This window comes from Acartia tonsa, chromosome 14 (assembly GCF_053477335.1).
Source record: "Acartia tonsa isolate MP-2025a chromosome 14, ASM5347733v1, whole genome shotgun sequence".
Lineage (NCBI taxonomy): Eukaryota > Metazoa > Arthropoda > Copepoda > Calanoida > Acartiidae > Acartia > Acartia tonsa.
The window spans coordinates 14,824,545-14,932,877 of NC_137273.1; the positions used below are offsets into that span (position 1 = coordinate 14,824,545).

Below are 108,333 nucleotides of genomic sequence, written 5' to 3' on the forward strand. Positions count from 1 at the left end.
AGTGACAAACATTCCGTTACTTTTTATCTATATAAGGATTATATTTTTAATAGGGCTCATTTTCAAATAACTATCTGTAGATACAACTGTTTCTGAACCACAATTAAAGTACTGTATTTAACCTATTATAGAAGTAAGGTTTTTTTTTATCAGAAGCTTAAGATTTTTATAATTACAAAAATAATTGAGTCCTCCCTTTTTGGATAGGTTCACATAAGTGCGGAAATATTTAGGCTATTTTTCTGCCCCAATATATAAAACGACAAATAAAAGTACAAAATATGAAATGACTATGGGATCAACCCATTAGATAGTAGAAAAGTTAATTCTAAGGGTTATAAAATGTGAATCTTGGCATGTGGGATGGTCATTGAAACTAAGGTCTTCATTCCAACTTACACAAATCCATGGTCTTAGAGTTATTTAGTAACATGTTGGTTTGCTGTCGGGTTTGAGTCCGAACCACACCTCATAATACCATGTTAAAATTGAAACCTACTGCTTCTAAGTCAGGAATAAGAGAATGGAGAATGCCCTGGCATATTAACCCTTACAGATCGGGGGGGGGGGTCATATTGACCCCCCCCCCCTCTGTTTTTTCAATGTCATTTTTTTTCTAGGTAAGATAGAGAGTTGTGACTTCATGACTTTTTAAGTTTAGTAATTATACGTCGGCAAGAGTTGATCTTATAAGGATATCTGGTCTGTGTCGGTCATGGCGTCCGGTCAAAGTCGGTTAGGTGAAACCAAATTTAGAAAAAATTCTAAATAAATCTTAATTTCTACATTATGACTTTTGTTTATAAGGTAGAAACCAAAATTTTTTTTAGTGAATACTTATATATCAATGACCTTCTGAAAAAAATTGGTGTTATGACCGTTTGACCGCTCCCTGACCGACTTTATGACCGATTTTTGTCCGGCTTTTACTACAGACATATATCATAAATATCGTGGCTTCTATTACAGCTAGAGGCCTACATTTTTTTTTGGTAAATCCTTGAGCAACAGTAAACAGATAAAAATATTAATTGGCGCCGCCAACCGCCGTTTTACCGCCGTAACCGCCGAAAATGGCGGTTTCCGTTATTTGCCGTTTTTCGGCGATGATCTGAAAAAGTAATTTTTTTGTTATGAAAAATAAAAGTTCGTCCTAAAATTTGGTCATCCTAGCTGCAAAATTGGCCGCTCTACAGCTGTTTTAATATTTAGCGGCTGGCCGCTAAAAAGCGGCTAAGGAGTGGTCTGACCGCTATGACTAGAAAAAGTAATTTTCTCTAAAAATACATATGAACCACCAGAAAAAAATTTTATGTCTCTAACTGTAACAGGAGCCGAGATAGAGGGGGGGGTCAATATGACCCCCCCCCGGCCCCCCGATCTATTAAGGTGGGAATAGGGGCCCGATCTGTAAGGGTTAACAGACGCAATACATTACCAAGCACAGTTAGGACTTTTATACAAAGGTCGTGTTTTGAAAGAGAAGTTTGTCTATTAAATGTTTCTTGACCTAATACCCCGGGTTTTTAGACATTTCTCTCCTAGGTTATCATTGGTTGTTTTACTGACGTTGTAGTGTCATGTGAGGTAAATCACAATGTACCCAGGAATCTAAAGGGATAAGACAATGGCCGATAAATTGATGTACATCCTCAATGATGATACATATTCTGTATATTAAAATAAGTGGTTGAAACGTTTGAACACTTAACTCAAATAACCAACCAATCAAGTCACCAAAGTTGTTAAGCCAACGAATGAGAAAACGTTATTATAAAACTTAGGGGACTAGTGTAATATACAGCTCATTGTCCCCCCTCTCTCTCTCTACAATGTACATGCCCTTTATAGAATATCCAGGTTAGATCCTGTGCAGAACTGCTGGAACACTTTATGAAGATTGCTGAGGCAACCACATTTAACAAGATTGATTGCTGCTTTGTTTGGAGGCTGTCACATGACTGTGTTTACTAATTTGTACTGTGACAATCAGTATTTTCTCTCAAAGTGCCCTGTTGAGTAACAAAACCCCATCACTCTTCAAAAAAAAAAAAATAAAGATAGTTCTTTGTGTGTGATTGCTTTTATTAGGTATTGGGTCCCACCGTTGGGTTAGAGGCCCCTTCAAGGGTTAGGCATAAGAAAAAAGCTTCTAAAATATGTCATGTGAATAAACGCAACACATAGTAAAAAAAACAAATAATTATTGAGATGCTAATATTTGTAGCAACTAATACCAAACACTTGTAGAGTAATATCACTGCTAAATAGCAGGGATCTAAAGAGATAAAACAATGGCTGATAAATTGATGTACATTCTAAATTATTCCTTATTATGATTAAACTTAGTAGTTAAAATGCTTGGACACTATTGTTTTAACTAACCAATCAAAATTTAATAAAGGTCTCCAAAGTTGTTAGGTCAACGAAGAAGAAAAGGCTATTATAAAACTTTGGGGACTATAGTGTAATAAACAGCCCAATGACCCCTTCCTCTCTGGCTAAATAGAATCTTTGTGATTCTTTCTCTTATTTCATACAAAGATGTAAAATGTTTAATTGATTGATTTGTGAGGCTTGCCAAACCAAATGTTTTATCGACATTTAAAATAGAATAAGAAAGGAAAATGATTTTTTATCTGAAAACAAGGACGATGAAGGTAATTTTATGCGTATTTTGTGTAAAGTTGTGTGTTAGAGTTTGGTCAAGTGCGCTTATTATAACTGCTCTTAATTGTGAACATTTCAGATTTATACATTTGGTCATAATTAAGAACAGTTTGACTTAATAATCGCATTTGACTAAATTTCAGGAAAGTATGCGAAAAAATTACCCTCTTTGTCCATAAATGAGACAGCTTAAAGTGGAACCAAAAAAACTACGTCATAAAAAAAGTTTACCAATGAGATGCCAGTATACACTGCACTGTATTGACAAATGGTAAAATTTATACTTGTCTCTCAGTGGTGGTTTTATCGTATGACGTCATTTTTTTGGTGCCACTTTGTGCTGTCTCATAGTTAATGTAAAAGAACAGTACGTTGTAATACAGTTACAGGAAATTTCTTATTATATATACAGTTAAAATAAGAATATATGTATAATCCAAACAACAACATGCCCTAAATTGCAAAGACCCTATTCGTCTGCTAGCAAATTACTTTTTGTTCTTTTGTAAAGGAACCCTGCTGTGTTTATATTTGCAAAGCTATCAGCTGATTTCAAAGACCCTATAAAAAACCTTTACACTGTACAGTGTCCCTGCTCTGAGGGTAGAGTTAGATATAGCTCATTCCCCCTCTATTCTATTACTCTAAAAAGGAGTAGCATACATTTTACCTCCTATCTAAAAAAATGTTCCCCCTTATTTGAAAATATTATGATTATCTATACATGACGTACTTTGACTTTTTGACTTATTGACAGATCCTTGTAGATTGAAAATAAGGTAAAGAGTTTATTGTAGAGAGGCATTGTATCTTAAAAGAGTATAAGAAAGTGAAATCAAATATCAAATACCATGCAAAAGTCAAACTGACATGAAAAGGTCGCAAGTTTACTTAATGTCAGCCAGGATCTCTGATTCAGTAATAAAATTTTTTTAAGTTAGAATTGATAAGTTTGGGTATTTTGTTTGGTTAACTAAGTGGCGTTATCCTCTTCTGAATTGAAATATATCTGAAAAAGACAATTACAATTATAGTTAAAAATGGAATCGATCTAGCCGTTCCGTTGTTCTTAATTAACATACTAACTCTGATTTGGATTCCACAACAAAACTTGCTATAAAAAAAAACTATAAAATCACGCAACCTTCTTCTGTGAAAAAAAATAGCAACGTAGAAATAAAATGTTTTTTATTCATTTTGATTTTCTGGAATTAAAGATTTTTAAAAACGCTAAAAATTTCAAAAATTCAATGTGTTGCACTCTGATACAAAAGTTTTGAAGTCAACCTCTTTTTGATTTTTATAATAAAATATTTTTAGTTTCTTGAGAAATTCAAGATTATCTACAACTTTAATAGGGCTTGGCGGCCAGTGGCGTGCGAAGCACTTTGTCTAGGGGGGGGGGCATTTTGAAGATTTTGTAAAATTTTGCCCCCCCCTAAATCAAAGTGCCCCGGGGGGGCACTTTGCTTTAGGGGGGGGCATTTTGATTATATATACTAATTTTAAATAAGAGCGTTTTAAGGGGTGGGATTATTTGATTATGGGCCTTATAGTCCTTATCCCTTCTTCCCCATTTCTTCCCCCATTTCTATCCCCCATCTCCCCCCCCCATCTCTTCTCCCCTATCCCTTCTCCCCCATCCCTTCTCCCCACCCTGCAATGACTGAAGGGATGGGAGCTAGAAAGCATCTTCGAAAAAAAAGTACAGATGATAATTTAACCTCCCCCCCCCCCCCCACAACAAAACATATTCATATTTTATGGGTGGAAGGGGATGTTATAAAATCTCAGCAGGAAGGATGAATAACCCCATTAAAAAAAAAATTAAGGGCGGGGGGAGATAAAAACACTCATTTTAGAACTAATTTACTAAAATTTACCTAATATGTACAACTGATTTCAAATATTTCTTATTGTATGACAACAAGGATGAATACATCTATAAGTATCAAAGCACAAAAATTTATTAATAAAAATACAGACAAGAAGATTTAAAGAGCATTTGTTGAAATAAATATATATTTTAGGTAGAAAAAGTCACAAATCCTTTTTCCTGTATGTTGTGTGATGACAGTCAAAGTAAATTACATACTAGATGCTCGGAACAACGAGAAATTTTTTTGTTTGATATTATAATCCACAAAAAAATTTATCATACCATAAAAACCAAAGATATAAAGAACTATGTTAAAAATAAAAAAAAAATACTTGTCCTTTTATCTACAGATATAAAAATCTCTTAGAAATATGGAAAACTTTGGGGTATAGTCTCTTTTGTTGCAACGCCTCTTAAGGGCCATTTCGTTGTATTTTCACAGTAGCTTTTAATAGGTTATTAAAGGTTAAGTTAGGTTAGGTGATTTCCCCGCAGGGTTAGGCAATTGGCACCGCAGGGGCTATAAATAGGGGAAAAGCTACTGGGAAAATACAACAAAATGGAGGCAATGTCACGAAAGGGACTATACCCGAAATTTGATTTTGATACCTTTATCTACAAAAATTTTGTAAATTGGACCAAACAATGGGAGAATTGTAAAAGATACAAAAATAGCCAAAAACGTCCTGAAAAGCAGTCCGAACTCAATGAAAAGTTTTAGCCTTCTATCCTTAATTGCAGTTGAGAAAATCACATTTCACCCTTAGCATTACGTACTGACAGCCATAGTAAACTATAGAAAAGCTAAAAAGTCAAATGGCACTTTAAAAATCTGTCAATTTTTCATGAAGTGGTGTTTCCAAAAATTTATTAGAGACAACAAGAGTGACGTATTTTATCAAGTTAGGAATATAGAGTGTAGTTAGTTTTAAGGGTTTTTAATGAAAATTGCCAAAAAAAACATGTCTTTTTGTAAGGGTATGTACACAAAAAAATGATAAACTTATCCTAAACATCATATGACATAATATATAGTTATTCATTTAGACAGACATACAGTGTTGAGAAAAAGGCTTAGATAAATATCAACGCTGTTTCTTTTTTTATATAAAATAACTTTTTTATTAAATATTTGATGTTTATAAATGTTTTTGTAGAAATAACAACAAAATATACAATGCAGTGATAAAAAGCAGAAACCATTTGAAAGGGCGCAAAGCACAAATTTTTTTCTTCAAATATGCAGGGAGGGAGGAGTTTTTGGGCTATTTCTTACACTAGTCCCCAATATTTCATATAAACATTTTTTTATTCATTGGCTTAACTGTCTTTTTTTTTTGAAACTAGGATAGTTTTGCTTTTAGTATGGTAGGGGGCAAAAAGGGGCATTTTTGTTTACCAGGGGGGGGGCAAAATGGGGCATTTTTCAACATTTAGGGGGGGGCAGGGGGGCGGTGTCTAGGGGGGGGGCAGAGGGGGGCGTTTTGGTCGCTAGGGGGGGGGGCGATTGCCCCAAATGCCCCCTTCGGTTCGCACGCCACTGTTGGCGGCAGCCTCTACTAAGCCTCAAATTTTATCCCATTAGAATGTTCAACATTTTTTTTTAAAAATAGGTATTACCATATTTTGGTCCAGTTTGGACTTCCAGCAGATTTTTAAAATTTTAAAACGTTTATATCCGTGAGGCTTACAGGCGGCTGACGCGTAGCTCCGAGCCCTGCTTAAGCTTGATAATTCTATGAATGTTTTCACTTGCTTCCAGGATTAATTAAAGACAATCACAGAGGGAGGGAGGGGGGGGGGGGAATATAAATATAAAAACAATAATGTTTTGCGAAAAAATATATTGTATTGTATATTGTATATTTTTAGTGTTCCATCCCACGAGTAAATATCTCATTTGCAAAATGTAAAGGATCTTAAGGGATAAGACAATGACCAATATATTGACGTTTAGTACATCCCAAATAATGATGAATAATGTGTTTTTAAACTTTGGATACTGTTGTGTAATTTTACAGTCCAATGTTCCCTCCCTCCATTCAAAAACGTAAAAATTTTTAAGGTAATCAAAATTCTTTTTTAGACCTTTAAGTCTAGCAATAAGATATTTCTGTGCTTTGCTAGAACACCTATTTTTTACCATTGTTTTGTTTCTATCTCTTTGCACATTCATAAAAGATTGAATCCTGTCCTATATTTGATAGGCTGTACCAAAATTTTTTGCTTTAGGCTGTCCCAATTTTATTTTTTTGATAGACTGTCCCAATTTACATTTCTGTCAGACTGTCCACAATTCATTATTTGATAGGCTGTCCCAAAATTTTGTATGATATTTTATATATTTTTCAAGCTCCATCCCCCCCCCCAGTTAAAGAAAAACATTTTTAGGCTGTCTTTTATTGTAATTCATTAGGCTGTACCAATCTTAATATTTGTTAAGCTGTCCTTTTTTTAAATTTTTTAAACTGTCCAAGTTATTTTATTTGTTAGGATGTTACAAAAAAAAGAACTTGTAGGCTGTCTTTTTTAATTTATTAGGCTGCTCTAAATTCAATTCTTTTAGGTTGCCAAAAATATCCAGGATTAATGATTTGTTAAATAGTCATATATTTTTCTTTTGTAAGCTGTCCCAATTTAAATATTTAATAGATTTAAAATATCACCCCCACTATGTGAATGTATACAAAATAAATCCTGTACAAAACAGGTTTTATTTTGCAATTTTATTTAAAGTGCAAAAAATGCACCTACCTAATTAAGAGACATCCTGTGTGTGTATTGCTAATACACATAATAGATAAATATCTTTTGGGAATAACATGGATACTGGTCCCCAAAGTTTTATAAACACAATATCTCATTTGTTAGCATTAAAATTTTAGGGATCTTTGCTTATAGAGAATCTGAACTATTTGTAATCATGCATGTATAAACATATGTTAAACATGGGTTAGAATATATTTTGGCACATAAAGATTTATAACAATAACCACTAGAGCGCTGAGAAACTTATACGGGGTTGAAATATCTGTATACCATATGGTTCTCATAAATGTGAAGCCATTATTTCTTCATGTATGTATTACAAACAGAAGAATATGTCCTTGTTCTCTAAATATATGATATCTAATAGAAATCTAAATAGTTATCTAAATAAAACTATAAGTATAGATGTAAATTCCAACATCCCTTTTTCTTCATTATCCCCCCAAGTTTACTGAAATTTTGTTAAAATTGTAAAGACTTGTTTTTAGATTGAAACTAAACTAAAAAAAACATAAAAATATATTAATTTTAATATTTTGTTAGGTTTGATTAATACAAATAAACTAGAGGGATGTATTGTACACTTATCAGTCCAAATATTATTAAAATCTCTTTTTCTCAAAATATTCATATTTAATATCTTTTTTTCAAAATCCTTTGAAAATGAAGGCAGAATTTTTTCATCTGATCTAAAACTATGTAGAAGATAGGTTCTCAGGGTAACTCTCTTAATTGGTAGAATATTGGCAAGGATATTAATATGTCTCAGGAGAGATACAATCTTTTATACAGGTATTTAGAGATAGTTTCCTCCAAAACTATTTTGTTTCCATCTATGTGCTTTGCATGTAGGAGAGAGTGGGTAATAAACAGCCTACAACCATTATAAGATATTTAAAAAGCTTCCCTACCAAGCATTATCCAATCAGACTACACTTTTATCAGATTTTCAGCTGACTACTTTATAATAAAGGATGATGATTAGCCATAAGTCATTTCAAATTGTTGGAAGGAAGAATAGTTTATCTCTTCTTGAGTCTAAAAAAAGTTTACAAAAATTTAAGAAATAAAAAAAGGAAACAGTGTATTGAAAAACAAGTTATCGCATAAAATTCCTGGCTATAGAAGCAAACATGAAAAGTATATGCCAGGGAGGAAATATGTGGATGAAGGCTTGGAAACCTAATAGCTTAAAATTCTTTTGTGTAAATCCTGTTTTGGCATCAACATTAGTTTGTCTCATGGGATGATTTTATAAGTTGAACAGAGACAATTATATCCATAGCAAAAACAATTTAAAAAAAAAGAATATTTATCAAACATATTTTCTACTAAATGTTTATGTAAGTACCCCTGTAAATCTAGTGGTTCTTTTGATCCCATAAATTATATACATTCATATGTTTATTCTGAAGTCCTTACTTTGCATGGTATGAGTGCTGCATTTTTTATTTCTTTGCATATTACATAGTAGCATGATTTTTACAAATATCTCAAATATAATCCAGTGCAAATCTCAAAATGTAGAAAAGTTGCTATGATTAATGTTATTTACAACATTTTTACAAAATATGATTTTTTACATTAATAGTTGGGTATCAGTTTTCCATTCTTGTAGTCCTTCTAAATTATTCTATTAAATTACTTCTGTGCTTGACATAACTCTGGCCCCAAGAGAAAAATATTTTGATCTCACAAAGGCCTTTGATATGAGTGCACATTAAAATTTTAATATAAACACAGAATAAAATTTTATAGAATAATGATATTATGATTACTTTTCGCACAGCGACAACCAGATAATGAAATTTTATAATAAAAATTTAAATTCATAAAATAAACTCAAAAGAAATAAATGTTTTTGTAGAACTTTTTATTTCATTTAAATTCAGCTATGAATTTAAAAGTTTTGTAAAAATTGCTCATCACACAGTAAAATTACACTATACTATATATCAATTCTATCATGTATTATTCTTTGAATTTAAAGTAGAACGGTTACCTTACCTTACCCATTGTAGGTTAGGTAACATTTAATAAAAATTGCAAAAGAAATTTAATTTTAAACGAACAAGGCCAAAAAGAATGATAACATTTAGACAAGCTCAACAAGACAGAAAAAGTGATAAATATAATTATTCTTATTTAAAAGGATGTCTTTCTGTCTGTGTGTACCCAAGGAATTCGCTTCTCAGAGGTCCTGGGATGGTTCAAAACTATTTTTAGGAGGGATACCACCACTCTTCCAAGAGAAATCACCCTAGATAAAAATAACCTTACCCCCAAATAATTTTTTTTATATTTTCTTTTTCAAACTAAAATTAAAAATAGGAGAGAGGGTGGATATGATATATTTTACAACACAAAAACAGACACACATCTTGAATTGAGTTAGAAACTGAAACAAAATAATTTGTAGGATAGCTACGCATTTAAAACTCTATACTTGACATTCAGCGGCTTATGCAATAATTTTTTTCACTGTAACCAAGTTGCTATTTTTTAAAAATATAACCAAAGAATTATATAACATGTTTTCTTGTTCGTTTGCTTAATATTTTGATTTTTTTTTGTATAACTGTTCAACCAATTATTTTAATGTACCTTGATTAATTTTTCGATTTTTTACTTATCCCTGAAAAACTGTGCATTAATGAATAACAAAAATTAATTAGCATCGAAGGTCGTGGCTGTGATTAGTATTACTATTCATTGCCAGGTATCTAAAGGGATAAGGCAATTGCCGATAAATTGATGTACATCCCCAATTATGATAAAGACAATTGCCACTTCTGTATATTATAATTAGTAATTGTAACATTTTAACACTCAAGTTAATGAAGCAACCAATCAAAATTTAAAAAGTCCCCAAAGTTGCTAAGCCAACGAATATAAAAAAGTTAAAACAAAATTTTGGGGACTAGTGTAATAAACAGCCCAATGTCCCCTCCCTCCCTGATTCATTTAGAAAGCAAGTAGGGATACAGGGATAGGACAATTGGATTACTTTTCAGGATACCCAAGAAATAAGTCCCATTATTGGTTCATTATACGCTGTATGTCATCCTATTAAATAAAGTAGTAAGGTTTTCTGTCTAAAGCATAAGCGAATAATTACTACTTATCTTATTGAGTTCTTCTTTCAGGGAAAGCTTCATACATAGATCCTAGGGTGGTATTGGGTTTTTTTGTTTTTAGATTAAAGTTTAACTATAGTTTTAGGCTATTTGTACGCGCAGCTGCCAGTATTATATATTCTGTTTCTTGTCCGTTTAGATATCGCTGAACATTTTGTATATGGTTGACTGTATATTTTTCTTACATAATTTCAAATAGCTTCTTCTCTTTTAGACGTCATCGTTCAAACCGATTTTTTTATGAAGGAATGGAAGCTGTAGTACATATTATGATGACAAGTATATTATTGTTATCATCTTGTATCTGTCTCTCTCCTACAAATTAGATTATGTCCTTGCATAGACTAATTATTAGTTATTTGTCGCATCGTATTGTAGATAGCTTTCCGCGAATAGTAAAATGAAAAATTATTTGTTAAAACCAGTTTTGTTAGCCCCAAAGTGCCGAATGCCCAAGCTAACTGGTATTTGTGATTATTATTTTAATCTGTTTCAAAGCCATGCTGTGAAAATACTGGGAGGGTAGGGATAAAAATATAGCCTAAAACCACCCTTGGGCTTAAATATTACAATAAAAGTATCTAAACTTATCTCAGGATCAATGTAATGCTTTCATAGAGAGGAAACCTTAATTAGACAGTGGTAATGAGATCTTGAAGGACAAACATTATTATTATGATTGTTATTTCCTATATATGATATTTTTAATTCTATGTTTAATGATTGACACAATATTGTCTGATGCCAGATTTTATATCTATGGCTGGGTTTCTTAGTTAACTTTTGTAATAGCGGTTACGCCCCTAGAGACCTCTAGGAGGGGGGAGGGAGAAGGAAAACCTCCCCTCCCTCTTTTTATACACAAGCTATGGTTTTAAAAAGGTTTTAAAAAGGAATAAGAAAAATAATTATCGTCCCCATCATTGTATACTTTAGTTTTTTTTAAAGAAAAAAAAATATTATTTGAGATTATTATGGGACGATTTCACTTTTTTGGTGGTAGTTCCCATCCCGCAATTATTTCAGAATATCACAGTACATATGAGAATCTACATTATAAAGAAGAACCATATCAGTCCAGCGATTAGCGAGATCCTTTTGTACAAACAGAAAAGCACAAAGAGGTCTTCTGGGTCCGGGAAAAGTTTTAAGGTTTTGAGTTCCTCTATTATTAAACTAATGGATGGTCTTTAGAAACAGCTTTTCACTTTTGTGTGAAGATAACAGATTGAGTTTTGCTTTTGTGCATCAAGGACAGCAAAACAATACAGGGAGGGAGAGGATGTTCATTGCACTAGTCCCCAAAGTTTCTAATAAAGTTTTCTTATTAGTTGGCCTAACAGCTTTGTGGATTGGTTAATTAAGTTGAGTGTCGAAACGTTTCCCCCAATAATTGTAATCTAAAGAATGAGTTATTTAGTGTACATCAATTTTTTGGCCATTTGGTAAACCTTTCAGATATCTGGAAAAACACAGGATTCAGTGATTGATTATGCCCTTGAATATTTTATTTTTGCAGAAAATTATGAAAAAAATGTATTGTTGATTTAGAGATCTTAGTGGCAACACTGCCCAATCTGAGTACTTAATAAATTCCCTCGGCAATGCCCTTATAGGCCTCTAGGAGCACTTTGTCGAATTTCCATTTCATTACCCTCCCCCAAATAGTAAATAAACTTCATAGAACCAAATAGGATGTTTCACTTAAACGGAGAGCAGTTAGCGAGATCTTTTAATTCAGGCTGATTCACAGAAACACTTTACAGGCAGACACACATCCTGTTACTTATATAAAAGGATAGAAATATGAAATTAAACTGGATATAAAAACTGCAACGAACGATTATGCATCAGATTTTTCTTAAGAGGAAACCATATTCACAATCCTCCATTTGCATGAAATGAGACACAAAGCCAACCCTACAACTAAATGATTTTTGGCGTTATAGGACTTTTTTTGGCGGGAGGGGAGGGGGTAAAGGGGCAATTTTCCCTTCCCGAAAATAATTAAAAAGCGAAGCCCTGAAATGGTAGGACAAACGAACATCAACACTTAAGTAGAATGTCAGAACTGAATAATCAGAATATAAAAACATAAAAGTCGTAACAAATTTTAAGTAAATTTGTTGAAATTTGTTTACGGACATACTTACATCTTTAGGACTTTATTATAGAGATGCTCCGCTTACGATATTACACTTTGTTGTCCTAGGAATCAGTATGCCAAAAATCAGGTCAATCGATTAATTAAAACACATAAAAATACCCTCCCCCCTACCTTCCACAAAAATAAATGTAATTTTTATATTTCACACATTTTGAACATGTATTTTTTGGTTAATTGATTAAAAGGCTTAGATGTCTTTGTTGTAATTTTTAGAAGCAGGTGGGGTTCGAAATGCACTTTAAGGGAAAGCATCTATTTTTCTGCAAGATTTAACAGAAACAATTGCTTTTAGCTCTTTAACATTGTATTTCAACATGCTATACATTCTTATATTGTTAGAGTAGCGCACCTACTTTATTACTTGGATATGTCCGTCTGTCTAATAAAATCAGTTCCAGCCCTTAAAAATAAAATATTAGCTTGTTTTTATTTGGATATTTTTAGTTGTGCGTGCAGCTATATAGCTAGACAATTTATCGTATGTACATCATCATTAAAACCTTCATAAAATCCATGAAGTGAGGGGACAAAATTAAAAAATAAAATTTTCTTCCTTTATTTGTCATATTTTTCAAATAAAAATCACTGGAGGAAAAGTTATGGGGAGCTATAACAATCTTCTTTGTCCTAAGAATCCATACAATGGTAAACCGTTCATTTCAGTATTTACAAAATTTTATTGGTTTCAACGTTGAACAGGTATGGTTCTCCGTTACAGTGAAGTGTAGGTTCAAGGGTCGTTTTTTACCTTTTTTTGGATACCCTGCCATTCCTATTTATAAAAAAATATCCCAATTAATATATAAAAAAAGTTTTTCTTTTAAAGTAAAATTGAAAGTGGAGAGTCATTGCACCACCGCCCTCTCCTCCTCTCAAATGCCTCGATTGACGTATCCGCTAGTCATAAATAGAGTAGCTTCGCATCTAAATATGCATATCATTAAGAATGGGCATCTCTTGATTGAATACTTAATCATTCTTATTCATTAACACACTCTATTATAACATAAGGGAGGGGAAATTGGACTGTAAATAACACTAGTACCCAAAATTTTATTAATACATTAATTCATTCGTACTTTTAGTAAATTTTGATTGGTTTATTTAAGCTAGCAGTGTTCTAACTTATCAACCAACTGTTTATCCATTTACTTAATATGAAGCAAGGGTTTAAAAACTGTGGATGTGTTCTATTTCAATGATAGAGGAGACAATGGACTGTTTATTACACTAGTCCATAAAGTTTTATACCAACGTTTTTTTAACACCTTTGAGGACTTTCGTAAATTTTGATTGATTGGTTCATAAATTTTAATGTTCAAACGTTTCAATCACTAATTTTAATCTACAGAAGTTGTAATAATGTAAATCATCATTGGGGATGTACATAAATTCATCGGCCATTGTCTTATCCCTTTTGATCACTGGATCAAGTTACTGCATGCAAATTATGAATATCCCTGAAAATCAATTTTTCTTTGGGTTACATATCACTGTTCCAAAAAGATATTAAGATAAGGGTCATTAAATATTGCATCAATACGGTCAGAGAGGGGACGTACATTGGGCTATACATTATACAGAGATCTAAAATCTTATAAACACATTATCTTATGTGTTGGCTTAAATGGTATTAGTGATTTTTACCGAGTCTTATTTGGTTAGTTCAAACTTTTCAAACAATAATATTTACCAATAACGTTGTAATTTTGATTATCATCATTGGGTATGCACAATGTACATTAATTCATCGTCTATTTTCCTTTCCCTTAAGATCTCAGTATATGAAGCTTATGGTAATAGCAATTCCATTTTTATTAATTATTATTATTTTCATATGTTGTTGACAGCGAAAATTTTCTAAATTGAGGCTGCATGTGTCCGTCTGTCTTTCGATATGATCTCAAGGCCTATGGCACAAATATCTTTAGATTTTCTGTCGCTTAATAACCTTGCATTGAGGCTAGATGTGCTGTCATTTCTACAACTGGCATTAAATTAAATTGATATAGAAATAAAGCAAAGTATAGTGCATAATAATCGTGGATATTATGACAGGGGAAAAATTAGCTTGCTAACATGAAACTTTCTTATTGGTCCAGTAGGAGGGGAGAATAGAGGGTACCACAATTTTGTTCAGCTAAAAGTTTCACTTTATTAGAGAAAATGAAAATCTAATACAAAATCTAAGTAATAATATATACATTTATTAATGTATGATGTACAAAAATTCCTTTTAAAATCACGAAACCTTTAAGGCTAAAGTATTTTTTCATGTGCCATAAAGAAGAATCAGTGTGTATTGAAAATCCTTTAGATGATGATATACAACAGCTTATAAGAATTCAGAATGTTTTCAGAAATAAAAGAAAATCCAATTTTATAAAACTTGCATTATATTGACTCCCATTTTAAGTTTGAGTTTCGAAAGAGTAAAAAAATATTTTTTAGTGGGGAGGGGGGTGAAGACACCCTCCCCCAAAAATAGTTTAAAACCTTCCCAGGACCTATAAGAAGCTTCACTGTAAAGGAGAATAATATCGGTTTAACAAAAAACGCTTATTACTTTATATAATAGGATGTTTGAAAGAATTATCATTCGAAGAAATTAATGCCTTACATTTAAAATAAATTCGAATTGTTGAGATGCTTCTTTGGTAAAACTGTTCCCTACATTAAATTTAGAAAAGCATCCTTTTATATTCTGGAGTATTTGAGCTGCTATATAAGATAAATTACCGGAAATCAAGTCTTTACCCATCTTTTCTCTTTCACAATATCAAGTATAAAATGCCTGGAGGGAAGGGGACTGTGGAATGTAAATTATCTTGGTACCCAATGTTTTTAGAAACGTTCTCTCTTTCATTTGCTTTAAAATTTTGGGTATTTTTCTATTGAATCCTGATTGCCTGGTTTAATAAACTTTTCAACCAATAATTTTAAACTAGAAAAGGGGTAATTTTGTTTATTTATTAATGAGAATGTAAATCAATTTATCGTCAATTATCTTATCCCTTAAGATCCCTGAAAATATGGTGTCAAGTCAATAGGTTAAAATTTTAGTTTATGTTGACTATTTCTGTCAATCACTAAGTACGGGCGACGAGAATTGTTTGTAATACGATGTTATATACGATTTTTTCGCATGGCTGAGAACCGGTTCCAATCCAGCGGATATTAATCGATTTCAAAGCCATGCTGTAATAAAAAATATTTAGTTTTTCCTTTGTTTGTTTATTACTTTATGTCCGGTCAGGTTAGGTAATATTGGATACTGTGTAGCGCCACAGATAGACAGATACAAGCAATTGTAGAGTAGCTTCGCTACAAAAAAGTTCACAAATCTTATAAAAATTCGCTGATATAATTAAACTATCCTTGTTATATTTGTGCTGTGTCAACAAATCTGCAAAGAATAATCAGGGATATAGGAATTGTTATAGCAAACGAAGCCAGACCATAAATTTTAAATGTGCAATTTTTGCCTTACAGTTCTTGTAATGAATTGCATCGGTTTGTGGGCAAAGGCATTTCCACATATTTTGTAAGACGCGTTGTGGAATGCTATTAACATGCTTGAATATATGATATATGATGGAATATATAATTTATCTGATATTACCCCATTCCTGTATCCTTGAAAAAGATTGTTGGAACAATTTATGTGACCACATATTTTATCTAAATTATCCATGGATTACTGAAGGTAAAGGGTAAGGTGGATGATACAAGCGAACGTGGATCAACACATAGCGTCGGGGAGGTGAAAGGGTTGGTGTCCCAGAAAATACCATTTCTCGCATTCATACGCGGTCATGCGTCAGTTTTCGCTATTTGATTTACCATTTTTCTCTATAAGATAGTATCGATGCTTTCAATATTATTTCGCTTTAATATAAAGATTAAATTTTTCTATAATCACGTAATCTGGTATCTTAAATTTGCGTCAACCTTCTACATGACGCATGACGGCGTAAGACCGAGAGAAATGACATTTTCTGGGACTCCATTGGTGGAAGGTTCGATTCTCGGTTCGACACCGCGTCAAAACTAAAGAGGTGCTTGCAACCTAAAGGCTTCTAAAGACGTTGCAACCGAGTACTTGATTGCAACTAGAATTCCTACCCGAACATGGCATTAAAAATGTTTCAAACTTAAGTAACAGTTTGATAAAATCAGACCACTGATTTATTAAAAGATTATAGTCATTCTAATCATTAAGTTAATAAGACGAAATACTAGAGCTTGCCTTCAAAGTACCTCAAGCCTGAAAACCTTACTACTTTATTTTTAAAATAATTAATGAATAAGGAATGAATTTTTTTCATGCCTATTCTATTAATCTTTATTGATTAACTTTCTAATTTTTGAATCAATAAATTTAACTTAAAGAATGAAAGACTTGTTAATTATCTTTTAATGTATATCAATTTATCATAAACTGTCTTATCCCTTCAGATTCCTGGATAATCCATTAAATGTATAACTTTTATTCTGTATACTTTGGTGCTAGGATCATAAGGATTTCCGCCCTGAGACTATTTACCCTCATCAGAATATTATTTATCATACAGTATTATTCCATATTTGGCTTTAGAAAATATTCAAATAAACTCTGGGATATAGAATCTATAATCTAAATTTCAATAGTTTGATTGACATGGACTTTGGGTTCAATCAAGAACTAACGCAACTTGGTTAATTTCTAAGACTTTGGATAAGGGTACAGAATGCCGTTAATTGCTAGCATAAAAAGCTCAGTTAAAGAATCAAACAATTGATAAATATAAATCTGGTTTGAGGTAAGCTCAATCATTTGCCAATTGTCCTAAACTCACAATTTAAGGTTGCATGGAGCAAAGATATTCTAAATATTTACCTAGGGAGGGTTTTTGTATGCATAGGTTTAACATGATATTTTGGCATCAACTTTGGAGTATAGTTCCTTTCTTGGCAACGCCTCTTAAGGGGCGTTTAGTTTTCATAGGTTCTTTTAGGTTTGGTAGGTTAAGTTGGGTTAGGTGATCGCCCCGTAGGGTTAAACCCACCGCAGGGACTAGAAATAGGGTAAAAGCTATATTGAAAAAATGACGAAACGCCCCTTCAGAGGCGTTGCCACGAAAGGGACTATACCCCAACTTTGTTTTAGTTCATAGCTAGGAAGGTTGATCTCCTTGTATCTTCTGTGTATAATATTATTTTCCATTATTCTATCCCTGTATCACCTTAACCATTTTTTCTTTTATATATTGTTTAGGTAAAGCCATAAGATTCTATTTATAAACAGTAATACACTTTATTGTTTGAATTTTATTTTCCCAGGATAAATTTTTACATATGGGAGTAGATTTATAAAGGGAAATAATGATATCAAAACGAGATATATCAATATAGCTAAATTTTAATATCTGACAAAAATAAAATTTACCCGCGTAGGACTGTGTTCTTTTAGAAAGGCCTAATTTCACATTTTAATATGGTCTGAGGGTGGGGGAGTTTTAAAAAAAAGCTTAAAAACACCCAACAAAGATATTGATTAAGTTACCACATTACCCATTACCCAATCGAACCATCCATTTTAGAGATCTTTAGTTTCAGAAAAAAATATTCTACCTCTTTGTAACACTATTAGTATCTCACAATTATACAAATAAAAATGGCCTAAAACAGATTTTAAAAACTAAATATGTGTTTTATAACAGTTGAAAATTAGGGTAAGTCCCTTTCGTGACAACAACTCATAAGGGGTATTTAGTCGTATTTTCACAGTAGCTTTTAATAGGTTATTTTAGGTTAGATTAGGTGATTACCCCCCAGGGTTAGAGCCCTCCGCTGGAGCTAAAAATAGGAAAAAAACTACTTTGAAAATACGAATAAACGCCCCTTAAGAGTTTTTGTCACATAATTTGAACACAGTAATAGTGTCTGACTGATTATGACGTAACAAAAAAAAATTAGCCAATGAGAGGCCACTATAAATTTTACCATTGGTCAATAACGGCCTCTCATGGGCAAATTTTTTTTTTGTTACGTCATAATCAGTCAGACACTATTACTGTGTTCCATAATTTCTGTAAAACGACGCTATACATGATTTTTCAGTATTGCCGAGAACCGTTTCTAATCCAGCGGATATTAGTCAGTTTCGAAGTCTCACTGGAAACCATTTCTAATAATCTAAGGCCATTAAAGATTAAGAACGTTGCAAAAACTTCAAATATTATAATAGAGTGGCTTCGCTCCCTGTAATAACTTTAGATAGTATTATAGAACGTACAGCGGCCAAAAGCATCCATAATGCCAGCCCATAAAACTGAATAATTTAATAAATTGGTATTTTGATGATATCAATAAATTTAAATTTTATATTTAGAGGATTTTTCAAAAATATTTTTTTACAGATTTTTCGAAGCTTTTTATTTCTATGTATATTTTTCTTTTTTAAAACCAAGCTATTCTATAATTTCACCCTTTTAGCTCTTATCAATAATTTAAGCAAGTTAGAATTGTCTAATCGGTTTTAAACATGGTGTACATAATACACACATAAAGCAATTTTTATTTAATGATATCATCCGATTGATGTGATTTTTGGAGTACTGATTCCTATTACAATAAGGTACAATATTTTAAGCGAAGCATCTCTATAATCAAGTCCTAAAATTGTCAGTATGTCCTAAAACAGAATTCTGAATTTAAAAAGTTTTGCAACAAATTTACGTATAATTTTGTCAATATTTATATTTTGTATATTCAGTTCTGTTATTGTAAAAAGAGTTAATGTTTGTCTGTCATACCGTTCAGAGCTTCGCTTTTATGGATGTTGTCATCCTTGTTTCTTTCATAATTATATAGATTGCCAATTTTTTTGTGTGTGAATATATTGCGGATGTGAATACACCCCTTTCCTATAACGGTAAACTTCGCATAGCGATGACATGCAAATTCAGATCATAATTTTATACACTATACAGTGCAAATTCTGCACTAATTTTCTGTTTTTTTTTGCTTACATAACAGATATTCCTAAAACCAAATATTAATTCGACTTTTAGAAGAAATATTTTTTTCTTGTACTTTTCACACTTGTGTACAATTACATTCTCGGACTACTTGATATCATTCGCTCGCAAAACAGGTGGTCTAAAGGGGCAAACCATATTATAGTTTTATTAGATAGCTTTATTACAGGGAGGAAGGGGACATTGAGCTGTTTATTACATTAGTCCCCAAAGTTTTATAATAGCGTTTTCTTATTCGTTGTCTTAACAACATTGGGGAATTTTATTTAATTTTGGTTGGTTCATTCAGTTGAGTTTCAACCACCAATTTTAATCTACAGAAGGTGTAATTTTGTGTATCAACATTGGGGATGTACATCAATTTCTAGGCCATTGTTTTATTTAATTAAATCCATGAGTTCTATTATATTGCTTTATTAAATATTGGTGTTTATAAAAACCAACCAATTAAAGAAATATTAAAGAAAGATCCCTCAAAAAAAGATAATAAGAGTAATGTTAAAGATATAATGCAAAATTAAAGTAAATTCGGGTTATGAAAAAAATTTCAAAGATTCATGTTTTACAATAAGAGTCACAAAGAGAGAGAGGGTTAATGTAATGTAGATTGTTTATTACACTAGTCCCCAAAGTTTAATAATAACGTTTTTTATTCGTTGTCTTTGCAATTTTGGTGACTTTGATTTATTCATTCATTAAGTTAAGTTTTTAAACGTTTTAACCACTAATTTTAATTTACAGAAGGGGTAATTTTATGTATCATCCTTGGAAATGTGCATAAATTTATAGCCATTTTTATCCAGCTTATACCAATAACAAAATTTATTCGGGAAAAAATCACGAAACCTATACGTGTTTTTCAGCTGTCGTTGGGGGGCAACACATCGTAAAATTGACGACCTCTCCATTTGCCCCCCAAATATTATTTTAGATTTTTTTTCGCTTGTTGGTTATACCTTATACCTGAAATTTATCCCTTTATATCCCTGAAAATCACATGAATTAATTAGTTTAAAATTAGCTAATAATTAATTTGTTGTTTTTAAAAAACATCTTCAGGACAGCAGTAATAAAGTAATAAAAAGCCAGGCCTAAAGTCTATCTGTAACAGTAGAATATGTCAAAATAGTCCATTATAGACTAAAATCGTACTGTCACTTTTTGGTAATTAATAAACTAAGAAATGGACGCATACCTAAAAATAACTCCTAATTATTGCCTAATATAGTAGACATGAATTTTATCCCAAAAATACAATAAATGCAGCTTTGCCAGATAAATCTAAAGTGATAAGACAATGACCGATATATTGATGTACATCCCCAATGATGACACGCAAAATTACCCTTTGTTTAGATTACAATTAGTGGTTTAGACACTCAACTTAATAAACCAACCAATAGAAATTCAATGAAAGAACCCAAAGATATTGAGCCAGCAAATAAGAATACGGTATTATAAAACTTTTGAGTCTAGTGTAATAAACAGCCCAATGTCCCCTGCTCCCTTTAAATGCACCATCTTACAATAAAAATGAACCTCCAAGTTGCCAATGAAATAATCAAAACGAAAACTAGCTTTGGAAATGTCAACAAAATAAATCCGTCAAAGGCAAAAATCTTTGAAATCTAAAAATAAACTTAAAAACAACATTTATATATTATTAGTTAACAATTAAAAGTTAAGCAATTAACATCTAATAATGTTTATAAATAAACTATTGATATTTTGTATATTGTTTATCTTGGTGAGTTTAGATTTAATAGACCGATTCCATTTTAATATTTTAATAATCAACAAGGATGACAACATTTATAAAAGAGAAACTGCAAATTAGTCTTAATTTTTTTGTAATAACAAATTTCCAAATTCAATATGCCGGAATTTTAAGGAATAAGACAATAGATGATAAATTAATGTAATCCTAATACACAAAATTAACCCAGGATGATATTCATTTATTTATTGTCAATATAATAAAAAGGTATAACAATGTCTGTCTGGGGGTTGAATCTTGGTAACCGCTACTTTTCAGGGAATATACATTCTGTTCAATCTCATACCGTGGTTTAAGCAATTTCTGGGGTTTGATTTAACCCTCCCCCTCCCCCACTTTAAATAAAACAAAATAAGTAACTAGATATTATTGTTAATTAATGATAATACATTTTTGGTGATTTTAGGGCAGCAATTTTGCATCATGCAGTCGACAAGAAACAGGAAAACTAAAAAAAGACGGTAAAAATGTTTTTAAAATATAATTCCATTAACAAAATTGCAAATTTTAGCTTTTTATACAACAGTATTTTGTATGATATAATTATTAAATTAAATTATTAAATAATAATTTCTGGAATATTGATTCGTAGTACTACAATGCACAATGTTATAAGCGAAGCATCTCTATATTCAAGTCCTTAAAATGTAAATGTCCTTAAACAGAATAATGTATTTTCTCGTATTCATTCGAATCCGGTGGATAGGAACTGGTTCTCATCCATACGAAAAAACTATTCTAGCATCGTATTTTATCCAGCTTTCTACGAATATAGAAATGTACAATCATAAGATTAAAACCAGTTTTTTTAGCTTGTTCCTTCGGCATCTCGGGGCTAAAAAAACTGGTTTTACTCTTATAATTTTACATTTTATATCCGCGGAAAGCCGTTTATAATACGATGCGAGAAATAACTATTAAAAAATATAATTCCATTAACAAAATTGTATATTTTAGCTTTTGTTGATACAACAATAGTTTGTATGATATAATTATTACATTCATCTGATTTCTGGAATACTGATTTCTATTACTACAAGGCACAATGTAATAAGCGAAGCAACTCTATATTTAAGTCCTAAAAATGTAAATGTCCTTAAACAAAATAATGTAATTTGCAACAAGTTTGTTAACATTTTTTTTATACTTTTAGCTAAATATTATTCTTATTACAATTTGACACTCTACAAGTGTTAATGTTCATTTGACCTACCGTATGATTTCAGAGCTTCGTTTGTTTTATTATTCTTAGTTTTGTTTTTGTTTTAGCCAAAGTTGGTATTATCTGCTCAACCAATGAGTTGCAATGTTACAAAACTTTTGGTAAAACCGTCAGGTTAGTATTTATAGTAGTGTCGCTAATAGGAAGTGCTGGAAAGTGTCATGTGTGACGTCATAAATTGCGTCAAAATCCACCTCCTTTTTACAGGTTTCCTTTTCCACTTATCCTCTTATCCCTCCTTTTTAGACGTATTTTTATGACGTCACGCATGACACTTTCCAGCCCTTTCACTAATAGTCTTTATTCAATCTTGATTGGTTGGTTTAAACTAGCACTGTCTAAAATTTAGACTAACAATCATAATCTACAGAATCTTTTTATTATCATTGTCGTTTCCCTTAAGATCTCTGTTCTGTCCCTGTCCTGCAAAAAATCGCCCATAGCATTACCGATGTATCTACGGACAAAATAAGTTTTAATTTAGCTGCTCGTTGGCCAAACATCAGCCGTCTATCTCTAATATTAGTTGAGTAAAGCATAATTTCAATAATATTTTGTCTTTAACAAGGAAGCTTAACCTTTTTTTGGAGGGGGTCGGAGAGTGGTGAAATGGTACAAAATTTCAATCCTAAATTTTTTTTGGGTTGAAGGTAAAAAAATCTAATTTAGGTGTGAAATGTCAAAAATTATCCGATTTGTAAAAAAACAAGTTCTTTGATATGGCGTTAACCCTTAAATTTGTTTAGGGGTGGGGGGATAATAAATCTTTTGACTTTCCTCCAAACCTCGGTTGACGCAGCCGCTAGTATAATTATATACCAAAACCTATATTTTTTAGGGATATACAGAATATGTTCAATGAAAACAAAGCTGGCAAAAACGTCAACTTCATCCGGTTGTAAGTATATTTTCAGCAAAGGGTATCTACAATTAGGGTCGGTCAGTACGCTAGTAACTGATATATCTGTTATTTTGGGCATGTGAGAATTGTTGTATTAATTTAAAACTCGGCATAATAGAGTATCATACAGTAATAACAATTTAAACAGCGTAGCAACTCTATTTACCTTACCAGTCCGTATGTTTGATAGTCAAAAGTGAACATGCATATCTTTTAAAGATATTTTTTTATTAATTATTAATTGAAAAATTTTAAACTACTCTTTTGAACCAATCAACCAAGATGTATTAAAAGTGCCTAAAATTTTTAAGCCAACGAATGGGATAACATTTAATGAAACTTTGGGTACAGCCAACTGTGAATGTCCCCCTCCTCCATGATCTTGGTTATTATGTTTTTTTTTAATTTGTAGGCAGAAAGATGAAAATATACTAAAACAGTTGGATGATTTATACATCAAAAAAGTCAGGTAAAAAAAAACATTAAACTCTCAATGCATGTCCGTCCGTCACTAATGAAATGAGGAAAAATATTATTTAAACATCTGACATTCGACAGGTTCTAAAAGTTTTGAACGCTCATTCTTTTTTCCGTTTGTTAAAAAATTTAAGATATATTCTCGTATTCATTCGAATCCGGTGGATAGGAACCGGTTCTCATCCATACGAAAAAACTATGTCTATCATCGTATTATATCCAGCTTTCTACGAATATAAAAATGTACAATCATAAGATTAAAACCAGTTTTTTTAGCCGGTGCCTCGGGGTTAAAAAACTATTTTTAATCTCATAATTGTACATTCTATATCCGCGGAAAGCCGTTTATAATACGATGCGAGAAATAACAATTAATTCATTGGATCCAACTAGCAGTGTCCAATTTTTACTAATGAAAACTTTATTCTATAGAAGGGGTTAATTTTGTTTATCATTAATGTCTGTTCTCTCATACTTTAAGACATCTAATCTAATTGTACACTATTAAAATTCGTTTTTGAACATTAAATGTCTTTTTTTCAGATTGTTTTTAGCATCAGAAGATGATGAGCGTATCAGGTGACAATTATTTTTAATCTTCATTTTCTCAACAAGAACAACTAGGACTAAAAATACCACAGCAATAAAATGCAACAACGTTTTTCTGATTTTTCTTTCTTTATAACTTACTAGCGGCTACGCCCCTAGAGGCCTCTAGGGGCACTTGAGGAAAGGGGAGTCGAATTTGATTACCCAATTTCTTATATTAGATTTTAAAAGAAAAAGTAAAAAAGGCATTTGGGGGGTGGAATTTTTTTTTTTTTTTTGGGGGGGGAGGTCCCTTCCCGGGACCTATGAGAAGCTACCCTTTAAAGGAGAACCTGATCGGTTCAGCGGTTAGCGAGATCCTTCGGTACAGACACACAAACAGACAAACATCCTGTTACTTTAGTATAAGGATATCATCTAGGGGCTCTGTATTATTAAAAGCTTAGAACAATCCCAAGATTTAAATCTGGAAATAAAATATCCCCAAACCATCTGGGGACCTACGTTAAGATTCCCTACAAAGAAGAACACTATCGGTTCAGTAGTTATTGAAATCTTTAGCTTTAGATAGTAAAAAACTTTACTTCTTTATACGATAAGATTGTAATATTATTACCAAATTTACTTTAAAGCACCTGGGTTGTTGAATCAGTCAATGCCATTAATTAAAAGTTAGTACCTACAAAAAAGTTCGTGCAATCAATTCGTTAGTTGGTTGAAACACAATGATTTTCATAAAAAAAATTGTCTTCATAATATCTACTCTAATGTTAATTTAGAACATGGATTGACGACAAAGGCGACGTAAAAATGATCATCGTTAAAAATCGGATTGAAGAAAAAGAACAAAATACACAAAGTAAGATTTCTTTTATGAATTAGAAAATTATGAAAATAACTTTAATAGAATAGTTTTGAAATATAGAAAGTATTGATGATCGATCAGGGGATCTAAAGGGATAAGACAATGGCCGATAAATTGATGTTCGTCCCAAATGATGATACACAAAAGTACACCTTTAGTAGATTAAAATTGGTTAAAAGTTGTTGAAACTTTTGAACACTAAATGAGCCAACCAATTTAAAAAAGCCATAAAAGTTGTTATGCCAACGAATAAGAAAACGTTCTTATAACATTTTGGAGACTAATGTAATAAACAGCCCATTGTCCCCTCACTCTCTCTTTAATAAATTCCTGAATTGATGTACACCCCCAATTACAATAAGAAAAATTACAACCTCTGCAGATTAAAATTATTGATGGATAAGTTTTGTCACTACAAGTCCCTAGAGAGTTTAAGCCAACGAATGAGAACTTGTTTACAGCCTATTGTCCCTTCCCTTCTTGAAGATTTTAATCCTTGTTTTTTCAGAATTTGAATGTTTTGAAAACAAAGATTCTCTATTATGTAGAAATGAAGAAAATGAAAGGTAAAGTATATTTTAAGAATTATCATTGTGTATGTTTGTGTGTGATGAACTATGCAGGGATCTAAAGGGATAAGACAATGGCCAATAAATTGATTTACATCCCCAATGATGATAAACATAGTTACCCCTTCTGTAGGCTACAATTAGTGGTTGAAAGGTTTAAACACTCTACCTAATGAAACAACCACTAAAAATTCAGAAGTCCCCAAAATTGCTAAGCAAACCAATAAGAAAATGGTATTCTAAAACTTTGGGGACTAGTGTAATAAATAGCTCCCTCCCTAATAAATCTACTATGATTATCTACATATTTAGGAGCAGACGGGAAATACAGAATGATGTAGAACAAGGTATAGAAAAGAAAGATCTTAATATTGAACAAAATACCATAGAACAAGAAGAAAGAGGAATTAAAGAAGCAGCCATAGAAGAAATCAAACAAGAGGGCTATGATACAATTCAGGGTTAGAATTTTTCTTTCAACTTTTCAATCTGTTAAAAGAATACTAATATGTCAATCAAATAAAAGTTATAGTTAAAATTTTATCAATTACAGCATGCTTTGGTGATATTTTATTTTATTTTATCGCTTTGCCCTTTTACGAAAATACATAAATTTTCACAGTAGCTTTTGAGAGGTTATTTTAGGTTAGGTGATTGCCCCGCATGGTTAGAGCCCCCCGCAGGGGCAAGAAATAGGAGAAAAGCTACTGTAAAAAACGATGAAACGTGCCACGAAAGGGACTATACCCAAAGTTTATATTTTGTTTTTTAATTAAAAATCAAAAAGATATATATTGACATTATTTGGAAAAATTAAATTTTGTTCAGGACTGTTGGACAGCTGGCTGTCAATTGGACCAAATATTATGACATGTTATGCTTCTTTAGTAGGTAGATATATATTCCTAATAACCAGGGAGGGAGTAGACATTGTGATATTTCCTCAAAGTTTTATAAATAAGCATAGTTGTAATAGTGAGGAAAAGGAAGAATTTCTAAGAACTAGGAAGAATTTGTAAGATGGTGTTGCCCTTTTTTATTATGCAAAATCACCCCCCCCCCTCATTCCTTACCTCCACTTGAGGAAAAAAATCATCTTTTGTTTTTTAATAAACAGTATAAAACTTATGCTCATTAAAGCATCATGTCTTTTTATTTATAACCAACTGAAGATTGTTTTTTAACATGAAACACTGTGTATTGGACTTATCAAATAAAAATAACATGTTTAATTAAACTGTGTTGATCACTCTATGTTTAGTGAGAACTTGTAAGATAGTGGACAGAAATCACCTTCCTTACTGAGAATTTGTAAGAAAAAGGAAAGGAAATAGCCTTCCTATACCTAAGGAAGGGAATTTCTGTCCTTTTTAGGAATGACGTTATTTCCTTCATATGATCCAACTTTTCTTATCCATTGGCTCAACAACTGTGGGGACTTTTATTGAACTTTGATTGGTTGGTTTATTAAGTTGAGTGTCCAAACGTTTTAAACCAATAATTGTAATCTACAGAAGGGTTAATTTTGTGTATCATTATTGAGGATGTACATCAATTGATCGGCCAATGTCTTATCCCTTTAGATCCTTCCTTAATGACAAAGGTTGCTAAATAAAGGGCTGAAAAGTAAAATAAATAATAGTTATGTCTCGCATCGTATTATAAACAGCTTTCCGCGGATATAGAATGTACAATTATAAGATTAAAATTATTTTTGTATCCCCGAGGTGCCGAAGGCACCGGATAAAAAATCTGCTTTTAATCTTATGATTGTACATTTTTATATTCGTAGAAAGCTGGATATAATACGATGCTAGACATAGTTTTTTCGTATGGATGAGAACCGGATCCTATCCACCGGATTCGAATGAATACAAGAAAATGTTTTAAAAAATATGTTGTGCCCAATACATTATTACTTGTATGATACATCAGATTTTATGTACTCTGATAAAGTAAAACTTGTAGTTGGTTAAAAATAAAGATACCCCAAATCAATCACCTTTAGCCCATCCCCCCACCTCCTACTGAATGAACGAAGTGACCAAGAAATGATATCCATATTAGCAAGCTAAATTGGCGACAAATTTTACCTTGTTAATATATCTACGCATACGTAAATGTCTATAGTGCCATACCAAATGGGGATAGATTCCACTGCTTTACTATGACGTCAATAAAATAGGTAAGCAAAAAGATGTGACATCTATTCCCAATTTTCTATGACACTACAGCTACCATGCATACTATATATATAAATATGTCATATAATATTTTAGGATGTGATTACTGTTTCTACTTTCTGACCACCTATGATATCAAAGCCCCACCAGCTGTCTGCGCCTCTAGCTGTAGCTTAGGTAAACTCAGCTTATACAAACAACGAAATTAATTTTTTTTAAATCACGAACCCTATTTGTGATTTTAAGCTGTCGTTGGGGGGTAACACTTATTAGAACTGACGACTTTTTTATCTGCCCATCAAATATCATTTTATATTTTTTTCGCTCGTGGGCCTATTCTTGAGGTGAATATACAACAAAAGGATGCTTGTAGGGGGGGGGGGGGGGGGAGAAGGGTTAAATTAAGGGGTTTTCAAGGTTTAAGGGGGTAACCACCTCCTTGACAGCCCTCCCTTCTTGGTTTTTATGATATTAAAATCATGATAAATATTCATATTCATTTCCTTAAAATTAATTAATGTAAAGTATCAATTTTATTAAAGTGTTTAAAATTTTGTTTTTTTTCTTCAGGAACTTTTGGATCGTGCAGCAGCCTTTTAGCAACCTCCGTTCTCAATACATTTTTTGAATAGTGTAAAAATGTTCATTTTGTAAATTCATTTTCTTTAAATATAAAGGATTATTGCAATATATCCAGGAAGGGGGGGGGGGGTGGACTGTAAATATGCTGGTACCCGAAGTTTTATAACAACATTGACTCTAAACTTTGGGTACTTTAACCCTTACAGATCGGGGGGGGGGGGGGGGGGGGCTCAAAGAGCCCCCCCCTCTAGTTTTTTCAATCTCATTTTTTTTGTAGGTAAGATGGAGAGCTGTAACTTCATGACTTTTTAAGTTTAGTAATTATACGTCGGCAAGAGTTGATTTTATTAGAATATCTGGTCTGTGTCGGTCGTGGTGTCCGGTCAAAGTCGGTTGGGTAGCAAAAAAAATTAGAAAAAATTCTAAATAAATCTTAATTTCTACATTATGACTTTTGTATAAGGTAGAAACCTAAATTTTTTTTAGTAAATACTTAGATATCAATGACCATCTGAGAAAAGTGGTGTTATGACCGTTTGACCGCTCCCTGACCGACTTTATGACCGATTTTTGTCCGGCTTTTACTACAGACATATATCATGAATATCGTGGCTTCTATTACAGCTAGAGACCTATAATTTTTTTTGGTAAATCCTTGAGCAATAATAAACAGATAAAAATATTATTTTGCGCCGCCAACCGCCGTTTTACCGCCGTAACCGCCGAAAATGGCGGTTTCCGTTATTTGCCGTTTTTCGGCGATGATCAGAAAAAGTAATTTTTTTGTTATGAAAAATAAAAGTTCGTCCTAAAATTTGGTCATCCTAGCTGCAAAATTGGCCGCTCTACAGCTGTTTTAAAATTTAGCGGCTGGCCGCTAAAAAGCGGCTAAGGAGCGGTCTGACTGCTATGACTAGAAAAAGTAATTTTCTCTAAAAATACACATGAACCACCAGAAAAAAATTTTACGTCTTTATCTGTACCAGGAGCCGAGATAGAGGGGGGGGCTCTTTGAGCCCCCCCCCCCCCCGATCTATTAAGGTGGGAATTGGGGCCCGATCTGTAAGGGTTAATAAACTATATTTTTTATAATTTCTTATTTTGTTCCATAAATGAATAAAACACTGATAAAATTAAACATTTATTAATTGAATAAAAATATATATTGATTTAATTTTATAGTAAAACAACGTTTTTTACTTCAATTTTATTTATCTTTAACTTAAAGTTTCATGCTTTCGCAATCTTCAGAAAGATACTAATGATTTTTATAACATAATTGGATGATTTTTTCAATAAATTTTAGGAGATTTTTCAACATATTTAATTTTACATGAAAAAAATACTAATATTGATTTATATGTATACTAGCGCTTCGCCTCTAACCCCAAGAGATAATTTAAAAAAGAGTATTTTTGGTGCTGCCTTTTAATGTAGTTTCCCCAGAACTTTTTTTTTTTTGGGGGGGGGGGAATTTTCATTTTTTGGGGGTGTTGGGGGTGTCCCACTCCCAAGAAAATAGCTTAAAATCACCACAGGACCAATAGGTAAATACCCTAAAGATTAGAATCCGATCGGTTCAATGGTTACCGAGATCCTAAGGGACGGACGGAGAGATAGACAGAGATCGTTCTACTTTTATTATAGATATATTAACAATTCAAAATTAGATATATTTATTAAAAAGGTTTAACTATGTTTCACATAGGTATACCTATACTTAACATATAGATATACCTCTCTTAAAGGATGCCTGCAAGAAATACACCGCTTTAACTAAAGAATAGTTATTTCTCGTATCGTATTATAAACGGCTTTCCGCGGATATAGAATGTACAATTATAAGATTAAAACTAGTTTTTTTAGCCCCGTGGTGCCGAAGGCACCGGCTAAAAAAACTAGTTTTAATCTTGTGATTGTACATTTCTATATTCGTAGAAAACTGGATATAATACGATGCTAGACATAGTTTTTTCGTATGGATGAGAACCGGTTCCTATCCACCGGATTCGAATGAATACGAGAAAGACTGTTACAAGTAGATCCAATACCCTAATTTGAAGCTGCAATAACAAAATAGTTATAGGCATTTTTGAATGACATTTTAGATACATGAAAGATTTGAAATTTTTCCAGCACTCTTGATAGAACTTTCAATATTAAATTACGTCTGCTAGAGCAGTAATAGCGGCGTATTTCTCGCAGGCTTCCATTAAGACAAATTTACATTGTACACATTATTTCAATTTTGCGGGCACCAAACTCGCAGCTTACATGCCACAAACCCGACTTTAACCGCCAAATGGCTGAACAAATCTTTGACTGCCTCCGCCAAAGTCGGCGTGTCGTCCTTGTTATTGTTGGCGGTAGCGGCGGGTTTGAATAGAAGCCGTTCAGTTTCCGGCTCGAAAGGATTAACAACAGATCCAATTGGTTCGAGGCCTGCAGTTTTACAAAACTATAGATGATGACTGTGACAATAGGCCATGAAAAACAAGAATTATTACACCTAATATAGCGAAGCTTTTTAAAACTTTAAGCAGAACAAAAGAACATATAAGAGGAGAGACATATATATGTCGACATATTTAACATTTTAACAAAAAATCTTCTTTTATGTACAGAAAATGTGTATAGCTTTTTTAGAGAGGGTACCTCACAGTAAAATCTTCCATCCCCCTCCCCTCTCTAGGCGCCTTTAAGGCGGTGAGACCACTAGTCCTATCATATACGGTATTAGGTTTCCTTTTTTTGTGTTTAGCTGAAAATTTCATTACTGAACCGATTGAGTTATCCAGTTTATGGAAGCTTCACATATGTCCTAGGATGGTTTTAGGGTATCTAATTTTTATATTTGAGTGTGGGAATGGTTTTATGCTATTTTCTATAGTTTTATATTCCTGGATCTATGGGACCAGAGGCGGGCTGGCCTACAATGTCGTCAATCTCCAAAACAGCTGAGCCACTATTTCCTAAATCAATCAGAATTAATAGTTTTTTTAAGCCAACAAATGTAAGAATGTGTTTACAAAACTTTAGGTACCAGTATAATTTATAGTCTAATATTCTCTACCTCCCTGAAGTTAAACGATATCTGTTGGTCTATCAGTCCGACTGAAGCTTAAGATCTTGGTAACTGCTGAAACAATTAGCTTCTACTTTTCATGGTTTTAGGCTATTCCATCAAGTAACCGTTTATATAAAGTAGTGAAGATTTTTTATTTGCTGTTAAGATCTAGCCAACAACTGAACCGATTAAAATCTCAAATCTAATTTCATAGGTCCAGAGAGGTTTTTGGGTCATCTTAGTTTTAGTTTTGGGATTATTTTAGGATCATCATCTATTATTGTTCTATTCCTGTATCCCTGCTAATTTTGCTTTGTTTTTAATCCCCTTTTCACTATGTCTTCCAAACCGATTAATTTACACCGGATTAGAAACGGTTTTCAGCCATACTGAAAAACTTAAATAAAAACATAAAATTAAAGCTAGTTTTGTAAGCACGGGTCTTTGGCCCCTGATAGCTAAAAATTTGTTTTCAATCTTATATTTTTATTCTTTATATCTACAGAAAGCTGTCTATAACACGATGCGATAAATAGCTAATATATTACCTTTGACTGGCTCGTTCTTGTTCATAGAAGCAAGGGTGTTTTTATCCATTTGAGCGGGTACAGACGGGCAGAAACGCACATCTCCATGCTTGCACAGAATTACTTTGATTCTTTCATTTAGATATGCTTGGTGATCCTAGTATAGTAATAGTATTCTTATATAAAAGTAACAGGATGTCTGTCTGTGTGTGTACCGAAGGATCTCGCTAACCGCTGAACATATATGGTTCTCTTTTACAATGAAGCTTCTCATCAGTCCTGGGAAGGCATTCTTCTTAAAACTGAAACTGAAAATGGAGCCCTCCCCTCCCCCCCTCAAGTACCCCTAGAGGTATTTAATAGCACTTTATTTTTTTTTATTACAACTGAACATCTGCTCTGTGACTTACTTTGTCTGTTTGTCCATCCATGGTTTTTAATTTGCTTCGCTAGTTATGACTGTTGTCATCCTTGTTTGTATTTGAGACTTTGTCCCTCGTTTGTTTGTCTGTCTGTAGGTCCATCCCCCATGATGCTACAAAAAATAACCCCCTTTAAAGATTACAATTAGTGGTTAAACGTTTGAGCACTCAACTTAATGAACCTATCAAAATTCAGTCCCCAAAGTTATTAAGCCAACGAATATGAATACTTTGTGGACTAGTGTAAATAACAGCCCATTGTCCCCTCCCTCCCTGCAGTTTACCTGCTTTAAAACATCCAATGTACGTTGGTCCCTAACAAAATCGTCTGTGGCAAGTTCTAGAATAGCGGAGTTGAGCTCTTCTATAGACAGCATGTCTGTCTGTTCGTCCTCCGACATATAAGGACATGCTTTGTAAACCCTAAAATATTTTTTTTAGTTTAGTATTTTTACAATGTTTTAAAACTACTATTAGTCTCATAATTTTGAACCAACCAATCAATGTTTTAAAACATATTAACAGTTTATTTTTGCCAACGAATAAAGGAACATGTTTATAATTTACAGTCCAATGTCCTATCCCTCCTTGAATAAAAAACGATATAAATAAACTTAAAATATAAAATATTATTGGAGGGGTGGCGGGGGGTGGTATATATAAACATAGAATATAATCAAACTGTATTAAAACAAGGATGGCAACGTTCATGAAACGGTATGACAGACAAACATTAGCTTTTGTAGAGTGTCAGAACTGAATATACAAAATATGAATATATAAGTTTTGACAAAATTATACGTAAATTTGTTGCAAAACTTATTAAATACAGGATTCTGTTTAAGGACATACTGACATTTTTAGGACTTAATTATAGAAATGCTTCGCTCAAAATATTGTACCTTATTGTAATAGAAATCAGTAATCCAAAAATCAGATCAATCGGATGATTTTATCACATAAAAACTTGTTGTTAAAAAAGTTAAAAAATCAACATGTTTAAAATAGACGTACGGACATTCTGGTAACAATTATAGAGTTGCTACGCTTTTAAAATCGTACTACTGTGGTATCCGCCTAGGTTAAATGGCAGACACCAGAGTTCAAATGACTACGGCAGTGCGAACAGACGTGGACACATATATTATAGAGAAGCTACGCTTCTCTAGCAATCACTAAATAATAAACAGAGTCTATTCATTTGTTCCTTTATTCAGGGTCTAAGGTTTACTAAAGTTATATACAACAAACAATAAATACACAGATAGGAATAAGTAATCATAAACAGAATCAATATAATACATATACAATAGTCAGTTTGGGCAATAATGATCCCCCATCCCTGGAAAGGGTGGGGGGAATTAACAATACAGCTTAACCATAATAAGGCTGTCAGAATCTATCATTAATTTTAGGTATAGGGAGGGGGTCGGCAGACCCCTTCCCCAGGACTCGGGGGAGGGCCCTCGGCCCTTCCCCGAACCCAGGTCAGGGTTGCCATAGGCATGGCTCACGGTTGCCGAATACCACAACTCTCCCCTCGGAAGGCTGGGAGGGGGTTTCCCTGCCAGACTTCCGACAGTGGTTGAGGCCTTCGGCCCGCTCCTTAGGGCTAATTTATATACAAGCAATAACGATTCAATGGAATCCTAGTGGTGATTTTCAGGGCTGATGGGCCCCCAACGTGGGATAGAAGGTAGAGGCTGGCTTTTGTTGGACACGTAGCTCGGCGCCAGCAGGTGTCAGGTTGGCGTGGGGCACAGCCGCTGCGGGGCCGGTCAGTAACGGGGCATTCTGGTTGTTGTTGGCAGCGGCTGGGGCACTGGCTACCAGGTTGACCGTCTGGGCGACAGCCTGGCCTCCCGAGGGGCCGCGGGGCTTTCCAGAGTGTGGCCCCGGCCTGCCTGGGCGGTCATTCCCACTATCGGCTGATTGCATGGATACCATTTCCTCGGCTGCTTCCCGGCCGATAGGAATGGCATCCCAGTCTACTGAAAAGTCCCGGGACTTGTCATGGGTGAGCCTGGCCCTGGCCAAGGCCTTGCGATACAAGGTTGGGTGGTACAGGAATACTTGTGACATCGTGTTCATGGCGGCCCGTACACCTCCTTGTGCGGCTGCCAGGGAAATGATGGTTAAGTCTCCCAGCAGCTTGAGGATCAACAACAGCAGACACAGTATGGCTGCGCCATCTCCCCACTCGTGAATAGCCTGTCTGAACCCAGCCCAGACATCCAGGGTTGCTTCTCCTTCCTCCGCCAGTCGGTCAATATCGTAGGACACGATCCCATGGTCTCCGGTGGCTGAACAGCTACCTTGCTGGACGCATGAGCCATACGACAGGCCGGTCAGCATGGCGGCCTTATACGCTGGGAACGCTAGCAGCTGCTGCCAGTCGTTCAGCTCAGCCTGCGAATACAATCCTCCCGAACTGAAGTCATCCAAGGGCTCGGTCAGCAGCTGCTTGGGTGTATCCAGCGGGGGCGGCCTCTTCTTAGGTGCGGGGGTTAGCTCTATCCATCCTTCCTCAGCGTGTACAGTTAGGGGGTAGGTGGAGGAGCAGGGAATTTTGGTGGCGTGGCCGCTATACACCTTTGTCACGGCATCTACAAATCCTGTGGGCTCCACCGGCACCTTGTCCCAACATTCATTGCTCTCCCTGACCACATACTTATTGCGTTGGCAGGTAAGCTGGAGCAATACATCTCCCCTCAACACAGAGAATGTGCTCCCCTGGACACGCACCGGATGGGCCGGGTCTAGCTGCTGGAGCTTCCAGCAATTGGCCGCTACTTCTTCTGCTGCGGTGCTTCTCATTTGAGTTTCCAGGGTAAATCCGATGTAACCTGCATGTATCTGGGCCTGCAGGGGGACATCCACGTCCCTGGCCGATACTCTGGGCAGCGCTGCCGCGGCCGGGTCGGCTGCCACGAACAATGCTGGGTGGTTGGTGGCATGGGCCTCAAAGTCGCAGTTCACTATTGAGGTGGGGGTAGTCATGTTGATGAAGAATTGGGCTTGATGGTCAACCAGAAACGCATCCATCACCAGGCTGGGCTGGAGGCTGCGGATCAGCCTCAAGGGGCAATCTCTCCCCAGGTGGTCCCACATGTAGGTGGCCTCTCCAGTGATGCAGGACAGCTCGGAATGGGGACACTCTAGGGTCAGGTGGTCAGACTGGGACTCCACCCGTCCATTCTCGACTACATAGGTCTCTTCCTTGACCAGCAGCCGTCGCTCCTGGAGCACTAATTCATTGCGGTACAGCTGGCCCTCGAAATGGACGTCCTCCCCTTCACAACCCACCCCCTCGGGGCTGTTGACCAAGGCGCCCACCATATCGAGGGTGAAGAACAGGGGGTGGTTCAGCTGAAACGTCAATGGCTGGGTCTTGCCTGGCAGAGTGTAGACTCGGTTCCTGGCCAGGTCTCGGCACGTTTCTGGATCAATCTTGGTTGGCCGCATGAGGGTGGGGACCGAGGTCACCTTGAGGTGGCCCCATACTCCACACCTAAATGTCCACTGGGACACTGTGAGCTGACAGCTATATCCCGTGGTTTCCCTAATCTTAAGGTTTAATTATTTATTGGGTTTTTTAATTTTTATGTGTACAGAAAGTATAAAGTTTAACAATATTTCCAAGAATGACATATTAACAATAGAACAACAATGGTAAAATTGGAATAGCTTCACCTGAAAAATAAAGAGAACATACAAATAATCCAATGACAGCAATATTCACAAAAATATCATATAAAACAATACATGGATAATCAATTAGAAAAGTAGTTAAGGGACACGAGAAATGGGGGTGGGGAAGGAGAAGCCAGAAATATTAAAGTTGCTTTAATAAAAATGAGTAAATAGAGCAAAAAAGAATATATAAAAAAAAGGGGAAGGGAAGGAGGTGGTTTGGGAGCAGATTTACATAAGCATTTTTAGGTAGGAAAAGTATATGAAAGGTAAAATATGAGTTAGAAGATTGAAGAAGAAAAATCATAAGAAGGTTGGGTGAAAAAGTCTGAGTTAAATAAGGTTGAAAGCTGTTGATCAGTGAACGGAGAGTAGAATGTTCCATGGGGTGTAGAACCAGCCCAAGAGGATTGCTGGAAGAGAGACAGCCGCCAGGATGGCAATATGCGGGATCAGTTATAACCAAGATATAGACATAGACACCTAGATTAAACAATTAGAACCCTTATACAAGGGCATTACATTCATAAATAAGACGCAACTGTGTAGCACGTAATAATAAAGTGTTAGAAAGAGCGGCGACTTAAAGGTTAAAAAGCCGTATTATCAGCGAATCCAGGCAGGTTATGGAATAACAATATATTTTAATGATTTGTTAAGAAATACAGATTAAGATAACTTGCGAGGCTAGCAATACTTATAATTAAATGAGAATAACAATATTAACATAAGGAAGTGGGGGGGGGGGGGGATGGGAAAATAGGCCTAGAATAAAATAAGTTGCAAGCTGGTGACCCGTGAACAGATATGTTACCATGGGGTGTAGAACCAGCCCTGAAAGATTGATGAAAGAAAGGTAGCCGCCAGGTTGGCAATATGCGGGATCAGATTTACGAAAAAAACACCTAGATTAAACAATTAGTACCCTTATGGGAGGGCATGGCATACATAAATAAGACACTACTATGAAGCACGAAGTACTAGTGCGTTAGAAAAGGCGGCGCTGCATATGTTAATTAAAAAAAAACCATAATAACAGAAAAAAACAGACAGGTTTTGAGATAATAATTATTGTAATACAGACTAATGTAACTTGTGAGGCTAGCAATACTTATATATAAAAAAGACTAACATGGAGTAAAAAAATAACAAAATATTTATTCATTGATAAGCAACAATTTGCATGAAATAATCAGTATATCTTAAATCAATGAAACATTTAGTGAACAAGGAATAAATAATATATAAAACAGTAGTTAACACTAATAATTATTGTCAAAGTTCAACACCCTCAAGCTAGATTAAATTAAATTGACAACCCTGAGGTATTACTTTCCAGTGTATTTAATATTTTTTTTTTTTTTTTGGGGGGGGGGGGGGAACTCCCAGGTAGGAAACCAAGGACATCCGTTTGACTTTACTGTGACCCTCATCAATATTATAATTAACAGTAATAAAAATGAAATGTAAGGTATTAACTCACAAGTAATCAGAGAGTTTAATTGAGGATAAAAGATAACAAAAATAGCATTAACAGTGTAATCAATTTAATTTGATTCTATTACCATAACCCATTACTTAAGTTAGGCAGATGAAATTTAAATTCATGGTGGATAGCAATACAGTATAAAAACAACAAAGAAAGTATAAATATAGAAGTGTAGACGAAGGAGTGACACAGGTAATCCTGGTTGATACACAAACTTAGACAAATTTTTAGGCCCATAATAATCACAAAGACAAATAGATAACTATAGACTTAAGAACTTAATTTTGTTGTAATTCAATATTTATATGATGTACAATCCTTTTAATGAGCAATGTTCCAATTTTAAGATATTATGAAGGAGATTAACTTCTTAGGCAACATGTTAAGGCCATGATAGGAACATGTAAAAAAAAAACAAGTAAAAACAACAGAATAACAAAAGGTAATCCTTATTTCACCTTGCTAGTTTTAGTTTTTAGCACCCTGGTCTAATTCAGCTATAAAGTTGTTCACCTCGACCTCCCAATCTGAAAGACTGCCGGAATCAGACGAGCCAGAAGTGGATTCATTGTCATGGATATGGACGGTGTTATCTGAATCATCCATCTTTGTAGCATTAGCTAAATCCGAAAAATTAGAGGCCATAGGGTAGCCATACTCTCGCATATCATAGAATCTTCTTGGAGTTGTAGCTGCTGTATCCTTTGTTTGATTGAAGAAGAGTGTGTTGGTGGCCCAGCCGTCAGGGTTGACACCGTTTGTTAAGCAAATTGACCTGTAAATGGACAGCCCAGATTTAAAGATCATCATGTCAGCCAAGTGCATAGTGTTCAGGAACCAATCTGGGCTGTCAATGTCATTATGGTGTACTCTCCATTCACGCTTGCAGTGAAATCCAGCAGCAATGAAGTGAGCATTATCGCCAAAATCAGAAAGAAGGTCACCATAAGGAACATCAGCTCTTACAGTTTTAATACCCCTCATGTGTAGTCCGACAAGGCGAGGATTCTGACTGTTATGGCTACCGTAGAAAGGATCTTGACAGTTTAAATCTTGAAATTTTGAGTTCAGCTGCACAATCATCTTTGTCTTGTTCATGATGTTATTTCTGGCCATACGGTTTCCATAATCATCTTGTCCCAGACATGATAGCCGAGGAGGCATCGGACAGGTTATAAACCTCACAATGTGATCCGGGTTGAGAGCCTTGACAACAGAAACTAACTTGTCGACATCATCAAAAATGGGATTCATATCGAGGTCAGTGCTGGAGTCGATGTCGTTGAGGCCACACACAACATAAATTGTGAATGGAGTTTGAAAGCCTTGTAGTTCAACCATGAGGGCATGGCAAATGTGACGGATTCTCGCCCCCGGAATTTGTATGTTCCATGTATGTAGGTCGTCACCTTTCCACTGTTTGTCTGGGGAAAATCTGCGCCAGTTTCTTATAGTTGAGGAGCTGATAATAAGTTCATGCCTATTTGGCCAGAAAGCCAGGTGTGGGGTTAACTTGCATGTAGGGCAATGGAAAAGCCCATCCTCGGTAAGGACAGATTTTTTGTAGAGTTCCAGGGTAGACTCATGTTTATGTACAATTGTGGACATGTTCAGCGCCGGGAAGGGGCCAGGACTTGAATTGCAAATTGAACAACCCCGATTATCATTATACCTATACCTCAAATATTTTTCCCTGACAGTAAGCAGATTTTTTTCAGCCAGCGCATGGATAATAGTTAAATCTGGGGTCGCCACCAGGGAGTTGCAAATGTTATCCATATTAAGCAGCTCAGGATTTAGATAGGCCAGTGGTTTTGGTGGTCTGTGATTTTTGTAAAAAGCTGGATCAGGTGAAGGTAGTGTAGTTGGCACCAGGGGCGGCGGAGGGCACAGTTTCCTCTGTTCCAGCCATTCATTCAGAGTCGAAGCAGGGATGTTGTTCATCTTTTTGCCTGAACAGGACAAAAATTATGGAGAAATGAAGTAAATCAAGTAAAAGTAAGGTAATCCTAAGACTCTTAAGATCGCTTGCTAAAACAGCTAACAAAACATACAAACAAAAAAAAACCTAATTAAACGAACAAGCTCCATAAAGACAAATATACTTTCAGGAAAAAACGAGGACATACGACAGCATAAATAGTTAAGAAGGTTGAGGTAGGTAAGCCGACTTATATTAGATCAGAAAAAACTAAAACTATGCAATTGAGAAGGTGATCCATCTATATTTTTTTTAATGAATAGGCTACATATTTAGAGCTAAGTACAGGTAAAGATATTAAAACAAGATTTTTAGTTGCAAGTCAGTTATGGTAATCCAATTGTATTTTACAACCTTAGTTGCAGTTAAATAAAAATGACAGTTATCCCAGCAGTACTATTAGAAATAGAAAAAGAATAAATTGTAGCGCAAATTCCATAAATTAAGAACCTAAATAGCTAAATCCAAGATAAGAGGTGACAGAAAATTACAACTAATGAAAAAAAAGGAGAAAGGAATCAGCCAAAGCATAGTAGATCAGATTAAGGCGTTTTTTAGAACCAAATTATTAATAAACTGCCAGTTCCTACTAATGTTTTGATTAAGGTAAGGTTCAAGATAGTTTCTAGAGAACAGTTTAAAAGTATCAATGCTAAGGGTAGAACTGTTACATCTACAATTCCAAATATGTTTCTTTAATAATAATAAGAAGAGGCCTCTTGGTTGAAGGTGCCCTCTAGTATTGAAGATGTATTCGGAACGAATTATAGGGCCCTTATTTTCTAACCAGGTATCAGAGAAACTGTTGTTAATAATGGAAAAGAAACGCTGTACCCTTTCGCATTCCCATAACGCATGTAGGTTATCCTCAACTAGGTTACAGTAGTTACAATTGGGACTGATAATAGAAATAACGTGATGGGAAGCAGAGTGGTTAGTGTGTAAGACTGCTCTGTTTATTTGGGATTGGAAAAGTAGCATCCAATTATCAAAATTAATCCGAGCAGTGTTATTATACACTTGACTCCAAAAACTAGCATCCAAATTAAGACCTAAACGATTACGCCATATATTTTCACGCTCAATTAGAGAACTATCCGACAGCCGGTTTGATTTTAAGAAAATAGCCCATTTACTACAACCCTTCTTAGACCAATGGGCCAGCCAAGCCACAGTAGGATAAGTCTGAAAAACAGAAGGTAATAGGAAGTTTGCAAGTCTGTGTTCAGAGCATATAACCTGGGTTGCATTAAAGACTCTATCTAGTTGTGTAATAGGGGCCCTTGGGAACATAGTTGCAAGACTAGGAATGTCTTTAGGGACTAAAAAGCCCCTAGCACCAATATTAACAAGATCACTAAAATTAATTATTGTGTTATGTGGCACCCTAATATGGAACTTGGTTATATGGCCATTGTTTACAAAATTAGTGTGACCCCAAGGCTGACTGTTCAGAAATCTAGGCAAATTAGACAGACCAATCATTTCAATAAGTTTGAGTGAGATGGAAAAAATTTCTTTCCAAAAGGAGAGCTTTACATGTTTAACAGCAAATTTAAAATCATCAGGTGACCAAAAATTAATGTCATCAATGTTAAGTCTATTACTGATAGAAAGAAGGTATGCTTTTAAAAGGAGGAACCACGGGGCATTTCGGTTTTTGCAATCAATAATTTTCCTAATCCAAGAAAACTTAAAACTTTGCCAGGACGATAAAATGTCAGGGAAGTTAAGGCCACCTCTCTTAAAGAGATCACGAATTGGTTTTTTCAGAATTCATTTTTATTTACCTTTCCTTGTTTTTTAAGTAATTTTCGTACAATAATTTCTTAAAAGCTCCAAGAAGTTAGAAAAAAATTTGATTAAAATGCCATGCTCAATTCAACACGAAGTTAACGTTAAAGTCTGAGCAACAATTAAACTATAAGAAAAAAAGCAATTTCTTCGCTTGCAGATAAAAACTAAAAAATCAATACTTAGGAAATAATTTTGTAATAAACCTCTAATAATATTTGTCTTCGAGCTTTCTTTAAAATGTAATGAAAAAGTTTGGTTTATTTTATAAAATCATTAACAGAATTTCGGTATGTTTCAGCCGGTATAAAGACAATAGAAAAATTGCTTAAATCTATAGAAAGAATGATATTTAAGATTTAAATTGTTCAAAAAGTAAAAATTTATTATATTTGCTATATACTTCAGCAAAAAATTCAATCATTTTATTAAAGTTTTTCCATAAAAATAAACATTACTTTTTTTATTCCAAAATGAATAGTTATTGCAATTTGTCACACACACACACGCACACACGCACACACACACTATCGTAGTATACACTAACACACACACACGCACACACACACTATCGTAGTATACACTAACACACACACACACTTAACGCCCCACCCGCACACCCATTGCTACATAATTAACCAGGGAATAGAGGCATAAGACAAGAGCCGTTAAATTAATGGATATTCACAATGAAAATATACACAAAATTCTATGAAAGTCTCTTAAGTTAATTAGCCAACTAACAAAATGTCATTAACTTTGGGAACTAATGTAATAAAAAGCCAAATATCCATTTTCTCCCTGCATACAATCACATACTGAAGGGTGAGTTTTAAATGAAAAGATTTAACAATTTTATAAAGTTGTAAGCTTTTTTTATCTGTAGAGAAGAATCTCGCTAACCACTGAAACGATATGGTTCACTTTTACAGTGAAGCTTCTTATAGTTTTTGGGAAAGGTTTTAGGCTATTTTATTTTTATTAAAAAAGTCGTTCGTTGGTTTTAAGCTATTTTTCTGCCCTTTTATATCCCTTTGAATATTAAATAGAAATTAGAAAATATAAATTTAGATTAGAATGACTTTTTATAGATTTGAATGGTTTAATCTTTTTACACTTTAAATAATATTTAATAATTAACAACTAACCTAGAGGTAGAAATAGCAAAGTGAAAGAAGAGAAACAGAGAGAGAGAGAGAGAGAGAGAGGGAGGGAGGGAGAGAGAGAGAGAGAGAGAGAGAGAGAGAGAGAGAGAGAGAGAGAGAGAGAGAGAGGAGAGAGAGAGAGAGGAGAGAGAGAGAGAGGAGAGAGAGAGAGAGGTAACGCAAAAAGCCGGGCCAGTAAATAACATTTCAAGTTTTGATCTGTTACTTTTTTTTATTTTTTGCATTTTTATCATTAAAATGACTGTCATGTGTGTTACTTTTAAATGACATTTTAAAAAAAAACATAACGTATTAACTATTTTGAATGCAATTATCTATAAATCACTACAATTATTCGTATTTAATGCATTTATTATTCAGTTTTCTTAAAAATGGTGTTCACGGTAGTGTAAAGTTCAGAAAATTTAAAAATTCTTTTTCATTTAATTGAATAATTGTCATCTTTTAAGGCAATATTTTTAAAAAATTATCTCTAATTGCCAGTTATCTACCTATATATATAACGTTATTTGCAAATTCACAGTCACTTTAATTGGTAGTTTGGCATCCTTCAAAGCCATTTTGGGTCGTTTATTTTTACCCCATATAAAACTGACTAGAGAAGATTCAAGGTTCTTTATTTCAGTGGCAGTAATGGAAGGGATAGTAGCAGCAACATTAGTCAATTTTGAAAGACCAAGGGATTTAACCACAACCAATCTGCCCATTGGGGAAATTAGTCTAAACTCCCATGCATCCAACTCATTCATTATGTCCTTAATTTTCAAGGAATAGTTTTCCTTGCGATTGTTGTTACAATTGTCAAATTGTATGCCTAGCAGTTTGAAAGAGGTGACCCAGGTAATATTAAGTTCAGGACACAAACTATGGATTTCAGGGATAAAGGGACCACCAATGTAAGTACAGCAAGTTTTATTAAGGTTAATCTCAAGTCCAGAAATTTTAAAAAAAGCTTGTAATACAGATATTGATTGTCGTAGAGAATTGGCACAATAATTAAGGTATACATTTATGTCATCTGCATATGACAGGCTAGGAATACTAACACCGAGAATAGAGAAAGGAAGGATATTTTGATCGTTACGGATTCTAATGTTAAGAATTTCCACACACAGAATAAAAAGCAGGGGAGACAAAGGATCACCCTGCCTACAGCCCCGAGCCACCCTAAATTGCTCAGAGATATGACCTCCATTAACCGTAACAGCATAAAAATCTTTAAGAATTGAATTTACCATGAAAATAAACTTATCCCCAAAGTTAAAAAACCTGAGGGTCTTCTCAATATACTTGAATGAAATGGTGTCAAAAGCTTTCTTGAAGTCAATCTGCAATATAATACCCGGCTTGGAAAATTTGTTGGCTAAATCAATGACATCATAGTTACACCTTAGGTTTTCATTTATGCTGCGACCAGGAATAAATCCGGTCTGTGATGGATCAATAAGGAAATCAACTGCTGTAATAATTCTATTGGTTAGAATAGAGCTAATTATCTTATAGAAGACACAAAGCAATGTAAGGGGACGCCAATTTGCAAGGTCATCCTTATTCTTATCCCCTTTAGGTAGAAGGCTAACAATACCTACCCGATGTAACCTAGATATATTTCCAGTTGATTCAAAATGTTTAATTGCGAAAAAAACTATTGGTCGTAGCTCAGGCCAAAATTTCTCATAAAATCTATAAGAAATACCCGAAATACCAGGGGCACCATCATTTTTAGCTTTCAAAAGGGCAAGATCAAGCTCAGAAATATCAATTGGACGGTCAAGATTGCATCTAATATCAGGCGGAAGTTTGGTTATAAGATCTGGATTACCACCCCCCTTGTCCCTTAGAAAATCCTCAATGGTAACGTTATTTAAAAGGTCATCCTTATTTTCATACAGATTCTTGTAAAAATTGTGAATAGCATCACCAATATCTTTAGGGTGGGTTAAATATGATGTGCTGTTATTTACAACTTTCTTAATTTTATTGATACTCTGCCTACATTTATTAGTTTTTTGCAAACCCAAAAAGGAACTGGTCATTTTTTCCCCTTGCTCTACCCACATTTTTTTCCTACCTTTAAAGAAATTATTAACAGATGAATCAATGATACTATTATATCTTAAGTTAAGTTCTTGGTACTCTGATGTATCAAACTTGCCTTCATTATCTAAGGATTTAAGTTTTTTAATTAGATTAGGGAGTTCCTGGTTAACATTTTTTCTTAAATTTGCCTCAAATGAAGCCGATTCGTTTCGCAGAGTATTAATGACAGTTTCAATAAGTGCATCCCCTGGAATATTTATTCCGTAGGTATTAATTAGGTAGTCCGTATCCCTACCAAGAAGCTCTTCAATCAATTCGCGAGGAGCTTCTTGTTCAACATTGCTAAGGCCAGGATAGTTTATGTGTCTAAGTAAGGTAAATTTTATTTCCCTTGAGATAGTGGAACAAAAATTTGGAATTTTAAGGAGTTTATCATTTGCCCTCCAAATACCCTTACCATTCTTAAAATTGTTTAAGTTAACTGAAATAGAAATTGCTTTATGGTCACTGATATATCTATTGTGTACATCAGCGCTAGTTACATTAAGGTTTAAGGATTCAGAGACAAAAATGAAATCTAGTCTGGCTCTAGGGGCACGAGTATGTCTGTAAGATTGATTACTGCTATTAAATGATTCATTTGACAAGAGACCAGAAGAATTAATTAAATCATTATTTAGCGGATTAGTACCCCTTTTCCATGTCCAAATAGGGACATTTCCTAAAATTGACCTAATTGGATCATAAAAATTCAATTCACTAAGAAGTTCATTGAGCCTGGTCCTGGATCTGTCATTACCCCTGGACCTATAGTTAAAATTTTCATTTTCCCAACTCAGGGTGGTATTAAAATCGCCCCCTATACAAACTTTCTCCACCCCCCAAGAGTTGGATATATCAAAAGCATTAGCGTAAAAAAATGGTGAATCTCGATTAGGGGCATAGAGACCAGTGATAATAATGATGTCATCATTAATTTTAGTTTTCAAGGAAAGAATGTTTCCCTTGTTATCCTTGGCTGAATCAAGAATGACATAGTTAATGGAGCGTTTAAACAAAATTGAGACACCCCTACGGGGCTCATTTGTTAAGGATGAGTAAATATTGAAGTTGAAATCATTCCTAATTCTCCTTTCTAAGCAAGGATTTAATCTGGTGTCTACTAATATTAAGATGTCAGCTTTAAGATCAATCAGATTTTTAATAATCGATCTTCGACGATCAATGTCATTGAGACCATTTGTATTGAGTGAAAATATTCTAAGTTCACTCATTTAATTATGAATATTAAAATATGGAACAATAGCATTGAAAAGGACACAGTAAGAGACAAAAAAAAGACACAGAAAGAATCAAAAAAACCTTAGTAGTCCAGGAGAGAATAAAAAAATAACCAGTAGTCCGGAGTATAAAGATTAAAGGGCGAATATAGTTTCAATATAATATGAGCTTATATGAAAGGTGCCATTACATACTTTTAAAATATCTATGTTAAATTTAAAAAATCAAAAAAATCCTTAAGTAGATTTTGCAATTTTTGCTTTTACTTCAACATATGATAAATGAGAAAGTCAATAAAATCGTTTATTTTACCCCTTTACAAGACTTTTTTTGACTAGTTTTCTAAAGTTTAATTGATTATTACATTGGCATGCATCTTAATTGATAATTAAAGTGTTTATTTTTTTTATATTATATACTATTTTATTGATTTTTTAAAAAGCATAAAATAATTTGCGTCAATTTGCGTCCGGAGTAATTACTAGGGTAAATAATACGTTTTAAAGTTTTTTTTTCTGTATAAAGATCAATGATTAATTCTTGATGATATAATTACCCTAGTACGCATTTTTCAACACACACACACAAACGCACCGATCGCCAGATTTTCTCCAGAAAAAAATATAAGAAAAAAACACTATTCACCTATTATTTTTGTCCTCTTTAAATTAATTATAACAATTACCATATAATTTTCATACTTACACGAAATAAAATTTCTCCTGTAAAGGTTTTTTTTTAAAAATAAAATTCATATACTTTACACTTTGTTGGGGAATATTGTCAAGGAAGAAACAATCCACAATACAAAAAAATAGATTGATAACTGGTTTCCACTTTTATTACGACTATCATTTAACGAAAGCTTTTTAATTCAACCTTAAACCGAAGCCTTGTGTGATGCTAGGGTGTTTGGAGTTCTTAGGGAACCACACTTATTACATAAATTTATCCTGAGAATGTTCAGGTTTTAAGCTATAACAGACTTATACATTTGGATACGTCAATATCTTAAAGTTACTTATAATCTATGGAATTGCACGGTTTTTTTGAGCCCATATTATATTCAACCTATATTCGCCCTTTAAATCAATCTATAAAGGAAGAGAGGGAAACAGATAAAATAAAAAAATTATCTTTTTGGTGGGAGATGGCAATAATAGTACATGTGGTAAGCTGGGGGAAAATAAGTTTGTGAAAGAAATGGATATTTGTGGGGAAAGACATAGTAAAGTATAGAGTGTAGCTAGAGGTACCTGAGATAGTTAACTAGGATGGCTTGACACTACTGAAGGTAATCCTATAGTTAGTGGCTACTGAACAATTGCAGCAGATGTATGTAGGTACAGTGGTATGCTTGAAGGACAGCCGGGTATAACACAATCTTGTATCAAAAGGAATGGAACAGCGGCGGCAAGCAAACTGTTGCGGTTGTGAGCCCATGTACTACCTCGCCAGTCTTGAGTCAACTGAAAAATGTACAGTGAGTAAGTAAAATTAGTACTGAATATTAGGACAAGGGTGGGGAAGGGTGGGGAGGGGATACGGAGCCATATATGGTTGGAGCAGGGATGGGACATAGGAAGATGGTTAAATAAATAAAAAGAATAGTCACGTAACCTCTCCCCCCCCCCCCACCGCCATAGAAGGGCGAGGTAGGGATGCAGCCTTTTGGCCACAATGAAAATAATTTTTTGTAGGATAAAACCAAAAGGCAACTGATTATGAAACCACCCTTACCTATTAAAATTGTGTTTTAATTTATAAACAGAAAATTAGGCTTATTTTACTTAAACAAAAATCATGTTGAAAAAAAAACTAAAAATTGGACAATTTTAATGGGTTAACAGTCAAGGGTAAGATTAGAGCTTTATGAAATAAGATAAACCTAACCTAGGATTGTATTAACATACAAAATTTGTGATAAGAAAAGAAAACCCCCAATGAATGGAAATATAATGTAATAATAACTTAATATAAGATAATATAGGATTGGTCTTTACGAATATAAGATGAGAATTAGCGAGGATGGGATCAAAAAAGTCGCAGTATGTTAAAGCTTCACGGTATGACGGACAAAACGAATTATAGAGCACAAGTTGTAACGTTGTAGGCTAGTTGTAAATAGACTGAGCGGAATGTAAGAAATTCAATATTATTAATTTAAGGAAAGTATTCAAAGTTCAAGGGAAAAAATGTAAACAAGGATGGCAACATCCATAAGTGGCGAAAAACTAGCAATCTAACTTTTTGTCCCCAGCCAAAATTGAAATGAGAGAAATAACAGATTAAAGTTAATTTGATGCGTATAGTAAAAATAATTTAAACCAAAAATATCCAAGATATGGATTCAAATATAAAATATAAAAATATAAATATAACCTAAAACCGGCCAAAAAGCTTAAGGAAAAAAAACCTACCCCTTCAGTTATAACATTAGATGGGTAACATAATGATGGATTTTCTGACTAAAATTCCAACAATCTTGTCATTATAAGAACTAGGCAAAACCATTTAACCTACAGTGTTTCAGTCGGACTGACAATTAACCTGGAATGTAGAGCAGCTACGCAATTATAAAGACGCTGGGCTAATTGGGATAAAACATTCAAGAAGAAACGTATAGTATTAAAAAAATATGATTAGCGAATACTATTTAGATAAATATTAGTTTGGTATGTATGCTATGGATTGGGGGATAAGGGTTGAGGGGGGGGGGGGGTCATTAGTTTCTTGAGGGGTTTGTAAAGGGATAGTTGCATGAAGTGCACCCCAGTTCACTAAATTCAAGCATGTAGCATTTCGTGCAACTACCCCCCACGTTAGAAAAAAATTGCAATCCCCCCAAAAAAATTATAGGAATACAATACCTAAAGAAGGTCTAAAACAAGGATACATCCATTAAAAATTTTAAACTGTTTTTAAACTATTTTTGAATGGGGGGTCAAAAATATACTAGGACACCTATAGAATCAGACTGCAGAGCCCAAATTTGAATTAAGTCCCCAATAAACTTTTTTTGGGGGATTTAAGAATTAATTTTTACTGTTGCTCTGGTCATTTTTACCAGATCAAAAGGTCTTTTTTTACTTCGTGTAATATTGTAACTTAGTGAACAATTTTATATAATTCACTTTATACTGATACAATAAAAAAGCATTACTCTGTTCAATGGAGATAATTTTTTTTCTAAAACAATTAATTTCATTGAAAAAACTGACATAATACAATAAAAAACACTAGCGGCTTCGCCCCTAGCCTCTAGGGGCTTTGCCCCAAGAGGTTTGATCAACCTATTTTTTCGTATTTTAGATTTAAAAAGAAAAATTAAAAAAAAAAAAAAAATTTCGGGGGGGGTATTTTTCATTTTTTGGGGGGGTTGGGGGTGTCCCACCCCCCAAGAAAATAGCTTAAAACCTTCACAGGACCAGTAGGTATATTCCCTGAAGAGTAGAGCCCAATCGGTTCAGTGGTTACTGAGATCTTAAGCTTCAGACGGACAGACAGACGGACAGACGGACAGACGGACAGACAGACGGACAGACATCGTTCTACTTTGTATTATAGATAATGCTGAATTTAAACCAATTAGAAATTAGAATTTCCGAAAGAGTGTTTTCACAAAGTGACTTATTTCAAACGTAGTTAAATAATTTTATTTAATAAAAATGAAAAGAATGAAAACCCTACTCATAAAAGATACATACTTTTTAAAAATATTTTTAAAAATATGTTTGAATAATCTTATTTTATATATCATATTTGTATATGGGACAAAAATAAATTTGTTGTATTGCATAAACATTTGTTGTCATCTTAATTTATTTAACCCTTTTCAGCCAATTTTTATGTGTTTTAATGTATAATAGACATGAAACATTTTTATGTTAATTCATTGATATATTGTAAAAAATTAATTTTTAATTAGTATTGATAGATAAAATTAAAAGACCTAACTTTACTGTATACTAGCATACAATATTTACGAAGCAAGACACCCTAAAAGCTGAGTATTTTACCTACAAAGGGAAGAAACATCACGATTCAGTAAAAATTATTTAATCCATAGTAAAAAATAAACATTAAAATCCTAATAAAAATTGATGTGGGCAATTGTTCTCATTTTTGGCTTTGCAGTATGATTCTACAGATGTCAAAGTATATTTTTAATATACCTTTTAAAAATAGTTTAAAAACAGTTTAAGACCAACTTACAGATAAGAAGCAAACCAGTTATTACCTAAGAAGGACATGAAAGCAGGGTTATCCCTTTATCATGAACGCAACATAGCCGCTCCATCAGCGAGAATAAGAATTAGAATTGGCACTGTCAATATTACAGGTTACCCTAAACAAATCAAGAAGAATAATTAAAATTGATTAAAGTCCTATTTCATAAGGTTATCTAATATATATATATCACGTTTGAGCTTAAGATAACAAAGAAAATAAATAGACATTGGACCAAACCATCTCAATCCTAAAAGTAAGTATCGCCTGGCACCCATGATAATTGTAAGCAACTTAGTATTAAAATACAAGCCTAGGACGGATTGGAGCTATTTATCAGAAAAGAGAAAAATGTGAATACAAGGACGTGACTGTTTGCATAATTTAAATTGTCCATCCCAATTAATAACAAAAAAAACTTACATAGGAGAGAGAATTATATTGATGATCGGTTAACCATATAAGGCAGGGAAGCAAAAATAAAACAGGGTAATCCCCGTATTTTAATCTAGCATAACACAGCTACACCGCCAGCAGGAAGGATTATTAGTACCGGCTATGGCTATACTACAGGATGCCCTAAACAAAATAAGAAAAGTTCATTATTATTTGAAACTCTCTACAGCTAAAGCAGAAAGACTCAATTATCCACTGAATTAATACAATACTAATATATGATAAAAAGAGACCGTAGACACCAACGAAGGGTTATCCCTTTATTTAAATAATGGCCACCATTAAACCAGCGGGGAACAAGTTAACATAAGTATTGACTGTAATAATACAGGTTACCTTAGCAAGAATAAGTAGCATGCAATAAAAAAGGACATATTAGGAGGGAAAAATTGCTAAGAATTAAATTTGTATAGTGGGTAAATTCTGAAAAGATAGACAGACAAAAGATAGGCCGTTTGAAGGATGCAACAATACACTGTAAAAAAAGGTAGACAATAGGCAATTAATAGGCAATTAATCCAACCAATGAAGGATTCTTTAAATACAAGCCTTTGATGGGTTAAAACTAATTTATCAAAATTAGTGAATACAAAGACGAGACTGTTTGATTAATTTAAATTAAAATAAATGGCCATCCCAAATAATAAAAAAAACTTACGGAAGTGGGGGAATTACATTGAAGAGCGGCTAAACATATAGAGCAGGGAAACAGAAAAAAACAGGGTAATCCCTGTATTCTAAGCTAGCATAGCACAGCCACCCCGCCAGCAAGAGGGATTGTTAGAACCGGCTATGGTTATACTGCAGGAAGCCCTAAACAAAATAAGATAAATTCATTATTAATTGTTATTCTTCACAGCTAAAAGACACAATTACCCACCGAACTAATTCATTACTTATATATAATAAAAAAGACAGTAGACACCAACGAAGGGTTATCCCTTTATTTTAAATGTTGGCCACCGTTAAACTAGCGGGGAAAAGTTAACACAAGTACTGACTGTGATACAGGTCTCCTTAACAAGAATAAGTAGTATGCAATAATAAAGACCTTATTAGGGGGGGAAAAAAATTTGCTAAGAATTAGAGTAGTGGGTAAGTTCTGAAAAGATTTCACAATTGATTTAAGACAGCCCAAAAATAGACTGTTAGGGGAATGCAACACTACACTGTAAAAAGGTTAGACAATAAGCAATTAATCCAACCAATGAAGGAGTCGAACTGACTCACCCCCAATGACTTTGCTTTGTAGGTCAGTTCTTACTGCATTAAGATCGAAACTATTATTTAAGGTAATGCAAAAAAGACCCCTATCTTTAGTAACATATTTAATCGCATCTTTGTAATCTTTAGAGCAAGCCCCTACAAGAAGCTCTCTTGCTTTCTCTGTAGACATTGAGTAATCCTTAGCTCTCCAAAAAAGGGAAGAGTTCATAATATCGCAATGGTTAGCAGATGGAAGGTTAAGAAACTTGTCATTATTAGCATTGACCTTAGAGAAACTTACTTCAGCTTTAGTCGCCTTATCTCTTAGGCTAGATTTGGAAACAGGGGAGGGTTTGAAAGTAAAGATAATAAAATCAGCATTTTTATCCAAATTGCTGGAAGGCTCACTACCGGTAGCTAAAAGATTCATGTTGCCATCTTTAAAATGAATAACAGTGTTAATGCCTAAAGCAGATTTAAGCATTTTACTACGAGTTTTGTATTTTAGATAGTAGTCCCTCATTTCTAATGGGATATCCCTTTCGATCCTTACCCCCCTTTCAATTAGTGAGTGATCTAGAGCTCTAAGAAATTCTTGCCTAGATTTGACATCATCAAACGAGACTAGGTGATCCTGTTTTTTCCCAATCCTCCCAAAACCCAGGTTATCGACTAAATTCCTCATTTTGTCATTTTTAACAACCCTTTTTAGAAAATCCTTTAAATCTAAAGAGGACAAATTATGTTTCCCAAAGATAATAAGTCTTTTGTTGGAGATGGCAATATCCTTTCTGAGACAATCATAAAACATCTCAGTGCGGTATTGAGTAAGCTTATCTATATCATCCTTAATTGCTTTTAGCCCAAAGTCTTCCCCAATGTTATCTACGACAGCCTGTGTCACTGACTCTTTCAAGATTTCAGCAACTTTTTGTACATCAAGCTGAGCTTTACTTTTAAGAATAGCTACATCAGATGCTAAGGAATTGAAGTCAGACCTTAGAAGCTGCACTTCATGTATTTGGCGACGAAGTTCTTCGTATTTTTGATCGACATGCCTGATAATACGGTCAGCCTCAGAGACATGACCATGTGGGAGGGGGTGTTGATTGAGATTAAGGGGCAGGCTGTAATTGTTACCGTTTGTAGGGTGACTAATAAAACTGTTATTCATATTACTAGGGTCTACATTATGTTGAAAAAATCCAGGAGGGGGTCCGTTTTGTATACCAGGGTGAGAATAGTTGAGATCGAACCCAGGATCATTCTGACTGACATTTTGGGGACTAATAGGGGTGTTTAGACCAAGAGGGTGGGCAATATGCAGAGTTTGGGAGACCGGCAAGGACGCTGTAGGAAGTTGTTGCCCAAGAGGTTGCGGTACCATGGGGTTGTTATGATTGATATTGCTAAACATAGCAATATTTTGCTTAACACAACCAGGGGGAATGTTCTCTAAGATTGAAGCCCTAGTATTGTTTGATCTTTTAACTAATGGAGTACTAGAAAGATTTGGAACAAAATGTCTGTTCTTCCTTGCCCCAATTAATTCTATCATAGGATAAATAAGTAACTTACCTTTTCCTTATCTAGGGTCGATAAGTACCTCACTCATTCAGTCCCAACTATAAAGTAAGATATTTGGCTAGGAGATATTTAGGATTTTATTCTGAAAAAGAAGATAAAGATTGTCTTGGAGATTTGCTCATTAAAATGATATCAACTTTACACAATAGGTTTGGGTTGACCAACCATTTGTTAAGCCAGACATTTAATGTTTGATGAAAAAATAAAAAGCACTTACTAGTACTAAATTGGAAATTCCAAGATTGTAATAATCATTCTAATTGGCTAACTTATGCAATGCTAACCTGGATAAAATTAAACCCACATCCAGATGTACTCCAAAGATTAAATTTACCTAACCAGAGTGGGCGCCAAATTAAATAAATGTTTTGATTATAAATTAAGTATTCAGGCTGGACACATTGCAGTTATTATATAAATAAGGATGACAACATCCATAAATTGAGAAGCACAGAAAATTAAAGTTAAGTTAAAGTAAATTAAATAAATTGGAAAAAATATTTTGAAACTGTTAGAGTAAAGATTTTCAAAAATTGGACCAAAAGTACAAAAGATATGGGGAAATATATAAAAAAAATCCAAAACCTTCAAAAAAATCACGCTTCCCCAAATTTTATTGATTACGGACGGACAGACAGCCGAACGGGCCTTGTGGATTATAGAGAAGCTTCGCCACTAAAAACGGAGGTCAAAGCTTCTAGAAAATGAGGGGGAGGTAACCTTTAAGCAAAAGAGAAAGGGTGGTCCCAAATCTAAGAGCAGTTGTAAAAGTATAGAAAAGGTATATTATAGTTAAAGGAGGAGTATATGAGATAGCTAAAATAAAAACTCGCTAATAACTTAATAGTTGGATTATGAAACTAATAGAGAGGTCATAACATAACACACAGACTATTCACAACATAGGAATTATTGAAAAGACTGAGAGGGACAGGGGGTAAGCAACAAGGGGCAGGTTAAGGTATCGGGTAGAGGGAATATGAAGCTGGGGTGTGAATAATAAGGACTTGAGGGAGAGGATAAGAGCATAGGGACAGTATAGGGGACAGAGGACGGAGGGGGGAAAGGGTTGGAAGGGCGAAAGGGGCAGGGGATGGAAGGACGAGGGAGGGAGTGATTATGAGAGTGAAATGAGATTTTCCCTAATCTTGACTTGCTGCAGGACATGTATCTCATGGCCCAAGGGCACCTCCTGGTGTAGCGGCTCCTTGCTACACATCTGCTCCTTGTTGTAGGCGGTGACATGGGTGGGGTTGGCACAGTCCCACCCTACCAGGACATAGCTAGTTGTAGGCCACACAGCTGCGAGCAGTAGGCCCCACAGGACCATCCACCAGTGTGAGAATCTACCAGACAGCCATCGACCTCGCGCACGCATCTGGGGATCCTCGGCTCGGGCCACGGCTGCTTCTTGGGGCTGGACACTGCTAGGCTGCTCCTGGCTAGATATAAATTTCCATTGAGCGTTATCTTTGGGTGCCCGGGGCATCCCGATACCCTCCCCAATGACAGACTGACAGGCGACGGGCGCCTGCCTGGGTGTCGGCTCCCCTAGCCCCAAGGGGTCCCTTCCCTTGTCCATGGCATGCCCAGTGGCATGGGGCTGGAGTGCGTGTGGCACAGGCTCGCCCTGTATTACACCCCTCCCCTGCCCTAGGAACTCAGGTGCATGTGGCACAGGCAAGTCCTTATAATCCCAAATCTCAATCTCCCCAGCCTCTGGTGCGGGAGGCACAGGCAAGGCTGGAGGGTTACAATACTTTGGATACAATACATTTGTCAAATTTAACTTATCCTGGCTCAGTTGAGAATGGTGGACAGCTGGGTTCCCTCTGCTGGCAGGGGGCGCTGGATGGTGTATGGCTGGGCTCTCCCTGCTGGCTGGTGGCGCTGGCTGATGGATAGCTGGACCCTCCCTGCTGGCTGGTGGCACTGGCTGACTGGGGGTGACGGATGTCACCCCTCCCTCTGGGGCTGCTGGCTCGTTCCAGGATCCAGGTATCTCGGTGGCGGCGACGGTTGTCGCCCCAGGCACCAGGGTGGGGGCGCTGGATAGCACCCCCCAGTCATCGCAGGTGGCGGCGGCGGTTGCCGCCCCAGACATCAGCTTGGGGGTGCGGGGGCGCACCTCTCGTCCTTCCCAGGTGGCGGCACCGGATGGCGCCCCATACATCGACTCCGATGCGCTGGCTAGCGCCTCTTGCCTCTCTTGCTCAGCGGCCGCCAGGGCCTCCCCGTACACTGTCTCGGTGGCGCTGGGTAGCGCCCCTCCACTCTTGCTGGGTAGACTCGGTCTGGCAGGCCCCATCATGTTGAGGCTGAAGGGTTGAGGCCTCAGGACTTCTGGCTCTGCAATGTTGGTGGGCTGCATGAACTCCGGTCCCAACTGAAGCCCAGGCCAACCCAATCGGGTTCAGCCGCTCCTCCCAGCACGTTGATCCTAGCTGGGATGGTTCCAAACTGCGGCATTCCTTCGGCTCGGCCCGTTGCATTGGGGGCGGCTGCTTGCTGGAGTGTTGCTGGGGGCGCGCTCGCTTCCATGTTGGCTACTCGGCTGGGCTTTCCTGAGGGAGCGCACTTGTCAGCGACGCGTCTCCGTCAGGCTACCTGGTCCCAGTCAGCCTTGCACTCGGCTGCCGTATGGCCTGCGTAATGGCAACGTTCACATTTGGCAGGACGGTCACGGCGTGGCTGGGTGCGTCTCTCTTCTAGGCTGACCTCCATAGGCGTAGGACAGTCTCTGACTCGGTGGCCCTTCCCATGGCAGCGATAGCAGCGGCCTGGAATCTTGTCATCTGGGGCGACCTTCCCCATCTGGTGGAGACCCGGAGCCAAGGCGCCAATCTCCATTGGCTCCGACTCATCATATTGGGGCAACTGGACGCTGGCCGATCCCGTGAGCCCTTCGGTGGCGTCCACTAGGCACACACCCTCCTTCAGCTGCTTGGTGATCATGGTCACGGTAAACATGGCTCGCCTCGTGTACTCAGGTACCGAGGCGATCTCATGACCCATCATTTCACGTTTCACATTAGCGTTACGAATGCCACGATTTAATTCGTCTATCAATAACTCAAGGTCCTCGTGGCTATAGGCCTCCCTATACAATGCACACTTTGTGGATATGTATGCTTGTATAGGTTCTGTCGAGTGCTGCCTATAATCTCTGAAGGCTTGCTTCAGGGTCTGAGATTCATAGGCTGGACGAAATAACATTTCACACTCGGCCTTGACTTGTTCGTATGTCAAGGCTTGGCCTGCCTCGCCAAACAGATGAGAGGCCATCTCCGCCGCTTGCCCCACCAGGGATAGTAAAAGGGCGTTGCGGCGATTTAGTGTGTCATGGGGGGGCACACGGTAAGCCGCCCATGACATTTCTAATCTCCGGATGTGGGAATTCCAGGATTGCTTGGGCGGTCCTCGGTACTCCGGCAGGTTACTCAGCATCAGCTTGCGGTACTCGGCTGGAGCCGGCTGGGGATCGTCCTGGAGCCATCCTTGGAGCTGGTCGCCTCCTTGCGCTTGTGGCTGCTCCATCGGGTCAAAGGTTCAGCGGCGGGACACGAAGTTTTAAGTCAATACTATAAGTGGTTTACACTTGAGGCTTTCTAGCCTAGCAGCCAACACTGTTTATCACTAGGTTGGTAGTTTAACTACAAAGATTTAAATTAGGTGTACCTAGAGTACTTGTCACTAACTTCTGTGTTGTAGAGTAGGCTGGTAGGTGTAGATAGTTGTTGAGGGTCTGAACTGCTGTCAGGAACTGATTTGGTTTTCCTTATCACACTATAGATAGGAGGGAGGAGCTTGCAAGTCTTTTTTCTAAAAATATCTCTGTTGGATGCTATGGAGTAGCTCCGCTCCTGTGTGTGTGTGTGTGTGCGTGAAATCTCCTTTCCTTGCAACGCGCCTACGCGCCGTCAGATTTGCGCACACAGGTAAAACGCGCACCTATCCCTCAATCTGCTCTCTCATTGGTCCGCTTTGTCTTATTCGTCCGTTGAATTTTTTGTGCGTCCCAAGCTCTGCTGCACGACCCGTAAATGGCGCTCTGTTCTCCCGGTCGCTATCTCCACACCGTGGGCGGACTTATTCAAGTGTGGGTAGGAGGGGGAGCGCGTGAGGGGACGGGGTAAAACCGTCCGTTCCCCCCTATGGGGAGGGGGGTGCTGTAGGTTTGAAGTAACTGGGTGGTGAGGTAATTGTGCCTTTTCCTTAATCCTGAGCTTATTGTTATGTCACCTCAATTGTATTTGCTTCAATTTATGGTGGGCCCCTCCCCTTCCGTGGGGATAAGGGGTGTATTTGTTGTGCTGAAGGCTTGGGGGGTCAGATTGTTTATCAATGCATTGTTATATTACATCTAGGTTCTATTTTTGGCTTTATCACAATACACAACAAATTTGCTTACCAAGCCTGTTCTATTTTTGGCTTTATCACAATACACAACAAATTTGTTTACCAAGCCTTGCCCATAAATCTATTGTTCAGCTTTCACACTAGGGTGGTAATCCCTAAAATGTGATATAATATCTGTTTTCTAGATGGGTGGCTGCGCTGTAGCCTCTCAGGGTACTTGGAGTTAACGTAGTTTTTCTTCTGCTTGGTACACTACACTCGTATTTTTGCTCACAGCTCGCAGCTATTTGGCTTGTTTCAGCCTGTCGGCGGCAGGGAATGTCCCGTCCTGCAGCGCCGTGTATCCGAATCCGGCTGGTGGCGGCAGGTAATGTCCCTTCCTGCAGCGCCGCTGGTTCGGATCCTGCTATCTCTTGCAGTAAATGTTGGCCTTTTTTCAGCCGTTTGCACTTATTTGGCCTGTTTCAGCCCGTCCGCAGGCCTGTTTCAGCCCTTGAGTGCTCAATCCTCCGTTAGATGTCGGCGCTTCTCGCGGTTCTCCGTCAAGTTTCGCTGCTCTCCGCAGTCTCTCGTCCGATTTCGCTACTCTCCACAGCTCGGGTTCCGCCACACTTAGTGGTCTTTCGCTAGGTTTCGCTTCCACAACTGCCGGATACAGAGTTAGACCTTGCTATCCAGGGTGGGTAATTCAGGTTGCTTGTGTCAGTTTTGCCAGTTTCACTGCTGGGAGTACCTTAGCCTCAGCTGCGCGTCTGCTCTACACTTGTGGTTTGCCGTAATCTCACACAGCTGTCACCAAAAGTTGTGGTATCCGCCTAGGTTAAATGGCAGACACCAGAGTTCAAATGACTACGGCAGTGCGAACAGACGTGGACACATATATTATAGAGAAGCTACGCTTCTCTAGCAATCACTAAATAATAAACAGAGTCTATTCAGTTGTTCCTTTATTCAGGGTCTAAGGTTTACTAAAGTTATATACAACAAACAATAAATACACAGATAGGAATAAGTAATCATAAACAGAATCAATATAATACATATACAATAGTCAGTTTGGGCAATAATGATCCCCCATCCCTGGAAAGGGTGGGGGGAATTAACAATACAGCTTAACCATAATAAGGCTGTCAGAATCTATCATTAATTTTAGGTATAGGGAGGGGGTCGGCAGACCCCTTCCCCAGGACTCGGGGGAGGGCCCTCGGCCCTTCCCCAAACCCAGGTCAGGGTTGCCATAGGCATGGCTCACGGTTGCCGAATACCACACTACTACAGGAATCACCAAGCAAAATTTGAAATCGATAGGACAATTTTAACATGCCTAAATTAACGAAAAAAGCTATCCTTTACGGACTGACGGACAGACTGTCCGACCCTAATTATAGAAAAGCTTAGCTTTTAAAAATAATACCAAAAATCACCTGCAAATGATAAATTCAGTTTTCTCATCCAACAATCTTAACAGACCTTTGCCGTCATAAATTTCATTATTTTCATATGCGCTGTCCAATTTTTTCTTCAGTGGAACTGATCGTCCTAGATAAAAAAGGTAATACATATATAAAAGTAACAGGGTGTATGTTTGTCTTTCTGTAAGGATTTCATTAACTGCTGAACCAATATGGTTCTTCTTGATAAGATAGCTTCTTATATGTCCTATGAAACTATTTTGGAGAGGGTACATCCGACCTCACAAGAGAAATGCACCTAGAAAAAACTCGCAATTTCATTTACATATTCGGCACCACAAAATTTATTTTAGGGGGTAATCATATAGGCAAGGACGTCCAAGCTTTTTCTTTTGTTATTTTTCAGGGGGGGGGGGTAATCACCCCTTTAACTCCTGGGGAAGCCTGGACATCCCGGTAGAGGGGGGGGGGGTGCACTTTCCCACCCTCAAATCAAATGCTCCTTGATTCCTTTTTGGACGTGGCCACTATTGGAATATAAAACACAAGGATGACAATATTCATGAGTAGCGAAGCACAAAAAAATTACAGATAGACAAACGGATAGTGATTTATAGATCATATGTTTAGTAATATAAAAAAAAATATACTATAAATTATGAAAATCATTAAACCTTTATAAAAATGAGTATTTACTTCCTACGAAGCATGATAGACAGATGGACGAACAAAGTAAATTGTAAACTGATTGTGGTATTATCCTCTTAGAAATTTTTTTTCAATTTTGAAAATTTGAGATTTGAGTACCCCCCCCCCCCTCCCCCCCCCCCCTCGACAGTGAACTATGAACTCTGGCCGCAGTGCTCGGATCCTAGCCAGCCTAGCAGCAGCGCTCGGCTCCCTAGCCTAAAACCTAACCTAACTTAAATAGTTTCTCGTCGGTGTCGGGGGGGGGGGGGGGGGGGGGGGGGTACTCAAATTTTCAAAATTGAAAAAAAAAATTTAAGAGGATAACGCCCTGATTGTTAATACGACAGCTAGGTTTTAAGCCCCCCCCCCAAAAAAAAACAAAAAAAAAACAAATATTAAGTTATCAAATTTAACCCCCCCCCCCCCACTCCTCAAGTGCTCTAGAGGCCTCTAAGGGGCGTGGCCGCTTGTGTTTAGATATTGCATCAAACTGACCTAATTCGACGTCAACGATCTCTGGAACGGCTGGGAATATTTGAAACTGGACAGATAGAACAACCTAAATAAAAATTGTAATTGTAGGTTATAATTAGTAGTTGAAACGTTTGGACACTCAACCTAATGAACCAACCAATGAAAGTCCCCAAAGTTGTTGAGCAACAAATAAGAAAACGTTATTAAAAAAACTTTTTGGGGTAGTTTAGTAAACTTCTCCCCTTAACATATCCCCGTCAAAGAAAAGCTTTTTATGATGATTGCCATTTCATACTAACGTCCTTCCGTAATGGATAGCTATTATCGTTTAATTCAGCATGTTAAAATTTTCCTATTGCTATAAAACTTAATATTTAGAGGCTCTCAAAGAGGTATAAATATGCAGAAAAATAACCATTAATAACAAAATTCCTTAAAACTCTCAAGAATATACATATGTGATCGAAGCTTCTCTGGAAAGGAAAACTATATTTCTTAAAAGCGAAGCTTTTTTATCATTAGAATCGATCGATCCGTGCGAAACGGATAGCTTTTTTTGTTAATTTATGTATGTTAGACATTTCCAATCGATTTAAAACTTTACTTTAGTAGTTGGGTACTATTTGGAAAGTGTAGCAACTCTATAATCGTTACCAGAAGATCCGTACGTCCATTTTAAACATGTTAATTTTTTACCGTTTTGACAACAATAAAGTTATTTAATTCATCTGATTTTTTTAATACTGATTCCTATTACAATAAGGTATATTGTTATAAGCGTAACATCTCTTTAATCAAATCCTTTAATGTGTATGCCCTTTAATTTGCTTACAATTCTGTTTAGACTTTATATTTAGGTATTCTTAATTAATTTATATTCTGCTCATTGAGTTCTGACACACCACAAGTGGTAACGATCGTTTGTCCTACAGTTTAAGATCTGAAGCTGGAAGGACAAACGAACATTAACACTTGTAGATTGTCAGAACTGAATTAGCAGAATATTAATGCATCAGTACAAACAATATTTTAAGAATTTTGTTGCAAAACTGCATAAATAAATGATACTGTTTAAGGACATACTTACATTTTTGGGACTTGTTTATAGAGATTCTTCGCTTATAACATTGTACCTTGTTGTAATAGGAATCAGTTTTCAAAAAATCAGAAGAATCGGATAATTTTAACATACAAAAATTTGTTGTCAAAAAAGTTTTAAAAAATCGACATGTTTAAAATGGACGTACGGACATTCTGGTATTGTTTATAGAGTTGCTACGCTTTCTTAATTGTACCTAACTAACTACTATAGGAATCATCATGCAAAGTTTGGAATCGATAGGACAATTCTAACCTGTTTAAATTAACGAAAAGAGCTAACTCTCTGTGACGGACGGACGGACCGACCCTAATTATAGAAAAGCTTCGCATTTAAAAAATTAGAAATAATCAAAAAATAGATATCACCTGTAAAAAAGGTAAAATATTGAACAAAATCTTCATGTTAGTTTCTTCACAGATAAAACCAAACAAACTAATTAATTTTGTAGAAATATTCTCCTTCCCCTTTTTCTTATGTCTAATTCACCCCCAACCCATAATGAGGTATTCTTGCGAGAAATGGGCGGAGATATTAAAAATCGAGGCTACTCTATCCTTCACTTTTACTGTTTGTCTGTCCGTCCGTCAGTATATGATGAAAATGTGAATTTCTCGACGGCTATTTAAGATACTAGCAGCTTCGTCCTAGCCTCTTATGGGAGTGTCGGGAAAGTCAGAAAATAACCTAAAACCTTTTCTTTTATTTCATTTGATTAAAAACAGTACATATAGTCTGGGATTCATAGCTTTAGACATTAGTCCTTTCTACTTTATATCATACTTATTAGCGGCTTCGCCCCTAGCTTCTAGTTGCTTTGCCCCAAGAGGTAATTTAAAAAAATTAAGTATTTCTGGTACTGCCATTTATTGTGAAGTGGTTTCCCCAGAATTTTTTTTTTTGGGGGGGGGAGCTTAAAACCTCTACAGGACCAATAGGTATATACCCTGAAGAGTATAATCCGATCGGTTCAGTGGTTACCGAGATCTTAAGGGACAGAAAAACTTCAAGCTACTTTGTGTTATAGATAATAAATTAACAGGATGTTTGTTGGTTTGTCTGTACCGAAGGATCTCTTAACCGATATACCGATCGGGTTCTTTTTTACAGGGTATCTTTTCATAGGTTCTGGGAAGGTTTATAACTATTTTGGGGAAGAGTACCACCACCCTCCTAAGAGAAATCACAAAAAATCGAGAGAAAAAATTATACCCTAAAGACTTGAACAAAACATAGACACGATTTTTTTTAATATTCAAGGGACTTGAACGCAACTTAGACTCGGAAAAAAACATTTAAAGTTCCACTAGAGGCCTCTAGGAACGTAGCCGCTAGTAAGATATAAAGTATAAGTAAAGTTATTTCTTTTTTGTGAGGATTTCTTAAATCAATGAGAATCCAGAATATAATTTCCTTGGTCATAAAGAAAAAAATACTTATGATCAAGATATCGTTATTTTAAGAAACTATCAAAAAACGGATATATTATTACTTGGATGTTGGATCATTTACTTTAACAAAGTGATGCTCTCTGCTGGCTAAAATAAAATAAAGGGTAGAGAATGTTACTTATTATGGACATGATTGTCCTTGTTTAATTGCATAGAAGGTGAATGTTCATCTCTGTTAAACCAGAGTTGTTTTATGGGTGGAGATTTGATTTTGATGTTGTAATTAAAACAGGTTAGAATAATAAATCTTAAGGAAAAAGGCAAGGTGTTGTATATTAAACCCTACTGAAAAAGGGGCGGATATTTAATTTTAAGAGTTAAGACGAAAACAGTAAAAGTGTTTAACTATGACGTCAGAAAAAATTAACAATTAACCAATAAGAAGCCAGTATTCACTGTGGTAAAATATATAGCGGCCTCTCATTGGTTAATTGTTAATTTTTTCTGACGTCATAGTCAGACACTTTTACTGTTTCCGTTAAGACAAGTTAAAATAGTGAATCTTAAGGAATAAAACAATTAACGAAAAATTGGTATACATCCCCAATGACGATAAACAAGATTACCCCTTCTAAAGATTAAAATTATTGGTTAAAAAGTCTGGACACTAATTGTAATTAAGTAAACCCCATCTTTTTATTGCTTAAAATTCTTTGATTGGAAAATAACCAGCTACAGATATTCTATAATACAAAGTAGAACGATGTTTGTCTGTCTGTTTGTCCGTCCGTCCGTCTGTCCCTTAAGATTCCGGTAACCACTGAACCAATCGAATTCTACTCTTCAGGGTATATACCTATTGGTCCTGTGGTGGTTTTAAGCTATGTTCTTGGGGAGAGGGACACCCCAACCCCCTCCAGAAAATGAAAATATCCCCCCCCACCAAAATCGGTAGTCATTTAAAAATAAATGGCAGCACCAGAAATTTTTATTTAATTACCTCTTGGGGCAATGCTAGAGGCTAGGGGCGAAGCCGCTAGTATAATTAGATATAACGGGCTATTAAAATTTAATAAAGAAACGGACAATGGATTTATCATTATTCGGATATCACACCAGATTTTCATGTTCTCTAGTAAAGTAATCTCGCAGCGGGCTCAACTAACGATACCCCCAATCCACCCCCTTTTCCAATACCCTCCCATCCTAATAGATGAACGAACTGACCAAAAAATGAGTTTCATGTTAGCAACCTAAATATATGACAATTTTTCCTTTGTCATATTATCCTCTTATTTTCAATATTCATAAGACGAAACAAACTAACAAATAGAGTTAAAAAGTAGATGTCTACTTAAAGTTCCTAAGTTACCATTCTAAACCTGTTCATAATAAATGAAACCTAGTAAAAGTGTCTGACATTGATTATGACGTAAAAAAATTTGCCAATGAGAGGCCAGTATACACTAATTGACCAATGGTAAAATTTATAGTGGCCTCTCATTGGTTAATTTTTTTTCGTCATAATCAATTTCAGACCCTTTTACTATGTTCAATAAATGTCTCAATTTTTAAAGCACCCATAATGGTTTAGATAGGCGGATTATTTGCAGCTGACGCGCGGTTACCGAGCTCTGATTAAAATTATGACTCCGCCCATTTTACCTGTTTTAATCCTGGCTTTCACACATTTTTCTACTGTTAAAGGGACAAGAAAATTCAGAGATCTTAATGGATAAGACAATGACCAATAAATTGATGTACATCCCTAATAATGATAAACAAAAAACTGTAGAATGTGTAAAAAAGCCAATGTTCCCTACCTCTCTAACAATTTATAGATAAATGTTACACTGGCTTTTGAAATTTTGACAAACAGACGTTATGAGTTAAATAAATATAATAAAATAAAAAAGACGGATTATTTGCGGCCTACGAGCACTGATTAAAAAATCACCATTTCACCTGTTCTGATCCTAGAAAGTTTTAACGATTTCCAAGAAGATTAGGTTTTTAATGTTTTCAAAAACATTTGTAAAAATTTCGAATTCAAAAAAATTGAGCGAAAAAATCCTTCGATATTTTTTTTTGTAAATAAATTAAATAATTATGTTGTTTTATTATAATTTTAAGAATTTAAAAATATTTTGAAAATAAATTAACTGATTAATATTATGCTGTTTATTTTATCTTAATTTTTAAATTTAATTTTAATTTTAATATTTTAATTTAATTTTTAAAATTTAGATCTTAAACAAAGATTTATTTTGATTCAATAATGTGCAGCTGCTGAGCCCTAATTACGCCCATTTTACCTGTTTAATTTCTGTCTCTCCAACGTGGTTTTGTAAAGTAAAGCTTTTCTATAATTAGGGTCTGTATGTCCGTCCGGACGTCACGTTAATTTATCATGTTAGAATTGTCCTATTATCCTAGTGATTTATGTAGTTAGGTACAATCTAGAAAACGTAGCAACTATATAATCGTTACCAGAATGTCAGTATGTCCATTTAAAACGTTGATTTTAACCTTTTTAACAACAATTTTAATATGATATAATTATTTGATTGTTTTATCGCTATTTGGATGTATACAATTTATTCGTTCATTGTCTTATCCTTTAAAAAACCCTGAGTACTACAATAGATAGTAATCAAACGAACATTTACACTTTTGGACTTTCAGAATAAGCAAAATATAGATTCACAAGTCTAAACTAATTTGTAGGTAAATTTGTTTAAATAACAGGATACTATTTATAAAGACATACTTACAATATTTGGACTTTGTTACAAAGATGCATATCATCTAAAAAATTTTGTCAAAAAAGTGTTTACAAATATTTCAAAAGTACGTACTGACATTCTAGCAACGATTATAGAGCTGATTTTTTCTTACCACCTGGTACCTAACTGTTCCTGAAATATTCCATATTTGAGATCGATAGAACAATTCTAACATGTCTAAATTGTGAAAAGATCTAACTGTTACGGAAATCGAAAATCTTAATTAACAAGGAACATTTGTAGGACATTAAATTCCTGACATTTACTAAGTATATTTGTGATTATTTATTTAATGAAATCTTCAAATTTTTAACATTTACAAAACGGCCTGCTTTATTGCATCAAGATCCATGACAGATCTATATAGGAAATAAACGTCTATAAATGAGCTCGAGTCTTCCAATGGTAAAGTGTTTAAAACTCATAGTGCTCCAATAATCCTCATTAAACTCTCATTGACCAAAGCGATAAGACCTTTATTCTATTTGTTTATGAAATGAATTAAGTTTTTCACTTCATGTAGATATTTGAATTACATTGAAGTATTTAATCCTTTTTTTATAAATAAAAAATATACGTTCATAATAGGGAAATCTAAGAAAACTGTATTTTAAAAGAATTTGATTGTGGCGACACTTCCTTTGTGTTAAAATATTAAAATTAAAATTTTTACATATTAACCCTTTGGTGATGGTAATGTGAAAAAAATATAATTAAAAATATTTTTAAAATCATTTAAATTAATAAATATTTACTTCTTTCTTTTAGTTAGTAATGGCGGGGGAGGAAAATTGATTTATTGAGAAATAGATAAATAGATATGTACTTACAGAAAACTAGCCAATAGGGATATAGTTATATTGAGCCAACTCTAGTTTATAAATATAAGAAACATTTTTAGGGGCATATGAATTGAATTAATGAAAATTGGCGGAGACCCCTTATCAATAAACCCCAAATGAACATATGCTAGAAGGGGGACTAATAATTTGGGAAGGAAATCAACGTTTTAAGGGGCCCCTAAATTGGTAAAAATGGGCGGAGTCACTCAAACAAATTCCCCCCCATAAACATATGTTAGTGGGGGGGGGGGGAGAGGGGGCTATTAATTTGGGAAGGAAATATTAAACTCTTTCAGAGGCCCCTTAAATTGGTAAAATTGGGCAGAGTCCATTTGTCAATAAACTTTGGGGACTTATGTATGTAAAAAAAAGCCCGTTGTCCCCTCTCTTTCTCTCTCTGGGAATATACTGTTTGATCTATAACCTGTTTTAAATTCTACTAGCGGCTTCGCCCCTAGCCTCTTTGGGCTTTGCCCCAAGAGGTTTGATCAACCTATTTTTTTGTATTTTAGATTTAAAAGAAATATATGAAAAAAATCTTTTGGAGGGGGAGATAGTTTTTTTTTTTTGGAGGGGCGGGGGGGGGGGGTCCGGTTGGGGGTGTCCCACAACCCAAGAAATAGATATAAACCTTTTTCAGGACCTATGAGAAGCTACCCTGTAAAGGAGAACCCAATCGGTTCAGCGGTTAGCAAGATCCTTTCAGTACAAACAAAAAAAAACAGACAGACAGACAGACATCGTTCTACTTTGTATTATAGATTGCATTTTAAAAATGGGCGGAGTATTTAACAATTAGGATTGAAATAAGATAGAGGACTAATAAAATGGAAAGGGTTAAAAAACATGATAATATCCAATATAATATTTTCAAGGAGGTAGAAAGGTTTCCTTATTCGTTAGCTTAGATAATTTGGATTGTTTTATCAAATTTTATTTCTTCAGTTGAGTGTCCAAATGTGTTGGTCAATAGTTTCACTCTACAGTAAGGGTAATCTTGTATATCAATATCAATTATCGGTGATTTACAACAATTTATCTTCTATTGTCTTATCTTTGCAAAAAACAAAGAAAATGTTTTCCCTCGGTTACAAAAAAAAATTCTATTTAAAGAATTAACTTCTTCTAAATAATGTATTATTCGGGGAGTGGGCACTATACTGTAAATTACACTGGTACCCAAAGTTTTATGAACTTATTATCTCATTTGCTGGTCTAAAACATTGATTTGTTTATTGAAACCAATACTCGTAACTAAAATCGAAAGAATGTCCGGTTGGTTTTGTTCAACATCATGGGGATACATTATTATGTACTAGCGGCTACGCCCCTAGAGGCCTCTAGGGGCACTTGAGGAGGGGGGAGTTGAATTTGATAACCCAATTTCTTATTTTAGATTTTAAAAGAAAAATTTTAAAAAAATATTTTGAGAGTGAAATTTTTTTTTTTTTTTGGGGGGGGATTTTTCATTTTGGGGGGGTTGGGTGTGTCCCACCCCCCAAGAAAATAGTTATAAACCTTCCCGGGACCTATGAGAATCTACCCTGTTAAGCAGAACCCGATCGGTTCAGCGGTTAGCGAGATCCTTTGGTACAGACACATAGACACACAGACACATAGACAAAGAAACATCCTGTTACTTTAGTATAAGGATTTAAGCAGTTCTTTAAAAAATTTACTTTTAGTTTTGTTTCGACTGTTATACATTTATAATCTGATTATTCAGTGCTGATACTCCACAATTGTTAATGTTCGTTGGTCCTACCGTTTCAGAGCTTCGCTTTTATGGATGTTGTCATCCTTGTTTCTCTACATGTATGTACATATTCTTGAGTTAATAACTAGAAGTTGTATGGTTCTTCAATTAAACTAATTGACAGCAAGAACAATTTTGTCCATATATAATTCAGCAACACTGAAATATATAAAACTAGTGGCTACGCCCCCTAGAGGCCTCTAGGGGCACTTGAGGAGGGTGGTGGTACCTTCCCCAAAAATAGTTATAAATTATTACATGACCTATGAGAAGCTACCCTGTAATGGAGAACTATATCGGTTCAGTTGAATTAGCGAGATCCTTAAGTACAAACAAACAGACAAATAGACAAATAAACAGACAAACAGCAAGTTACTTTATTATTTGATTTTAACATATTTAGTAAATGTAATGCCCCCCCCCCCCCCCGACCGATTAAGGTGCGGCAAGGGGCCCGACTGTAAAGGGTTAAGGGAAAGGACAAGTGGTGATAAATTGTAAACCCCCAATTGAAGAAAAGTAAAGTACCCCTTTTCTAGATTAAAAGCAGAGGTTAAAAAGTTTGGCCACTGATAGTCTGAATCAACCAATCAAAATTTGACAGTGGTACCCAAAGCTTTTAAACCAACGAATGTTAGAGCATTAAGCACCATTATAATTTACAGTCCAATGTAATTACAGAGTAACATCGCTACTAAACATTTTGAAGTATGTTTATGAATTGAAGGTAATTAGATAAAATTCTAAAATTTCTAAAACTTTATTCAGAACTTTCTAATGAGCGTTTCAAGTCAGGGAGGGAAGGGACAATGGCCTGTTTAATACACTAGTCCCCAAAGTTTCATTACATTTAACGATCTTATTTGTTGGCTCAACTTTTTTGGGGACAATTATAAAATTTTTATTGGTTGAGTGTCCAAACGTATAAACCACTAATTGTAATCTAAATAACGGGTTATGTTTATCATCATTGGGGATGTATATCAATTTACTGGCCATTGTCTTATCCCTTTAGATCCCTGGTTTCAAGTACTTCTCAGAGATATGGCAAATCGTTTATGTGAACCTTTTCAGGCCAAAAATCTTACTAGGGACACTTAATAAAAAGGGAAGGGAGAGTTTAAGTTAACCCTATTCTTTTTGAAAGTTAGTTTTGAAATAAAAAAAATGTGGGGGTATATTCTTTTAGGTGCGATTTCTCCTGCGAGGGATAAGTTACCCTTCCCCTCCTAAAAATTGAAAACCTATCAGAAACTTAAATCTTATAGGTTCACCTGTTTTCGAAATTCTTAACTACAAAAAGTGAAACTGACACCCTGTTACTTTTATATCATAATTACTGGGCTTCTATATCTATAAGCTTATTTATGCTCTGCTGCGTTTGGATATAATTGTCCTTATATTTGTTCACAAGTATCACCAGTTCATTGAATAGTTCTTTAAATGGCATTCAGCCTTTCATTTATAAATTCAAATTAAAGGTTGGATCATGGAAAGAAAACAAAATAGCGGGTTTCGTCGTATTTTAACAGTAGCTTTTCTCCTATTTCTAGCCCCTGCGGGGCCCATTTCATAAACCTGCGGGGCAATCATTAACATTTACCTAAAATAACCAATCAAAAGCTTCTGTGAAAATAAGTCGAAACCCGCTACTTCGTTTTCTTTTCCAAAATCCTAAAGCTCTTTAAAATCGTCATTGGAATTCTCCGATTTTTATGGTGGCTAGTTGCGGTTGATATGAAATGGCGACGGATTTACAATCATCTAAAAATCTTTCTGAATTTTATCTAGCTAAATTGATAGAACGATTTTAACATGCCCAAATTATTGTTCAGGGATATCTGTTTTGGACGGACGGACGGATTGTAAATTTGGAAAACCTTCAATTTCACGAAAATCTTTATTCAAAAGTAAGATTTATGGTGCAATTGAAGTGGAGATATAAATTTTAAATTTGAAAAGGATAAATTTAAAAATTGGATTTCAACTCTGATTTATTGATTCCGTGTATCTCTTCAGAGAGAGAGAGGGAGGGGACAATGGGTTGTTTATTACACTAGTCCCCAAAATTTTTTACAATGTTTTCTTATTCGTTGGCTTAACAGCTTTGGGGACTTTTAATGAATTTTGATTGGTCGATTCAGTGTCCAAACGTCTCAACCATTGGGAATGTACTTCAAATATTGGCCATTGTCTTATCCCTGTAGATCCCTGGTATCTTCAACATTTAACAAGAATACTTCAATGCAAAAGTAACAGAGTAATAAAAATTCAGGGATCTAAAGGTATAAGACAATGGCTGTTAAATTTAAGTACTTCTCCAATGATGATACACGAGATTACCCCTTCTGTAGATCAAAACTAGTGGTTGAATTGAAACGTTGGAATACTCAACTTAATGAATTAACCAATCAAAATTCACTAAAGTCCCCAAAGTTGTTAAACCAACAAATAAGAAAACGTTATTATAAAACTTTGGTGACTCTCTCTGGATTTCAACTCTAATTTATTGATCACCAACATTCAATAAGATTATTTCAATGCAAAAGTAACAAAGTAGTATAAACAAGGATGAAATAATCCAAAAAAAAACCCAACAAACAAATCAGACGGAAAATTAATCCTGACAAACATAAAGTATTCCTTTTGTTAATGTTAACAAGTATTCCTTTTAGTATTTCAAATACAAAATATTGTTTCGAAATCTAAAAACAAATTTTATATAGTATATTGCTAAATAGTTTAAACACCGATGAAGTTAATTTTTTATACCATGATTATAGAGATGCTTTGCTCATTACCTAATCCTTCTAAAAATCACCATGTCTTTAAGAAAACTATGAAAAAAAAGAAATAAGGATTATAGAGTTGTTATTCTTATTAAATTGTACCTTGCTATTTTAGGAAACAAAATGATAAGTTTTAAACCTGCAGAACATTTCTAACATGCCTAGTTTGACAATCAACTTGGCTGTATTGACAAAAAATAGTTTTTAATACTTAACTACTTATGATAAAAATTTTCTTTGTTAATTATATAAGATCCAATTTCTATAGAAACAATTTTTGTTATCAGAGAAAGGGTATTTCATTCTTAAAAAACAAATAGACAAAGCATGCTTTTGTAAAAGTAACAAGATGTCTGTGAATCTGTCTGCCACTGTGTGAAGAATTGCTGAACCAATATGGTTCTCCTTTATATGTAGCTTTTCAGAGTTTACCTTCACCCACTCCTCTTTGGACGTCACTGTACTTAAATTTCTAGTAATTTTTCTTAAAGTCAGAACCAAAATTTCTTCAGTTGCAAAGCCCCTGTCCCTAAGTTTTCTCGTCTGTGCAAATTAAAGTTGTTTATTTGACAGAAAGTAAAAACTTGTAACAAGTAATAGGATGTTCGTCACACAATGTTACAGAAAAATCCTACATTTTTGCAATCCTTATAGTAAAGTAAAAGGATGTCTATCTGTCTGTCTCTCTCTATGTACCGAAGAAACCACATATTGGGGCATCAAAAATATTTTACGTTCCGCTAGAGGCCTCTAGGGGCTTAGCTTCTAGTATCTAAATAATGTCCGTTTGTCCCATAAGATCTTGCTTATCTCTTGAATGTTAGTTCTAATAGAGTGTTGTTTTAACAATTAAATTGCAAAGGTGCGGGTTACTCCCCCACCCCCCTTCACCAACTATAATAATAGGCCCCTAGATATCGGAAACCACACGACCAATTGATCTTAAAGAATTAAAGAATTAGTAGTTTTTTAGAAACAATATTTTTTGTCACTAGAAAATTGTAAAGAGACAAAGAGAGAGAGAGAGTAAAAATCAAAAAGAAAATATATAAAAGAAATTAAATGAAAATTAAACAACATATTATAATTTATTGAAAAATTTACTTATCTTTAAACTACAAGGACATTAACAGTCATAAAAGATAAACTTGGATCTTAAAATGTAATTGTATCTTGACGCTATAGGCTTGTGAAAGGATGTTAAAGGGTTTACAAAACCACTTAGAATTAAACGTGGGGGGGTATAAAAATTATAAAGTGGCCATAAAAGTATGGAGATTGTGATAACGTTAATAAACATTATGTCGTTAATTTGTCACTTTTATTTAATGTAACTAAATCATCATAAACCATCGAAATTGAAGGCAATAGTACGACATCAGTTTTAACAGTGTAATTACTCTAAATCTAAATCCTGTGAACGATCCTTTGATGTTTATTCCCAGGAGGGAGGGGGCATAGGAGTGTAAGTTATGCTTGTACCCAAGGTTCTTTAAATATTTTTATTGGCTTAATTGTTACTTGATTGATTGGTTCAAACTAGCAGTGTTAAAACTTTTCTTTACAAAAATTCCAATCTACATCAGGGATAATTTTATTAATCATAATTGGGCAAGTTCATTATATTGTCGTTCACTGTCTTATCCCTTAAGATCCCTGCTCTGTTCTGTAGATTTGCGAAGAATGTTTTATCTGTCCAAAACAATTTATGCTATTTTAGTTTGATATTGGTGCAAGGGCGTCCAAGCTTTTTCATTTGGGGGGTAAAAATTCAAAATTTTAGGAGGGGGGGGGGGGATAATTTTTATATCATACAGGCAAAGACTTTCAAGCTTATTAATTTTTGAGGGGGTTAAAAATTCAAACTTCAAAAAAAAAATTTTTTTTGGGTGGGGGGAATCACCCCTTTACCCCTCCCAAATTGGACGTCCTTGTATTGGTGATAGGGAGAGAGGTGAGGATTAAAACAAATCAGGTTGGTAATATCCATCCTATTATATAAAGTAGTAGCATTTTTGGTCTGTAGCAGAGGATCTCGCTAACCGATTAACCGATATGGTTCTCCTTTACAGTACAGTTTTGTAGGTCCAGTAAAGGTTTTTAACTATTTCAGGGTATCTGTATCCTACCAATAAAAATGACCCCTCCCTCCAAAAATGTCTTTTCCTTTTTTAATCTCAAATTGAAAATGAGGGAAGGTTGTCGACACTTTTCCCCTCTACCTAAACGGGCCCCAAGAGGCCTCGAGGGGGCGCAGACGATAGTAAGTAGCAAAGGAAGAACAGTAAAATAACATAGATGGACAAACCGAATGTCTTTATTTAAATTTAAATTTAAACGGTAGAACAAACGAGCATGAACACCTATGAATATTAATGCTAAAAAAAAGTAAAAATCGGCATATTTTAATAGACATACGAACTTTCTGTTAACTATTGTGGAGTTGCTTTCAATAATAACACTAATATTGTTACAGACCCTAATAAGAGAAAGATTAGTATCTAAAAAGGCTTTATCACAATGGATATTATCATATTAAAGAAAAGGAATAGAGGGGGCACAAGGTATATGTAACTCTACCCACGGGGTAGTGGCCCTGTTCTGACTTTCGATTAGTTTAGTCAATAGAGTCAGAAATATAGATAACAGAAAGCAATTTTATAGAAGAGGAAAAAGGTTCCAACTACTTTTGACTGGGTTATACATCTATACTTATGCATTTATTGATAGAGTTCTTGTTTACAAAATATTCTTTCCTGTTCCTGAATATTTTTGCAAATATTGTCCCCCATGTCCTTCGCAATTTATGTTAGAACTTTATTATTTATTGTTTTTATTTATTATACTAACTTATATTAGCTACGCAAATACCAGGGACCTTAAGTGATAAGACAATTTATGATAAATCCCCAATGATGATAAAGAAATTACCCCTTCCCGCACGAACAAAGAAATTCTCATTGATTTTTAAGTTTCCTGTTACAGTTCGGCATACTCTGAGCACAACAACTTTACAGTCAGTGTATGGAGGTTAGAACGTATCATTGGATTCTTAGTACAATATGGCATAATAAAATAAGCGAAGCATCTCAAAAAACTAAACTTAAATTATACGTATGTTTGATGTTATTTAACGAATTCTATTTTTCTATTACAAACGGTAGGACCAACACTAAATTTAGAAAGCTTTGCTTTAAATAATAAGAAGGTTAAAATGACTAAATTATAGAGTAACAATGATACGAAAATTAATATTAAATTATTTTAAATATATTACAATAAGTCATTTTAGTTAAAAGTAGAACAATGTTTTAAAAAGATAAAAGCAAGGTATTAAGAGGTAATATCATCACAAAAAAAAGAATCATATTAGAGATATATCACATTAAAATCAGTTTACAAATGTGACCATGTGAAGGAATCAGGATTGTAGGAGTATTGAGTTACTGTGCGCCAGGTCTTGTCTTCTTTACCCCAGACTTGTTCTTCATATTCTATTTTTCCACTTGAAATATATTTGTATAACCTAAACGTCTTACTTTCTTGTCTGTCCCCTCTTCTGATTAGTCTGCATCCTATCCAAGTGTCTCCACCAGGAGACTTGTATCTGTACATACCTTCTTTTAAAAGATCTTGTTCTTGAATTGTGTATATGTATTCATGGTTACCTTTTAAGTTATGAACAAGTACAAAGGGATCCTGAGATTTTCTATATAAATTTACTGTGGCTTGATTTCTACTCTTGTCACCAAACAGGATTTCACCAAGAGTAGACACCTTGTAGAAGTTGGATTGTGTCTTTTCAACTTCTTCAAACCCTGGAATGTATTCTAAACAAACAAGATTGAGATATGTTCATTGTTCTCAAAGTAGAGCGCAACAATAATAAGTAAAAATATTATAGGGTGTTATACAAGCTAAATGTTTTTTTTTTTTACACGCAGAATAAACATCCAACATGAAGATTTTGTCAATTCTTTTAAATTGTTGTTGTTTATGTATCAAGTGTGGATTATCAATCTATGGATTATTGGTAGCTTAAAAGATAGATTTAAATCATTACTTTTTAAACCAAAGATAACAACATCCATAAGTAGCGAAGCACAAAAAATTGTGGATGGGAATTCGTACAAGTAGAGTTAAAGTGTATTTATTAAAATCAAGAATAGATTTATCGGAGAAAATAAACACAAACCTTGTTTTATTTGTATGATGATGACGGTCAAAGTAAATTACATAAAAGATGCTCATAACAATGGGAAAAATTATTATTAAACTGATATTCCAAAAAAAGTTTTAAAATTGGACCAAATCCACCAAAGATATGGGGAAATATGTAAAACTTATAAAAATAGCCAATTAAAAACCAGCTCAAAGGCAGTCTGACCGGCCTGGTTGTTTTCTTAAAACAACAGAAAGTTTAATTTTTATATTTTTAACTTTAAAAATTTAGAAAATCGGACTATATACACCAGATAGATGGAAAAATTTAAAAAAATAGCCAAAAATCTGCAAAAACGCATGGTTGTTTTCTCGAAACGACGGGAAATTTGATTTTGATATCTTTAACTGAAAAAATTTGAAAATCATAAACACTGAAGACATGAAGAAAACTATAAAATTAGCCTAAAAACTGCTAAAATGCGGTCCGTCCGCCATTGATGTCTTATAGTTAATTGTGCTTCTTAATGATTTGATCCCATTTCCCCCATGGCATTACGGACTGACGGACAAAGTGAATTGTAATTCATAATATCTCAAAGATAAGGCAAAACGGGCTTTTGCCAAGATATTTGCAGTTAATTTTTTTTTTTTTTCATTCTAAAGCTTAAACTAAACTTTTTACAATAGTTGACAGTTTATCTTAACCATTAAGCCCACTTTTAACAAACTCCCCCCCACCCCTCCAAAAAAAACAAAAAAAACAAGGATGACAACATCCATAAGTAGCGAAGCTAAAAAATATGAATGGATATCCTGAAAAAAATTACTACAGAGCAGTGAAGTACCATAAAAATTTACTTGATAAAATAGGGAAATCATGAAACCTTTTAAAATCACGTAACCTTTAAATCTAGGAATCGATCTAGCACCTCAATTAATAGTGAAATTTTAATGTAACTAAATGTAGAATATGAGTATATTCCATCCCTGGTAATTTCAGCCGTAAATCCTGAATAGGAATCAAGAAAATCCTAAAATTCTAGCAATCGATCTAGTACCCCAAAAAAAGGCAAATCTTACTAAAATTTAGTAAAAATGTGTAGAATGTAAAATTAATTAATCCCTTAAAATTTCAGCCAACTATCTTGAAAAGGAGTTGATAAAAACGTTCAAATTTAGGAATCGATCTAGCACCCTAAATAATGGACAGATGGACAAAACAATGGTTAGATTAGATTCAGCTGTCAATCTTAAATAGGAGCCAAGAAAATCACGTTTCCCCCCATAGCATTATGGACCGACTGACGGACAGACAAAGTGAGTTATAGAGCAGCTTTGCTGCTAAAAACTAATAAAAATTGCATAGGAATTAAATTATTTTTTTACTTTGTTTAAATTTTAATACCCAAATGATGTTGTTTTGTTTGTTTATGTTTATGTTTATGTTTATGTTTATGTGCCTGCCAGGATGTATACATTCAAAACATGTGTCTGATTTAAACATTTTAAGGGTAGATTTTTCTACATTCAAAAAATTATACAGAATAAACAGTGGTGGGCGTTTTCCCCCAACTTTAAAAGTTGATTGAAAATATTCATTCAACCTACCTAGCTGAAGATTCCAAGATTTGTCACTTGTTATTGCTGCATAAAAGAAATCAGAAGTCACAAGTTGGACTGCATCCTCTGACAATTTTAAGTCTGATTCTAAAGAGTTCATCTGTTTCTCAACAAGATCGTAGATAACCATTCCATAGGAGAGTGCAGGATTGTGACCAAGATATATCAACATCACAAAGAAATACATGTTTCTAAAATGATTAATACATATTAAGAGTACATTTTAGTCAATCGATAAAAATATGTGATAATGTTCATTTTTTGTCTTCAGTAATCATGTGAACATGTCCATCGTATATATGACTACATTGTTGATAAAAGTGCTAAAGTCAGGGAAAGTGTTTAGTTGTCAACAAGGGCCTTTTCAATTTAGGCCTCCTGTGCAGACTAAAATGTCCATCTAAAATGGCAAATTTGTATCATTTAAAGTGTTGAATTAATGTTAAAACAAAATAATTTCTCCAGTTAATGTTGATTCTGGCTGTAAAATTTCTTAATTTAAAAAAATGTGGTGATAATAGTTTTGTTTTCTTATGATTAATAGCAATGTAAAGATAGTGGTTTTCCTCAATCTGCCTAGTTGAACACAGCAACCGACCCCCCCCCCCCCCACCTACCCCCTATTTTTAAATATATTGAAAATGAAATTGAAAGTTTTTGGTCATTTGAAAAGTTCAAATTTTTGGCAAGGAAACTTTATTGTTATTTTCTAGTGACATTGCAAATTATTCTATCATAAACCAATTGATTTTTACCTGAAGCTCGCAACATCAAGAAATGTTTGATACAATGGATCCCATGAATTTCGACATTGAGTTCTAAATACTTCCTTGAACTTGATTGTCAGTTTTTCCTCTGTATAATCATTTCGACTTTTAGCAAATTCATCTACATTGTGTTGAAAGTTCCTACTCCATTCATGAATGTTTGTTGTATCAAGTATTGCCAGAAACTCTTTCATGATCCTGTTTAGTCCAGCCATATTACCCCAATTTTCCGTCATGTTTCTCATCTAAGTATAAATATTAGTTAAAATTTTTCTGCTTTTAGTGTCAAATTAGACTCTTTAAAAAAAAATTCCAACTCTCAGTTACGGGTTAATTGCCCATTTTTCCGTCCCTTACTCCCTGGTAATGGGTGTGAATCCTGCGGCCAAACAGTTGGCAGAACAAGTGTAATTATAGAATGCATCTCTAATACTTAATTAGAAAGCAGCTCAGCTCATATAGCTGTTATGCACCTAGAGACCAAATCACATTAGGTTTTGGGTTATATTCAAGTCTATACCTATATGGCTGTGGGTGATTCTTCATTCCTGTTTAGCCCACTAATTACAGAATAGGGTGGGTTAAGCAGGCTAATTTTGGCGGATTTCTATCGTTTTGTATTTAAGAAAGGAATCCTATCTCACATTTAAATTACACATGAATTAAGGAAACATTTATACAAAATAACTATTAACAAGAATTCGTGTGTGGCCACTACAAATACACCCCTTTCTGGCTTGCTTCTGCAATTGATCCCTTGTTTTACCTCGAAATTTTGAGCTTCAGCTCTAAGCTCAATCATTCCCTCACTCTGTTGACTCTTTAGATTTTTTATTCCAACTGAAACACTTTCTAATGATGATGCTAGTTTGAAGTCTTCAATTGACAGCTTGGACTTTGCTTCCTCTAACTTTTCAGCAAATACTCTTGATATATTCTAAGAAGGAAGACAATTGGTAAAAATACTTAACATTATTTCAGGTGTAAATTAAAGGGATTGGCTACAGAAACAGGGCTGAACTTATTAGGTACTGGATGTGTAGATCGTCCAAGCTCTAACCAACAACTGAAGCAATTTAGAAAAAGTATGTTTAATTCCAGCAGATCTTAATGCATCTTAATCAAAAACTATTCTATATATGTAAAAAAGATTAAAGCGAATTATATCTTATTATTATCAATCTATAAAAAAAACTTTTTTTTGCCTTAAGTATGTTCTAAACTTATAGATAAACACATTTCATAGAAAGATTTTTTTCTAAATAAGTCATTTAAGGCATGAAATTAATTTTGCAAATTAACATTGCAGAATTTTGCAAATAACTTGCAAATATGATTTCTGTGGATTTTCTAATTTACAAAGGCGTTTTCTATGTATATTCCTCTTTCCAAAAATACCTCACTTGTCAAGATTGAATAAAAAAATCTTTGTGGTCAAGATTCCATAACTGTGCCTGGTCAAAAATGAGAGGATTCCCTTTCTATGATCGAAATTTTTTTTTCTTCAAATTTTTTCTAATTAACGTAATAAAACTTTTAAATGTTTACTAATCAAAATTAATGGTTCATCCTTATGGCCACTAGTAGCGCTATTTGTCTACTTCAAAGACATACAAGAAAAATAAGGCTTAATATTAAATAAATAATTGCAAAACTGAATAATCTAAATTAGTGAATAAACTGTAATGCTATCTATGTTTTTTCCAAGAAAAAAGTCGTTTTTACAATATCACAGGTCTCCTTAGCAAAACCTTAGATTAAAAAAAATCTTGAAAGAAACGGACAACAGGGCCTTCAAATAGGGTACAGTGGTGGTCAGAATCCAGTGGAGATTAAATCTTAGCTGCTCCTTCTTGCCAGATATTGCAATTTGAAGTTTTGTGGTAAAAATGCCTAAAATTACAAGAATTCCAAGGATATATGCATAAGTAAACACCTTAATTCATCAAATAAAAAGGGCGAGTCTAACATTTGAGGAGTTTAGATATCTCTTCATTTGTAAACTACACACCTCATCCCCATTTAGAACAATTTTTACTACTATAAGTGATGTTTTTAACTTCAAAGAGGTTTGCCCAATTTACAACTTTATCCTAAAGGCTGTTTCCCTGGAAAAAACTTCAGTTTAAGTTTACATATGGCCCAATTTAATTTTAGTTATTTTGCTTTCCCCCCCCCCCCCCATACTCTCACAACCTACAAACTTTAGGGTGGAGGGGGGGGGGGCATAGTAATACTATTATGTGTTTCTCAAAAACTAATTGAAGTATAGTGGGAAAAATTATTATGTAAGGTTTTTAGACCAAAATTTTGTAGAAATTATGTTGACCACCTTCTCTCCCCCTCCCCCTTGTCCTGACATAATTGGGGGGGGGAGGGGTGGAAGAAGATCATTCCAATGTGTTTTAAGAAAATATTTGAGATACATATAAAGCTTTTGGATTTGTATTGTTGTAGGACCCAAAGCACTTTTACATATATTGCTGACCTCTTCCCCTCCCCTCATAAATCCAAAAACATAAAATATTTGTAGAGAGAATGGTTGGGTTGCAGTTGAAAGGTTACTACTATGGTGTGTTACTAAGAAACCACTAGAATTGTAGCAGCAAAGCAAATATGCTTTGGTAGGTCAAAAGTAATTTTAAAAAATTTTTCTTCCAAGCCCCCTTTCCCTCCCTATTGCTTTACAATCTCCCCCCCCCCCTCCCTCCCTCCAAATAAGTAATAGAAGGGAGTATAGCAATACCCTTCTGATTTACTTTGAGATTACTCAAGATATAGAGTACTTTTGGATTTAAACTTTAGTAGGTCCATAATTACTTCATAATTGAACAAATATTGCTGACTTTTCCCCAACCTCAACCAACCCCATCCAGAAAAATTATATTGCTGCGCAATTTCCTCCACCCCCATAAAAAAAATATTAAAATATTGCTTGCCATCCCTCTCCAGCTACTACCTCACCACCTGTGTTTTACTCAGAAACCACTATAGCAATAAGGAGCAAACATTGGAATAAAACTTTTAGATTTCAAATTGCTTTATATGTATTACCTACTCAATGTTGACAATAATTTTTTATTAGTCCAGTAGGCTGGAGGAGATTATATAGCTAAATAATTGTACTAGATTAGGAGGGTTATAGTTGAAATAGATATTTATAAAATTAAATATAGCCTACATAAGTTAAAATATTAACCCTGAATATCTCCAGAGGTTTCTAAATATGTACAATATTATTTACCTATGCCACTAGCCACTACTTCCAACAGATGGAGAGGGGGGGGGGGATTTAGCAATATTTGTAAAAGTAACTAATATCCCAAAAAAGCTTAAATCCAAAGTTTGCTTAATATAATTCAGTGATTTCAAAGTAAAACAAGAATAATTTCCATATCCACTGCCCCTCTCCTAATAATTTGTGGTCTAAGAAGGAGGGAGTGGGTTGGTTGCAGCAATATTTGCAAGAGATTTTGATGTCTACTAAAGTTTAAGTACTAAAGCTTATATATATCTTTAGTGCTATCTAAAGAACTCTTCTGCCTCTTTACCCACTTCCAATTTGATTTCATTAGGGGTGGGGGGGGGGGGGAGGTGTAGTCAACAATATTTCCAGAAACTTTGGGCCTAAGAATCTTACAAATATAATGTTTTCTTTCAATACTTCAGGTAGGTTGAGTAAAACATAATACTATTACTTTGCCTTCCCCCCTAAAATTTATGGGTTGCAAGAGGGGGTTGAAGGGGGGGGGGGGAGGTTGAGAGTATTTTAAATATTAACTTTAGCTATATGTAAACTAGAACTGAGGTTTTCTTTACTGGTTCCAGGGTAACAGCCTCTAGATTAAAGTTGTAAACAGAACAATGTACCTTTTTCATTAAATAATTTCTTTAAAGAAACAAAATTTTCTAAATGGGGAGGGACTGTGTAATTTACATATGCAGAGACATATAAACTCCTCAAATGTTAAACTCACCCTTTTTATTTGATGAATTAAGGTGTTTACTTATGCAAATATCCTTGGAATTCTTGTAATTGTAGGCATTTTTACCACAAAACTTCAAATTGCAATATCTGGCAAGAAGGAGCAGCTAAGATTTAATCTCCAACGGATTCTGACCACCACTGTACCCTATTTGAAGGCCCTGTTGTCCGTTTCTTTCGAGATTTTTTTTAATCTAAGGTTTTGTTAAGGAGACCTGTGATATGTTTAACATTTTCCAGTGATGTTATTTAGCCCTCAGGGTTTGGCCTTTAAGTGATAAAACAAGAAAAATACACACAAAATAAAAATAGATGACCGCTATGATATTCTTGTTCTATAACCAAAGCTCTATGACACTGAAAAACTGATTATTATGATTTGCAATCAAGTGTTTGATTTTATATTTATTTGTAAAAACGTTTATATTTTAAGAAAAAAAGTTAGATAAGACTGCAATAAAAATAATGTGTGTAATGATTAAAGTCAGTAGCAAAGTTTTGAGAAATTAATAATGATAATTTTATATTCTTTCATCAGAATTGATAATAATTCAAAATATTTCTATAACACTCTATAAAAATTAGATGTATGCTTCACATAGCAACTTTAATTGTCTAGAAATTGCATCTAATTTTTAAATATTCCCATTTTGAAAAGTGGTGGAATAACAATAAAAATTCAACGCGGCAATAGCGCAATATAGGCCTCTAGGCCCACTGCCTATTTTAGTCCTTTAAATACCTTGATTCCTCTATTTTTTTTCTCTATGCCTTATCCATATTCTTATCCATGAATTTTTTGTGTTATGCTACTTATGGATGTTGTCACCCCTGTTACTATACAAATTAACTATAACTTTAAACTATTAAATTAATAAGAGTAGGAATTAAATAAACTACTAATGAAATTTTAGCAACGCTTCTATTATAAAAGGAGGAAGAACATAGTAAGAAGACTTACATAGTAGATTCACTAATTAAATAAATAGGCAGGCACCTAAAAGACTACTTACCAGCTTATTTTTAGTCACACATATGATCGAAGCTTGAAGGCAACTCATTCCATACACTTTGTATGCCAACCTGTCTAATTCTGTTTTACTTAGAGCATGGTCAAACTTGATGCACCTAAATATATTTGGTTTTTGTTTTGTAAGCATACTAGAGGCCTGTAGGGGCACTTAAGGAGAGTTAGTTGAATTTGATAATCCAATATTTTATTTTGATTTAAAAAGAAAATAAAGAATTTTTTTTAGAAGGGGGTGACTCACGTCTTTCATATTAGTTTTTAAAAAAAATTGTTGGTTAGGGTTGGGGGGGGGGGGGGTTTGGGTGGGTAATTTTTTTTAGGGGCGAATTCTCTTAGGATGGTGGTGGCCAGGAACGTCCAAGAGGGGGGGGTTGTAAAAGGATGATTACCCTCCCAAATAAGTTTAAAGTATTTAGTAATTATAAACCAAAACAGACTAAAAATAGTGCTTTTTACAGTTATACCTTCAAAATTCTTTTGTGAACTGGGCTTGAGACAAAAAGAAGTAATATTGTATCAATTATTAAGAAAAACAACATTAAAAAATGAGCTTTCACCATAAAATTAGTTAAATTACCCCCCCCCCAAAAAAAAAAAAAAAAAGTTTTAATCCTGGGTAATTTTATAGGGGGGGGGGGTAAATACCCCTCCCAACAGATTTCAGGAGGCAATTTCCAGTCCCCCCCCAAGCAAATTTCACACCTTTGGTAACAAAAAAAATTTCCGCACCTTATGCGTTATTTTACCCCTCGCTTTAAAAATTTTTCCTCCCCCATTTTAAAAAAAAATTGTCCTTCCTTGGTTGTGGTACCCTCCCCCTAAATATAAACCTTTCCAGGGCCTATGATAAGCTACCCTGTCAAGGAGAACCAAAACGGTTCAGCTGTTTGGTAGAGATAGACAAACAGATGCTGTTACTTTATTATAAGTACCAGCGGCTACGCTCCTAGAGGCCTCTACTTAACCCTTAACAGTCGGGCCCCTTGCCGCACCTTATCAGTCGGGGAGGGGGGGGGGGCGTTCAACGCCCCCCCTATTATCTCAGTTCCTATTAGAGCTAGAGGGCTAACATTTTTTGTGCAAGTTCCCTGTTTGATAATGAATTTTCGACCTTAAGCGAGTCAAAGTCAATTTTCGCTTCCTTCACCCCTTTATTTAACAACCTTTGTTTTTAGGTCCTTTTTTACTGAAAAATTTCAAACGGCTGTAATTTTCTTATTTTTGAAGCTAGAAGAACAATGTTTTTACAGAAAATGTTTATCTTTCTGTAAATTTTATATTATAAATATCAAAAAATAAATTTCAGCGGCCGCAGCTGTACTTGGCAGCTGCAAGCCGCCGCAGTCGGCGGTCGGCGGGAAAACGGATGCTGTGAGTATTGGTGCAAAAAATATGACGTAACAAAAAAAATTAGCCAATGAGAGTCCACTTTAAATTTTACCATTGGTCAATAACGGCCTCTCATTGGCTAATTTTTTTTGTTACGTCATATTTTTTGCACCAATACTCACAGCATCGGGAAAACGGCGACGGATCTTTATGAAATTTTAATACGTTTTGTAGACATGTAAGGGGAATTTTTTTTCTAGGGGCGATTATCCTTGGGAGGGTGGTGGTACCCTCCCCCAAAATAGTTATAAACCTTCCTGGGACCTATGAGTAGCTACCCTGTAGTACCCAATCGGTTCAGTGGTTAGCGAGATCCTTCGGTACAGACAAACAGACAGACAAACAAACAAACATCATTTTACTTTATTATAAGGATAACGTAATTAGTTATAACATATGTTTTACAGATATTTTAGATAATATAAAGATATTAAAACACCTTTTTTTAAGTTTGATGTATTTTTTTTAAAGAAAACAAGAACCTATATTATTTTTTTTTCCATATTCCTAAAGCAGAAAACACAATTTTTGTTAACCCTTACAGATCGGGGGGGGGGGGGGGCTCCAAGAGCCCCCCCCTCTAGTTTTTTCAATCTCATTTTTTTTGTAGGTAAGATGGAGTGCTGTGACTTCATGACTTTTTAAGTTTAGTAATTATACGTCGGCAAGAGTTGATTTTATTAGGATATCTGGTCTGTGTCGGTCGTGGTGTCCGGTCAAAGTCGGTTGGGTAGCACCAAAATTAGAAAAAAATTCTAAAAAAATCTTAATTTCTACATTATGATTTTTGTGTATAAGGAGAAACCTAAAATTTTTTTTGGTGAATACTTAGATATCAATGACCTTCTGAGAAAAAATGTGTTATGACCGTTTGACCGCTCCCTGACCGACTTTATGACCGATTTTTGTCCGGCTTTTACTACAGACATATATCATGAATATCGTGGCTTCTATTACAGCTAGAGTCCTATAAATTTTTTTGGTAAATCCTTGAGCAACATCAAACAGATAAAAATATTAATCGGCGCCGCCAACTGCCGTTTTACCGCCGTAACCGCCGAAAATGGCGGTTTCCGTTATTTGCCGTTTTTTGGCGATGATCAGAAAAAGTAATTTTTTTGTTGTGAAAAATTAAAGTTCGTCCTAAAATTTGGTCATCCTAGCTACAAAATTGGCCGCTCTACAGCTGTTTTAAAATTTAGCGGCTGGCCGCTAAAAAGCGGCCTGGCTGCTATGACTAGAAAAAGTAATTTTCTCTAAAAATACACATGAACCACCAGAAAAAAATTTTACGTCTTTATCTGTATTAGGAGCCGAGATAGAGGGGGGGGGCTCTTGGAGCCCCCCCCCCCCCCCCCCGATCTATTAAGGTGGGAATTGGGGCCCGAGCTGTAAGGGTTAAAACACTCTGTAAGTCTTAAGTTTGATATATTGTCTGATAAAAAAAGGAAACTAAATAACAAATATATTTTGTCAAACTTCAGCGTTACTTAAATGAATGGCAAAGGCAAAGTTGTATACCTGTCGGCAAATTTTGCATGCATTGGTACATAACTTGAGGCAAACTTTATATTATTCTCAATATTCTCAAGAATACCCATATTATCACACTCTGTGTTCACTCTTTGTTTGGTGTTCAATTGACTAAAGTATGATTCAGAAATAATTGTTTGAGAGATTAGAGTATTAAAAACAGGAAAGTGGATGATAAGAAAGCTGAATTCACTGTTTGTCATAAAACATCCCTTAGAATATCAACAATGTGAATTTAAAATAATAAAAAGTTAATTGTTACATAAATAAATTACACGTTAGGTAATATATTTAATTATCTAAAAGCAACAATTATATTAAGCATATCAATGGCAACATTTCTACATGCCAAATAATTTTCTTTAAATACTTTTAATTAATAAAGTTAAGGAACATTTTAAAGACTTTATTAAATCTTTAGGCATAATTTAAATTTATTTGTCTAACGATCAAACAGGGTCTAATAGACAATATAGTGAAAGAGACATTTTTGTGTGGGGGATGAGAGGTAATTGTATTTTTAACCCAAGCCTACTGCAAATATGTATAGGACTTACGGCTATGTCCCCCTTTAGGCCTCTAGGGGCACTTAAGGAGGGGCTAAGTCGATTTCATTTCAAATTTCAAAAAAAGGATAAGTAAACAATGTTTGTTTTGGTCAAGGGGTCATTTTTTCCAGTGGGGGATATCTCTTGGGAGGGTGGTAAACCAATCACGACCTATTGAAATCTACTTTGTAAAAGAAAACCATACTATTTCATTTATTAGCAAGATCATTAGGTACAAAAGACAGAAATACACCCTTTCTTTCATATAAGGATAGTATAATAATCTGTAAATGTAGATTTCTAAATGTTTTACAATAAAACATATTCAAGTATTTAACTACAAATTGATATATTAACAAAAATTTAATTCTTACAGCTATATACTATGCCATAACTTGAATCACATGATGGTTGATACAGCGCCCTCAAAGGTTGAGCAAGAAGCTTTCTTGCAACATTGTGTCCTTGGTGATGTTAATCATGTAGAAGAGTTGTTACAGAAAAATCAGACTCTTATCAAAAGTAGAGGTTTTCATGGTAATATTTTTTTAACATACCAATACTGACTTTATTTTACAATTTCAGTGAAAATGGAATGTGATTCTGACAAACAATTTTAAGGGAAAATTTCCTTACAACCTTCCCCCTTATCTTTTTTCTTTCCTTCTTACCCACTCCCCTTCATTTACGAGAAAGACAAGTTTTACTCCAACAAAATATAAAATTTTCCGGCATTTTCAATTGTGATTATAGGCTGAATAGCAGCCCCTGAACAATTTATCAGTAGTTTCTCAACTTGTACTGCTTTGTTAAAGTAGTTAATTATTTGTTATGTTCTCCAAAATTAAGCAGGGAGATAAACTGGTAGCTGTGCTGGAACACAGACTTGGCTAAAGACCCTAGAAATTAAAAAAAATATAATTTGCTTTTGTTTTATTTTATAGGTTCCACGCCCCTCATGTTAGCATGTGGAAAGGGAAACTTAGCTTTATCAAAGTATTTGCTAGAAGTGGGTTCAAGCCTAAATGAAAGAGATAATGAAGGTAATATATACTTGTATTTGTTTATTATTATTTTGATTAAAATTAAAAGTATCAGTAATAATTAGAAATAAGAATCCCATCAACCCTGATTTGTTGGCTCAATCATTAAATAAATAAAAATTATAACTAGTTAAATGAATTGCATAATAAATCTTAAAATATATAAATTTCTTATATACAGAGGAAGCTGTGATTATAATATTCGATTACAGTGTAAATATTGTAAATAATATTGTAAATAATGGTACTGCTAGAATTTCCTTTTTAATTTCAACCAAATTTAGGGTCAACGAACCATCTAGATTTATTATGTATATTTCAGGAAAAATGCCTATACATCATGCTTGCGAAGGGGGCTTTTTACCTACTATCAAAATGTTGATGGATATGGGCTCAAGCTTGCAAGATAGTGACTTTTATGGTATGAACATATGTGGTTATATCAATAATTTTGATTAATATTGTTAACATAAAAAAAAGCCATCAGTAGATATTGCTCCGAATAGTTTTAAGTTTAAAAAAAGTTACAGACACAAAAATAACTCAGAACCAAGTACCAGGGAATGTTATTCAGACAAACAATTCTAAGTGAAAACTTCCCACAACCCTCTTCCCTTATTTCTCCATTCTTACCAACTTCCCTTCAGCTACATCAAAAGTAAAAGTTTATATTATACAAAATAAAATACTTCCTATTACCTGGTTTGTTATGTTCAGTGAAAAAAAGATTATAACCTAATTTCTACACTAATTAAAAAATTTGGTAAGGTTAAATGAATAGTAATTGTCTGGTTAGCGCAAAGCGCCAAAAATTTTTTTTTTATGAGTATTTCTTGATCTTTCTTTGGAAACTGGGATAGTTTTGCTTTTTGTAGGGTAGGGGGCAAAAAGGGGCATTTTTGTTGACCAGGGGGGGGCAAAATGGGGCATTTTTCAACATTTAGGGGGGGGGGCAGGGGGGGCGGTGGCTAGGGGGGCAGGGGGGGGGGCGTTTTGGTCACTAGGGGGGGCCAAAATATAAAAATTTTAATCCTATCATACAATTGTATTAAAATTTATAAAGACTGTTTCTTTATTATACACTAGCGGCTACGCCCCTAGAGGCCTCTAGTGGCACTTTAAATGTTTTTGTTTGATAAAGTCTATACTATAATTATTTACGTACGATACCTCTTCATTTGACGTTGAAGTCTCCTAAACGTTTTTTAAAATTTCGATTTTTTTTGTCATTTCTCTTGGGAGGGGGGTGGTACCCTCCCCCAAAATAGTTATAAACCTTCCCAGGACACATGAGAATCTACCATGTTAAGGAGAACCCGATCGGTTCAGCGGTTAGCGAGATCCTTCGGTACAGACAGACACACAGACAGACAAACATCCTGTTACTTTAGTATAAGGATATGTTTCATCATTATTTGGCAAAAACTCTGTCAAAAATGCTTACAAAATAGACCTTTTTCGACCTAAGATACTCAAATAGTTTCTTTACAAGCCGAATCAATCAGTTATGAGATATCTCCTTATTTCAAGGAAAATTTTTCAATGCACAGATACCATAAAATCAATAAAAAAATACTTTTTTATACATTTCTCTCATCTTAAAAGTTTTATTGTGTTGAATTAAATATTTTTGTAGGGGTTTATGCAAACATAATACAGAAACATAATATTGGGTAGAAATAAATGATCTTCAAAAACTTTTTTTAAAATAAGAAATTTAACCCCCATCGCCCTAAAGGACAGCTGCTGACCTCTAGTGTTCATAGTTTTTTTTAAATACATGTAAAAGGAAAAAATAGCCCAAACAGTACGTAAAAAAGTATTTTAATGTGTTAGAAAAATAAATTGTATAACTGCAAATTTGGGGATGCTGACCTTAAAGATGCTTACTGGTGGTGATGGTGATCCAGATGGTATTAAAGTACATGAGCATTATGGCTACACAACTATTAAACTATGTTCTGATTTTAAAATTCTTAGCAGCCTCCAATCAAGAGAAATCCCTAAATATACACTCATGGTTTTTTAATTCTCAATATATATGGTAAATACTGTAGTTTTTAAAAGATAGTTAAAGTTCTTTTTCATTGGAGGCTGCTAGGAATATAAAAATCAGAACATACTATGTTCAACATAGATCAATAGTTGTGTTGCCATAATGCTCATGTACTTCACTGTCATCTGGGTCACCATCACCACCAGTAAGAGCATCTTTAAGGTCAGCAATCCCAAATTTGCAGTAAAACAATTTATTTTCCTGGCTTTTTTATGTACTTTTTTGGCTAATTTTTTTAAACATGTTTTTGACAAAACCATGAACACTAGAGGTCAGGCAGCTTTTCTCTAGGGCGATGAGGGATAAATTTCTTATTAAAAAAAAATACTTTTGAAGATTTATTTCCACCCAATATTATGTTTTTGTATTATCAATGCATAAATCCCTTCAAGAATATATAATTCAACAGTATCAAACTTTTTAAAATAAAGAAATGTATAAAAAAGTATTTTTTTTTTGATTTTATGGTATCTGTGCATATAAAGGTAACAACCGAATTTGCATTTTTTGTCAGTTTTCCTTGAAATATGGAGATATCTCAAAACTGATTGATTGGGCGTGTAAAGAAACTATTTGAGTATCTTAGGTCAAAAAAGGTATATTTTATAAGCATAAAAAATCCCAAATGAAAGGAAAAACATCTGCTGGCGACTTTTTTGTAGCATTTAGATAAAATAAACAATTTTAATTTTACTGCTCTAGTGCTGTCTAATAATTTTACTTATGCACAAATAAATTCTAAAATTTATCTCTAGGACAAAAGGCTATACATTTTGCTAGTAAGAGCAATATTAAAGTGATTGCATACTTATTGGAAAAAGGAGCAAATCTAAAAGAAAATAGTGACTTTGGTAAGTTATCTTAGTTAAACTAAAATTATGAAATATAATGCAAACAGCTTAAAAGCACTGCAGGATCAGGATTAGGCGGAGAGACATTGCTCTACTTTGTATTTTAGATTAACCTCTTTAAAGTTTCATAGGAAATCATATCTTCCAGGAAAGTTGCATTACTTAGAGGGGGTAAATATTAATGTCTATGACCTTTTTTTTGAGCAATAAAAAAATAATAGAAGATTACATTACTGCTATTTTAAAACTTAAATCCTCTAATTAACAAAGCCTTTAAGGTTGGTGTATCATCCACTATGCTGCAGAAAATGGAAATAATGAAATCATAAAGCAGTTGGTACATGAAGGTGTTAACATAGAAGAAAACACTGAGACAGGTATTTCAATTTATATACAGTTTATACCATATTTTCTTCACCTAAAATTCATTACTTAAATGAAATACACTACTCTGAAGACTGCTACAAGTAGACTCAATACCCCAATTTTGAAGCCTCCAGCCTAATTAAAAAAAAGTTATAGGGTTCTTAAAATGACATTTTATCAAATTGAAATTCTTTAGAATTTTTCCAGCCCTAAAATTAGAAAATTCAATATTAGATTACACCAGCTTGGAGTAGAATTATAAGCTTATTTTTTATAAGTTTGAGAGTCAATAACTGATTACATTTTAACAATAAAAACACCCCATTTAACATACAAAATCTCTGAAAAAATAAGTTAAACTTCTGTGACCTATCATCAAATCCTGGCAGCAAAAAAGAAATCTAATATTTTACCAATAAATTTATAAATGCATTGTTATAATATAAATAATGTTTTTTTTCTGTCTACTTTGATGAGCTACATTGTGAATATGGATCTTCTTATCCCTGTTATCTTAAAAATTAATCTTTTAAAGTAATTTTTATGTCTATAGATGAAAGACAAGCAGCTTATTTTTTATTCTAACATATATTCTGTGTCTTTCTGTTCTTTTTTAAAAAAATTGTATTGGTAAGAGTATTAAAATTATCTCTAGGCTTGTATGGTATTTTAGTATCTTATGTATATATGATAAATGTGCATATATATGACATAAAATATTTTCTCGTATTCATTCGAATCCGGTGGATAGGAACTGGTTCTCATCCATACGAAAAAACTATGTCTAGCATTGTATTATATCCAGCTTTCTACAAATATAAAAATGTACAATCATAAGATTAAAACCAGTTTTTTTAGCCCGTGCCTACGGCACCTAGGGGCTAAAAACTGGTTTTAATCTTATAATTGTACATTCTATATCCGCGGAAAGCCGTTTATAATACGAAGCGAGAAATAACTATTACAACACACTGACAAATGTATTAATGCGACAAACTCTTTAGGGGACATACTAGGTAACAAATCTACTTGGGGGACATTTCTAATGTAGAACACTCTTGGATTTTATTCATTTTATGGAAAGGTCCATTTTTGATATGTAAAGTTGTATTGGGTTTTAATTAATGCTCTTGGGTAGCTAGTAAGACTGTGGACAAAGAGGACAAAGTTATAACTTATACAAGAAATAATTTTTAAAAAGTGTAAGCTCATAAATCGTATAGCAAATCTTGTTGGTATATGGGTAGGTGTTCGCTAGCAGCACAGTATTTAACTCTTAACCTCTCTATACCATATTATTATTCAATATTAATTTATTAAGATTGTTATTTAAGGTGAGACTCCTGCTTTCATTGCAGCAGAATCTGGAAAACTGGAAACTTTAAAACTTCTTTGTTCAATGGGTGCACGGCTTAATTATGCAGGCAAGTTTAAAGAATTCCCTAAGGGAAGCCTGCAAGAAAAACACCGCCCATGGTGCTCAAAGAATGCCACAAATTTTCCAGCACTCAAAATAGAAAATTTAATGTTAGCTAGAATCCAAATTGAAAGCTTATTTTGGGCTTAAAGTTAGGATGCCAGTAACTAACACATCACACACTTTCAAAAAAACACCCAATTTCACAGTCAAAATCTCCCCAAAAATGTTATAATTCCCTGGGAGGGAGGGAATTTGGGCTGTTTATTAACTAGTCCCAAAGTTTTACTATAACAGTTTAACAACTTTGTGGATTTTACTTGAATTTTGATTTGGTCCAAACATTTTAACCACTAATTGTAATCTACAGAGAGTTAAATTATATATCATCATTGAAGGTATACATAAATTTATCGCCATTGTCATATGTCAACAACAAATCACAACTAAGCATCTGTAGATACTTAAATTTTTTTCATATTTTCCGCTAGGATTTTTCACTAACAAACAAAAGTTAAACCGAATTTTTAAAGAGATTAGGACTATAAAAAGTGGTGAATTTATTGTAAAAATGTTATTAGTTATAGTAAATTTTAAAATTTTATCTACCGCAAATGTCATTTTAAAATGCTTATAACTTTTTTGTTATTGAAGATGGAAGCTTCAAATTTTGTGTATTTGGTCTATTTGTGGCAGTCTTTCAGCAGTTATAGCAGTACATTTCTTGCAGGTTTCCTTTCATAGCATGCTAAAGAATTTTGATTGATATGATTAATAGGATTATCTGCTCTTCAACAACATTTGGATTTCAAAAGTCGAAGTTTAACAACAGCCAAGTTTTTACAAAGTATTGGAAGTCTTGATGGAAAGTTAGATATGAAAGGTAATATAAAATGTTCCTATAATTATGCAGCACTGAGTAGTGTGCTACACGGGTTCTTGGTGATTGACATTCCTGATTTAGAGCAGCTCTGCAAAAATGATAAGACTGTTGTCTACAAGCAGTGTGTAATAAAGAAAGTCATGTTTTATACTGGAATCAACACAATGAGAAGTAATCAAAATTTATTTAGTATTGCATGATAGAAATAGCTATGGGGAAGGACCCATAGGTTATGATAGATAAGCACAATAATCAATGTGATAGCTATGGGGTAGGTTCCTCTCCTTTCAATCCTTGAGCAGGAGGAAGCAATACAACTAATATCAATAAAATCAACATAAGCGTAGCTACTCTGTACTAGGTCTGTCCCTTACACATTATACAGGGTGTTTCAGAATGAACTGCGTTTTCCGATTTTCTGATACAACCAGAATGAATACAGAAAAAAATTATACATTCTTGTTCTCTGTTTGATTTTTTTATTCTGGTAGAATTTTGTGCTTTAGGGTTGGATTTTAAAAAATATATTTACTTTAAAAAAACATCTTAACATGTACAATAAAATATTATACCTATTACACAAAAACTTTTATTTAAGTTCCTTCATATTCGTTAATCCCTACCTCTCATTTAATTCTAAAATCCTTTCATTTGATTCATATGTCATGCCAGATTAAGATTAAAATTATTTTAAACTTAAATTTAAAGTAACAGGATATATGTCTGTCTTTTTGCACCAAAGAATTTTGCTACAACTGAACCGACATGTTTCTCCTTTACAGTGTGGCATCTGATAGGTCCCAGTAATGTTTTTTTTAGCTATTTGGGGCGGGTACCACCACCCTCACAAGAGAAATCTAAAACCAAAAAACATACCTAACCCCATCTAGCATCGAAAAAAATATTTTTTTTTGTAAACAGTAGATTTTAACATAAATTGAAAAGAAAACATTTTACATGCCTCTAGGTGTGTAGCCACAAGTGTAAAATAAAAAGGATCAAAGAAAAAGAAAAAAATTGGGATGAACTGTCAAATTTGGAAATTAGTCTCTCTAATAAAAATTTATTTTAGGAAACAATATTTTGCACTATGCTGCAAGATCAGGAGATTTGGAAAGCTTACAATTTATTTGTAATTATACAGAACTACTAAATACAGCAAATGAAAGTGGTAAGAACAACATTATGATATTTTATTATAGAGATAGATTTCTCATGTCTAATTTATATTTATCACATTATTTTTTTAACTCAAACTTTAAATTTTCACTTTTTTCAACATTATAAAATGTCATTTTTAAGGCAACACGGCCATCATTATAGCAGCAGAAGAAAGTAATTTGAAAGTAATAAACTTTCTAATCGGAAAAGGGGCTAATGTAGGTCACAGAAACCTTAAAGGTATTATGTTAAATTATGTGATTTTCAAAAACTAAGGATAAATTAATAATTCAAAAATAAATTCTGAATAAATCATATTAGTTATATATTCCATTTGTAATTTTACTATAATCTCTCTTTTTGTAGGTGAAAATGCGATAAGGATCATAGAAGAAAAAAATAAAGAAGCTCTTTTTCTTGCCGAAAAGCTTAAAGAAAAAATAGGTAATTGATTTACATAAGATATTAATGCTCAGGGTATAACAATAATAAAAGCTTCTTTAATTGAAGATTAAATACTGTGTACTTTAACATACTTTTTGAAATATATCTTATAAAGGCAAATCCAAATTATAAAACAAAGTTTTAAGCATTGCTAATACAAACACCAAACTTTTAAAAGCAGAAAAATATAGTCTTTTATGGTTTTATTGTACATTTTTACATTAATGAATTAAAGAAACAGAGGAAAGTTTATAAACAATGCTATTTTACTATCAGAAAATTCAGCTGTGCATTTAGCTGTACGATCAAGTAACTTTGATGTAATAAAAAGAATTTACAAGGAAGAAAAACATCATACAGATCAATCAGGTTTATTAATGTTTAATTAATGCCTTACTCATAATTATAATTGAATATTTATCATATTACAGGACGCCTGCAAGAAATAACACGCTTTAACTGCTGAAAGACTGCCAATAGAAGACCCAATACCCCAAATTATAAGCCTTCAGCTTCAATAACAAAAAAGTTCTAGGCATTTCAAAATAGCATTTTATGTACAATGGAATTTTTGAAAGATTTCCAATGCTCATAAAAGAAAAAACAATATTAACCCATTAGTGCCGAGCGCCACTTTTATGGGCCGATCGAGCTGTAAGTTTCAGGGAAGCTTTATAATGGTCAAAACGGAATTCGTATTTTTTTGTTTTGCTCTAGTGGCGTGCACAGGAAAGTTGCAAAAAAACCCGGTTCGGCTTGGCCATAAATACCAACCAGGCATTAACACCCGTTTTTGGTGCTTTCCCCCAGTTTTAAAACCCGGTTGACCTGTATAAACCCGGTTATTTTGACCAAAAATCGAAAAATGTAATTTTTGAACGCCAAAAGTGAGATGAACACTTTTTAGAACTTTGATACGATCCGTAATTGAAAACTACACAACCTCATGTAATCTAAAGAGCTACAAGTATAATACGAAGCGATTTATTTCAAATTTAGTGTTTCGGCTATAGGTGCCGCCGTTTTCGGGTAAAAAAACCCGTTGCTCGAAGTTTTAAAAGACACACACTACAAAAAAAGAACATATAAAATTTGGGTGTTACATATCAGAAAACGAGCATAAAACTATTGGGTGACACCTATAGAGATTACTAGGGTTATTAGGGTGGCTCAAACCCTTACTAATGACGTAAACTGTTATTTTTATTGGTTGAAAAGTTAAAACCGGGTAATAAAAACCGAAACCGAGCCGGGTTTTAAAATTTTCGGGTATTTATGGCCAAGCCGAACCGGGTCATAATAGGGCGTAAAAAAACGATAAAAAAATCATATAAAAAATTATAGTTTGAATAAAACGAATTCACAAGTAGATGTACTTGTCAATAAACAATAGATTTCACAAAAAAAATCAGCGACTTTACTATAAAAACAAAAAAGTTAGAAGGGTGTTTTGAATTTTCATGATTTTCAAATTTTGTTGAGCTATACCAGCAAACTGAAGTAAGCTAAACTGCCTGCTCCAGGGGGAAATGAAAGTCAGGGTAGTAGAGGGGGGATTCATTCTGAGAATGATGCAATTATGAAGCCGGAAACCGTTTTTTTTTCCATTTTTCGGAACCGGGTTTTGATGCCCGGTTCGGCACTAATGGGTTAAATTACGTTGCCTAGACATAAAATTATAACCTTATCTTTGTCAGAAACTTAGATTGCCTGTAACTGATTACATTTTTACAATAAAAACACCACATTTCATAGTCAAAATCTATGAAAACAATTCGATTTAAATTGCATTTTTAAACGAAAATCATAGCGGAAACAAAGGGGTAAACTAATACAAGCTTAGCTGTGATTGGTTGTTAAGCTGGTTCAGCCTTCTGATTGGCTACAGTACATTCGTTACAATGCAAGTAAAACTTAATTTTTTTTAATGATTTTGACATAAAAATGGGTATTTTTATTGTAAAAATATAATTAGTTACTGGAAACCTAAATTTATGACAAAAATAAGCTTATAATTTTGTTTCTAGGCCACGTAGTTTAATTTTAAAGTTTTCAACATGAGCATTGCAATTCTTTCAAAATTTCCATTGTACATAAAATGTCATTTTAAAATGCCTAGAACTTTTTTGTTATAGAAGCTGAAGGCTTCAAATTTGGGGTATTTGGTCTACTTGTGGCAGTCTTTCAGCAGTTAAAGCGTGGTATTTCTTGCATGCTTCCTTTAAATTATAAAAAAAAAATTAGGGCTTACTGCATTGCAGCTTGCAATTCAACTTGGAGAAATCAATATTGTCAAATATCTATTTGACAATAGCTTTGAAGATTGTAGTGTTATAGGTAAGTTCCTATATGTATTATTATTCAAAATACAAGTTTCATGATAATGTCTACATGTTGTTTTTTTTATTACATTTTTTACATTCTTCTAGCATACATAGCGTGCGAGAATAACCGACAGACGTCACTAAGTTTAACTGTAGAGAAGCTGTGCTTCAAACACCAATAATACATAGGTTATATACAAAAGTTTATTTATGCATTAAGCAAAACAACTGATCTAAATGTTTACTGATTTAGTATTGGTTGAACAGGATAACAAATGATTCCTTACATTTATGTAATTTAGGAAAGGAATAAAAAAAAATATAATTACATTAAAATTCATAATTTTTTACAAAATCATTAATATTAGGTGGCACATAGCTTCTCTTCAAATTAGTCTGTCCTGCTACACTTTAACTCCTATCAATGTATCATTTAAAAATTAATATTCCTATTGATTTGATTCTTATATAGATAAAGCTTTAATGAAGTTGGCTGCTGGTCATGGCCATGTTGAGATGGGTAAATACCTTTATGACAAAATGCTATGCAGTGTAGAGAAAAACTTTGGTAGGTTTAATATCATAGTTTCAATAGGGTTATACTTTTTTACACATCAAGCAAGTTTGATTGCAGCAGATGAAATTTGATGACAATAAATCATTATTATTATTCATATTATAAATATTATAAAATAAAACGTAAAATAGTATTAGAAGGGGACTTTTGGAGTATCCCAAATTATTCTTCCCTCCTTCTGTACTACTGGGAAGAAAAAAAAAATTATACAATGTAAAGCACTGACAATACTAAAGAATTCTTACAATATATGGTTAACAGATAAATTAAAGGTTATGAGTAGCTCCGTTTCACTTAGGAGTTTGGTAGAGAGACATGGGACATTACAAGTGGCCTTTCATACCCTGTAAAATTTGGTTTCATCTCTGGTGTGGGTCCAAGCCTCCTATGGGTGGAGCACCTTTGGAAATTCTGTTAACCCTTTGGGGCCAGACATTCCTTAGAGTCCACCATGGCTTTCCTATCTTTGAGTTGCTTCAGGATGACCAAAATCAGGAACAGGGCATGGGCATGGAACAAATCCAGCAAGGCAAGCTGCTTCTGGAGCCCAGCATTAGGTTGATAGATATGGATCAATTGGCACAGTCCTAGGTTGGCTTTGGGGTTCTGGGAACAGCTAAAACTTTGCCAATCAATTAGCTGGGTAGTATTCAAGAAGAGATTTGTCCACACTTTGACAACTCAAAGTCAATTGATTAGATAAGATGTTCAGGGAATGAAGTTAGGTAGAATGATTAATTTATTGCACACCAACTGAGCTTCTCCTGGCTTTGTTTGACTGGTTAGTAAGGGCCACTCCTAAGACTAAGGGGAGGTGATAAATATAATTGACACTGCTAGCTATCTGTGGCTAGATAACTCCACCTTCATACAATTGCAGCCTTTGTTTCCAGCTTGCCTGCAAAACAATTTGCTTAGGTGGGCACAAAATTCTTCAACAAACTTTGGGTGATTTCTCCACTAAACACTGTCTTCGTCAGAAAATTCAGGCAGTGCTGTCTTGTCAGGCCAACTGGTTGGCTCCTCACCGCTAGGGCTTGCTAAACACTGCTCAACATGGCCCAAGCCCTATCTGGGATAGAGTTTGATCCAGGTTTGGTTAGACACCGCCAGCACCTCTTATCCGCCGCCCACACATTAACTAGTGTCATTACTATGACTGAGCTGTAACCCAGGTTCACAAATCAGATTATTTTAACCTTAATATCATAATTGTTTATAAAAATATTATTGAATATTATTTTTATGCTTGGATAGGATGGAACTGGAAATAAATTATGATAAAACTATAAGAGACAATGGGACATACTAAACACTAAACTTTGAAGAAAAAAAAAATGGTTTAAATGTTTTTTAAACAACTAGTAGTTATTCATGATACAATATGTTTTTATTTATAGGAACAAAAGTATTGCTTTATTTAATTAACTTACTCTTGACAGATATTAAATAATCAATATTTTCTTTACTTTATTAGTTAGGGTCATTTTATGCCAGAAAAAAAATATTTAACATTTTTCCACAAATTATACATTAAAACCTATTTTTCCATTGTATAAGATTTTTGAAAAATTAAAGAAACAACATCAAATTTGAAGGTCATTATTCTGACTATATTACATATTACTTTTAATGTATCTTGCTCCAATAAAGCTGACAAAACAGTCTCTGTTTACACATTAATAGAATAAAAATTAAAAGATCTATAATAAACAAGAAATAGTTAAGAATTCAAAATCTATTGGAATGGCAAAGCAAACAAATTATCCTAATTATTAGTGCATTTTGTGTGCACTTCTTGTACATGTGTAAACAGACTGTACTACCAGCCCATTGGGATCTAGCTGCATTTACAGTTATTAAGTCAAAACTAGGGTTGGCAATCCGTATCCGAATCTGGGATTCAGAATCCGCCCAATTTTTGGTCAATTTTGGAATCCAAATCTTTATCCGGAATCTGTTTTTTAATAGCAGATTCGGATTCTTAATTGGAAGGCTAAAATTGGCGTCTTGAGTTTTTTCTTTCAATTCCCACTTTTGAAGGCAAAGATTATCATCATTATATATAAAATCTTTTAAAATCTGGTTCAATTCTCTGAAGTGAATTATAGAGAACACCAAGAACATTTATTTTTAGGACATATGCTGCAATTATTTTTTTTTTATTTTTAAAAAAAGCCTTTTAAAATATTGCTAGAATCCAGATTCCGAATCCAGAATCCACCAAAAATAAGAATCCGGAATTCAGGGGAATCGGCCATTGTTTTGACAGATTCTTGTAAGATTCTGAATCCGGTCCAAAAATTTGACGATTGCCATCCCTAGTCAAATCAATTTTTTTTTCTTCAAAATTATAGACAATTGAACTGCAATTGAAGAACAAAATGTGAGGTATATGTGAAAAATTGCTAAATATCTTACTCTGATACAAAATTCCCCAAGCAAATGAAGAGGAAAAGAAATAAAAACAGTTTTTGACTATTTAATTTTTTTAGATGAATATTTCATCAATCAAATTGAGGAAATTGGCTTTCAAAATGTGTACAACAATATTGACCCTGACAATTCAAAACTCATGAGAAGCTTTCTAAGCTATGCACTATTACTAGCAAGTAAAAGTAATAAATCTACCATGGTGTCAGCAATCTGTAGTGTTCTTTTGATTCAGGAAGCCAAACACTTTAACTGTTTGAAAGACATTATCCATTTTAAAGATGATGATAAAAAAGAAAAGCATACAAATTTTCAAGAAGATGAGGAAAATGAAAAACACACAGCATTATACTACTCTAACAAGAACAACAACTTTGTAAACAGCCTGGAGCTGTTGAAGTTAGAAAAACTTGCCCACAACAATAATCGTAATGAAGCTTTAAAGTGTATCAGGGAAAACACTGGCTATTTCAAGATTGACCTGTGGATCATAGAAACCTACAAAAGCATACATCACCCAGATATGTTAGCCTTACAGTGTTTAGCTATCTTTGCAGTTCTGTTGACAATAGTACCATCAATCATATTTTTTTTTGTTGATATGTGGTCAGATTTAACATTGACTAGATTTTATGGAATAGTTGCTTTTGGATATGAAACAACAGACTATATGACATGTTACAATCTAACAGATTATCAAACTTGCTTCAGAGATGCAATAGAAGAAAGAGAATGCATTAGTCTAGATATGGTATCTCCTGTATTGGCATCAGTACTAAGTAACAAATCATGCACAAGTTATGAAGATTGGTATCCTTGCATAGATTATGATTCTGACTCAATAAAGACAAGATACTCAATAGCATTTTGGGTAATGTTGAGCTCAACTGTTTTTTCATTTGGGACCTATGTAGGAATGGTAAAGAGATGTAAACCTACAGTATCTCCATTTGATTCAAGATGTTTAAAGCCATTTGCTAAACTTCTGTGGCCCTTTTATTACATCTTTGAAGAATATAAGTTCAGGATAAATGTTGATTTACAACAAACACAGTCACACAAGCAGAGCGAGCAATCCTGGAAGATACTTAAATCAGTTGAAAATGGAATAGAAAACTATGCACAAATATGGTTACAGTGTTATTTGTTAGTACCTTACATTAATCACATTCTAAATATCCCTATGAGCCAAGTGTTTCATATCAGTTTACAAAATATGATACAATCACCAATTTCACCCTGTAGCAGGGAGGATGCCTACATATGCATAGGAAAATTATTACTGTCCATATTTTCTTTATCATATGGTGTATCTGCCCACAGAACATCAAAGAAAGGACAAACATTGGGCCAAACTCTAAAAAACTTGGTACTGTGGATTAGTTACTTCATGTTTGGTTTTGCCAGAGCTTTAGCAATATTTTCTCTTTTGGCAACAAATTATCCATTGTACTGTATTGGCATTTTTACATGTTTGCATATGATTGCAACATGCATATTGCTGAGCATGTTAGGAGAAATAATTCTCACCAAACAACAAAATGAAGACAAAAAAACTTGGATCAGGCGGCTTATAATGTACAGTATGAGTTGCTTAGCTTCTCATACTGTCATTATCAGTTTCCATTCAACAAAAAGAAGCACAAGCTCAATTTTGAAACACATGTGGTTTCAAACATTGTTGATCATAGAAAACATTCTGTTACTCTTACTCCCAGTCTATGGGTCTACTCTGTACACAACTCAAGGATGCTACAAGTTTAGAATAGAGATATTAGGAATATCTTGCTTGCTTTGGCTTTTTGGCACTATTTGTCAGGTATTATTTATGGATCCATAGAATTCCAGCTTATATTTGCACCTACACTTAGACTTCAGTTTAGTCCATGTGCTACTGCTTTTGTCTAATAGAAACTAACTATAATGATATTTAACAAAATCTTATAAAACTTAATCTGTATAGATGAAAAGGTTGAAACTTCACATGCACAAATTATTAACTATTTATTAACCATAAATAACTAATTATTAAGAAAAATTTTATATGAACTGGTGTGTACTTTATAAAACCATCTCTTAACTGTTAATGTTCAATTTTGTTTATATATTTAGTCTATATTTTATAAATTTCTACATCCCATGGGTTCTGTTAATGGCCAGGAGTTCTTTGAGAGAATACAAAATCCATTTAAGAGGTAAGCTTTTCTGTCTTAAATCCTTTATTTTATGAATTCACACACTGCACTGTTAGAATTTTTCTATACAAATATTTTCTGATAGATTTTTTTTTCTTTAAAAAAATTGTAATAGTAAAAATTCGCTTTTAACAAAATTAAAATGCTGCTTTAATACACCCTTCCATTTCCTTTGGAATTTAAAATAAATGTTAACCATTTAAACAGATTATGATGTGTTTTTTTGCACAATACTTAATAGGATATGAGTGTAAAATATTAATATATGTAGTTTTGAGAGAGTTAACAATAATGAAAAATTTTAGGGTTTTGGTTTGATTGTTTTGTTTCTAGTGTACATAACCTACAAATGAAATAAGAATTTAGATAATACTGTTTGGAAAGAGGTGCCCTGTTTAGCAACTATTGATTAGAATTATAATTCATCTTCACTACTTAGGACAAATGAAAATTCTGATAACATGCTTACAACCCATGAACCCGCTGATTCTGGCATAGGTAAGAATTATAATATTGTCATTTTCAATTACCAGGGATGAAAACATCACTAGAAGCTACATTTGCAAAACAATTAAAAGCCTTAACTATTATGATATTGAGCTAAAGTGTTACAAATCCTTAATTATAGGTATAGAGGAATTTACATACATCAACCCCTGCCAAAAAGCCCTAAACCTATCCTACATTGAACTTATACTAAACTTCAAAAGGATTTATGGAATACACAGTACACACCTAAATATTTTATATATTTCTATAGTTTAGAATATTTATCAAATGATTTTATAGACACAGAGACTGGTTAAGATAATGAAAATTTAAGGATTAATATTTTTTGTCTTGGTCCCTTGTGCCAACAAAATAGGGATTAATAAATTCCTTAAAGAAAAAAAAAAACATGTCTTTTTGTATTTTCTTTATATTTTAGATGTGGATGACCAACGGAAAGAGTTTGGTACTGAACGGGAAACTCATCCTCTGATGGAACAGAATCAGGTACTTAAATTAAAAAACTCACATAAATAGCCTTTGAAAATTTTTATACCTCCCCCCCCCCCCCCCCTCTATAGAACAAATATATTTTAGGTTAGGTTTTAGGCTAGGGAGCCGAGCGCTGCGGCTAGGCAGGCAAGGGTGCCAAGCGCCGCGGCCATAGTTCATAGTTCTGTCGGTGGGTGGGGGGTTGGGGGGAGGTTTAAAAATGATCAAAATTCAAAAAAAATATTTCTAAGAGGATATTACCAATTTTTGTTGTTGAGGAAACTTTTCCTAACATTTATAAGCTTTCACTTTGGGACCATTCTATGGCAGTTACTCAAACTGGGACTTTAATGTAACTTTCTCAGCTGCCGTATAAGTTAGAGGTTAAAATTCCATTTTCTACTAATCAGGTGTATAATGGAACAGGTTTATGTATTATGTATTATGTTTATGCAAGAAGAATTACTTTTTCAATTAGTATACTTATTATTTTCTTATTTTTTTAGAGACAGCAAAAAGCTGATATTGAAATTGTCGTTGAATTGGACAAGGAGACCAAAGTTTGAGGGAGAGTTAAGGTACAATTTTGATATTAGTATAGCAACTTGGGTCTATTTGTATGTGCTTTTAAATTAGGATTTCCCAGCTGCTATATAAGGTAGGCCTCTGGCATGTGGGTCTAAGAAGATTACATATATGCATGTCTAAGACTTAAATTACCGTCCGTCTTTCTGTTTGTATATCACTTTGCATGTTTCGTTTGTTTGCCCTTTGCCTATCTTTTTACGGAAGTTTATTATAGTATTAGATGGAATTTATAACATGTTAAACAGAAATGCTTCATCTCATAGATATGTGGCTGTCATAGATTCATCCAATCAAGAAATGGAATACAAATTCGAGCCATGCTGTAAATAGTAATATGATTTTTTTTATGTCATGAAGATTATATTTTTATAAGTGATTTGCAAAATAAAAATGTATAATATCACAGTATGACCTTTGTCTGACAAAACTTAACTGAGCCTGGTAATGAGTTGTGCCTGTTTTGTGACAAGAGAGTTCCCCCTATTCTAATTAGAACTGTCGCGCAACTGACGTAGTAGCAATAGGAAATACTTTAAGGTCTTTAGTTATGACGCAGTTTTAAGATAAGATTTGAACCAATTATCTCCCGGACGGGAAATGCCTAAATAGACAAGCGCAACTCATAAAGACGCAATAGAGGTAATCTAGAGACATACTATCTAAATCAGCAAACAGGATACAGTGGAATTACATTTAAGACATGTAATTGGTTGAAATTATGTCAAGATTTTGTTCCCATAATGAACCCACATGAATCTCCCAGAAACTTTGCTTTAAGCACCAACAAGATCAGAATAAATACTGAACCAATTGGGTTCTTTATTTTAGGTAAGCTTTACTTAGGTCCTCTCATGGTTTTAGGCTTTTTTAACAAAAGTTAGGACACGCTCTTTATAAAAACGACAAGCCACTTTTTCCGTTCATTATGCTGTTGCAAGAATTACATACATGTGCAGTGCATTCTTTATTTAGCTTAAAAGCGAAGCGTTTCTGTAATTAGAGCCTGTCCATTAGCCTGTCTGTCCGTAACGAATAGCTCTTATAGTTATTTTGGGTCATGCTTGAGTGCCCTATTAAATTCAAAGATTTGCATGATGATTCCGGTAACAGTTAGGTTCGTTTTAAAACTGTATAATGGTTACCAAATGTCCGTACGTTCATTTTCTACTTACTGATTTTAACATTATTAGCAACAAGTTTTGAATGATATGATCATTGAACATTATATACACCTGCTTTATGTGCTAATGATTCTGAGGACAACAAGGCACAAATTGTAAGCAAAGCATCTTTATAATCATGTCCTAAAAATCTAAGTATGTTCTTCAACAAATTTACACACAATTTTGTTTAGACTTATATATCTATAGAACTTCCAAGGGTGTTTTCCCCTCCCCCCTCAATCGAATTTCAAACAGACTTCCAGGCAAAGGTTCTGCCATCAACGGGTAAGTTGTCTGCAAAATATGGATTGCTTGCCTTTGTTATGAAGTAGCACCACTGATGAAAAAAAAGAAAAAATGTACATAGTAATGCTAAAAATTTAGTTTAATTAAGTGTTAAATTCAGTATCTTAACACCTTTAAGCAAACAATAAAATAAACCAAACATTAAAGGTGAACAATTATTTAAACAAAAATGACAAAGCGTAAAGCAAACATTAAAGGTGAATAATTATTTAAACAAGAATGACAAAGCGTTAGCTCAATAAAATTAAATCAAACATTAAAGGTGAATAATTATTTAAACAAGAATGACAAGGCGTTAGCTCAATAAAATTAAACTTAGTGAAACAAGGATGATACCATTCAGAAAAGCGAAGCTTTAAATTAAGCAAAGAAATAAGAACACGAGCACAATAAGCAGAATATTAATTTAATGGTATAGAATTGTTGCAAAACTGCGTAAATACAGGATTTAGTTTGAGGACAATTTTATGACTTGGTGATAGGGATGCTCCGCTTAAAATATTGTCCCTTGTTTGCATAGGAATCATTGTTCCAAAAATCAGACGAATAGGATAATTATGTTATACAAAAAAGGGTTTGAAGATTTGGATTTTCGATCATAGAGTTTCGTCGCTTTCTAAATCATACTTAACTGTTACAAGAATTACCATTCAACGTTTGAAATTGATAGGAAAAATCTAACATGCCAAAATTATTGAAAAGAGCTAACCGTGACGTACGGAAGGACGTACAGTCGTGTTTTTAATGGTCGTGCGATTAAAGAGTTCCAACGCTTTAAGAAGAAAAGCTTCCGCCTTTTAAAAACAAATTCCCCCCCCTCCTTCGCTTATTCATTTAAGTAAGGTTTAGGTCAGGCTGATATAGAACCAACTAAAATAAATGACAACATCCATATGGCGAAGCTTTAAATCGGCAGGACAAACAAACATTAACATTTGAAGAGTGTCAAAACTGAAAATTTTTTTTTGCATAACTGCTTGATTACAGGATACTGTTTAAGGACATGCTTATTTTTTCAAGACTTTATTATAGAGATGATTCGCTTTTAACATTGTAATAGGAATTAGTATGGCAAAAATTAGATAAATAGAATAATTTAAACATACAGTTTGTTGTCAAAAAAATTTGCCTCTGAAATTTGTTGTCCTTGTTATGTCGTAAAAATGCTTAAACTTGAAAATATTTTCCTAGAAAGATGTTAGAATGCATTTAATATCCTATAACAGAGGTGGGGATATTGCACATACAGACAAAACTATCTTGCCTCATTTTTTTCATTAACAAGGACAATATTGTTCAAAAGTAGCACAACAATTATTACTGATCCCTCCCCCCCCCCCTTTTAGGTTCTTCAACAAAAGATTTGGGTATAGTCCCTTTCGTAACATCGCTCCTTATGGGGCGATTCTTCGTATTTTTCACAATAGCTTTTCTCCTATTTCTAGACCCTGCGGGGCAATCACCTATAAAACCTATAACCTATAAAAAGCCATTTTAAAATACGACGAATCGCCCCTTATGGGGCGATGTTACGAAAGGGACTATTCCCAAAGATTTTTAACGTGAAATCTTGCTTTTTAATTGATCCCACGAATATTAATGTCTAAGACAATAAACGATCTACATTTTCAATGTTAATAAACAAAGTTACCCCTTTTGTAGATAATTTTTAATTGTTGAAAAATTTGAACACTAATTGTTTATAACCAACGAATGAGATAATGTGATTATAAAGCATTGGGCACCAGTATAATTTAATGTTCAACGTCCCTTACTCCCTGATAGATCGTAATTCGGGGAAAACCATTGTTGCAAATAATTAAACTAGCATTGTACCCTCCATCCTTGTTAAATTTTTGTTATGTCAGCAAAAACAAAAAAAAGTAATGAGAATGAAGGGATAAGTCAATAGTATTTTATTTAGAAAATTATGAATAATTTGCCCATACTCTTTCCACATAACCACATGTTCTCTCATTAACTGATACAAGGAAGCTTTTTATGTTGCCTATAAAAATGACGTCATATGGGCCTACCATTGGTAAATTTAAATGTATACTGGCCCTCCATTGGTAATTTAGTCTGACTATTGGCCATTGTCATTGGTCATTTGTATTTTATGACGTCAATTTTTTGATAGGCACTAAAAAGAGCTTCGATGAAAGTTAGAATTGCCATAATGACTTTAAACTATGCTTTTTCATTCCTAAAAGGTATAATAATTCTATATTCTTTACCTAAACGTACTTATGTTCATTTTGACATTTTTTTTGTGTTATTTAGATATCCTATTACCTTGATTTTTAAACTAGTGATTCATAGGTCAATCATGCAAAAAGCGAAACATCTTTATAATAAACTTTATTTATTTTGTATTTAAGCTATTAATGACGTATTTCAATTATAAAGTTGAGTATAGTCCCTTTCAAGACATCACCTCTTAAGGGGCGTTACATTGTATTTTCACAGTAGCTCTTCTCCTATTTCTAGTCCCTGCGGAGGGCTCTAGCTGTGCGAGGCAATCACTTATTATAAAATAACCTATCAAAAGCTGTGAAAATACAACGAAATGCCCCTTTAAGAGGCGAAGTCACAAAAGGGACTAAACCCAAAAAAATTAAATAATATTTCGCCAAGATATTATAATTAAGCAATATACAAACAAACCAAGGACCTTACCAAGGGAGGGAGGAGACATTGGACTATAAATCATACTGGTACTCAAAGTTTCATAAATATGGCTCAAAAAGTTTGGATTCTTTTATTAAATGTTGACTATCAGTGTCCAAGCCAACAATTTTAGTCTTAAGAAATGGTTATTTTGTTTATCATAATTCAGGATGTAAACTAATTTATCATCCATTGTCTTATCCCTATATACATAACTTTTGCACCACGTCGTCTTCCTGTGACGTCATATTCTCCATCTCTGTTTTAGGGATTTTCTTTCCCACTTCTCTCATCTCCCTCATTTTATGACGTCACAGGAAGACGGCGTGGTGCAAAAGTTATGTATTTTGGGCTTCGTCCGCGACACTTATATCTAGAGTAGGGGGAATTTATTACCATGCACAGTTAGGACTTCTAAGACAAAGGTCGTGACATCAAATGGTTGGTTGTCTATAGGATGAATGGACGCTTTACACTGTAATTAAGACGAGGGGTATGTTTCAAGGTGCGTGTGATGACTAGAACCCCAAGCA

At 34.2% G+C, this 108,333-nt stretch overlaps 5 protein-coding genes and 1 long non-coding RNA gene across 6 annotated transcripts; 2 read left to right on the plus strand and 4 right to left on the minus strand.

The window, feature by feature from the left end:
* The first annotated feature begins 21,877 nt into the window (after positions 1-21,877).
* Positions 21,878-28,957, plus strand: LOC145305604 (uncharacterized). The gene is made up of 11 exons (XM_080147290.1): positions 21,878-21,882; positions 22,691-22,757; positions 23,482-23,541; positions 23,957-24,013; positions 24,565-24,600; positions 25,350-25,429; positions 25,944-26,001; positions 26,317-26,465; positions 26,833-26,895; positions 28,284-28,364; positions 28,758-28,957. Exons 3-11 carry the CDS (start codon positions 23,495-23,497, stop codon positions 28,817-28,819), a joined length of 633 nt encoding a protein of 210 aa, XP_080003416.1. The 5' UTR covers positions 21,878-21,882; positions 22,691-22,757; positions 23,482-23,494; the 3' UTR covers positions 28,820-28,957.
* Positions 28,958-31,582: 2,625 nt separating this feature from the next.
* LOC145306025 (uncharacterized) lies at positions 31,583-59,603 on the minus strand. The gene is made up of 4 exons (XM_080147958.1): positions 59,492-59,603; positions 33,070-33,208; positions 32,385-32,520; positions 31,583-31,741 (listed from the first exon to the last, which is right to left on the minus strand). The coding sequence occupies exons 2-4, from the start codon at positions 33,184-33,186 to the stop codon at positions 31,662-31,664; spliced, it is 333 nt and encodes a 110-aa protein (XP_080004084.1). The 5' UTR covers positions 33,187-33,208; positions 59,492-59,603; the 3' UTR covers positions 31,583-31,661.
* LOC145305957 (uncharacterized) lies at positions 37,860-47,680 on the minus strand. Its single transcript, XM_080147864.1, has 2 exons — positions 47,486-47,680; positions 37,860-39,919 (listed from the first exon to the last, which is right to left on the minus strand). Exon 2 carries the CDS (start codon positions 39,909-39,911, stop codon positions 38,436-38,438), a length of 1,476 nt encoding a protein of 491 aa, XP_080003990.1. The 5' UTR covers positions 39,912-39,919; positions 47,486-47,680; the 3' UTR covers positions 37,860-38,435.
* Positions 50,496-54,552, minus strand: LOC145306530 (uncharacterized). The gene is made up of 3 exons (XR_013875056.1): positions 53,700-54,552; positions 51,574-51,728; positions 50,496-51,038 (listed from the first exon to the last, which is right to left on the minus strand). It is a non-coding gene; the product is annotated as an uncharacterized LOC145306530 (long non-coding RNA).
* A 15,099-nt stretch (positions 59,604-74,702) lies between the features above and the next one.
* LOC145306449 (uncharacterized) lies at positions 74,703-85,908 on the minus strand. Its single transcript, XM_080148545.1, has 6 exons — positions 85,783-85,908; positions 82,856-82,970; positions 78,624-78,794; positions 77,846-78,102; positions 77,079-77,281; positions 74,703-75,136 (listed from the first exon to the last, which is right to left on the minus strand). The coding sequence occupies exons 1-6, from the start codon at positions 85,860-85,862 to the stop codon at positions 74,703-74,705; spliced, it is 1,260 nt and encodes a 419-aa protein (XP_080004671.1). The 5' UTR covers positions 85,863-85,908.
* An 814-nt stretch (positions 85,909-86,722) lies between these two features.
* Positions 86,723-104,052, plus strand: LOC145306450 (uncharacterized). The gene is made up of 19 exons (XM_080148547.1): positions 86,723-86,879; positions 87,287-87,385; positions 87,708-87,806; positions 90,197-90,292; positions 90,571-90,669; positions 91,993-92,127; positions 92,854-92,958; positions 94,031-94,129; positions 94,261-94,359; positions 94,486-94,563; positions 94,840-94,932; positions 96,808-96,900; positions 97,360-97,455; positions 99,960-101,716; positions 102,010-102,092; positions 102,532-102,590; positions 103,021-103,088; positions 103,580-103,651; positions 103,925-104,052. The coding sequence occupies exons 1-18, from the start codon at positions 86,747-86,749 to the stop codon at positions 103,637-103,639; spliced, it is 3,351 nt and encodes a 1,116-aa protein (XP_080004673.1). The 5' UTR covers positions 86,723-86,746; the 3' UTR covers positions 103,640-103,651; positions 103,925-104,052.
* The last annotated feature ends 4,281 nt before the right edge of the window (positions 104,053-108,333 follow it).

Excerpts from the sequence above, each read along its gene's own strand:
- LOC145305604 (XM_080147290.1), top strand. The coding sequence starts at position 23,495 with ATGTTCAATGAAAACAAAGCTGGCAAAAACGTCAACTTCATCCGGTT. Across the intron at positions 24,601-25,349 it reads GAAGATGATGAGCGTATCAG|AACATGGATTGACGACAAAG; the intron begins GTGACAATTATT and ends ATGTTAATTTAG. Across the intron at positions 26,002-26,316 it reads AGAAATGAAGAAAATGAAAG|GAGCAGACGGGAAATACAGA; the intron begins GTAAAGTATATT and ends CTACATATTTAG.
- LOC145306025 (XM_080147958.1), bottom strand. The coding sequence starts at position 33,186 with ATGTCGGAGGACGAACAGACAGACATGCTGTCTATAGAAGAGCTCAAC. Across the intron at positions 32,521-33,069 it reads CATTGGATGTTTTAAAGCAG|GATCACCAAGCATATCTAAA; the intron begins GTAAACTGCAGG and ends TTACTATACTAG. Across the intron at positions 31,742-32,384 it reads CAAGAACGAGCCAGTCAAAG|GAAATAGTGGCTCAGCTGTT; the intron begins GTAATATATTAG and ends TGATTGATTTAG.
- LOC145305957 (XM_080147864.1), bottom strand. The coding sequence starts at position 39,911 with ATGAACAACATCCCTGCTTCGACTCTGAATGAATGGCTGGAACAGAGG.
- LOC145306450 (XM_080148547.1), top strand. The coding sequence starts at position 86,747 with ATGATGGTTGATACAGCGCCCTCAAAGGTTGAGCAAGAAGCTTTCTTG. Across the intron at positions 86,880-87,286 it reads CAAAAGTAGAGGTTTTCATG|GTTCCACGCCCCTCATGTTA; the intron begins GTAATATTTTTT and ends TTTATTTTATAG. Across the intron at positions 97,456-99,959 it reads CAGTGTAGAGAAAAACTTTG|ATGAATATTTCATCAATCAA; the intron begins GTAGGTTTAATA and ends TAATTTTTTTAG.
- LOC145306449 (XM_080148545.1), bottom strand. The coding sequence starts at position 85,862 with ATGGGTATTCTTGAGAATATTGAGAATAATATAAAGTTTGCCTCAAGT. Across the intron at positions 82,971-85,782 it reads CATGCAAAATTTGCCGACAG|GTGCATCAAGTTTGACCATG; the intron begins GTATACAACTTT and ends AAATATATTTAG. Across the intron at positions 78,103-78,623 it reads CTGAAGCTCAAAATTTCGAG|ATGAGAAACATGACGGAAAA; the intron begins GTAAAACAAGGG and ends ATTTATACTTAG.